Raw genomic sequence first — 136308 nt, forward strand, 5'->3', positions numbered from 1 at the left:
TGACGACAGACTTATCAAAATGGCAAAATGAGACTTCTATTGTCAAAAAGTTGATTTTTGCTTAAAGGGAAAGGACACAATTAGTCAGGAATGTCTCAAAAAGGAATACGCTTTAACTAAGGACAGAGGGAGTATCTATTACCGTGATCCTGGGAAATATATTGTACGCAGGCAGGCTAGAACATGGTCGGCTTGTTCCTTTTGTAACTCGAAGATTTTCCGACCTTCTTCGTAGCTGCTGCCGAATGCAGTTCTTGAAATGGCGTCGCTGGTTATATTTTCGAGGTATGGCCAGAAGTCGAGGTCGCACACTCCTTCCGGCGACATTTTGTTCTCGATTTCGGACAGAACGTCCTCGCAGCTCAGGTTGAAGGCAGGCACCATCAGCTGCTCAAGAAAAGGAAAGCCTTTCACACCACTAAATCATATACTCTCACTTTACATTTTTTATGGTTTAAAGCCATTATTATGGGATAATTTAAAATAAATTTTGTAGTACCATGTTAACTATATGCAGGGACATAGCAATTTTAAATTTTCATAAGATGTTATAGTAAGTTTAATAATATTTTTATTTTTATTTATTTAGCTAAATTTTGGAATTTGTAGCTTTAATTCTATAACCAATTCATATCTCTTTCTTTGCTAATTCTATTTGTTTTATAGTAAAGAAAGATAAAGATATATATTTTGGATATTGTTAAACTTCATTATAAGTTGAGTTTAATTATGTTTTGATATCAAAATAGTAAATATTATAGGCTAATTCTATAAACCTTTGCATATAGTTATGATCAAAGATTGAGACGGAGGGAGTATGTAACAAAAATAGTAATAATGTATGTGTAAAACACCTTTAATTTCTCAATGTGGAAAGCCGGATTGATGATTTTCCTATGCTTAGCCCATTTTTCCTTCTCCAGTGTCACCACCCCCGGCGCGAACAAGCTGGTGAGCGGATTTGGTGTCGTCGGCTTAGAGAACACATTGTGCTTCTGCGTCACCTCCTTTATTAGGGCGATGTCCGTGATGATCACCGAAGGCTTTGGCCCTTGCCAGAAGAATGACTCATTCCCTGCACTATTATTGTTATAAATAGCGCACATAAACGATCACAACGATAAATTAACTGAAACGACACCAAGAATTTAACATGGCCAAAAAAAACCACGGGCGCACAAAAACGACCAAAATATGCACTAGAGAATTATTCATAAAAAAATTACGGAACGAATCAGAATAACAACAATGACTTGACACTAATTCTGGCGACTCCAAGGCCCATAATAACAACACCAAACGGGCTCCAAGGCCCTTAACGAGGGGATAAGGATCACAAATGTACAAAGATTGTCACAAGACTCTTTCCATGCACTATAGTTTTTATGAAGAGTAAATGTCAATTTTGGTCCTAAACATATGACCAAAATATGAATTTGGTCCAAAACATTCACTTTTTGAAAAACAGGTCCATAACAAATGAAAATGTCGACACAGTAGTCATTTTTTTATGGTTACGTCAAAAAAACTAACGGTCAACACTAAATGCAAAGTGGCATGACCGTTAGTTTTGGACCACTCCGACAAGGATTTTATTTGTTATGGATCTATTTTTCAAAAAAAATGAATGTTTTGGACCAAATTCATATTTTGGTCATATGTTTGGGACCAAAATTGTCCTTTACTCTTTCTCTTTCATAAATAGCACACACAAACGACCACACAATAAATTAACCAAACGACACCAAGATTTTAACATGGCCAAAAAAACACAGGCGCACATAAACAACCAAAGTATGCACTAGAAAATTATTCATAAAAAAGTTACGGAACGAATCAGAATAACAACAATGACTTAACCCTAATTCTAGCGACTTCAAGGCCAAAGAACAGCACGAAACGTGCTCCAATTTCCTTAACGAGGGGGATAAGGATCACAAATTAACGAAGATCATCACAAGATTCATATACATTCAAGATTAATTTCTTCAACACATACCATGCTTTTTCATTGTGTTGAAGGCAAAAGTCATGGCTCTTGGCTTTATATCATCATCCAAACTGAGGGGTTTGGACATGAGTTGTTGAAGGGCTTGTCCATACTCTTTCAAGTCTCCATAGGGAAATCGGTAAGGGTTTCCTTTGAAACCTTGGCTTCTCAGGAGTTTTTCTAGACGTTTCGGCTTGAAATACATCGAGTTTAGTATCTTCCATGTGTGTGCTGAGACAATCAAGATGACACAAGCTATGAGTATTTGGAAATGGACTTCCATTTTTGCTTCTTTGGGTGGCATTTCATGGCTATATAGATAGAGAGAGGTAGTGTGTGTTGGGACTTGTTTTTCACCAATCACTATTGTTTAGGGACATGTTTTCTGATTAAGTGTCTAGTTTACCATGTGTTTAGGATAGTAGATGAGATTAAGTGGGCTGTTTATTCTCTAATTACAGTTACTTTTGTGTGGCTATTTACTTGCCACTTCAGTTTGAAGGGGGATTAGTTTATATGATTAAAAAAAATGTGAATTAATAAAAAATGTAATGTGATTGTTTACAATTTTTTCGATTATAGTTTGGTCAACTCAATCATAATTGATTTTTACCATGTTTTGTGAAAAATTAATGCTGGTTAGTCAATCTTAGCATATTCTCCTCCAATTCAATTTTAATTTGTTCTTACCCAAACAAAATTTTAGTAATTAGTTATAAGTCTCATAATCTAGAAAGATTCAATTATTGATAATGGTGGTGGTGGTGGGACTTTGATGATTCATATCTATACATAAACAAAATTTGTAATTATAGTTTACAAAATCTATGCATATCTAAACATAAACAAAATTGATAAAAAAAAAATTGTGAATTAATAAAAAATGGAATTTGATTGTTTACAATTTTTTCCATTATAGTTTGGTCAACTCAATCATAATTGAATATTACCATTTTTTGTGAAAATTAATGCTGGCTAATCAATCTTAGCATATTCTCCTCCAATTCAATTTTTGTTCTTACCCAAACAAAATTTTAGTAATTAGTTATAAGTCTCATAATCCAGAAAGATTCAGTGATTGATAATGGTGGTGGTGGTGGGAATTTTTTTTTTTTTTTTTAAACCAGGTGTATCTAACTCGCCTTTTGGCGGAATCCGACTAATCCTGCTCGATCGGATTTGTGAATTAAGGCCGAAAATATCCCAGCATATGGCGGGGTCTGAACCCGTGATGATTCTTATCTATACATAAACAAAATTTTGTAATTAACTCCAATATATGTTTCTCCAGACTTTGGGCCTTTAGTATTCTGATTTTACAGTTATGAAGTATTATTGTCTCGTGGACCAATAGATTTTTGGGCCTTTTAATTCAAATCCGTTTATTCTAAAAGGAGATTCAGTGTCCCATTATTGATTTTCTATTCATGACGTCTTATCATTTATTTAACTATTTTAATAATACTCCCTCCGTCCCAGTTTTGGAGTCATATTTTGCCACAAAAATTCGTCCCAATTTTAGAGTCATATTTAGAATTTTTCATATTTGGTCATACAATTTTACCTCATTGTTCATCAAAATTATATCAAAATGTCATTATCTATATTAAAATAAAACAAAACAAAAATAAAAAACCAAAAAGTAAAAAAGGGACCCACCTTCAACCAACTCACTTCATTTATTACACACTCCACCATTTCACTTCATTAATTACACACTCCACCAATTTCTTAAAACCCGTGCCATAACTAAATGTGACTCCAAATGTGAGACTGAGGGAGTATACTATAGTATAATAAATTGTAAATAGTTTTATTTTAAAAATAATTTTTTTAATAATTATATATCCCACTTTCGAATTTATCCATCCTAGTAATTCATTTTTATCTAATAAAAGTGACATTAAAATCCGAAAAACATTAATACATACTCTAGATACAAATAATTCGATCTAAGCATACATATAAAATTTAAATTAAACAAAACATTATATGTGAAATAATGAAAGACGCAAAATGTGGACATTGAATCTAAAGTTGTCAATGTGGACTATTGAATCTAAAGTCTTCAAGAAAGAAGAGATAATACTCTAGTCTAGAGTATCCAACTTAAGGTATGCACGATTTGGCTTAGAGAGAGAGAGATAAGGAGGAAAGAAAAAAAAAAAAAAAAAAAAAGAGAGAGAGAGAGAGAGAGAGAGAGATGTTTTTTAGGTTTATATCTACTTTCCCCACCAAACTTCACACACATATATAGCTTTAGGAAGGGTATGAATATTGATCAATTTTGATTTCTCTTCTACTAAGTAGTGATCAATTTTTATTTCTCTTCCAACAAATAATGATCTTGCATATCATCTTGAATTTCTCTTTGTATGAGATGATTCCAAAATGTGTAGTTTCTATGCATTTTTAATAAATTTGGTGAGCATAGTGTTTTCCATTATTCAAATTAAGGCATTGACGACTTTTCCTGGTCTTTAATTCAAAAGGAACCTTCCAAATTCGAATTAAGAGGATAAAATAACTACAAAAAGGCAGTTGCAATAACAGAATTAAGCAGATAATCTTCCTCCATAAGCAAAATCATTCAAATATGGAACTAGTATTATCCGTAATTGCTGCTATTTCTATTGCTATTGTGGTGAAATTACTAAACTGGGCTTACCTGCGGCCGAAGCGGCTGGAGAGAGCCCTGAGGAAGCAGGGGCTAAATGGTAATTCATACAGACCGGTGACCGGCGACTTGAGAGATATCATGAAGGCCACGGAAGAAGCAAAGTTGAAGCCTATCAATCTCGATGATGATATCAAGCCAAGAGTTGTCCCCTTTTTCGTCAGCACATTCTCCAAATTTGGTATGCTTTTTATGAATTGATTCGAGATTTTTGTTTTAGACTATATTCGATGTGATTATTGCTTCAAAATTGAAGTTATAGGTGATATTAAATCCAATTGGTGATAACCGGAGTAGTCGTGAGACTTATATTGTAGTTTCAGTTCTCTCGCGATAATTGCTTCATATATGAAGTTAGATGTGATACATAGAAATTTAATAGTTCACCTTAAAATCAACTGGTAATATGTCGAATGGTCAACTATATAGTTTTATTTTAGAGGGATAGGAATCAAATTGCACCAAATTTGAAATTCAAATATTTTGTTTGATCCGTTATTTTTCTTTGTTTTGATTTGGCATAAATTAGTCGGCTAGTTCGATACTTCCTTCGTCTCATAAAAATAGTGTTCTTTTTCTGTTTTGGTATGTCACATAAAATTAGGTCCCTTTTATTTTTTATATGATTTTCTCTCTTATGAGGTGACCCATTATGCACTAATAAAACTCCAAACACTTTTTTTTCTATATCTCTCTTATTTTATTAATTTTGCATTAAAACTCATTTTACCAATTTCACAATAAAATGTATCGTCCCTAGAGTCCCTATTTCTATGGGACGAATGGAGTACTATTTTGAATAGCCATGGGAAGAGAAGAATTTGAGAGAGGGATAGATTGTATTTTATGATGATTAAATTGGTCCTCTAATGTAGAACTTGAATGTACAATAACAAAATAACAATTTGCAGGAAATGATGCATTTTATTGGCTTGGCCCAAACCCTACACTCATGGTAACGAATCCGGAGCTAGCTAGGGAGGTTCTAACCAAAACCAAGTCATTCCCAAAGCCGCAGAGCGCGAATCCGCTGCCTAAGCAACTAGTGCAAGGAGTCGTCAGCTACGAGGGAGAGAAATGGGCCAAACACAGAAAGATCATCAACCCTGCTTTCCATCACAACAAACTCAAGGTTCTTTACCGTCTTCGAATTTATCCAAAGTTTACGTAAATTGTTATGCAAACCCGCCACCAATGATCTGGATCGCTTAAAAATATATTCTCGAATAAATTGTAGTAGGATACATAGCTCTTACAAAAAAAATTTCTGCGTTCGCCCTTGGATAAATGTCGGTACTAATTTATCGTTGTGTATATATTCTCGGGTGCAGCTAATGATACCTGCCTTCGTTTTGAGCTGCGAAGAAGTTTTGAGTGAATGGGAAAAGAGTGTTTCAACAGAGGTGGACATGTGGTCTTGTTTGCAGAACATAACAGCCGATGCAATATCAAGAACTGCTTTCGGCAGCAGTTACCGACAAGGCAGGAAAATCTTCGAGATGCAGAAGGAGCAGGCCGACTACGCCATGAAGGCCATGCGATCGCTATACATTCCGGGATGGAGGTAAATCCCATCTTACTAAATAGTCAAGAAAGGAAGTATAGTGTTCAAGTCTTTTTAACTTGCATGGCTTTGATTTGCAATGTTCGCGTCTGTTAGGAATTCTTGTCATCATCTGATGAAACGCTAAGAAAAATATGATTTAGATTTTTAACTTAAATTATGTGAACAATTTCCGTTCACCATAATTCAATCTGAGAAAGCTAGGAAATCTCTACCAAATTTTCGTATTTGATAAAAGAATGATAAATTTCATATTCCATTAACCACTTCATAAATCATAAGGCTTGAGACAATAATCTTTTGCATTAGTTATGATGTAATCAATATATAATAAGCTAGTCTACATATCTTTCGTAGACACGTGCCCACGAAAACGAACAAGAGAATGGCCGAAATAGCAAACGAGGTTCGCTCCATAATCGGGGATCTCATCGATACAAGGGTTGAAGCGATGAGAAAAGAGGAAGCCAGGCAAGAGGACTTGCTTAGCATATTGTTGGAGTCGAATTCGCAAGAAATCAAAGAGCGTGGCAGCAAGAGCTTCGGGATGAGCATGGACGATGTAGTCGAAGAGTGCAAGCTCTTCTACTTAGCAGGGCAGGAGACAACTGCCTCACTCCTCGTCTGGGCTATGGTTATGCTGAGCAAACATCCGGAATGGCAGACGAAGGCGAGGGACGAGGTCTTGCAAGTCTTCGGCCATCAAACGCCACATTCCGATGGTCTTAACCACCTCAAGATTGTGAGCAACTAAACATATTTTTTTTAAAATTTTGTCCAGCCTTTAAATTTATCTAAAGTTTATCCGAATTATAATTCAAAAGTCTCTATTGATGATTTAAATCACTTTAAAATATATTTTCAAATAAAATTTCGAAAACATAGCCCCTACCAATATTTTTTTCTGACGGCTAATTTCATCACAGGTTACCATGATTTTGTACGAGGTTTTAAGGCTTTACTCGCCGATACTTGCCCTAAGGCGGGAAGTAGGCAAGGAGACCAAGCTGGGAGAGAGGACGCTCCCAGCTGGGGTCCTTCTCACGGTGCCAGTGATCTTTCTGCATCACGACCGTGAGGTTTGGGGGGACGACGCGTTGGAGTTCAATCCTGAGAGGTTTAGCGAGGGAGTGGCGAAGGCGCAGAGGAAGAAGCATGGCGTGTTCTTGCCGTTCGGGTGGGGGCCTCGCATCTGCATCGGCCAGAGCTTCGCGATGATGGAGGCTAAAGTGGTGCTGGCTATGATCCTGCGACGCTTCCGCTTCGAGCTCTCGCCATCGTATACACACGCTCCCGTCACGGTTGTTACGGTCCAGCCGCAGCATGGTGCTCATCTGCTTCTGCACAAGCTCTAGAAGTTAGAACTATATGGTTGGGGTGTGGGGATGAGGAAATGTTTTAGTTAAGCATTTAATTTGTTTAAGTTTTATTTGATGTTGTGCTTGATTTTTGTGTACCATAGGTTTGTTAAGTTTTACTCCGTATTTCATGTTATTCTTGATTTTGTGGGCGGGGCAAGTGAAATGAGTAAGTAGAATGTGATCCAATTATTAAATACTCCTATATGAAATGGCTAGTTGACTATAAATTTATATACTACTACTATCTCGAAGTGTTAATAAATGTCTCATATTTTACTAGTTTGGATTTTAAGAAATTATTTAATCACATAAAAAATTTACAAAGTGAATAAAAAAAATTAAGTAAAATATTGATTTTATTATAATATAGTGATTTCAATAAAATATGAGTTAGTGAAATAGAAAGGATCCAATTATTAAAAATAGTAAAAAGTAAATAGAACATTTATTGTTGCAAACAAGGGAAAGAACATTTAATGGAGGGTTGCAAAACAGAAAGGCAAAAGTAAACACAGACATAAAACACTTGTAGTCAAATTTGATTGTAAGAAACCAAAATACTCCCTCCTCTACATGATTACTTGTGTGAGTGTGTCACTTTGACTCAGTCCTGTTCAAGAAATTTAAATGGAAGTTGTTGGAAAAAATTAAAGCAATATGAATCATATTTTTATATGCTTCTATTAGTTTTATAAAAAAATATAAATTATAAATTTATGGAATATGAAACTCATTTATTAAATTTTGTAAAATGTAAATGAGACATGTATTCACATACATATTGGAAAATAAATACTTCCTTCATTCTTGCAAAGTGGAGAATCTATTTTCGGTAATAAATATTCACTTTTTCTTCCCTCTCTCGTACTTTACTCACTTTTTCTCCCTATCTCTTTTATTTTATCTACTCTTTCTCCTCATCTCTCTTACTTTACCAATTCTACATTAAAACCTATGTCGAACAACAATAGATCTATTGTTTGTGGACGAAGGGAGCATTAAATTAGGTGAGCATAACTTGTTATATACTCCCAATTGATGAGTTGACTGACTGACTATTGATGAGTTGACTGACTGACTTTTCCTAGTCTTCCACTTCTAACCCGTTAGGAAACTTCCAAAATCAAAGAGAATAAAAATTACTAAAACAAAGCAGTTGCAAACTTGCAATATTAGAAACAGAGCATCTCTCTCAAATTGATCAAATATGGAACTCGTATTATCATTCATTGCTGTTATTTCCGTTGCTGTCGTGGCGAAATTACTAAACTGGGCTTACCTGCGGCCGAAGCGGCTGGAGAAAGCCCTGAGGAAGCAGGGACTGAATGGTAATTCCTACAGACCGGTGATCGGCGACTTGAGAGATTACATGAAGGCCATGGAAGAAGCCAAGTTGAAGCCCATCAATCTTGATGATGATATCAAGCCAAGAGCTGTTCCCTTTTTCGTCAACACAATCTCCAAATTTGGTATGTTTTTTTTTTTTTCTTTTTAATTGTTCCAATTTTTGTTTAGACTAAATTTGATGTGATGATTGCTTCAATTTGAAGTTAGAGTTGGTAGGAATGTGAGTTTCATCTTAAAATCGATTAGTAATGTTATAGTTTAGTACTTTTATAGTGATTACTTCAAAATTGAAGTTAGAGGTGATATAAATCTATCTTAAAATCAATTGGTTAAAGTTGAGTTTGTCAATGATAATTAAGTTGTAGTTTTTACTCCCTCCATCCCTCATAATATGTCACAATTTGATCCGGCACGGGTTTTAAGAAAGAGTTAGTAGCATGTGGGTCCAAATTTTATATATTAGTTTTATAATAAAATATGAGTGGCAATGAGTTAGCGGAACATGAGGTCCATTACCATTTTTGTAAAAGTGGAAGGTGACAAATTTTTAGGGACGGACAGACATGGAAATAAGTGACAAATTTTCGGGGACGGGGGGAGTAATTCAGATTGTATTTGTTTGTTTCATTTGCTAACATCCTCGATAAGAATCCTTCATGATGAATCTCGGAGGGATTGGATCAGTCCTCTATCTAATTGCAACAAATTTGAATTTCAAATAGTGTTTTGTTTTAGCTCAGATAAGTGGTCTACATGTTCTATTGCTCTTATACTATTTTGAATGGTACAGAATGGTAGATATTTTTATAGTATTGTATGTAGATTAATAAAACCACAACTTGTAGGAAATGATGTATTCTACTGGTTCGGCCCAAACCCTGCACTCATCGTAACGAATCCAGAGCAAGCTAGGGAGGTTCTAACCAAATCCGATTCATTCCCAAAGCCGCAGAGCTCGAATCCGCTGCCTAAGCTGCTTGTGCAAGGCATAGTCAGTTACGAGGGAGAGAAATGGGCCAAGCACAGGAAGATCATCAACCCTGCTTTCCATTTAGACAAACTCAAGGTTTTTTTTACTGTCTTCAAATTTTATATAAATCGTTTTTTCTGCGTTCGCCCCTGCATTAATGTTGTACTAATCACCATGTATATATTTTTTCGGGTGCAGCTGATGATACCTGCCTTTGTTTTGAGCTGCGAAGAAGTTGTGAGTGAATGGGAAAAGAGCGTTTCGCTAGAGGTGGACATGTGGCCTTGTTTGCAGAACATAACTGCCGATGCAATATCAAGAACTGCATTCGGCAGCAGTTACCGGCAAGGTAGGAGAATCTTCGAGCTGCAGAGGGAGCAGGCCGACTATGCGATGAAGGCCATGCAATCTATATACATTCCGGGATGGAGGTAAATCCCACCTCACTAAATAGTGGAGTTCAAGTCCTTTTAGTTTACATGGTTTATCGTCATAGCGAAAATAAAAATAAAAATATGATCGAGAATCTTTGGTGAAATTATGTTTTGAGTAATAGATTACACAACAGATTACAATACTTATTGCATAATATAGTTCCGATGCAGAAACAATTCTCGGTATAACAGTCAATGGTTAATTGAATCATGCATGCTATTGGTATCGTTGTGTATGCAAATCCGATACAAGAACAATGTTCGGTATAATAGCCTAATCTAGTCCACATATCATTCACAGACACGTGCCCACGAAAACGAACAAGAGAATGGTGGAAATAGCCAAGGAGGTTCGCTCCATAATCTGTGATCTCATCGACACAAGGGTTGAAGCGATGGCAAGTGAGGAAGCCAAGCATGAAGACTTGCTTGGCATATTGCTGGAGTCGAATGCGCAAGAGATCAAAGAGCATGGCAGCAAGAGCTTCGGGATAAGCATGGACGATGTAGTCGAAGAGTGCAAGCTCTTCTACTTCGCAGGGCAGGAGACAACTGCCTCGCTCCTTGTCTGGACCATGGTTATGCTGAGCAAACATCCGGAATGGCAGACGAAGGCGAGGGACGAGGTCTTGCAAGTCTTCGGCCATCAAACACCCCATTTTGATGGTCTCAACCACCTCAAGATCGTGAGTTGGAGCTTTTCAGGGGCTTAAGCCCCTGAAAAGTTTGTTTTTTTAAATAAAATTTAGAAAATATAGCCCCTACCAATATTTTTCTCTGACAGCGCTAATCTCACCGCAGGTTACCATGATTCTATACGAGGTTTTGAGGCTTTACTCTCCGATAGTTGGTCTAAGGCGGCAAGTGGGCAAGGAGACCAAGCTGGGGGAGGCGACGCTCCCGGCCGGGCTCCATCTCACGTTGCCAGTGATCTTTCTGCATCACGACCGTGAGGTTTGGGGGGACGACGCGTTGGAATTCAATCCGCAGAGGTTTAGCGAGGGAGTGGCGAAGGCGCAGAGGAAGAAGCAAGGTGTGTTCATGCCGTTCGGGTGGGGGCCTCGCGTCTGCGTTGGCCAGAGCTTCGCGATGATGGAGGCCAAAGTGGTGCTGGCTATGATCCTGCGAGGCTTCCGCTTCGAGCTCTCGCCATCGTATACACACGCTCCCGTCACGGTTGTTACGGTCCAACCGCAGCATGGTGCTCATCTGCTTCTGCACAAGCTCTAGAAATTGAGAACTATGGTTGGGGTGTAGGGATGAGGAAATGTTTTACTTAAGGATTTGTTTAAGTTTTATTTGATGTTATGCTTGATTTTGTGGGACAGACAAATGAAATGAATGAATGGAATGTGATTTCACTTTCTAAATGTAAAATGGCTAGTTGACTATAAATTTATATATAGTACTACTGAAGGGAACTGGCAGCGGAAGCGTACGTCAGAATATCATAATTTAATAATTATTAATCGAAAAAATAAATTACATAATAATCAGATCTATTTAACAGATTATTTAGACAAAAGCTATTCGCGCAATTCTCACATGTATCATGCTCATAACTTGAATTAATCATGCTTTAAGAATATTGAAACCTAAAACATGCTTTTCTACGAAGCAGAAATAATACCTAATTAATTTTCCAAAGAATTGATGATGGCTAGCGACTTCTCCACGTGACGCTTTGAATACTAGACTACGGATCTTCTCTCAGGTTCCCGAACTATATGTGGGCTGATCTCACCGTAATACTAGGACTTAAATAAAGAAGACAAAAGAAATTCTTTTCCAATTTGGAGAGTATTTCGAACTCCTCTTAGTAGAGGGGGACGAAAATTTAGCAGTTAAAATTATTATTTCTGTCTCATTTATTCTCCTATTTAGATTAAGTTCTTTTTGGGCCCAGACAGGGATCTATGGAAGGTTTTGGATATGGGCTCATCCAATTTACTTTTTACTAATTAAATTGAACCCACAATTTAATATAAGCTTTAATTGGAATATTACGAGCAGCCACTACAGAAGTAATATTGAACTCTCCCCATCCAAATCCAAAATTATAAGTAATTGAGTTTCCGTTTTAACTTTCATTTCTCGCGCTTAAGATAAAAATGTCCATTAATTAGTTAATTTCTGCTATTGACTTAATTAATTAATTTCTTATTAATTCCAAGAGTGGACTTAGCATGAAACGCTTATTTATTATTCATATAGTGATCAAACTCCAACTAGCTAGGTTGCGAATAATAAAATCTTGTTCCGCACTCCCCTTGAGGACATTATCAAACGAGACTCACCTCGCGCACAATTCAATATAATAACAATCCTAGCACCGCTAGATATTAATCACCATTACCCAATATATCAGGATTATTGGGTTACGAAAAACCCGCAACATTTGATAAGTCAAAGTAATGCATAATCAATATCATATGCTCAATGCTAACCTACATTGATTAAGAAACAAATATTTATCAAGACCTCGTTTTTCAGTAGATAGCCCAAGGATAAGTCTTGTTGTTAGATCCGTTCAGTGCTTTACCACACCAATGTCATCTTATTTCAGTAAGGCTTAGAAATATGCGGACTGACATTGCAACCTTTCACGATGGATAGTCTAATTCCATCTAGGTTGTGAAATTCTTCTTTTTCTTTGTTTAGGACTGACCGTGTTACCTTAAAGTGGACGCCGCCCACAACCGGTCTACTAAAACAAAGACTTAAACTTTGTTAAGTTAACTTATACATTTAAACATGCATTAACATCCATTAAATGTAAAACATAACAACATTATGACAAAAATAATCTGTTTTATTCCTTGGAAAATGAAATAAGAGTTTTACAGTATTCAATCACTCGAAACGTGATTTCTAGTATATAAACTCTAACAACTACTCCTCCACTGCTAATATATATCTCATATTTTACTAGCTTGTATTTTAATAAATTATTTAATTATGTAAAAAAATTATAAAGTAAATAAAAAAAAAGTTAGCAGAATATATTTTTTATTATTATATATTGATTTTAATAAAATATGAGTTAGCAAAATAGGGATAGTCGACTTGCTAAAAATAATGAAAAATAAATAGAATATCTGTTACAATTTGCTTATAACTAAAATGCAATTTGCAGAAATTCATCTACAACCTCACAAATGTATATTATATTTTTGTGTTTACAATATTGCATGTTTTGTGTCACGTGGCAGCACGAGAATGAATGTACATTGTGACTCTAATTAATGATGCGCCCTAATGTTCCCCTATTGGAAAATAAATGGGTTTGGATCCCCTGCTGTGTTGCCCACCACAGCAGGGGCTGCTGTTTCACACAGCAAATATTTAATTCATACATTATAAAATTAAAATATTATATTTATTTATTTATTATAAAATATTCTTCTGTGTGGAACAGCAGCCCCTGCCGTGGTGGGCAGCACACCAGAGGATCCAAACCCAAAATAAATACTCCCTTCCTTCTTTCAATGTGGAGAATTTATTTTTGGTAATTTTATTAGTGTTATTTGTATATCAAATGACAAAAAGATACTTCATTTTTATTTGTAGAATTAATTCATTTTAAATGTGACATTCCAAAAATCCATAACTTTGAAGGTCCAGAAAGAGTATAAAAGACATGTAATCGCACAAGTACATTCTAATTTTTTACTCTAATTTATTAAATTAGGTGATGACTGACCGATTTTTCCTAGTCTTCCACGTTAGGAAACTTCCAAAATCAAAGAGGATAGATAAAAATTTACAAAAAAAAAGGCGGTCGCAACCTTGCAATAATAGAAACAGAGCATCTTTCTCAAATTGATCAAATATGGAAGTCGTATCATCCTTAATTGCTGCTATTTCTGTTGCTATTGTGGTGAAATTACTAAACTGGGCTTACCTGCGGCCGAAGCGGCTGGAGAAAGCCCTGAGGAAGCAGGGACTGAATGGTCATTTTTACAGGCCGGTGATCGGGGACTTGAGAGATTTCATGAAGGCCATGGAAGAAGCCAAGTTGAAGCCCATCAATCTTGATGATGATATCAAGCCAAGAGTTGTTCCCTTTTTCGTCAACACAATCTCCAAATTTGGTATGTTTTTTTTTTTTTTCTTTTAATTGGTCAAATTTTTGTTTAGACTATAAGCGATGTGATTATTTCTTCAAATTGAAGTTAGAGGTGATAGAAATCGATCGGTTTCGTCTTAAAACTAATTGGTGATAAGATAACCAAGCAGGGACAGACCTACCGTAGGCCAAATCCAATTACAAGAAATGGGCGAAGGGGAGAGAGGGGGGCATAAGAGTGAGAAAGTGGCAAGGAAAGAGAAATAATTTATTGTTTAGATGTCAATTTTAAATTGTTTAGTCTGTATATATTAAGTAGAGATTAGTAGTACTACTTGTTTAAATTTTATTCTTTCACAACAAGTTTTTAATATTAGTAACACTTAAGTAAGGATATTTTTATTTTTAAAATTTTATTCTTTACTAGTTTAAGATTTTTCTAATTACTCTTTCAAAATTCGCTATTTTATGTGATACTACCTCTGTCCCTGAAAATTTGATACACTTCACTTTTACCATTTTTGGTAGTGGACCTCATATTCCACTAACTCATTCCTACTCACATTTTATTATAAAACTAATACTTTAAAAGTAGGACCCACATCCCACCAACGTTTTCACTTCTTTCGGACACAGAGATTAAGAAAATGTGTGGAATGAGTTAAATGATATTCCTTTGTCCCGCTTTAACAGTCTCGGTTACTTTTCTGCACTCGTTTTATATAAATGATACTCCCCCCTTCGGATTAGGAGTCCCGGTTGAGTTGGGTGCGAGTTTAAGAAATGTTTGAGTGTGTAATAATTGGAGGGTGTGATAATGGAATGTGGGACCCATTTGCATTATTATTTGCTTTATTCTTTGGATGTGTTTTTACTTGTGCTTTTTAGTGTTTTATTTTATAATATTTTATTTCACCTTCTTATGGAAATGGCCAACCGGGACTCCAAATGCCGGACGGAGAGAGTAATAAATAGTTAAAGTAGAGAAATGATAAAGTAAGAGAGAGAATAATGTAGAGAATATACTACGACTAAAAGAGACTATTAAGATAATAGGGGCTTGACCTCACGTTATCTCATTGATAAATTTCAGCACCGGCTACTTTAAGTTCCTGGTTCTGTCCTTGTAACCAAGAGTAGTCATGAGATTGGTAGTTTCAGTTCTCTGGTGAAAGATTTTGCTCAAAATTGAAGATTTGAAGTTGAGGTGGTAGAAATATGAGTTTCATCTTAAAATCAATTAGTAACGTTACTATTGTTTTAGTACATCTTATAAAGATTAGGTGAGAGAAATCTACGAGTTTTCATCTTAAAATCAACTGGTAATGAGTGTAGTAGTCAATAATGATTAAGTTGTAGTTTTAGTTTTCTTTTAATTCCGATAGTATTTGTTTGTTTCATTTGCTAACATCCTCGATAAGTTCATGATGAATCTCGGAGGGATTGGACCAGTCCTCTATCAAATTGCAACAAAATTTGAAATTCAAATAGTATTTTGTCTTAGATCAGATAAGTGGGCTACTTGTTCTATTAGTCTGATACTATTTTGAATGGTATAGAATGATAGATATTTTGTTGTATTGTAGGAAAAGATGTGTTCTATTGGTTCGGCCCAAACCCTTCACTCATTGTAACGAATCCGGAGCAAGCTAGGGAGGTTCTAACCAAATCCGATTCATTCCCAAAGCCGCAGAGCTCGAATCCGCTTCCTAGGCTTCTTGTGAAAGGAGTTGTCAGCTACGAGGGAGAGAAATGGGCCAAGCACAGGAAGATCATCAACCCTGCTTTCCATTTAGACAAACTCAAGGTTTTATACGTCTTATAATTAATCCAAATTTTACCAAATTGTTATACACAAGCCATTGTCAATGATCTGAATCACTTAAAAATATTTTCTCGAATAAACTTTAGAAGACATAGCTCATATAATCTTTTTTTCTGCGTTCACCTCTGCATTAATGTTTGTACTAATCACCGTGTATATATTTTTTCGGGTGCAGCTGATGATACCTGCCTTTGTTTTGAGCTGCGAAGAAGTTGTGAGTGAATGGGAGAGGAGTGTTTCAACGGAGGTGGACATGTGGCCTTGTTTGCAGAACATAACTGCCGATGCAATATCAAGAACTGCATTCGGCAGTAGTTACCGACAAGGTAGGAGAATCTTCGAGCTGCAGAGGGAGCAGGCTGACTACGCCATGAAGGCAATGCGATCTGTATACATTCCGGGATGGAGGTAAATCCCATCTCACTAAATAGTCAAGAAAGGAAATTATAGAGTTCAAGTCCTTTCAACTTACATGGTTCATCGTCATAGCAAAAATACAAATAAAAATATGATCGAGAATCTTTGGTGAAATTATGTTTCGAGTGATAGATTACACAACAGATAACACACTTGTTGCATAATATAGTTCCGATGCAGAAACAATTCCCGGTATAACAGTCAATGGTTCAATGAATCATGCATGCTATTGGTATCGTTGTGTATGCAAATCCGATACAGGAACAACGCTCGTTATAATAGCCTAATAAGAGACACTATTGAACTTTTCGTACTTCTATATGATAACTTTCGCGTTGTATTTCTTTTTGTTCGTCAAATTATCATTAATTCGTATGTAGTCATTACATCCTAATCTAGTCCACATATCTTTCACAGATACGTGCCCACGAAAACGAACAAGAGAATGGTGGAAATAGCGAAGGAGGTTCGCTCCATAATCTGTGATCTCATCGACACAAGGGTTGAAGCGATGGCAAGTGAGGAAGCCAAGCATGAAGACTTGCTTGGTATATTGCTGGAGTCGAATTCGCAAGAAATCAGAGAGCATGGCAGCAAGAGCTTCGGGATAAGCATGGATGATGTAGTCGAAGAGTGCAAGCTCTTCTACTTCGCAGGGCAGGAGACGACAGCCTCGCTCCTTGTCTGGACCATGATTATGCTAAGCAAACATCCGGAATGGCAGACTAAGGCGAGGGACGAGGTCTTGCAAGTCTTCGGCCATCAAACGCCCCATTTTGATGGTCTCAACCACCTCAAGATCGTGAGTTGTCGTCGTTATAGGCGAACCTAAATGAGGAGCTTTTCAGGGGCTTACCCTTAAGCCCCTGAAAAGTTTATTTTTTAAAATAAAATTTAGAAAATATAGCCCCTACCAATATTTTTCTCAAACAACGCTAATCTCATCGCAGGTTACCATGATTCTATACGAGGTTTTGAGGCTTTACTCTCCGATAGTTGCTCTGAGGCGGCAAGTGGGCAAGGAGACCAAGCTGGGCGAGGCAACGCTCCCGGCCGGGGTCCATCTCACGGTGCCGGTGATCTTGTTGCATCACGACCGCGAGGTTTGGGGGGACGATGTGACAGAGTTCAATCCGCAGAGGTTTAGCGAGGGAGTGGCGAAGGCGCAGAGGAAGAAGCAAGGCGTGTTCTTGCCGTTCGGGTTGGGGCCTCGCATCTGTATCGGCCAGAGCTTCGCGATGGTGGAGGCCAAAGTGGTGCTGGCTATGATCCTGCGAGGCTTCCGCTTTGAGCTCTCGCCTTCGTATACACACGCTCCCATCACGGTCGTTACGGTCCAGCCGCAGCATGGTGCTCATCTGCTTCTGCACAAGCTCTAGAACTTATGGTTAGGGGTGTAGGGATGAGGAGATGTTTTAACTCAAAGTTTGTTTAAACTTTGTTTGATGTTATGCTTGAACCTTAGTTCTAGAGCTCGTGGAGTAAAATGTGAATTAAATAAGTTAAGTACTTCCTCCGTCCCAGATAATTCGGGTCACTTTGACCGAGCACGAGTTTTAGAATTGTAATGAAAAGTGGGTTGAAAAAGTTAGTGGAATGTGGGTCCTCCTTTTATATATTTGTTTTATAATAAAATGTGAGTAGGAATGAGTTAGTGGAATATGGGGTCCACTACTAAAAATGATAAAAGTGAAATGAGATAAATTATATGAGACGGACCGAATTGAAAACTAAGACGAATTATCTGGGACGGATGGAGTAAAATATAGAGTTTATTTATCAAAATTAGTAAAATATACGGGGATAATTGTTAAAAAAATTATAAAATTTTGTAAATTCTAATCTATCATGCAAACTTTCAAAAACAATTAGCAGCTTTGACATTTTCTCAATTGTCCCAGGAGCAAAAAGCACACCATGCTATATTTGTGAATTTATCAATGTCATACGTATTTATGTAGAAATTAAAGATATAACTGATAAAAAAGATGGGATATGAGAAGATATGTAAAACAAGATAAGAAATACGGGCTTCATATTAAGATATGCAAAGATATGATTTTTTTCCGTTGTTGTTTGATAGAAAAGAAATTATCTAAATTTGTATTGTATATTAAATAACATGGCTTAACTTGACAAATTGGTGGGATACATAAACAAGGTTAATGTTATAATTTTGGTATGATTAGATAGGGCCCTGGTCTTATATTGGGCTTTGAGTTAAGCTTAAGTATGATATCAAACAATTAAAAATGTCCATATATAATTCTCTATATCTTGGTATTACTAACTTATCAAACATGTCCTAAGTGTATTAAATGATGTCGTTTAAATAGCTTAACATTTTGTTTGTATAGTATTTATCATTTGCCAACATCAAACATAATTTCTCCCAAATCATAGACTATGTGAAATTGAGAAAAATGTCAAAGTTATGATATAATTGGTCATTTTCAAAAGTTGCGGGATATATCAGAATTTGATCAAACTTCATGTGTTTTACCCAAATATAAATGAGACAAGATACTCTATAAAATATACCGTCCTATCTACCCTACCAAACATGAGTTAATACAATTATTAAGAATAAATTTGTTGCTTTCCTTTTTAAACCAAACATTTTTCACCATAAATTAGTGACAATACATTTAAACTCCATGACTTTTTTAACCGATTTTAAAAGTTAATCAACTATTTAAATTTTAAATCTCATTATTTTCTTTTTCCTTTTCTTTTATGTGGTTTTAATTTGCCGTCGCGTCTCTTCTCGAACCTCGAAACTGATAACGTCGAATGTTCTTCTCCGCCACCAAAATTCAAAATTCCCCAAAAATATCAAGAAAGCCAGAAGCCCACGACACTGACTAACACTACTTCATATAATTGCAGTGAGAGATGCACACAATCAATCAATCAATCAAACAGATTCAACCCCAAAAATGGAAGCAGCGTTTCAAATACTCCTCGCGTCTGCTTTGGCGCTCACAGCGCTCATTTACACATGGAAATTACTCAATTGGGCATACCTCACCCCCAAGCGCCTCGGCGAAGCCCTCACGAGGCAGGGCTTCAAGGGTAATTCCTACAAATTGGTGTACGGCGACTTGAAGGAGATAATGCAGTCGGTGATGGAAGCCAGGAACAATCCAATCAACATCGATGATGATATCAAAAAGAGAGTTTCCCCCTTCCTCCTCAACACAATTCACAAATACGGTATGTCAATTTTCTATTATGACATTAGGGTTTGATTAATGATTAATGATTAATTGGAAAATTGAAGTGTTTAGGTTGATTTAGGCATCAATTCGTGAAATTTGATTGAGGTAATTCAGTGATTTCACTTGATTTGAGTGAGGTTTCTGCATAATTTGATTAATGAAGAATGATTAATGTCTCCATATATTGGGAAATTGAAGTGTTGTAGCTTGATTTAGGCATCAATTTGTCAAATTTGCTTGAGGTAATTCAGTGATTTCACTTGATTTGAGTGAGGTTTCTGCATAATTTGATTAATGATTAATGATTAATGTCTCCATATGTTGGAAAATTGAAGTGTTGTAGGTGATTTAGGCATCAATTTGTCAAATTTGATTGAGATAATTCAGTTATTTCGCATAATTTGAGGCATAATTTGGTTGGGAGGGGTCAATTTTGGGGGTTTTTTGTTTGTGATGAATGCTGATGCAATGCTGATGTTTGAAGTTGTTTTGTTTTGAATTGAATTGATTTTTGTAGGGAATGAGTCGTTGATTTGGTTCGGGCCGAGGCCTTCGATCGTGTTGACTGATCCGGACCTGGTGAAGGAGGTGCTGACCAAGAACTATCTGTACCTGAAGCCGGTGCAGCGGAATCCGCTGGCGAAGCTGCTTGCGCAAGGACTTGCCAGCGTTGAGAAAGATAAATGGGCTAAGCACCGGAAAATCATCAACCCTGCTTTCCATCTTGAGAAATTGAAGGTTTTCTATTGCAAATTCTTGTTTGTAGTTGAGAAATTGATGTGATTTAGGCCAAAATGATATCCTGGTTGGTGAAACGGCTTATTCGTGTGTCTGTGGTTGGGGAGCATCTTAAAGATTCTGTTATAGGATAATGTATTGAGATAAGTTAGCTTTTGTCTTACTATTTTGCTTGGGGGAGCTCATGATTTCGGCCTTCTTCTTGAATCACGAAGAAGTTCTTTGTATGCTCTTATAGTTGAGAAATTGAAGTGTTTTAGGCCAAGTGGTTGGGTAGAATCTTGATGATATTGTTATAGGATAATGTACTGAGATAAGTTTGCTTTTTTCTTACTATTTTGCTTGTTCGCAGCTCATGATTCCAGCCTTGTATTTAAGTTGTGACGAAGTTCTGAAAACGTGGGAGAAGAATGTCTCACCGGAAGGATCTTATGAGGTGGATGTATGGCCTTATTTACAAAACCTAACGGCCGATGCAATATCAAGAACTGCATTCGGCAGCAGCTACCAAGAAGGGAGACGAATATTCGAGCTTCAGAGAGAACTAGCCGAGCACATCATTCAAGCTTTGCGCTCTATATATATTCCAGGGTGGAGGTAATATCATAGTATATGAATCCCTTTTGAATGTGCATTCCGTTGTATTTCATGTATGATCTGTTTTCTTGATACTGTAGATTCGTTCCCACCAAAAGGCATCAGAGAATGAAACAAATCGAGAAAGAAATCCAGTCAAGGATTCGAGGTCTCATCAGCAAAAGGGTCGAGGCTATGAAGACAGGGGAAGGTGGTAGCCATCAGGACTTGCTAAGCATATTGTTGGCCTCCAACTTCCAAGAAATCGAGGAAAGGGGTAACAAGAGCTTCGGGATAACCATAGATGAAGTAGTCGAGGAATGCAAGCTGTTCTACTTCGCTGGGCAGGAGACTACTTCCGTGTTGCTCGTTTGGACATTGGTTTTGTTGAGCAGATACCCCGACTGGCAGACCCGAGCCCGGGAGGAGATTATGCAAGTCTTTGGCAATCGAACGCCAGATTTTGACGGCCTGAATCAGCTCAAGATTGTAAGTGGATTCGAATCAAACACGTTGATCTTATCAAGTATTTGAGTGAACTAACTCTGATGATCTTGATCGCAGGTTACGATGATTTTCTACGAGGTGTTGAGGCTTTATCCACCGGTCGTAGTTCTTGGCCGGAGAACGAGCGAGGAGACCAAGCTGGGGAAGTTCACCTTACCAGCCGGGATTCAGATCTCATTGCCAACTATCATATTACATCACGACCCGAAAATTTGGGGAGACGATGCCATGGAGTTCAATCCGCAGAGATTCAGTGAAGGAGTGGCGAAGGCGCAAAAGGGTCCGGGCGTATTCTTCCCTTTCGGCTGGGGACCTCGGATATGCATTGGGCAAGCGTTTGCGATGCTGGAGGCGAAAATGGCATTGGTAATGCTTCTGAGAGGCTTCTCGTTCGAGCTTTCTCCGTCGTATACGCATGCCCCTGTTAGTTTGATCACTACTCAACCTCAGCATGGAGCTCACCTTCTCCTACACAAGATCTAGATTTTTAGAGTTGGGAGTCTCTGAACATCTATGGTTTTTTGAACTATAGCAGTTTTTTGAAATGGATAAATAAGCATAAATTTTGGCTTTCGGCATTAACTACTCTACCACTAGATCAATATGCGCACAAGTCATATGTATAGTAGTTTTTCATGGAAAGTATGTGTAATAGTAGTTTTTCATGGAAAGTATGTGTAAGTACTGATATGTATTGTTGTTATTTCAATTTTGCATTCAAAATTTTGAGTTTTGGGCCTAGAGCTGGCTTAGTGGAATTTCGGTTTGGTTGGATTCAGCAAAAATTGGGCCGGTTAAGCCCGTTCGTAAGGTCTAGGTCCGAGGGCGAGCTTCGGGCAAAAAGTGTGGTTTTTCTATCAAATGAGCCCAATAGGTTTATAATATATTGCAAATGCATTTTATTTTATTCTATTTCTTGCTTTATTTTTTTAAATTTTATTATTTTAGGGCTAAATAAACATTTTTTTCTTAATATCTGTGAAAAAAAAAAAGCTTTGTGAAGTAAAGTGAGTATCGTTCTCTAAGTATTAGGATGATAAAAAAAACATAGCTAAAAATATTGCCCCGTTTTCAATCTTTGATTGATTGGAAATTGAAAAAAAAATCTTTTCTGCAATTTCTAAGTATTTTGAAGGAATGATTTTATTCTGAATATCTAAAGAGTTTTGTTTAATATTATATCAATAGCATTCATACAAATCACAATAGTTGGAATCAATTTCATGATATATACTTTCTTACCTGCCCTGTCTCATATGCGCATACTTTTAAATTTTAATCAAAACTTACTTTAACCTATGAAATAAAAATTAATTTTAACAAGACATAATGAAAGACAAATTAACAAACATTACGTCAACTATAAATATTAGAAGTGGTTCAAAAATGTTAGACAGAATAAAACAATATACTTTATTTGTATATATGGCAATTTGACACATTTTTTAAACAAAATAATATTTTTAGTTAAATACAAACCAGGGTAAGTAAAGGGCAGCCCATGTCCAAAACAATAGTCCAATTTAATTTATTAGTGTGACGAGGAAACCTAACAAAATTGTCCTTTGTATTTGGTTTTATACGTGTCTATTGTAGCATAAATTGAACCTTGATGATGTGTCCTGCCTATTTGATAAATTTTCATAATAATTATACTTTTATTTGTTTTTTAATTTATGTCACTAGCATATCTATAATACTATGATAATATCTAGAGAATAATGGTGCCTAATTCAGGCAATATATTTAAATAGTGACATAACAAGACAAATAATTATTGTTCGGGTACAATGCACGATGGCAAGAATTTTTGTGGAGGATCCCACGACTATGTCTAATTTATTTTAGTGTGTTATTGTATTTAATAGTATGGTTGTTAATTAATAACAATTGCATAAATCTACGTCAGGTCTTGAGAATATTTAATTGAAGTTATCAAATATTTAAAGCAATGTCTTATCTACAACGATGGAGTGCATGTGACAATTGCATCCACTAAGAATTTAGTATATTTAATATCTTTTCTCCAAGTGAACAATTTTAATACCCGAGTTAGAGGTGTCCACGGTTTAATAACCGGCGGTTACGATTCGGTTCCAAAATCGCCGATTTCGGTTTCGGTTCCGAACCGACGATTTTTCAGCGGTTTTTCACGGTTTCAAACCGTCGGTTTTTTGCGGTTCCGGCTTGATTTCAGGGTTTTCCGGCAGTTTTTTGCGGTTCCGGTACCGCTCGGAACCGGCGATTCCGGCACGGTTTCGGTTCAAAAATTTTTGAATCTGAACCGAACCACCGTTCAAAAATCAACGGTTTCAGTTCGAGTAAATTCTCACGATTTCGATTCGGTATAAAACCAAAATATGAGTATAAAAAAATTATACTAATGGCAAGGGTAAAATCACACTGTTAAGGTAATTTTACTGTTAAGATAATTTTACTATGAAATTCTGAAATATGGACACTAGTTTGTAAGAAAATTAAATCCAAATACTCAGTTATTTGGAAATAATGAATTATAGTTTTAGTTAAATTACAAAACTCCTTCACATATTACTAGATGACCACGGTTCCGGAACCGGTGGTTACGATTTGGAACCACCGGTTCCGGTTTTGGAAATTAGTGAATCGGAACCGAACTGCGAGGGTGTTTCGAGGTTACGGTTCTGGTTCCAAAATCGGCGGTTACGGTTACGGTTCGGAACCGCGGTTTTTCGGCAATTTTTTGCGGTTTATCACGGTTCCGAACCGTCGGTTTCCGGTGATTTTTGGCAGTTTCAACTCGATTTCACGGTTTTCCGGTGATTTTTCGCGATTCCGACATGGTTTTGGTTCCAGAATTTTGGAACCTGAACCGAACCACGGTTCCAAAAGTGACGGCTTCAGTTCGATTTAAATCTCACGATTTCGGTTCGAAATCGGAACTGCCGATTACGATTCTGTGATTAACCGTCCAAACCGAAAACCTTTTGCTTCTCTACATATTACTTTGATGATTGATATTTGGATCCAAAAACTGGTTGCCCCGACCCACTTGACACTGTAGCCTTAGATGACGTGGCATCTCTCTCCAGAATTAGTAAACACTAATCACTCTCAAAACTCGTCACCATCTTCAGATTCACACCATTCCCTCATTTTTCACATTTTTCCACAGCAGAAACGACTTTTTCTTCAACAATTTCGGTTTTCTCACGAAATCTCGGAACGGATAACATATATAATTCACGCATGTGACCGAATCAGCACCAAAAAAATGGCGGATTACTTCCTCGAGGACATCGTAATCAACATTCTCCACCGATTGCCGGTGAAATCCCTCCTCCGCTGCACCGCCGTCTCCAAATCATGGCGCTCTCTCATCACCAGCCCCGAATTCACCGCATCGCACCTCCGATTCGCGCAGCAGGTAGCTCCCTCACTCCTCCTCCGCCGCTGCATCAAAAGCTCCGAGCGCTATGAATTGTATTCCGACGATGATTCATCGTCGTCGCTCAATCGTGTCGCTGCATTTCAATTTCCGTTTAAGAGCATGAATTCGTTTTTCACGATCGTCGGTAGCTGCAACGGATTGCTCTGCCTCTCCGACGATCGGGTTTATTTGATGAACACGGTTGTTCTGTGGAATCCGAGTGTGAGGAGATCGGTTTTGCTTCCGAAGCCTAATTTGATTTACAATTCGTACGGTTCGTTCAATCAGTACCTAGGGTTTGGATTTGATTCTGTTTCTAGTGATTATAAGGTTGTGAGAATTACGTATGTTGATGTTGGTGTGAATCCCCAAATTGAGGTTTACAAGCTGAGCAGTGGTGTGTGGAAGGATCTGAGCTGCTGTGTCGAGCTTGTTCCGGTTATATGTAGCCGTGCTCGCCAAGTGTTTGTTAACGGGGCTTCGCACTGGATTGCTCGGTACATGGATTCGTACGATGTGGTTGTGGCGTTTGATATGTGTCTAGAGGCTTTCAGGACGATGAAGCTGCCGGTTCTTCAAGGGAGCGATGGTCAGTTCAGGGGTCGGGATCTGGCCGTCTATATGGATTGCCTTGCTCTCAATCTATGGCATGTGCCTGGTGCAGCGCTGTGTTATAGTGTTTGGGTGATGCAGGAGTACGGTGTTGAGAAATCTTGGACGAAGAAATTCTGCTTCGACTTTACTAGTGTTGGCAGTGAGCTTCTGAGGCCGTTGTGGATCAGGAAACAAGGTGAAGCGGTGGTTGTTTGTCAGGATGGTCGTTTGGTTTGTGTAGATCAGGAAGGGGGCCGGGTTAAGGATTTTGGACTTCGCGGGCATAGATCAGATACGTATCAGCGCTCTCTAGCTGTGGATAGCTTCGTCTGCAGTTTGGTTCTCTTGGAGAGGGATGCTTCGAGTTTGAGCTCGTTGCCGAGTGATGATGGGGATAGTGCCGGAAGCTCTGGAAGCGAGTACGAGAAAAGGTCCGAAAGTGTTAGCAAGCATAGATTGTTATGAACTGGAGCTGTGAAGCAAGCATATCAGTCTACTGGTAAGCATTTTAATTAGTAATGTTAGAATGGCATGAAAATCTGAAGACATAAAATAAACCATTTGATGTAGTTATGTAAATCTGTTATTCTGTGCTTGTAATGTAATGTAATGTAATGATGCATCTTAAATGATTAGAAAGGCTTGATTATTATGTATGTAAACTGGGATTTTTGGTGAAGAAAAACTGGAATTGATTTGGAATAGATTAATATTTGATTCTATAATACAAGGCTCTGTTACACAGCAGAGACAGCACACCTTTCTATTCTAGTTTTGCAATTCACTTCAAATATAGTATTACAACAAATTTCATTCATCTTCCTCAAGAGACCTCTGCTCCTCTTCATCATACAAATTCAAGCCCTTCATCACCTGCACTTCCTCCTCACCCACATTCAAGGCCTCCCTCAGCCTCCCGAGGCGCGGGACGTGAGACACGACCTGCAGATCATCAACCCCGTCGTTCCTCAGATCCTCCTCAAGCCGCGAATCCTCCAGCACGCACACGTGCCTCTCCTCCTTCGTGACCGGGTTGTAGATCACAAACTTCCCCCTCCAGTCGTGCATCAAGATCTCGCCCCGGCTCAGGTACTTGATCGCCTTGTACTGCCCCCTCGGCCACAGAACGCCCGCGTGCTCCAAAAACGTCGTCCTCGTCTCCACATCGTAGAGCTTCCTCCACTGCAGCCCGGTGTTGGCACCCTCCAGCACGAAGAGCTCGACATGGCCATCCCCCGGGCAGACAAGGGACGCGCAGAGGGCGCCATCCAACACACCTAAACTCATGCTCTTCGAGGCAATGCTGTTGGTTTCGAGCATCGAGAGGCTCATTTTAGGCAACGCGACGATCTGAAACAGAGCGTTGTCGAAATCGTAGCAGCAAACGACCGAGTAGCCATCGTAGCTCCAGTAAACCCCACCGGAGACGTAAACCACCTGCGAAATCGTTCGGCATAAAACATACTGAGAGGTTCCTCCGCCAACGCGCCTCCAGCTCCCGTCGCCGTTTCCTCCAACGGATTGAATCTCCGGCCAGAAAAACATATCCTCCTCCTCATCGTCCGCCCTCGCCGCCATCCTCAGAAGCTCGAATCGCTTCTTCGCAGCGCTATACCCCATCCCGACGAAGGCGTAGATGTCGTCCTCATCCATCGGCGATGACGAGAGCGAGACGTATTCCGCCGTGATCGGATTGCATACAACAATGCAATCGCCGCGATTCTGATCGTAGGCGGTCCAGCAGAGCAATCCCTCGCAGGAGGTCGCGTTGGTGTTGGGGCGGAGGAAAACATCCTGCACCTTCGGCGGCTCCGCCGCCGCGGCGGCGCGCGTGCGGATGTCGAATCGAGAGATCAGCCTTGAGCTCCAGGCGCCGGAATCGAGATCGGAGACGCTCCGCCCCTCCACCAGATGGAGAATCCGGCAGGATCTGCAGACCGATCGCCCGCCGGAGACGAGGAGAGGGCAGGCCGGAGCTCTGGAGAAGTGGATTCGCGAGAAAACAGGCTTGTCGAGCATCCGCTGCCATGGCTTGCTCACGCTCTTCCACCGGAGAACAGACTTCGCCGGCAGCCACGACAGGATTTCTTCGAGAATGTCGTCTTTGAGCTCCGCGGCAGTTTCCGGCAGCTCATCGGCGGCGATATCGGCGGCGGCGGTTAATATTATCGGGAATTGGAGAGTTACCGGATCCATGGAGGCTTTGATTTCTCCGATTAAGAGGTGATAATTGGGGATTTTTGCAGAAAGGGGGAGTGATGGTAAACCCTAATTTTTGTTTTTCTAATTTGGGCTTTTTATTTTGCTTTATTAGCTCATTCTGTCAAACAGTGCTTCCACTTTACCTTTTCACATGTGCATTTTTTCGATTTGACTTTTTACCATTATGTTCACTTTTCAGCGTAATTCACTCCTCTCATTTAATTTCTTTGATAGTAATTAAATAATTCAATAAATTTCTCATTTATTTTGTTATTCAATGATTCCGAATTTATTATACTGAGTTTTAGATGTAAATAATTGTATTGATTATCCCTTTGTCCATGAAATATTGTCCAAGTTTGACTCGGCACGAGTTTTCAGAAATATGAAAAAAAATGAGTTGAAAAAGTTAGAGAAATGGAGTTCTCACATTTATATATTAGTTTTGTAGTAATAAAATGTGAGTGTAAAGAGTTGGAAAAAAAAAAGCAAAGTGGACAACTTTTCATGAATTGTAAAAATGGTAAAACTGGACAACATTTCACGGACGGAGGGAGTAGTTAATAGTAGTCATATAAATCAAATTCGGTTAGATTTCGACATGATTGAAAATGGAATGCTACATCATGAAATTTCAATTTTTCGCAATCGTCTCCTCCATGAAAAAAGGACGTCGTTGCATGAAATAATCATTTTTTTTCTTATTTTCTTTTTTCTTGTGTTATTTTCATTAAATTGTGTTTTTTTGTTTTACTAAAAGACATTATATTGTACACAAATGAAATATTTGAAAAAATTATGGTTTAATATTTTATTCAACATTATAGTAGTGTAAGATTTACTAGAAATTTGACTAAGCTTTTGATTGAAATTACTTTTATTATAATTTATACTACTAGTATTAATTGAATAAATGCTAATACTAGCATAGTGTACTAGCTAAGCATTTCTCTTGAACCATATAGTACTACTTATGGGTCAATGATTATTCGTAGGAGGTGTTTAATATGAGTGATAAAGCATGATCTACTAAAAGTGGTCATTGAATGATAAAACATGATTAATAAAATAATTTAATATAAACAATTGTATAAATGGGATACATGTACATGAAATGTACACGTGTATCACAACTAATTGCAGTGCCAATTACCACTAAAATATTTTATGACCACAAAAGAAAATGGAGTGGGAAATGATAGTGTGAATCATTTTTCATATTTTTCCCTAAGACTTTGTCCTCTTCTTAATTTTCTCCACTCCCAATTTTTTTTCTTCATACAATTGTTTTAAGGAGTTTGGAGTATAAGAATATTAATTACCATGTCCTTTTATTTAAAAATACTACCATTAATAAGATCATTTAAACCAAGATATATTGTATACAAAAATATTGGTAGTGCATCTTTTGTATTCCATAGATAAGATATAAAATGTAGATATCATATATAAATTGTTTGGTGTCCTAATCTAAACATTTATTAAAAAAAAAATTTGATTTTTGGGTAGAAAGTAAGAGATGTCTAAGAAGATGGTGGTTTTTAGTATGGATTCAACATCACGAAGAATAATTTGGCATCCGAAGATTATGTTGGACACAAATGAATATAAAAATCCATGGTTAAATCAGAACCGATGATAATTTTACCGGAAACTGCATTATTGACCTTCAGTTCAGAACCATTGACAACAATCATGGGTCGAAACACAAATGGAATTGTGAATTCAGATAGTCCGATCTGGTTTCAAAATTTTGAACTATAACTAGAAGTTCGGATCATTTCTCGATTGTGCTTGTCATACTTGCACATGAGTCACGACCTATGCTAGTCCTATCTGTATAATTCCAAATTTAATAAATATCTTCAACGAGACTATAACTGACAGTTTGAAATCGTTCATTTTGAATCGAAATCAAGACCATGGGCTGCTATTCCACATTCTGCCGAATCAGAACTAACAATTCAAAACCAATACTTACCAGTCATCCGGCATCACTAAAAAATTTCAATGAATATAATAAAGGCACAAAATTAAAGTGAAAATTAAACCAAATAATTACACTCCCAATTCCAAATCCTGCAGACCCTAGATCCCCAAATTCAATCAAATATCTAACACAAAAATGCCAAAAACGAAGAGAGGAAACTCCTATAAAGACCAAAACTTTGGAGTGCAACACTTCAATTATCCACAACAACCCACGTAGACCAAATACACACCACAACAATTCTCTATATTCTCTAACTGCCTCCATTTTCCTTCTCCAATCTCAGCTCCTTCAATCATAGGTATCGCCTTCCGTTAGTCTATTTCACATAGCTTCATTGATTTGTGCTTTTAATTGAGCTGTCTTGCTTGATTATTCTGTGTAGCTGTAGAACTGTGCTGCGATAAATTATAAACCCGGCATTTTCGTGGTGTGTTTTGAGCAATTTTGTCGAAATATATTGATTTGATTGAAGTAGCTTTTCATTTAATTCCTCTAGTTATGGCTAATTTTTTAGATTTAATGTGATTGTTAGTAGATTTGAAGTAATATTGATGCTTAAAAAAGTGATCTTTTTTAATTTGTTTGCTTATGTATTTGTGTTTCTCCTCCTATTTATCGTCATACATGAATTCCTTTTTTTCTTATGTTTTTCTAGCTTCATTGATTATGTAATTACTGGAATTATGCATTTAAACCAAGATTTTGAAATTTCGAATTAAAGTACTTCCTCTGTCTCAACGAAGATGACACCTTTCTTGATGGCGCGAGATTTAATGGAGTATTATTTCGTGTATTGAGTGGAGAGAATAAAGTATGAGAAAGCATTGTTTGCACTTTTTGAAATGAGTCATCTTCGTTGGGACAGATGGAGTAGTACTTAGTTTGTTTCGTACTTTCTATTTGAAGGGAAGACTATCTTTTGACACCTTTCTTGATGGCGCGAGATTTAATGGGGTATTATTTCGTGTGTTAAGTGGAGAGAATAAAGTATGAGAAAGCATTGTTTTCATTTTGTGAAATGAGTCATCTTCGTTGGGACAGAGGGAGTACTACTTAGTTTGTTTCGTACTACTCTCTATTTGAAGGGAAGACGATCTTTTGATAAGTTGAACTATAGTTTCCCTTTGTATATGTGACTATCTTTTGAATAAATTTTGAAGCTTGCTGAATTGCAGAAGAAGGCTGATTGATGGCTGCTTCATCAGCATGTGTAGTGGGAAACGGTTTAGGTGCAGGTAGTACTACTAGAAAAACTGGTCTGAGCAAGGAAATATTCGGCCGGCAGTTTATCCAGTCCACCAGCCTTCCAGCGTTGAGTAAATCGTCCAAATTCGTCACTATAAAAGCATCCCAGGATCGAACGATAAATGAAGGAAGGCGAGGCTTTCTTAAGCTGTTGCTCGGAAATGCTGCAGTTGCAGTGCCTGCATTGCTAGGCAGTGGCAATGCAATTGCAGATGATGAAAGCGTTTCGAATTCGAGGATGTCTTATTCGAGGTTTTTGGAGTATTTAGATCAGGATAGGGTGCAGAAGGTCGATTTATTTGAAAATGGAACCATTGCTATCGTCGAGGCTATTTCTCCTGAGTTGGGAAACCGAGTGCAGAGAGTGCGTGTGCAGCTCCCGGGCCTCAGTCAGGAGCTTCTGCAGAAGTTCAGGGAGAAGAATATCGACTTTGCTGCACACAATGCTCAAGAAGATTCTGGCTCCTTTTTGTTTAACTTGATCGGGAATCTGGCGTTCCCTTTGATTTTAGTAGGTGGTCTTTTCCTTTTATCGAGACGAAACTCGGGTGGAACGGGTGGACCTGGTGGCCCCGGTTTCCCTTTAGGCATTGGCCAATCGAAGGCTAAATTCCAAATGGAACCAAACACGGGGGTGACTTTTGATGACGTTGCTGGGGTGGATGAGGCAAAGCAAGATTTCGTGGAGGTGGTGGAGTTCTTGAAGAGGCCTGAGAGGTTCACTGCTGTGGGTGCTCGTATTCCTAAGGGAGTTCTTCTTGTTGGGCCTCCGGGCACAGGGAAGACCTTGCTGGCCAAGGCTATTGCCGGTGAAGCAGGCGTTCCTTTTTTCTCCATTTCGGGTTCTGAGTTTGTTGAGATGTTTGTTGGCGTTGGCGCTTCACGGGTCCGTGATCTTTTCAAGAAGGCCAAGGAGAACGCACCGTGTATCGTGTTTGTTGATGAGATTGATGCTGTTGGGCGTCAAAGAGGAGCGGGTATTGGTGGAGGGAACGATGAAAGGGAGCAGACGCTAAATCAGCTCTTGACAGAAATGGATGGTTTTGAAGGGAACACTGGCGTGATTGTCATTGCAGCAACTAACCGTGCAGATATTCTCGACTCTGCCTTGCTACGGCCAGGAAGGTTCGACAGACAGGTAATTCGCACCTACTGTTTACTCTCCCGGAGATAAATGACACTCCGAGAAGGATTATTAACGTTGTGACTTTTTTGCAGGTCTCTGTTGATGTCCCGGATGTTCGTGGAAGAACCGACATTCTGAAGGTTCACGCAAGCAACAAAAAGTTTAGCACAGACGTATCACTCGAGATAATAGCCATGAGGACGCCTGGATTTAGTGGGGCCGATCTTGCTAATCTCTTGAACGAGGCTGCTATTCTGGCTGGTCGCCGTGGCAAGACAGCAATCTCGTCCAAAGAAATCGATGATTCAATCGATCGGATAGTTGCTGGAATGGAAGGAACCGTGATGACTGATGGCAAGAGCAAAAGTCTTGTGGCTTACCATGAAGTAGGCCATGCCATTTGTGGGTAAGTGACAAATTGCAGAGGGTTCGTTTCTATGCATATTTTCGACCTTTTGTTGGTAGCATTATATGTTCTCCATTAACGTTGTTCGTTTCTATGTATATTTTCAACTTTTGCTGGTAGCGTATATGTTGTCCATTAACGTCGAGGCTTGCTTTCTTGATGCAGAACTCTAACACCGGGGCATGATGCTGTTCAGAAAGTCACGTTAGTCCCTCGCGGCCAAGCACGTGGCCTGACCTGGTTCATCCCCGCAGATGATCCGACCCTGATTTCCAAGCAGCAGCTCTTCGCCAGAATCGTTGGTGGGCTCGGTGGCAGAGCTGCCGAGGAGGTCATATTCGGTGAGCCCGAGGTGACGACTGGCGCAGCCGGTGATCTACAGCAGATCACTGGTTTGGCTAAGCAGGTAAACCTTCTTATGCTATACTCCCTCCTTCTGGGAATAAATGTCACAATTTGATTCGGCACAGGTTTTAAGAAATGTCAAGGAACGTAAGTGAAAAAAAAAAGTTAGTAGAATGTAGGTCCTATTGTTATATACTCCATCCGTCTATCTGCCTCACTTTGACTTGGCTCGGGTTTGAGAAATGTATAAGAAAGAAAGTGGGTGGAAAAAGTTAGTGGTCAGAAGGATATTCTAATCAAGCTTTTTATTTGATGTTTTTCATATATGGTCTAAACTAGTCAGTAATATTTGCCCCGTAGATGGTGGTTACGTTTGGCATGTCCGATATCGGGCCGTGGTCGCTGATGGACTCGTCCGCTCAGAGTGGGGACGTGTTCATGAGGATGATGGCGAGGAACTCCATGTCCGAGAAGCTCGCGGAGGACATTGACGTTGCGATCAAGACGCTCTCAGATTCCGCATACGAGATCGCGTTGGGCCACATCCGGAACAACCGGGAAGCCATAGATAAGATCGTCGAGGTCCTGATCGAGAAGGAGACGATCACGGGTGACGAATTCAGAGCGATTCTTTCGGAATTTGTGGAAATCCCAGCTGAGAACAGAGTGACTCCTGCACCTGCTGCAATAGCAGCATGATTTCATGTTAGGCTAAACTTGACCATATAGTTTTAATGTTGTTTTCACTTTGTATAATTTCTTGTTTTCATTATAGTAGAATACAAGTAAATATTACACCTACAAGTTCCACTTAGCTATGTTGATACAAATTAATGGTATATAATGAAGAGTAAAGGTCAATTTTAGTCCTAATCATATGGTCGAAATACGAATTTAGTCCAAAACATTTACTTTTATTGGTCAATAACAAATGAAGTCGACGAACTAATCCTTTTTTTCGATAGTTCCGTCAAAAACTAAAGGTCAACGTTAATTGCATAGTGGCATGATTGTTAGTTTTTTGACGGAACCGTAAAAAAAAGGACCGCTTCGATTTAGAATTTTGTTTGTTATGAACCTGTTTTTCAAAAAGTGAATGTTTTGGACTAAATTCATATTTTGAATATGTTTAGAACAAAAATTAACATTTTCTCTATAATGAATGCAGAAGTAAGCTTAGTACTATACATTTTGAATAAAGTATAAGAAAACGCAACGCATACCAATAATTTTTCCGTGCCCGACCCCAACAGGCACACCAGATGATATTAGATGTCAAGTTCGAAGTTCGTGAAAATAAAATAAAATATTCGAAAGTTTGGTAGTTAGGCGCCAATAACCCCTTTTGCAATTGAGGCTTTCCTTTTTTTTTAAAATGACTTTAAATTTAAAGACCGTGCCACGGAGAACTCGAACCAGATGACGTCGCTCGTTGCCTTGTGCGGCCGAGGCCATCTCAAGGAAGCCTTCACCACCCACTTCAACCTCATCTCCTCAAACCCCCTTTTAATCTCCCACCTCCTCAAAGCATGCGTCGCCGTCCCCTCTCTCCCGGCCGCCCACCAGCTCCACTCCATCCTCACCACCACCGGCTGGCTCACCTTCAAGTTCCTCTCCAACCACCTCATCAACGCCTACGCCAAACTCCACCGCCTCGACTCCGCCCTCCAGGTGTTCGACGCAATGCCCCACCGAAACGTCATGTCCTACAACATCGTGATCGGGGCCCACATTCAGAACGGGGAGCTGGCTCCCGCAATCGAGCTGTTTGAGGAGATGGGAGAGAGGAATCCCGCGACGTGGAACGCGGTCATCACCGGGATGATCGGGAGCGAGCTCAACGAGGAGGGGCTGCGATTGTTTGCTCGAATGCACAGCGAAGGGGTTTCTTCGGACGCGTTTACGCTGGCTAGCGTGTCGAGAGGGTGTGCCGGGCTGAGGGATTCGATGAGAGGAGAACAGGTGCATTGCTACGCGATTCGATTAGGCCTTGATCAAGATTTGGTGGTGGGGAACTCGGTTGCTCATATGTATATGAGGTGTGGATGCCTGATCTTGGCTGAGAGAGTGATTCAGCACGCGCCGTTGCGTAACGTTGTCGTTTGTAACACGCTCATCGCCGGCCTTGTCCAGAACGGCCGCCCCTCGTCCGCGCTGGAAACGTACTACCTGATGAGGAGGGCCGGGTTTTATCCGGACACCATCACGTTCGTGAGCGTGGTCACCTCGTGCTCCGAGCTCTCGACGCTCGGGCAGGGGCAGCAGCTTCACGCTGAGGCGGTGAAGGCAGGGGCGATGTCGGATGCTGCTGTCGTCACCTCGTTGCTCACCATGTACTCGCGGTGTGGCTGCTTGGACGACGCGGTGAGGGCTTTTCAAGAGAGGGGAGTAGCCTCTTCAAGTGACCGCGTGCTTATCTCTTCGATGATCGCTGCTTATGGCTTCCACGGGAGGGGAGACAAGGCGATCGAGCTGTTTAACCGGATGGAGCTCGAAGGGATGGAGGCGAACGAAATCACATTCTTGAGCCTGTTGTATTCATGTAGTCACAGTGGATTGAAAGAAAAGGGGATTCAGCTTTTCAACCAAATGATCAAGAGATACAGAGTAGAACTCGGAGTGAAGCACTACACCTGCGTGGTCGATCTCCTCAGCCGCGCAGGCTGTTTAGAGGAAGCCGAGCGCTTCATCAGATCAATGCCCGTGCCCCCGGATGCAGTCACGTGGAAAACTCTCCTCTCGGGCTGCAAAACGCACAAAAACGCGGATATGGCAAAGAGAATAGCAGAGGAAGTTGTCAAAATCGACCCTCGCGACTCTGCCTCGTACGTGCTCCTCTCCAACGCTCAATCCACCGCGGAGAGATGGCAAGACGCGTCTAGAGTGAGGAATCGGATGAAGGCGCTGACGGTCAAGAAAGAGCCGGGGATGAGCTGGTATGAACTCAAGAACAAGGTTCACCATTTCAGAATTGGTGAAAGGTCTCATCCACAATTGGAAGAGATTGAGTCATACTTGAGAGAGCTGATGGATGAGCTGAGATCGCACGGGTACGTGCCCGAGACAGGGGCTTCATTGCACGATACGGAGGTGGAGGAGAAGGAGCATAGCTTGGCGCACCACAGCGAGAAGCTAGCGGTCGCGTTCGCGCTGATGAACGGGCCCGAGGGCCTCCCGATTAGGGTGATGAAGAACCTGCGTGTGTGTGAGGACTGTCATGAGGCTATGAAGTATGTATCGATGGTGAAAGGGAGAGAGATTGTTTTGAGGGATTCAAGTAGATTTCATCATTTTAGAGATGGGCATTGCTCTTGTGGTGACTACTGGTGAGCTAACTGATTTCTTGGATACATAGGTTTGAACTAATTGACTGTATTGTATCATCATGTGATTGATTATTTATCTGGAATAATGATAGTACATAGGTGGGACTGTTGATAGTCATGTAAAGGATCTCAATCGAACCAATCTGCCTTCAGATTATTTGTTAGATTCGGTTATGTCATTCTAAATACTAGTATAATATTTTCGAGTTATAAATTGTTAATCCTGACAGTGGCGGAGCCAGAAATTTTACTGTGGGGGGCCCATACGAGCATTAAAATTTGTTGATTGTTTTCAGTGCTAATGACACGAAAACAACTCGGACATAAGCAATATAAAAAGCCAAGCGTGAAAAATGGATGATAAATTTTTTTAGAGTATAATACCAATTTTACTAATTAAATATGATTTTATATATTTATTAGATCAAAGAGTTATTATTCCAAATTTTTTATAATAAAGGAAATAATATTAAAATTGATTTTATTAATAGTAAAAATATTTATAGTCAAAAGAATTATTTTCTACTCTTAAATTTTGAAAACCATCTCTTACTATTACAATTTAAAATGATTTATACAAAATTACAGATGAAAAAAAATTAACAAAAGTTTTTAATGTAAGAAAATGAGTATAAATGAATATGAGAAAGTAAACAAAAATACTAATTTGAGAAGAAAGAAAAGCAAATGAACTGCAAGCATAAATCTTACTAAATGATGATTCAAAGTTGGAAGGAGCATATATTAATTAAATATGAAAAGTGGTGCTGGAGAGGGTCGAATGCAAGCATAAATCTTACTAAATGATGATTCAAAGTTGGAAGGAGCATATATTAATTAAATATGAAAACTGGTGCTGGAGAGGGTCGAACCCAGCACCGCAGAAGCAAGTGACCGAAAGTTAGACCAACTGCACTAGAATGTTTATATGTTATAACCAGCATACAAATATATATATATTGTAATTCTAAAAATGGGTGAGGGGCCCAAGGGCCCCCCTGGCCCCACCGTGGCTCCGCCCCTGAATCCTGACCATGAACTTTCGGGTTTTGGTCCAACCCATCTACTAATTCGGCTTGAAAAAAATTATAAATTCTTTAACTAATATATTTATTTTGTTACTTGTATATATAGGTGTCGTTCGTTTGACACGACCTATTATCACACGGAGAATTCAAACTTGAGATCTTTGGACAGACATTAATATCTCTACCGGTTGGCCGATTCATAGACACATGAAGTTACATTATTAGTAGTGTAATAATGTATGGTTAAGAATTTCAGAAAATAATAACTTGACTAATTTTGTGGAACAAAACGGATAAAGTACTTGTTTTAAGTCAATCCTATAGGGCTTGGTTTAATTTCTTATTTAAGTCAATTCTATTGGGCTTGGTTTAATTTCAAATGAGGTAAATAGTAGGAGTACGAATCTATTCGAATTATTAGATGATTCAAGTTGCGAATATTTTTGGTTACAAAGTTTCATTTATAACCCTATCAAATTATAGAGCTATTCGGACCAAAGCCCAAAGATTATGGATAACAAAATACACCATTTGTTTCTTATGAATTGAAGCATTTCTTTTAAGCACGGAGATTAAAAATAGTACTCCATTTTATAATAAACAAAGTAAAAGAGAACAAAGCAAGAGGATGAAGAGAGAACACCGTTACTTTTTGTCAAAAATAGAAATACCCCAATTATCTTAAATCTTTCCAAAATGGAAAAACAACTCAATTAATAAGGAACGAAAGGAATATATTACTACCCGACCCCGACCCATACTGAAAAAACCCTAAACCCATGTACCCTACGGCCTACTATAGCCGGTCCGGGTACCCAAAAAACTCGGGGCACAGTTTATAGGACTGAAACTATGTAAGTTATGTAACAATGAGAAAATCTGTAAAGAATAGACCAGAATCAAAGTGTCAAAAAGAATTTATAACAAGTCGCATTCCATCAGTCAAAAGAATTATTCACATAATTTTGATTGGGTCTTGCCCCTAAACCAACCATTGCACAAATCAAAACAGCAGCCAAACACCAATCAACCTGTACAGGGGATCTCACCAAAAAGTTCGAGGTCGCAGGCTCCTACTCGCGCAATCAGTACCCTCGTTCGAGCATCAACAACTACCAACAGAGCTTCAAGAACCCGATAGCTCAGACTACGAGTCACTAACCTGTACCAGACTTCCATTTTTTCTACGTCCCCCCCACCCACCAAAGAATTGCAGCTAACGAGCTCAATAAACTTCGCCCAACAGAAGGCCTAACGAGACAAGAATGAGACTTAAACGAGAGAAAGTAAAGTAAAAGAAAATTACGTCATTTCCATATACTATCGGCTAAAACCTAAACATCCAGAAGCAGTGATACCATTAGACGAACTCAGGTTGCTCTCTCTTTAGAGAACTAATCATCGAAAGAAGCAAGGCGATTAAATCTTCTTGTGGATATATGATCTTCATCATCTGATGAGACTGCTGGAGAAGTTTCTTCAGCGAGAGACTCGAGCATTGAGACCACTTCAGACGAGTCATCCAGATAATACTTGGCTTTGCTTGGTTTTTGACCGACAGTGCAGGCAAATACTTCGGTATTGTATGAAAGTATATTTTTGGACACAGCATTACCAATTAGTTCAAACATATCCTCGTCGGATCTGTCATCGCCAATGCATAGTACGAAATCAGCCTGCTCCCCTTTCTCTGTCATCGATGTGAAGATCTTTTCAGCAACTACACCTTTGCTAACACCCTGCATTACGAAAAAAAAAAGCAATCTTAATTCAATGTTCATGTTGTTTTGAAAGGAAATTCGTCGTGTGCGATAAGGATAAGAGGGAGTGCTCGAGATGGAGAGATTTGACACTGATTATAAGAGGGAGAAAATAGTATGAAAACTGAAAACTCCTTAAGCAATCGAAGAGCAAAACCATAAGGAGACATGCCTGAGGTTTAATTTCTACTATCAACTGTCCACTCTTGACAGCGACAGGTTCATTTGCCAAGACACTCTCCAAATGATCCAACATTTCCTTTGCCTGAGAATAACCGAAAACAGGGTCTGCATCCTGATAATGCCAAACTAAGGAACTTTCTTTCCTCTCAATCCCAGAACCATCTGTAGCCTCTGTATATGATTTCATAACAGGCTCAGCCATCTGCATCCAGCCAAAATCGGAACCCTGACCATAAGTTTCCCATTCTTCACTTTGCGGCCACCTGCAAATCAGTCATTCAAAAAGCAAACAGATCATCAATCTGGGTCTAGAAATGGCAGTGCTAAAGGATTTGGACACTTGGGTAGCATCATAATGTGCAACTCAGCTCATTTAACCCGACCAAGAATGAAAACCAAACAAAAGCAACCTCCACCCCAACCAAAAAATAAAACATTTTTAGAAGAGGTGCATACTCAAACAAGAAAATGGATACAGTCCACAATCAGAAGATTGAATGAACTACTACTAATAAGGATAACTAAATCAGTCAACCAAATACTAAAATAGTATACCAATACAATCCAAGAAGTTTCACCCAAATAAAGACACATCAAAATCAGTCACCAGAATACCAAATTACCAATCCAGTCCAAGAAGTTTCACCAGAATAAAGACACATCAAATCAGATCCAAATACCGAATTACTAATACAGTCCAGAAGTTTCACTTCTTGGGAAAGATGGGTATTTAAAAACAACATCAAGAATCAGAAAAAGCAATAAAACAAGATTGCCAAATGCTAACTTATTATGACTTTAAATACTGCAATGCAAGATCTTAGGGTCCACTAGTGACTGTTTGGAAAGTCAGTAAGATATCACTATCAATTGGGAATTTGGAATAGAAAAAGGCATATAGTAACAGAAGAGCATATTATATCCAGACTATAGTCTCTGACTGAAACTAAAATAGCTAAAATTAATGAGAGAAGACAAATTAGGTGTATACCTTAAAAAGTAGCCATGTTCTGCAGCAAGTCCAAGCTTCTTGCAAGGATTAAACCACTGGCTTAAGCTCTCTCTACCTCTTCCGCTCACCATAAAAACTATATTCTTGGGATCAGAACACAGACTGTTCAAAAGAGATAGTATCTCAGCACTTGGAGTCTTCACGATCAAATTTTGAGGCATCAACGTGCCATCATAATCCAACAGTATAGCCCTGTTTTTGGCCTTACAGTAAGCAGCCACAATATCATCAATAGAAAGTTTTCTAAAATTAGGATCCAATGCCACTACTCGGAACCCAAATCCAAGACCAATACCCCAGCATCTTTTCCGGAAGTGTTCAGCGCAAGTTCTTTCCATATCTTGTAAGAAGCTTCTAGACCAGAAAGCTACATCATGAGTGCTAACATATCTGTAGTGCTTCTCGTGTCGCAACTCCTTCTCCGTTTCCGACATTGATATAGACTCATTCATTGCCTCTGCCGTTGCTTCAACATTCCATGGATTGACACGAATGGCACCACTTAGGGAAGGAGAGCACCCAATGAACTCAGATACCACTAGCATGCTCTTCTTAGGTCCACTCGAGTTTGAACCTGTTTCTGCACCGGTGATGCCCTGTCTAGAAATAATATATTCGTACGGCGTCAGGTTCATCCCATCCCTCACTGCTGTAACCACAACACACTCAGCAATGCTGTAATAAGCCATTCTTTCACTGATTGATAAAGAACGGTGAACAAAAATGACAGGTTCATATCCAGGTCTTCCAAACTCCTTAGAAATTCTATTACAGCTCTCCTCTATCTCGGCCTGTAGTTCATCCAAATGTATCCCTTTCGCCCTAGCAGGATTTGCGATCTGCACGAGCACAGCCTCTCCTTGCCAGTTTGGATGCTCCTTGAGCATTTGCTCAAAAGCCAAAAGTTTCAAGTTGATACCTTTGAATATGTCCATATCATCAACTCCAAGCAACACGGTCTTCCCTTCAAACTGCCGCTTTAGCTCCTCAACCTTCAGTTCTTTATCTGCTTGTCTAAGTACAGTCTCAAGATGGCCCATATGTATTCCAACCGTCATAATCTTTATTCCAATCGTCCTTCCATAGTAATCCAACCCAATGTATCCTCTCTTTGACTGATACTCTATGCCCAACATCCGACTGCAACAAGAGAGAAAATGACGAGCATAATCGAAGGTATGAAAACCAATAAGGTCGGAGTTGAGTAGGGCCTTGAGGATTTCTTCTCTAACAGGAAGTGATCTGTATATCTCGGAAGAGGGGAATGGGCTGTGAAGGAAAAAACCCATCCTCAAGCGGACAAAACGCCTCCTCAAAAACGTTGGCAGAACCATCAAGTGATAATCATGTATCCAAACGAAATCATCTTCAGGATTAAGCACCTCAATCACTTTCTGCGAGAACAATTTATTGACAGAGACATACGCTTCCCACTGGGACCGATCAAATCTACCCCCATGATCAGCTGAAAACGGCAGCATGTAATGGAAAAGTGGCCACAGCTGCTTCTTACAAAAACCATGATAGTAGTTAGCCAAAAGACTGGGCGGAATAAAGGCGGGAACACATTTAAACTTCTCCAGGATATGATTGGCCACATCATCCTGCTCAATTGGATCAACATCAACAGGCAATGAGCCAACATACAGCACTTCCATATCCTCCGGCAACCCATCCTTAACCCGCAAAAGCAACGAATCCTCATTCCAGCTAAAACTCCAACCCTTGTTGTCCGGCCTCCGCTTTGCTCTCAAAGGCAGAATGTTCGCCACTATGATCATCCGATCCCCAGCCACCGAAGACGGATTCTCCGATGTCACACTATTCGCTTGCTCATCGTCCAGCTCAGCGATATTCCCCGGAACCGTCATCACCCTCGGGAAACGCCTCCGCTCCTTCTCCCGACCCATCACCGGGAAATTCCCAGATGCTAAATCCAATAGATTCGTATAAGATCTTGACATCATCTTGCCAAATTCTTTCTTATTCCACTCAACCAAAAACCTTTCCCCTCAAATCTCACGACTCTCAACTCTGTTTCCAGCTACCTAAAATCAATAAGAAAAACCATCATTTTACAACCACAACATCACTCAAATCACAAATCCCTCTTTCCAATCAACAAAAAACACAAAATGTCTTCAAAAAATCAAACAGAAATGACACATAATCAAACAAAAAAGCAATGCACGGAAACAAAAAACAGTTACTCATCCAAACAAAACACAAAAAAGGATAAATTCCCGAAAGAAATCAAAACATACCAATCAATGGAAACCCTAGCCTCCAGAGAAATTTCAATCCGGCTCAATGAGCAAGCGGGAACCAGAAATTGGGGATTGCAGCTGACCTCTGCAATTGAAATTGAGCAAGGATTAAATTTCCTGAGAGAAGAAGAGTCAAAGTTGAGCCAAGAATTTTGAGAATGGGATTCTAGGGTTTGACGCAAACAAAACCCAACCCAAAAAAATCAAATATATAAATACTTAATCTTGAATTCGATACACGTAATTTTTGGTTTGGGTATAAAAAATTGAAGCGACGATCGCCTATGGAAAGTCATGGATATGAATATTCAGACAATTAATAATTAATAATTTTCTAAATTAGCCGAAATGGATAGAATAATACTGACTCGGAAACAAAACGTGCCAACAAATAAAAGAATCACTAAACTCACCCATTCACACATCACAGCCCAATCATATTCATCGCAATATTTAAAAATAAATCAACATATAAAATTACTACCACCACCCCTTAAAATAACATCATACCACCATTCCTAGCCAATCATTTATACACGTGCACGAATCATAAGCTGCCACGTGGCAAAAAAAAAAGACCCCCGAAAAAAGACGGCCAGCAATTTGCTGGTCTTTATACAACAATTTTTCTTGTCCAGCAATATCCGACACACTATACAGCAATCTATAGATGGTTGTGTAGTGTTTGTAATATTGTTGTGTAGCGTTTATAATATTGTTGTATAAGTGGTGTCACGGTGTCACTTTAAAAGGGGTTTTCATTTTAACACAAACCAACTATCTCATGTATTTAGAAAATTTGGATAAATTGGAAAAGATAAAAATATGCATTATTGAAACTATTAGTGAGTTTTTTAGGATCAATTGTGAAATTAATGTATTATGATTGGAGATGTGTATTCTTGATGGTAGTTTTTTATTTTAATTTAGTAAAAAATAATGAGAATCTAAGTTAGTTGTAAAAGTAATAACGGAAAAATAAATGTTTAAATGCGCTAGATATTGATGATGATTTTATTCTCAGTTACGCACGAAATTGCACATGGTATGAAGCGTTGAATATATAGATAATGTTTTTGGGATGTCGATGCAATAATGGTAAACCGAATTACTATGTCAACTAACCAATCAACATATATATGCGGGAGTGCGGGACCTAATATGTTATAACAAATTCGAACAAGAGACAAAACACTTCAACAGTATGATTATAAACCGACAATAATATTGGTGTAATATACAAAATTCAATTTCACATTGCATTATAATCTTAAAATTTTTATAAATCTAGAGGTCAAACTTTCGTAAAATATAAAATGAGAATCTAAGATGGTTGTAAAAGTAATAACGGAAAAATAAGTGTTAAATGAGTCAGATATTGATGATGATTTTATTCTGAGTTTCGCACGAGAACGCACGTGGTATGAAACGTTGAATATACATACAATGTCATTTGGAATGTCGATGCAATAATTGTAAATCGAATCACTATGTCAACTAACTAATTAAAATATATATATGTGGGACCTAATCCGTTATAAAAAATCCAAACAAGACACAAACACTTTAACAATATGATTACAAGCCGACAATAATATTGGTGTGCTATAACAAAATTCAATTTCACATTGCATAATAATCTTAAAAATTTTATAAATTTAAAGGTCAAACTCAGGTAAAAAAAATAATGAGAATCTAAGTTGGTTGTAAAAGTAATAACAGTAAAATAAGTGTTAAATGCGTCAGATATTGATGATGATTATATTTTGAGTTACGCACAAGAATGCACGTGGTATGAAACGTTGAATATACATATAATGTCATATGGGGGTGTCGATGCAATAATTGTAAATTGAATCACTATGTCAACTAGCCAATCAATATATATATGTGGGACCTAATCCGCTATAACAAATCTGAACAAGACACAAAACACTTCAACAATATGATCACAAGACAACAATAATATTGGTGTACTATACAAAATTCAATTTCACATTGCATAATAATCTTAAAATTTTTATAAATTTAAAGGTCAAACTTTGGTAAAAAAAGTACTCCCTCCGTCCACGAATAAGAGTCCCGTTTTTCCATTTTGGTCCGTCCACGAATAAGAGTCCCGGTTCATAATTACCATAAATGGTAAAGAGACCTCACATTCCACTAACTCATACCACTCACATATCATTTAAAACTAATATATATAAGTGGGACCCCTATTCCACTAACTTTCTTCCACCCACTTTTCTTAACCTTTCTTAAATCCCGCGCCATTTAGAAATGAGACTCTTAATCGTGGACGGAGGGAGTAATGAGAATATAAGTTTGTTGTAAAAGTAATAACGGTAAAATAAGTGTTAAATGCGTCAGATATTGATGATGATTTTATTTTGAGTTACGCACGAGAACGCACATGGAATGAAACGATGAATATACAGATAATGTTATTTCGGAATGTCGATGCAATAATTGTAAACCGAATCACTATGTTAACTAACCAATCAACATATATATGTGGGACCTAATCCGCTATAATAAATCCGAACAAAACACAAAACACTTCTACAATATAATTACAAGCCGACATTAATATTGGTGTACTATATAAAACTCAATTTCACATTGCGTAATAATCTTAATTATTTTATAAATTTATAGGTCTGATCAATCTAAATTAATAAATAAAATATTGATGATAACAAGTCATACAAATCGACTTCAGTGTCTACTTAATAATAATATGAACAAAGATAAAACTCAAACAATGATTCATCAATTTAATTTGTGTGTGCAGTCTCGTGCGTTCATGGTGTATCTAAAATTATTTGTACTAAATATATAAATTTTTCATTTTATTATCAAAGATAAATACATTAATGTCGTTTCTTCTTAATATCCCACTGATTTTATAAGTTAAATATAAAGATATGTCATTAGGAATGTCGATGCAATAATTATAAACCAAAAATCATAAGTTGAATATAAAGAGAATGTCATTTAGGGATGTTAATGCAATAATTGTAAACCGAACCAATATGTCAACAAGCCAAACGTGATGTGGGACCTAATCCGCCGTAACAAACCCGAATACGACACAAAACACTTAAAACAACATGATTACAAGCCGACAACAATATAATACTGTACTATATAAATCTCAAATTTAAATTGCATAATAATCTTAATTTTTGTGTTATATCCATAATTATCCTATCCTAATTCTATACTCCACCCATCTCATGTTATCCGCACTTTTCATTTTAGACCGTAAATTTGGGATTGATTTTTTAGTGTAATTATATTAGAATTTTAAGTGTAATAAAACATCAGTTAATAAATGAGCTCTTAACTTAATCTAACATATTAATTAAATATATTAATCTAACTTAAACTATAAATAGTAGGGGTGTAAATTCGGGTACCCGTAGGTACCCAAACCCAAAAATTCGGGTACCCGAACCCGAAATCTCAAAAATATCATACCCAATACCCGACCCGTATGTGATTCGAGTACCCTAATACCCGATGCGGGTACCCGAACCCAACTAATCGGGTACCCATAAACCCGAAATTATTATATTTGAAATTTATTCTTTTATATAAATTAATTTGTGACGAGAATAGAAATTATTAAAATAACACAATACTTATACTATTTATTGACTATAATTCTACTCCTATATTATATAAAATAGACATTAGACAAATAGACACTACTTAATTTTAAAATAAATTTTTTTTGGTATAAATTGAAACATAAAGGAGATTAATTTTTTAAGACATTAACTAAACATGTAAATAAAATGGAGAAAGCATAACTAATTAACTATATATTTTCAAAAGATAACAAGTAAGAACATAAATAATGCAACTGAACACGAATGTAAAAAAGTATTAAAGTCGAGATAATAGAATAATGAAATGTCAAAGCAACCAAGCATATAATCTAAAAAATGTCAAAGCAGTAAAACATAATCCAAATAGTAAACTAAGAACTTTATAAACCAAAATATTTATCACAAATACATAATTAATCGGGTTTAATCGGGTATTAGGTCGGTATCCTAATACGGGTTTCGGGTACCCTAAACCCGAAGAATCCTAACATTAATTACCCAAACTCGTACCCGGACCCATAAATTCGGGTTTCGGGTACCCAAAACCCGTCGGGTATTGGGAATGGGTCGGGAATACCCGAAACCCGCGGATTAAATTTTCAGGCCTAATAAATAGTGTAAGTAGTTTGTGACGAGCCGAAATGGAAGAGTCCACGTAACATGGGATGGAGGGAGTATATAAATTTGAAACATTATTTATATTATTGCTAAGAAAAATTATCCTATATTTTCCATTTTTTTATCAAGAGAAATTACATTTATGTGGCTTTTTCCTTTCCCATCGAGTTTATAATAAGTAGGTGAATAACCATTTATGTAGTGAGGGTGAGATTATCACTTCTCATAAAGAAAGAGGATAAGGTTTGCCAGCCGACTTCATATTACATTCCAGCTGGCAGCATCCCACGCGCTCTTCGCGTGGCATCTGGGGATGTGACACGTGTCCTCTCATTTGGCTGACGAAAGCGCGTCAACTTCGGGCCCACCTTGTACGGTCATGGGCTTGTTGCGTAAGTGCTGACGAGGATTCAGCTCGGGCCTTCTCCCGGCCCGATTTTTTATGCGGGCTGCTGGTTCAAATAGTAAAGCCCATATATAATTACAATATGATTATTTGAAATTTTGAACGTTATATTAGTGTATGGTGGGAGCTAGAGGTACCCACGGTTTTATAGGGGTGCGATTACGAATCGATTTTTTGCCAATACGATCCAATAAAAAAATCTAAAACTTTATGAGAAATGAATCTGATCCAATCCGATTCGCCCAAAAATCCAAAATTTGAACTAAAAAATATTATTTGATTTGAAAAAAATTGAAATTGCATAAAACTATAAAAAATCGAAATCTCAGTACCAAAAATCTGAAATTTTTGAAAATTCAATACAAATATCAGAAATCTAATATCAAATGTCCAAATCCCATTAAAAATTGTTCAACAAAATCTGTTTACTTTATATTATTAAATATTTTTAATATACCATATAAATGTATTTCGAAATCCGGATTACTCTTATATTAACATCATATCCGATTTGATCTGAAATAAACATCTAAAATTTTCGAAAAAATTCAATCCACACTGAAAATTCAAAAAAACTCAAACTAAATTTTAAAGTTAAATTTAAATTTAAATTTCATTTTCAATTTTTAAGTTTCTGATATTTTTGCCCATGCCTAACACTTTGGTCATCTTTATATTAGGATTCCACCTCACTTTAGATTATCCTAAACACACTTCATTCTTTTTAAAGTATGAGTATATTACTTTTGACCAAACATTTCTTTTGACTATAGCAAGAAAAAATTGCAAATCACATTATTATTTTGTGAATTTTGATGTGTAAGCATGCGAAAGAAATGCCATGGAATGAAAATCATTAGGATATGCATAACTTTAGTAAAAAATAATATCTTTCTCTTATGAGTATCATATTTCCATAAATCAATAAAAAACATACCTCACAAGATACATATAATGGGGCAAATTGTCAACAAATATAAAATTTAGTGAGTTTTTAGTTTGATCCCACAAATTACAAAATAAGTTGGAAAATCATGAAATTCTGGACATAAATCAATAAAAAAACATACCTCACAAGATACATATTATGGGGCAAATTGTCAACAAATATAAAATTGAGTGAGTTTTTAGTTTGATCCCACAAATTACAAAATAAGTTGGAAAATCATGAAATTCTGGAGGTATACGCAATAATCTCACATTCAAAAGCACTGCGTGCCTAAGTGCTGCATTTGTTCATATATTTCAATTACAAGACAATATTTTATGTATAATTAGACATATCATATAACTCATCGATGATGTCCACATATGATTTATCAGACATAGTTGCGCAAGAAAAAAAATTGCACTAAATTGCACTAGATGACTACGAACAATCCAAAATCTCAGGATTTCCGATTGATGTTTAAAATTGTGGGACATAATAATTTTTGAACAAATTTTATGTATTTTTTCAACCGTGTGCAGTATATTATATTATAAATTGAATATAATTTGTATATATCAAAATAGTACCCTGAATATCTTATTGGAGCAATCAATATCTTAAAAGTGCATTGATAAAACTCACGAAAATATAATTAATGCAATTTGCAAAGAAAAAATTAGGAGTATTTCATTGTCTTGAAATGCAATAGGTAATTATGGGATAATTAGAACGTACATACAAATTGTTTCACCAATGTTTCAATTGAGTACAAAATGTTTTAAGTTAACAAATATTATACAAAAAGTTTGATTTGTGTTACGAATTGGTACATTCCATCTAAAATCACTAACACTATCACATTTTCTTGTTTTTCTCCAAAATTATGCCCTAAAAACATGATACTCCGTATTATTTTTCTAAATAATACTCCCTCCGTCCCAAGATAAGTGGCCTACTTCTTTTGGGCACGAGATTTAAGGAATGATATTTAAATAAGTTAAAGTGGAGAGAGTAAAGTATGAGAGAGGGAAAAGTAGAGGAGAGAAGAGAGAATAAAGAATGTGAAGAATAAAGTAAAAGAGATGACTTTTTGCTAAAAATGGAAATATAGGTCACTTATAGTGGGACACTCCAAAAAGGAATACAGATCACTTATCTTGGGACGGAGGGAGTATCTTATTGCCATATGGGCATTTTATCAAGCAATGAATTCACATTTAACTTTCAGCTAATATTTGTAGCTAATTTAAGAGTCGAAAGGATGAAACATAAGAAAAAGTAACGATGTTAGTGATTTTTAGACGGAATGTACTAATTTGAAACACTAATCAAATTTTTTGTATGATACTACTATTTATTAACTTAAAATATTTTGTACTCAATTAAAATATTAGTGAAATATTTTGCACGTAAATTGTAATTATCCCTAATTATGATGAAAATTTATCTAGTTTACATATGTAAAGACTAAAGATTGAATTTTTAACAATTTTTTGTCAAGGGGGTGTTGTGAAAATTAATCCAAGAATCTAGCAAAATAAACCCGACATCAGTCTCCAAGTATAATCTCCACTCCCATCATTCCTTCCTTCAACAACTCCATCATTTCGCCCAATTCTCTGAAATTGAATCATCATCAAGCAATCAAACAGGGATGGCTGGCTACAAGGGCGAAGATGAGTACGATTATCTCTTCAAGCTAGTGCTAATCGGCGATTCGGGCGTTGGGAAATCCAATCTCCTCTCGAGATTCACCAAGAACGAGTTCAATCTCGAGTCCAAGTCCACTATCGGGGTTGAATTCGCAACCAAGAGCCTTAACATCGATGGTAAAGTTATCAAGGCTCAGATTTGGGACACTGCTGGTCAAGAGAGGTCTTCCCTTTTTCTTGTTTTCCTTTTTTGTGTTTTCTGTTTTACTGATTTTACTCGCAAGATTCGATTTTTATTTTGTTTTGTTTTTGAAATTGTTTGATTTGAGCAAGATGTAGGCTTGGTTTTATGTGTAATTGATTATGAAGAAGTGCAATTCGTGAGTTTGTGTGTGGAGTTTGCTGCTACTGAGGTGTTTCATGTATTGGGAAATTGTGAGAATTTGAGAGGGGGCGTTTAGTGTATAGATCGAAACAAATTGGAGAATCGGAGAACAAGGTGGCATACATGGGGAGATTTGTGGTGGTGGGGGTTCCGCTAGGGTACAATCGAGTCGTGTGTGTGAGTATTAGGCGCGGAGGTGGGAGTTGGATATGCATAATTGAGGATGGTACCCATTAGGGTGGAGCTTAGATGGCTCTCCTTTAGGGTATAAATGAATCGTGTGGGAGTATTAGGCGTGGAGGGGAGTAGGATATGCATAGTTGAGGATGGTATTCATTTTGGTGGAGCTTCAATTGCTCTCCTGCAAGGTACTACCGCATCGTGTGTGGGAGTAGTAGGCATGGAGGTGGAAGTTGGATATGCATAATTGAGGATGGTATCCATTTTGGTGGGGCTTAGGGGGCTCCGGTGTAGGGTACAATCGAGTTGTGTGTGTAAGCAGTAGGCACGGAGGTGGGAGTTGGATATGCATAATTGAGGATAATATCCATTTTTGGTGTGTGTGAGTATTAGGCGTGGAGGAGGGAGTTGGATATGCATAACTGGGGATGGTATCCATTTTGGTGGGGCTTAGGTGGCTCAATATAGGTACAACGGGTCGTGTGTGTGTGTGTGTGAGTATTAGGCATGGAGGAGGGAGTTGGATGTGCATAATTGGGGATGGTATCCATTTTGGCGGGGCTTAGGTGGCTCCACTGTAGGGTACAATCGAGTCGTGTGTGTGAGTATTAGTTTGGTGTGGCTACTTCCAATTGATTTTTTTAAGGGGTTACATGTGTGGATTAATGGGTTGCATTTTTGGATTCATTTCACGCGCGATGTTTTTTGTTGCACTTGATGCACCGTGTCAGATTAAAACCTGCCCAGCCAAGCCGTCACTTAGCGTATATATACCAGTAACATTCATCCTTGATCCTTTATGAGAGGGCAGGGTCAACAAGCATCTGCTATTACGAGATCACTTGTAGGAAGTCGTTTAGGTTTTACACCACTCGATGGGGAAATACTGGAAACCCATACATTACGATTGGTGATCAGTCTTCGAGTGTCTAGCATCGTTGTAATTTTCAGGCAGTGGCACTTCTCATATTTGTCTATCCCCTGTTAATTTGAATTTCGTGCACGTTGCACCTTAATCTAACTTTCATGCGGTCAAAATATTAGCATCTCCTTTTACAAGGACAGATTCGTGCTCCATTGCTTGCATTTATGTGTTAAGTTGGAGCAAAACTATGGTTAAATGTCATTTTAGATTTGATAACTACCTTGTTTTCTTTTGATGCCTGTGATATACTTTCTCGTGTACAACTAGAGTAGATTTCTTTTGCAAAACTTTTTTTTCTGTGATTTGGCTAAGATCGAACTTTTCATACTGCCCACAAATTTCTGGACTTTTAATTAGCTCTGATTGAAAATGAGGATATTTGTTCCACCTTGTATAGTCGTATTGCACGTATCTAAATAGACCATTCTTTGTCGATATTCTGTTCTCTATACGTTGAAGCTAATCGTATTGTCATGTTTGATTCGATGTAATTTATATGGCAATTTAGAGAAGAAACACTCACTGGATGTTAAATAGATCTTCTGCTTTATATGCTGCTATTGGCGATTTTATAATGTTTGTTTATTGTTCCACAGATATCGTGCCATCACTAGTGCTTACTATCGAGGAGCTGTTGGTGCACTGCTGGTATATGATGTTACCCGGCGTTCTACTTACGAGAACGTCTTAAGATGGCTCAACGAACTGAGAGGTCACACCGATCCAAACATTGTGGTCATGCTCATCGCCAACAAATCGGATCTTCGCCATCTGAGAGCAGTTTCAACCGAGGAGGGTCAAGAATTAGCTGAGAGGGAGTCTCTCTACTTCATGGAGACTTCTGCTTTGGAAGCAATCAACGTCGATAACGCCTTCACTGAAGTCCTCGCTGAGATTCACCGGGTCGTGAGCAGGAAGGCAGTTGAGGGTGGCGATGAAGCTGCTTCTTCGTTTCCATCTAAAGGGCAAACCATTAATGTCAAGGACGACTCATCTGCTTGGAAGAAACTCGGGTGCTGCTCAAGCTAGGAGCTCGGTAACTATCATCGTGGATACCTTTTGTTTCAGAATCACTTGCTACTGACATCCCTTTCTATCTCTTTACTCTATACCTTATCGTCCCTTTTTACTTTCTGTTCTACACTAGTCCCGAGTATACAAGGAGTATATTCGTCAACACTAAAATTTAATCGAAGCACGACGAGATGATAGTTTATTTGGATAGTTTTACAATGCATTTTTATGACAATGGTGTTGTGTTGGGGATATTTTTCATGGAAAACCATTGCATATATAATCGTTATAACATCTCATTGCTTCTGTGTGTTTCTTCGACTTCGAGTTTTGTTAGAACTTGAATCGAACCTGAACCGGACCGACAGTTCTGGTTTTGGAATCGTAACTGTTTCTCACTGGTTAAATATTGGAATTGGCATTTCGATTCTATTTTGTTTCTGATCGCCGATAACCACCAGTACCGTGAATTTATATGTCGGCCCGGTTATGGTTGCACTTCCCTTGGAACCGTAACCGCTAGTTCCGAACCCTAACCAGAAGCATCTCTATTTGTACATATTATATGTAGAAAAGAGGAGGAAAAAAGAAAAAAAGGTCAAATGAAATAATTTTTCTCCATATCTTTACAGTGAGGGAAGGGGAAAAAAAGAAGAAGACATGATGCCAAGATTTGTGCGAATTTTTATTATTGTTATTCACGTTTTGAGTTCTATGCTCTCATCCGGTGCCGCCGGCACAGCACGGCGCTTCCACCCTATGTCGTCGGAACACCATGGAGGACTCGGGCAAGTCCCCGAGGTCTCCGAATAGGAGCTTGTCCTCCTCCCCGATGGGCACGGAGAACTCCATGTCGGCCTGGGCGCCGCCCCACGTGGGGACCACCACGAGGGTCGTCGCGGGCACCACGTCGCACAGCCAGCCGAGCTCTCCGGCCAGCTCGACGAATCCGTCGTCCGCCGGACACGGCTCGACGTCAGGCTGGCTGGAGGTGGGCTCGGGAGGGAAGCTGGTTACCGGTGGTGGACTGACGGTGTCGGATGACGAGGATGAGATTGTCGTCTTCGCGGCCGAGGAAGCCGCCGTCGTGGGCAAAGGAGGTTTGTGGTGTTGGTGGTGGTGGTGATTCTTGGTGGTGGTGGGGAGAGGGTGGTTGTGATTGCAAGAGTAGGTGATAAGGAGGGTTGTGGGGTCAAGCCGGCTTCTCTCAACTTGTTTTCTGGCCGGGCAACCTTTCGAGCTGCTGCACTTGTAATATCCCCTGTCATGCAAATGGAGTCAAATGAGTCAGTTGAATGTGAGATTCATTACTAAACATGATAAAAATGAAAAGTGTCAAATTTTTAGAGGCGGACGGAAATAAAAATAAGTGACAAATTTTTAGATAATAACTAGACAATTCATAACATTGATGCAAATCAAGAATATGAAGATAAAATCGATAAATTGAAAAAATTGAATTGTTAAAGAGAAAATAGAAATGATAAAATTCAAAAGTGGAACGATTTTAATGAGATGAAATAAAAAAAATAATATAAAACAAAAAGAGACCCCATTATTAAAGCATAGAATTATTGTCTTATCGTACTCGATATAAGATAAAGTTGCATGAAAAAGATGGCATTACTATTATGGTGTATAGTATAGTACTACCATTCTTTATGGCACACCAAATTTCACCAGACTAATTAATAAATTTGGATAAGGTGATATACATATTTGTTGCTGTTGTCGGCAGCAATATTGGGTAAATTAAGGAAAAATAAAAATTTAACACAAAGTCCTAAAAGGCAAGTATTTCTTTATCTTTGTAAGCTCGAGAGATATACACCAGCTAGACATTTCACGTTGAGATTCAAGAAGATATTTTCATAGACTTTTAGTACTTCTTCTTTTGAAATCAAAACAAAAATCAAATTTAACTTGCATATGGTGTATTTGACAAATCTTCAAAATTATACTGCATCTGTCCATAACCAATACTGTTGTTGATCTATTTTGGATTGTCCCAAAAATTAGTCACCTTCTATTTTGATAACTATATTAGTAGTATTATTATTTACTATTACCATTATATTTTCTTGATATTAATCTTAAAATAAAGAGAAATATAATAAAATAGATGAATAAATTAGGCATAACATTAAAAATAAAAAAAATGGAACAAATTTTATCCTCAAAATTTAAAAAAAAATAGAAGTTTGAATGTTTCAAAAAATTGGAGGCATGCCATCCCCCAATTTGACTAGCCCATGAAATCAAAATGTGTGTGCTAAGTATCTTTCAACACATGAATTGCAAGTGGCTTTTTTATATTTTAATTTTTCAATCTTTTCTATGCTCAAGAGCGTGGGAAATGGTCCAAAATGGAGCAAAGATGAAAGCGAGTGGGATTCAAAAATTAATTAGACAAATTCCAACTACTAACCATTATTCAATAATTCAATTATTAATTATTCCATAGCCGCCTCTAATAATCTATTTCTTTAATAGTAGTTTATCTCTTTTCACTTTACAATAATTTAAAACCACCACCACCTACCCCCTCCTCCCTCCGCCGGCAGCTACACCATTTTCATTTAATTTCAATCCACCATTTTTATCCATTTTTTTGGTTTATGATAGTAAAAAAGAACACATAATAGTATAAGAATACATTAATTAAATTAAATAAATAATTAATTACCTTGGATAAGGCGATCCCTTTATAGGCTTTTGGCCGTATTTCCGCCACGACCAAGAATCCGGCGGCGGATACACCTCCGTTTTGCTCCGGGAGCCGTCTCCGCCGCCGATGGGCACCGTCACTACTCTTTTATTAGCACCCCTCCTACTACAAAAACTCAAAAAAATTAAAAACATAATATCAATTGATACTATTTTCAAAAAAAAAAAAAAGTTACAAAATCACACCTTTTTTTTGGAGAAGGAGCATACGCTTCTTCGTCACCGGAAACCGGAGATTCGGCCGTATTATCCCGCGGAGGAGTGGCGGCGGAAGCCTCATCGTGTTCATCATCAAATCCACCCTCCATTTTAAATCACAATTACTATAGAAAATATGTTTATATACACAAAAAAAAACACTACTATGTGTGTGTAGCTTTTGTATGCATGTGTGTGTAATTTGGCCGGAGGCGGTGGCGGTGGCGGAGGAGGTGGCCGGAGGGAGTTGGTGTAGGGTGGTGGAATTTGTGAGCTTAGGGATTTTAATATGGGAGTAGTCACGTTGACAGATTGGCATAGGGGAGTAATTTATTAAGGACGTGCAAACCAATTCACTAATTAAATAATAATTTCTTGACACATTCTTGTGGGATTTAATTAGTTTTATAATATATGTGATGCAGTGATGAGGGTTTATTGCTCACTTGTAATAATTTAGGTTTAAAGTTAGCTGTCACATGATATCATATTAATGGGTCAGTTTGTATATGCGGGAAGAGTGGACGATTTGTAAAATAGATTGGATTTGAATTAGTATTTATTTGGGGAGAATAATTGGAGTTATAAGATATGATTTTTTTGAGAGTGGTTGCTTAAATTGAGGACATGTTCAATTCTTGAATAGCAATTAGGTCCTTGAGCTAATAGTTTTGCATTGAGTTCTCAATTGATTTTGTCTAAACGCAGTAATAATTTATGTATATGTACTTCTCTCTCTTGTTTAAATCCTAACATTTTTCTTTCAGCACGAGATATTATGCAGTATTGTATAAAGTGAAAACAATAGAGTAAAGAGTGTTGTTTTCATATTTAGAAAAGTATAAAGTCAAGTAAATTGTCGCAAAAGGAAATATGCACCACTGAGTGGTAGGGGAACATTAAATAAGGTTCTTTTAGCATAATAGATTTCAACATTTTTTTCCACCCTCGTCGTCTATATAGGTGTATAAATAAAAGTTAAATGTTTTAAGAAGAAAAAACCGGTAGAGGTTAGGTCTCACCTACATTCGACAAGGTCTAACTCACACATATAACTAGTCAGAGCACACACGAGTGTGGCTCGTCGTATAATAAATAGGAGAACCTATATTTCATATCGAAAATAAATTATTTTGTACTCCATTCGTTTTCTTCAAAGTGAAACATTTTTTTCCGTATAAATTTTGATGCAGGATTGTTTTGTTTATTCTGAACAAAGAATAAAGTGGATAGAGTGTTATTTTTATTTCTTAGAGGTGTACTACAAAAATGAGATATTTTAAATGGGACGGATGGGTATTGTATAACCTATTATCATTTATCAATCTCTATGTAACAACTATAGGAATGACTTTATATATCTATTTCACTATCAATATATGTGACAAAATTGTACTATAGTATTTATTGATGACATAGAATATGATCAACATTATAAAATGTTATAGGGAAACCAAACCTAATCAAAATCAAGTTGCATAACAAGAAGGATGATAAAAAATCCAACAAAGAAAGATTCGTTGATAGGCTAATTTTGTTACACCATTATTTTCTCTAATTAAAATATACCATATGACGTTGGGCTTTTGGTCCTTTTATATTACACAATAGTTGTCTTTGGACCCACAAATGTGTGTACTACCCCAATTTGTTTGCTTCACCAAGGACGGCAAACGGATTATGTTGTTTATTTTATTAGTGAAATGAACTTATTCCCAATAATCAGATGGATAATCTTGAGCAAAAAAGTTTTAGTCCCCTACTATAAAATGACAAATTTCCAAGAATATCTAATTATGATCAGACAACAAGGGATCTCAATTCAGCTCAAACCCAATGGGCCGGCCCAAATAAGGAATCGGGCTACCCATTTGGGCCGGCTATTATTAGTCTATGGTGGCATTCGGTACGATAGACAAGATAATACTGATATACAAACAAAACAAAACAAAACAAAACAAAACAAGAAAACAGACGCGAATCTCTCCTTTACGCTGCATATGGCGAATCTTCGTATTTTCCTTGCCACCTGAAAATCGAGTTATAGACGCGATGAGTTGAAGTTGAAGCCGCGACTCAAGCCATAAGGTTTTCGTTACCTGAACTCATCTCCTGTTGGAATATTGAGCTCCAAATCCTCTTCGAACGGCTGGAACACCTGCTCGATCTTCTCTGCCTCAACGGCATCAAGGGTCGGTGGGTCCCACTGCAGGCACATTTTCATAAGAAAAAAGAGGAAGGACTGAGTTTGGTGTGGAATGGACACGAGAGAGAGAGAGACTTGCCTTGGGTGCATTGTCCTTGTCAATGGTAACAGCTCTAATACCCTTTACAAGAAATGGTGCAAAATGCCATTTAGCAATGAGTAGACGACCGAGAAATCATCGAGAAATCGAAAGAATCTCACAAGTACCTCGTAAACATCACCGGATATCACAGTTCGAAGAATGTTCATCGTGACCCTGAACTCTTTCTTCATGCTCTCGGCCAGTGTTTGCTTCCTCCCTTCGCGAATCTGAGCACAATCAAAACCACTGTCACGAATACGAGCAGAAGACAACATAGCAACATTTCCGACTCTAGTGTTTGGAGAAACATTACCGACTGTAGTGTTATCTTTAATGCGGTTGGTGATGATCTCTTGAGGCCTTTAAGGAACGGCGCAATCCAGCCATTCCCTTCTTTGCTCGCCTCAGCTTCCTGGGAAACGGGGAGTATCGTTAAGTAATCTACACGATACAAATACAACATTCTTGAAATCACTCACAAATGATATTAAGATCTCCTCCACAGAATCCTTGGCAAAGCACTCGTCGATGATTGCTTTCCTGCGATAAATCCACAAGTATAAAGCCTCGGATATTTCAACATGACCAGTTCACTTTCGATACGAAGGCGAAGAGTGTAAGACATTACTTGTTCAGGATACTTTGTTCGTCAATCTCAACACTCGTGGAGAACTCCTCGATTGCAGATTTGACAGCATGCTCGTCACCACTGTTTAGACTCATCAAACGACTCTGTAGCTCCGGGAGTTTCTAAGAACAGAAAGTTTCTTAACAGAGTCAGCCAGTTGATGCTGTGAAAATCAGAAAAGATCTAAATTCTAAAGAGTTGAGATCGTCTTTCAAGTTTCAAATTCAACGTGAGAATCAAGAGATTCCCCGAGCTTACATTCACATCATGCAAATAAAAAATAAACGTGCAAAGATCGATTTTCAGCACGGGAGATGAGGAGATGATTGGTGCAAAAATAGTCCTATTTAACTTATCTAACCTCGGAGGGGACTAAATGAGTAGCAAGCCCTGCTGAAACCAATTCTGCGCCGTTCAGCCGAGCCCCGGTCAAGCCCAAAAACTCCCCTAAGCAATTCCAAATTAGTCACACTTTGAAAAAAGTGATCTTTATTTAATTAATTTATCGATCATACATGATCATTCGACTCACCTAGATGCCCGGGGAGGTGTGAGAGGATGTACGAAAAACCACAATCAGTATGAAAGCCAATGCTAGCCTCCGGAGTTGCAAAAACCTAGCTCAATGTGTCGTAAACGAAATCATCAATATCCAAATGCGAGTATAGAGTAAATGGAAGAGAAGGATTGATTATACACGGTTTTTTCTGTGACGACGGAGAACTTCATTGGGACCATCAAGGATGCACCTCCACCCATGGAAATCCCATGAACTAGAGCAACCTTACACAGTCAATAATAAATTAGTGAGTGTTACCATTAATTCTAAATTTTTGACTAATATGTAGGGAGTTTCGACCGAAACCTGTGTTTTCTTATATGTATGGATGTGGTAACATAGCCAATACATTCGGTACACCACTTCAAGGCTCGGATCCTCTGGAAAACGAACAAAGGTAAACTTCTATCAGTTTTGTAGATATATAAAAAGCTAGAATAAGAATGTTTTTCCACTTACTCGACATTCTTCCATCATAAAACATTTTAAGATCCCCGCCAGCTGAGAAAGCCCGGCCAGATCCCTACAGACATACGAGAAGCTTTGAGCTTAAAAATCTTGGCTTTTTAGGTAAATTATTTCAGTTAGTTACACTGTTTTGGTTATGAACTGACCTTGATTAGTATCAGTTCTGCGTCGTCGTCTTTCTCCCACTTTTCCAATAGCCTCGCCAGCAACTCAACCTAGTCCAATTTATCCGACTTTTTTTAGGAAAGCATTCAAATGAAAAAAAAGGAATTTAAGGTTTAATTTCCTTAAGTTACCACTTCAAATGAAATAACATTCAATCGTCGAGGCTGGTTCAAGGTGATCACTCTTACATGGCCGACTTCCTCACCTAGAACGACCTAAGCAAGACATTCAGATATCAACAGTTAACGAATCTCGGTAATTACTGAAAGAAGAGACTAATGTGCAATATAAGAGACTAGTGTACCTCTTCATCTGGATTTACAGCCACTTGTGCCATTGAAATTACACCGGCTTTACTCAACAAGATAAGAGAGGAAACACCTACAGTTTTCAGAAGGTTTAAGCCCAAGCAGAATTCACAAATCGAGGGAATATGTAAGTATATATGTGTATACATAAGTATAAGTCTATAACAAAGACACTAAACTACAATATACATATAGCACAGAGTGAATTAGACCACGTTTGCCGGCTGTACAATGCAGTATAAATCCAAGAAAGACTGAGGAACAATCATGTGGCATAGCTTCAATATGTTCAAAGGATCGGTTGGGAAATTAGTACCCATAACACAAGAAAAAGCAAATTACGAGTCTTGATACGCCATTCTAATATTCTTCACTTACATCTACGCGCAAGGAACACATGTATCATAGAGAGTTATTTAATTCCTCTCAATAAACAGGACTATCAACAAGCAAAGCAGAAACCAAACGTTTCCTCGTTAAAAGAGTTATTATTCACTAAACAATGCCATGGAAACAAAAACAACCATCAATAGATGGACAATCTAACACAAATCAGGAACATGTTCATACCAAACAATCACAAGACTGGTAATTTATTGTACATTTTATCCTTACATACTTCAAGCACAATAAAAAAGAGACAGCATTCTTCCTAATTTCAGTCAATTTAATCAATCAGAAATCTAACTATAACTGTGAAAAAACCCCTGCCATCTCCATCCTTCACAATCACAGTCCAACCAATAAACATGATACAAACATAAAACATCATGAATTCATGATCCCTTTTGTCTAATATCTTCCCAACAAAGAACTGCTCAAGCAATGACATCAATTAAGAAAATAATTCATCAGTCTTAGCTCAAAGAAGAAAGAAAAAAGTTCAATCAGTAGAATGTGCAAAATCAGTGTATCAAGATTGAGTCTTTGACAGCTAAAATGTGTCAAAATTCAAGAAATCTAACTATAACTGTGAAAAAACTCCAGCTATCTCATCCTTCACAATCACAGTCCAACCAATAAACATGATACAAACATAAAACATCGTGAAAATAATTCAATTTAGAAAATAATTCATCAGTCAAAGAAAAAAGAAAAAAGTTCAAGCAGTCGAATGTGCAAAATCAGTGTACCAAGATTGAATCTTTGTCAGCTAAAATGTGTCAAAAATCAAGAAACTAGTAGAAAATCAAGAAAAAAAATGACCCACTTCACCAAAATGAAGTGCAATTTAACTCGTGATTATTTCAGCGAAAAATTACTCACAGAATTATAAAAGGCAAATTCTGACACGGCTCTCTTTGACTGAACACTTGTTTAGACGAATTGAGGAGAAACTGCTGTGATCATAAAAGCTGATGATATGAGAATAGGAGTGTGGTAGTTGGGATTTTAGTGGTCTCAGCATCCAAGTTTGGTGAGTGAATGTTTTCTTCCTATTTTCCTTGTCCTACCTACTACCGCTTTTATATATATACTCTTGACATATGTTTCGACTTTCGACTAGTGACATTGCTAACTTTCTTCAATTAATAATAAAATATTAAAATATTAATATAAACATAGTTAATATTTTAATACACTGGGTATTTAAAATGTCAGCATAATATTTTAATATGATCGTATTGATATTTTTAATACTCTGCGTTTATGAGTTAGCAAGTTACCAATTTAAGAAAAGTTAGCATTGTAACGGACCCCTTCGACTATATTGCTACTTATTTATTTTTTAATATTTAAATATTATCATTGATATAAAAATTTTCAAATTACATGAAAATTAAAGTTTAATACATTCTTTTAATGATTTTTTAAATTTATAATAATTAATATTATTAATAATAAATTTTCATATGTACTCCCTCCGTCCCCAAAGAACATGCATTTTGTGTTCGACACGAATTTTAATATAAAATTTGTAAAGTAAGAGAGAGGTAGAGATAAAAAGCAACTAAAGTACTGTGTGAAAAATGAGTCCCACCTCATTAAAGAGAAAAGACTTTCCAAAATTAAAAAAATGTATATTCTTGTGAGACAACTGAAAAGGAATGGGTGCATATTTTTTTGGGACGAAGGGAGGTACACAAAACTAAATGCATAAAATAAATAATGATACAGTAACGTGAACATCATTCTCTTACTCTCTTATTGTCAATATCGGTAATTTCGTAAAGATGTTGGACTCTTAGAAAAGGCCCAATATCAAATAAATCATAAAACCAGCCCGGGATCTTCTCTGGCCCATTTAGATACTAAATATACATTGGAATTAATTCAATGACTATTGTTCATAATTTAAACCGCCCCTTCAAATAAAATACTAATAAAACAAAATTCATCCACGTCAAATTGAGATACTATATTTCAGTTACAACTCCATATAACACGTTCACACCCACTTTTTCTTCTCGTGAATTCGAATGAAAAGAAATAAAAAGTAGAGAACCTTTTCTTAATTTGTACCAAAAGAAAGAACCACCTCAATTAAAGCCGGAACTGAAGAAGTACTCCTTATGTTTCATTCCCCGTTTTATTAGAAATGAAACATTTTCCTTTTTGGTCTGTCTCATTAAAAATGAAACATTTCTAAAAATGAAAATAATACTCTCTATACTTTTTCTTTCCTATTACTTTACTCTCTCTTCATTAACTCACAAAACAACACCACACAAAATGCCGTGCCGAAAAGCAAGTGTTGCATATTTAATGGGACGGAGAGAGTATATTTTTTATGTCCATAAAAATTAGTACTCCTATCACTTTTTCATCTCAATTTAGTTGGAGAATTTCTTTTTGACATACAAATTTGAAGATAAAATAAGAATAAATGAAGATAAAATAAGAAGAGACAATAATATTAGAGATTTAAAGAAAATAAAATAGAAAAGTAAACAAAGTAAAATTGATTTAATGTTCATTTTTCGTCATAAAGAGAAATGACCCAACTAAATTAAGACATCTCGAACAAAATTACAATTCAACATGAAGAAGCATTATATTATTAGTACTACAATTATAAATACAACCTCACAACATATTATCCTCGATATAAAATAAAATAAATCCATTCGTGTCCACCATTATACCCAACTTAAAATGTTTTCTAAACTAATAATATATCAATTATTTTTATTAAAACTCGTGTTACGCCCAATCAGCCATGACTATCCTAGATGACAGGTGGAACATATGAATCTTTCTCTAGCTTGTACAAGTGTAATCACTAATGCAACACATATAACTTCAGTTACAACTCCACCATCTATAATTACCTCAACCTCTTCTTCTCTCACTTCAAATTCAAACCCCAAAGATGGAGCTTTTCACATGCTCTATCTTGATTTCTTGTGCTCTAGTCTCAATCTTGTACATATGGAGGATCTTGAATTGGGTATGGTTCACCCCCAAAAGCATCGAAAGGCGCCTCCGCAGCCAAGGCTTCACCGGAAATCCTTACCGGATGATGACCGGAGATCTCAAAGAAATAGCCGTCCTCGCCAAAAACGCCCAGTCCCGATCTATGGAATTCACCAACGATATCATGCCTAGGGTTTATTTTGTCTTCCACAGAGCTTTCCAAAAGTTTGGTACTTACTCTCCTACTCATTATTCTATTTAAAAATAGAATATTAAATAAATAAGTTTCAATTTTTCTTAATTGTACGATTCTATGTACAAACAATGGTTTTGGTGATGTTTAAAATAATGTTTAGTTAGAATAGGAAACTAATCATTGACATCCTAAGTTAAAAGAGTCTTTTTGGCAAAAATTAATTATTTTAATTTCTCTTACACCATTTATCTACTTTATTTTATTTCCTATTTTATTCTCTTACAATTATTTCATTAGGCAGTGCCAAACAAACATCTTCTTGGGACGAAATGGAATAATAAGAAAGAAAATATTTATTTTAATGAAACACATCGTTTTGATCATCAAAAGATATCATTTTATACACGGACGACATAGTGTAAAAAAATTTAAAATTGTTATTTTATTAGAGTTAATAGCCTATAAAATCACAAAGTTTGACCAAAGTTTTCTGATTTCATAGTCAATTAACCCATTGTAATATTCCATCTCTAGAACCTTTCTTATCAATCGGAATTCGACTAAATTTGATAATTTAAATGACAATTATCTCTTCTATATCAATTGAGATTTTATGAAAATGGTGGGAATTGATTGGCAGGTAAGAAAAGCTTTGTGTGGTTCGGACCAAGGCCGGCACTGGTAATAACTGAGCCTGAAGTTGTAAGAGAGATTTTGTTGAAGAATTATATCTTCCAGAAGATTCCAGGAAGCCCATTGACTTCATTTCTAGGGAAGGGACTAGTGATGCTTGAGACTGAATTATGGGCCAAGCATAGGAAATTGATCAATCCAGCCTTCCAAGTTCAGAAACTAAAGGTGTGTCCTACCTACGGCGGTTCTGGTTTCGGTTCTGAGGATAATGGAACCGTAACCGGACCGACGTCCTTTTCGCGATGAATTGTTTTTATAGTACCGTTAAATATGGATCAAACATATTATTTTGGACAAAAAAATATCACACAAGGTTTTCTCTGCAGATGATCAATTTTGAACTTTAGTCTTTTTATTATTTTAGGTGCATTCTTTACGTGTCGGTCATATCCAACCCGAATCCAGATTCAACCCGGTTTAACTTATTCAATTTTTAATTTTTTTTCCAAATTTTTTTAAAACCACATATTCTCTTAAGAATAACCAAAACTACTTTTAATCAAAGTGATTTTTTCACAAGAATATAATTATTTGTAGTACTTTCGTTTTCATTTATAACAATAATTGGTTTTGAGCAAGCAACTTTTATTCAAAAATTAATATATTAGCATGTTGTTTTATTTTCTTGCTCTGCTCAGCTTATGGTGGGATCATTTCACTTGAGCTGCACCAATATGCTGAAAAAATGGGACGAACTCGCAACGACCGGTGGCTCGATAGAGTTGGACGTATGGCCTTATCTGTCAGAGATGACGAGCGACGTGATTGCACGCGCTGCTTTCGGAAGTAGCTACAATCAGGGAGGGAGGATCTTCCACCTTCAAAAACAACAAGCCGAGAGCATCATTCAAGCCAATCGCTCTCTCCACTTTCCTGGATGGAGGTCCTCTCTTCGTCCACAAAAAATAGTTTTTAATATTTTATTTTTATTTTGTCCTTTCACTAGAAGTAATCTCATTTCTATTTATAAAAATTTACTCATAACCTTCTATCTTTCTTACTTACTGTATCAATTGTACATTAAAATTCGTGATGCTCCTCATTAATTAGACCTATTTTTGTGGACGGAGGTGCAGGTACTTCCCGACGAAAGAAAATAAGAGGTTGAAGAATATCACTGAAGAAATCGAATCGATATTTAGGAGCATTATCACTGCAAGAATGGAAGAAGAAGCCGGTGTCCGGGAAACGAACGACTTGTTGGGAGTACTATTGGAATCGAATGCCCGAGAAATGAAAGAAAACGGTGCCAAGTTTGGGATGAGCATGAAGGATGTGATAGAGGAGTGCAAGATCTTCTTCTTCGCCGGCCAGGACACCTCGGCCACTCTCCTCGTCTGGACAATGCTTCTACTTAGCAAGCACCAGGACTGGCAAGCCCGTGCCAGGGACGAGGTGTTGGAAGCTTTCGGGAAGAGGAAACCCGACTATGAAGAGCTAAGCCACCTCAAAATTGTGAGTATTTTATGTTATGCTGCATATTTTATATAAGCACCACTCTCGTTTTAATCCACGTTAACCGCTGTTTGTTTTTTTATGTAATACATTTAGTTTAATTCTAATACTTTAAAAATTATTATTAACATTGTTAATTTTATAAGTTAAAATAAAATTGGTAAAGTTGAAGACTGAAAATATGATTAACGTATTGTTAGTGGAAACTGAATAGTGAGTAGGATATAGAAAGTGGGATGGATAAAAAAAGTAGTTTATCATATTAATAAAAATAGAAAAAGGCTTATTTTTGAAAACTGACTAAAATAGAAAAATAAGACTACTGATTGTGAGACACGTGCAGGTGACCATGATCGTGCACGAGGTTCTGAGGCTGTACCCGCCGATAGTGATGCTGGCGCGCCTGACTGAAAAGGATGGCGCGTCAGGGAAGGTGAGGATACCGGCCGGGGTGCAGCTGATGCTGCCGGTGCTGCTGCTGCACCACGACCCGGAGATATGGGGGGAAGACGCGAAAGAGTTCAATCCGGAGAGGTTTGCACAGGGCGTGTCGGAGGCGACTAAAGGCCGGCTCACCTACTTGCCCTTCGGGTGGGGGCCGAGGGTTTGCATTGCGCAGAACTTTGCGCTGCTGCAGGCGAAGATGGCTCTGGCTACCATACTGCAGAACTACTCGTTCCGGCTGTCGCCTTCGTATTTGCACGCTCCTCATACAGTGGTGAGCCTCCAGCCTCAGTATGGGGCGCCCTTGTTTCTTACGAAGATTTGAGGTTGAGTTTGTGATCGTAACATTTGTTGGGTTCTTCGGTTGTGTTTGTTTGTTTGTTTGTTTGTTTATGTCATTATTTATGGTTGTGACGATTCAGTAATTCAAAATTGCGTTGACATACTCATATTATTGTATTGATATTTTTAATATCCTAAAGTTAATTACTCCCTCCGTCCCCGATTAATTGTCACTCTTTGACTGTGCACGGGTTTTAAGAAATGTTAAAAAAAGTTGGCTGAAAAAGTTAGTGTAATGTGAGATCCACTTTTTTATATTAGTTTTATAATAAATGTGAGTGAAATGAGTTAGTAGAATGTAGGACATACTTATCATTTATGGTAAAAATGAAGTGTGACAAATATTGAGGGAATGACCGAAATGGAAAAGATTGACAATTGATCAGGGACGGAGGTAGTAGTTACTTAAAGTTATCAAAATTAAGTTACTCATAGCTACTCTTCCAAATAAAATAATCTTACAATTTAATAGATGATATCATATGATAATTTCTTATAACAACCAAACTGCACCTTAGTTGTTATATATGCTCTAACTTGTTTTTACATTTAATTTGCAAATTCAACACCCCCATTGTTAAAAGTGGAAGGTGAGTATATGTGCATAAAATTGTCTCATCTATTGATTAGAGGAAAAGTGACATGACTCCTAATTAATTAGTTGTACCCTTTTCAGTTTGCATTTAGAGTGTATAGCAGCTACCTTAATTGCCTCATTTCGATTTAGCAGTCATATTTTTGGAGGTTCAATAATGGAGAATTGTTTTTAACTTGACACATTGACATAGTAGCTAGATAACATTTTCCCAATGAACCTTTATAAGGAGTATTTATCAAGTCAAATTTTAGTTTCCTTTATTTTTGAAATTTATTAGTACTTGTTCCATGTTCATATTTTTTGCAACTAATTTTTGTTCCTAGTATTAGAGTGTAGCGGCGTCGCCAAATCGTACAACAATAAGCTAAGTCTCCTGTAGGATCAACATCAGCACTTATGATAATATGCTAATTCATCTAGTATTTCGAAAGTGAGAATATATAAATAACTTGATAAAAAGGACACGTGCATACGACACAAATTTCAATCTTTCATTTTTCTCTCTTTTGTACAATTATTGAAAACCTTTAAAATGCAATATGTACTCACCACATACATATATAGATGACTCAAGAAACAAACAATTTACAAAGACAAACTAAGCCTCAAATCTTGGTAAGAATCAAGCGCGCTCCATGCTGAGGCTGAAGGCTCACGACCGTAAGAGGAGCGTGCAAATACGAAGGCGACAACCGGAACGAATAGTTCTGCAGTATGGTAGCCATTGTCATCTTCGTCTGCAGTATCGCGAAATTCTGCGCAATGCAACCCCTCGGCCCCCACCCGAACGGCAAGTAGGTGAGCTGGCCCTTTGTGGCCCCCGACACGCCCTGCGCAAACCTCTCCGGATTGAACTCTTTCGCGTCAGGTCCCCACGTCTAAACATCGTGATGCAGTAGTAGCACTGGCAGCATCAGCTGCACCCCGGCCGGTATGGTCACCTTCCCTGACGCGTCAGCCTTATCAGTGTGACGCGCAGCATCACTATCGGCGGGTACAGCCTCAGAACCTCGTGCAAGATCATGCCCACCTGCACACCTCTCGATATTAGAGACTATTCAACATATATTTATATATATACGTCTGTTCATAAAAAATAATCTTATTTTTTTAATTTTTGTTCGCCAACAAAAATTAATTTTTTTCTATTTTTAGTAATATGACCAACCACATTTTTTATAACCTACTTTACCAGTTTTAATTAATAACCACCTTTTTCTGTTTCCTACTTTACCAATATTTATTTAATGATGTGTTTTGAAAACATGAACAAAACGAGGATGGTGTTCACGAATGCAGAGCATATAAGGCATGCGATATAACATTTTTCGACAAGTACTCACAATTTTGAGGTGGTTAAGCTCTTGATAGTCGGGTTTTCTCGTCCCGAAAGCTTGCAGGACCTCGTCCCTGGCGCGGGTTTGCCAGTCCTGGTTCTTGCTAAGTAGAATCATTGTCCAGGAGAGGAGAGCGGCCGAGGTGTCTTGGCCGGCGAAGAAGAAGTTCTTGCACTCTTCCATCACATCCTTCATATTCAACCCGGACTTGGCTCCGTGTTCTTTCATTTCTTTCGCATTCGATTCCAATAGTATTCCCAACAAGTCGCCGTCTTGCTTGTTGCCATCTTCTTCAGTTTTGTTTGCTTCTTCTTCCATTCTTTTGCTGATAATGCTGCGAAATATCGATTCGATTTCTTCAGTGAGTTGGTTCAGCCTCCTGTTTGCTTTCGTCGGCATGTACCTGCACCGGTTCGTTATTATTAAAAAATAGTCTCATTTGTGAACAGTATGAGTTTTGATGAACAGTTGTTAAAATATGACTGAGAAAGGGAAAATGTGGTGAGAAAATTCCTGTAAATAGAAATGAGACTAATTTTTATAGACAGATCATGATGGAAAAATGACACTATTTTTTGTGGACGGCATACCTCCATCCAGGAAGGTAGAGAGAGCGATTAGCCTGCAAGATGCATGCGGCTTGCTGTTTTTGGAGGCGGGCGATCTTCTCTCCATTGTCATTGCTAATTCCAAATGCTGCGCGTGAAACCACATCGGCCGTCATAGCCTGAAGATAAGGCCATACGTCCAACTCTATCGAGCCATCGATCCTTGGGATTTCGTCCCATTTTCTCAGCATAATACTGCAGCTCATGTGAAATGATCCCACCATATTCTGTTCATGTACATAATATTAATTGTTGTTATGAATAAAATTAACGTTTACAAATAAAAACACTTCAATTTCCTATGACTTACCTTGAGTTTTTGGACATGGAAGGCCGGACTGATCAATTTCCTATGCTTGGTCCATTCATCTTGCTCAAGCATCACCAGTCCCTTCCCAAGCATCTTATTCAATGGGCTAGTTGGCATCTTCACAAACATATAATTCTTCATCAAAATGTCTCTTAAGCTTCAGGGTCCGAGAGTATCAGAGCCGGCCTTGGTCCGAACCACACAAAGCTTTTCTTACCTGCCAAGATTTTATATAGTGTTATTTTATAAGTTAAAATACAGTAACAAAAAATATTTAATATTTAATTACTGAAAATGTGTCAGTCTGAGTGAGACGTATGTTACCATGATTCTTGAAAGCCGCGTAGAAGATAGGGTAAACCCTAGACACAATATCGTTCGTGAACTCCATGGATTGGTTTTTGGCATTTTTTAAGATGGCGGTCGACTCTTTGAGATCTCCGGTCATCAGCCGGTATGGGTTTCCGGCAAAGCCTTGGCGGCGGAGGTGGTTTTCGAGGCTTTTAGGGGTGAACCATACCCAGTTCAAGAATTTCCAAACATACAAGAGTGAGATAAGAGCACAAGAAATTAAGAGAAAGCATGTGAAAAGCCCCATATTTTGAGTTTTGGATATGGATTGATGAGAAAGGTAGAAGTTTGATTAGTTATTTATAGATGATGGAGTTGTAACTGAAGCTACAAATGGACACACACGGGATAAGATTGGATATCCATAGTAAATCATGTTCTAGAAAAGTGGATGCGACACGAAATTTGACATAAGTTATTGGTTAAGATTCTTTTATCCAAAGTAGATAATGTGATCATTAATTACACCTGTTAACAAGAAAATTGACTGTGACATGAATTTTGATAAAAGTGAATTGTCAATGCATATAATACAAGGGTACTAGTGATAAATATACATAAAAAGTTGTATATATATATAATTGAATATTATACTACCTCCATCCCCCATTAGGAGTCACACTTCCGTTTCTGCACTCGTTTTAAAAAAATGATAATAAATAGTTAAAGTGGAGAAATGGTAAAGTGGAGAAGTGGATAATAAAAGTCTACATTATTCTCTCTCTTACTTTACCATTTCTCCACTTTAACTATTTATTATCATTTTTATAAAACGAGTGCAGAAACGGAAGTGTGACTCCTAATGGGGGACGGAGGAAGTAAATATTTTAGATTAAAAATTAATTTCTAAATATGAATCAGCTTAAAATAAATTACACGCTAATCATTTTGTAAAAATTAGAAAAAATGTTGAAAAAAATTAAATTTTTATTAGTATATTTTTGTTAATTTTTCCATATCTATTATTTTGGGTAAGATGTGATGAGGTTAATGAAAGGTGATGATAATTTGGAAAATATAGAAGAGAAATTTACTAATAAAACCAAATTAGCTTCGATTTTGTATGGAAAATATAGAAGAGAAACACGATGATGTTTGTTTAAAGGTGGATTCTTGAATGGATATAAAGTAGGCAAATAGTTGTAAAGTTTAAATTCATTTATTTTTCATGTGTCATGAAGAAGGGAGTACTATTTCATTTAGTCAGTTACATTTCCTTTAATGTGCAACAATAAAATGATGCTCTCTTATCCATCTCTCGAGATACCGTTCATCCATTCTCTTATATTTGTATATTTATGTATACTTTATTTCAACTTTTGATAGTTATATTATTTTTAAATTATCTTTTGGCTTATTTAAGAAAAGTTTTCCATTGATTTACAAAAAATTACATTTGTTTTATTAAAAACATCATTGTACTTTAAAAAATGGTACTAATTGAACAAAATTTCATTATTTAAAATGCGACTTAAATTCATATATTATAATTTGTAGATAATTTATTTCAGCTTTAATGGGTGCATTATTTTTACTTAGAAATCATCTTTTGCTTATTCAATCAGATATTCATTGCATAAAAATAGGAAATAAAAAGTAGAAATCATCTTATTTTGTGGCTATAGTTGTATTCCTTTGTAGAAATTTGTGTTATGTGTTCAACTATCGTGACAACAAACCAAACAAGCCCTTAGTATTTTTAGACCGAAAATTTCAACGTAAACATGATTTTGTATGATTCCGATAAAATTAACTATAAAACTAAAATTAAAAAAAACCATTACTTGTGTCCGCCGTTACCTACTACTTCAAATTAACTATAAAAGTAAAATTAACACGAATTGTTTTATCCATTTGTAGTAATACCTACTAGTTCAAATTAAATCCGCATCGCAACCAGCATATTCCTTTTTTATCATAGGTGTAACTAATTAACATGTGATCCACTATTGGATAAATAGTCCTATCTCGTGTATGCCCAATTGTCTATTTAATTGAAGGATAAAAGCTTCAGTTACAACTCTAACATCTATAAATGTAGCAAATGAACCTCTCTTTTCCTCACTTCAAAACCAATCCACACAAAATATGGAGCTTTTCTCATGCTCTCTCTTGATATCTTGTGCTCTTGTCTCCCTCTTTTATGTTTGGAAATTCTTGAACTGGGTTTGGTTCACTCCCAAAAGCCTCGAAAACCACCTCCGCAGCCAGGGCTTTGCCGGGAACCCTTACCGGCTGATGACTGGTGACCTCAAAGATTCGGCCGCCATCATTAAAAATGCCGAGAACCAATCCATGGAGTTCACGAACGATATCGTGTCTAGGGTTTACCCTATTTTCTACGCGGCTTTCAAGAATCATGGTAACACATGTCTCACTCAGACTGACACATTTTCTAAAATAAAATATTAATTAATTTTTGTTATTGTATTTTAACTTATAAAATAACACTGTATAAAATCTTGGCAGGTAAGAAAAGCTTTGTATGGTTCGGGCCAAGGCCGGCACTGATACTTTCGGAGCCTGAATCCGTAAGAGATGTTTTGATGAAGAATTATGCCTTCGTGAAGATGCCGACTAGCCCACTGAATAAGATGCTTGGGAGGGGACTGGTGATGCTTGAGCATGATGAATGGACCAAGCATAGAAAATTGATCAATCCAGCCTTCCATGTCCAGAAACTCAAGGTAGGGTTTCATTCATCTATATGGTTTTTGGCTAAGGAAATAGAAGTATTTTATTTTTGAATATTTACTTTTATTGATGACAACAATTAATTGTTATGTGCATGAGCAGAATATGGTGGGATCATTTCACATGAGCTGCAGTATTATGCTGAGAAAATGGGACGAAATCCCAAGGATCGATGGATCGATAGAGTTGGACGTATGGCCTTATCTTCAGGCTATGACGGCTGATGTGGTTTCGCGGGCTGCTTTTGGAATTAGCAATGACAACGGAGAGAAGATCGCCCGCCTCCAAAAACAGCAAGCCGCATGCATCTTGCAGGCTAATCGCTCTCTCTACCTTCCTGGATGGAGGTATGCCGTCCACAAAAAATAGTGTCATTTTTCCATTATGATATGTCTGCAAAAACTAGTCTCATTTCTATTTATGAGAATTTTCTCACCACATTTTCCCTTTCTCTCTCACAATTTAACAAATGTTCATTAAAAGTCGTACTGTTCACAAATGAGACTATTTTTTAATAATAATGAACTGGTACAGGTACATGCCGACGAAAGCAAACAGGAGACTGAAGCAACTCACTGAAGAAATTGAATCGATATTTTGCAGCATTATCAGCAAAAGAATGGAAGAAGAAGCAAACAAAAGTGAAGAAGATGGCAACAAGGAAGACGCAGACTTGTTGGGAATACTATTGGAATCGAATGCAAAAGAAATGAAAGAACACGGAGCCAAGTCCGGGTTGAACATGAAGGATGTGATGGAAGAGTGCAAGAACTTCTTCTTTGCCGGCCAAGACACCTCGGCCGCTCTCCTCTCCTGGACAATGATTCTACTTAGCAAGAACCAGGACTGGCAAACCCGTGCCAGGGACGAGGTTCTGCAAGCTTTCGGGACGAGGAAACCCGACTACCAAGAGCTTAACCACCTTAAAATTGTGAGTACTTATCGAAAAATGTTATATCGCATACCTTATATGCTTTGCATCCGTGAACACCATCCTCGTTTTGTTCATAATTCCAAAACACATAATTAAATGAAAATTAAGTGAATATTCCCTCCGTCCATAACTACTAAAGTTCTCTTAGTAGTGGATGACACATAATTAAATGAAAATTGGTAAAGTAGGAAACAGACAAAAGAGACTTTTAATTAAAATTGGTAAAGTAGGATAAAAAAAGGGCCGTTGGTTATATTACTGAAAATAGAAAAAGATTAATTTTTGTGGACGAACAAAAATAAAAAATTAAATTATTTTTTGTGAACAGACGTACTATATATATGTATAATGTTAAATAGTCTCTAATATTAAAGAGGTGTGCAGTTGGGCATGATCTTGCACGAGGTTCTGAGGCTGTACCCGCCGATAGTGATGCTGGCGCGTCACACTGATAAGGCTGACGCGTCAGGGAAGGTGACCATACCGGCCGGGGTGCAGCTGATGCTGCCAGTGCTACTACTTCATCACGATGTTGAGACGTGGGGACCTGACGCGAAAGAGTTCAATCCGGAGAGGTTTGCGCAGGGCGTGTCGGGGGCCACAAAGGGCCAGCTCACCTACCTGCCATTCGGGTGGGGGCCGAGGGGCTGCATTGCGCAGAATTTCGCGATGCTGCAGACGAAGATGACTATGGCTACCATTCTGCAGAACTATTCGTTCCGGTTGTCGCCTTCGTATTTGCACGCTCCTCTTACGGTCGTGAGCCTCCAGCCTCAGCATGGAGCGCACTTGATTCTTACCAAGATTTGAGGTTGTGTTTGTCATTGTGTATTTGTTTATTTGTGTCTTTGGTCATCTATGTCTGTAATGAGTAATTACTACTTTTGAATAATGATTTTATCAATGAAGAAAACTATTGAGTATTGATGAATGAAATCTTAATTATCTCTAGTGTTTAGATCAATCACTATTGGGGGTGTGGAAAAATAATGAATATCTGTATGCCAAACATATCGGACCCAATATTTAAAGTACTGAATGTTCCATATACCGTGATTTTTAGTATGATACAATACCTCATTGTAAGAGTTCATAACTATAACAATATAAATTTTCATATGATTGTGGCATACTGTGATTTACGTTACATACAAGCATCATTATGTTACAATGAATACCAAATATATTTATATGTATAGTAAATATATATATTGGGGAGCATTAGGGTGCCACCATAGTTAGAGTGACAACATACCACCAACCTCGTGCTGCCACGTGGCACGCTATCCAGCAATATTAGGGGTGTATCCAACAATATCATAGTAAGCGTTTTAGATGGTTTTCTACAGATTGCATGATAGTACTACGTGGATTGCTGTGTGGAGTGCTGAGTATTGCTGTATTAGCTATAAAACAAAATAATGGTGTAAAAAAGCAATCTGTCTATATATATACTGGCACTGAAACAGAAACATTCTATGCCTATACAACTATACTCAACAATCTACACAGCAATCCACTATTACTATCATGCAATCTGTGAACGCATACTAATGAATATTGCTGGATATGTCTCTAATGTTGTACGTTGTCACTTTGAAAAGGATTGTCATCTTAACGTAATCCTATATTTATAATATAATTAATTATATTATATTTTATTGTAACTTTGTAAGTCGTTTTCTCCTCAACCAATATATTATTGATTTTATTGATTTTCTTATACACGAGCCCACCGGCCATATTGAGACTTCGAGCCCAGCTAATCTGAAATCAACTTAGGCCCAAAGTATTCGATTAAATCCGGTAACACACATATTTAATAAGAATCGTAAGTAAAATATGACCCTATAATTCAATGTCAAGATTTGTTTCAACTAAATTAAGGAAAATCTTGCATGTCACAATCACAAATCTTATGAACAAAAGAAAACATAACTCATGAAAAAGACCACTAAACTAGACAACAAAGTAAAAGCTTTCTTTCTTAGTACTCCACTTTTTAGTGTGGGAGAATGTGATTGGCCTGCTTGGATCCAACACGAGTATCACCTTTTTTTTGTTTTAACTTCACGTTCAACGTGAGACAACTCACAAATGAATATCTCAACATCCTCGCACTAATCTTTCCCTTATAAATATTGCCATATCTATGGAATAATGTCACTACTCTTTCATTGACAAAACTAGCAATGGGTGATTTCACATGTTCATTGGCAATCTCTTGTGCAATTCTTGCTCTAGTATATGTCACCTCCAAATTCTTGAATTGGATATGGATTAGGCCAAAGAAGCTGGAGAAATTCCTGAGACAGCAAGGTTTCCATGGAAATTCTTACAATCTTTTCCATGGAGACTTAGCAGAAATGAAGGCGGCTACGAGAGAAGCCCTGTCCATACCCATCAACTTCTCCAATGATATTTTTCCTAGAGTCAGTCCCTTCTACCACAAAGCTTTACAAAAATACGGTATGCACTTCACTTTCTTCTCGTCTAAGAGCATTAGCAACGCATGCAAAGAGGTTGTGAGTTGCGGTCTGGCCCCAGCCCCGCTAGTGGTTGTGTTAACCTTTTTTTTCAAATTGATAAATTACTATACTTTTATAATTAATTTAGTTTTTTTTCTATAAATACAACACCAAACGAAATCAAACATTTACAGTTCATCTTCATTTTTGACAACTCTCTAAAATCTAATTTCATGAATTTAAAGTAAGTAGAAGTTATAGTTATGTAGGAACTTTTAGTTGTTCTTAATTTAAAATAACGAAAATAAAAATATTATAGAATTAGAGAATAATTAAAAAATGAGGTGTGGTTTAATTTGAGGTACAAAATGAAGTCTAAGTTTGAGGTATTGTTGTATGATGTGAGGTTTGAGTGAAAATGCAAATGGCTTAGCTTTATAGTCTCATATCTTTGAATAGTTTTAAGATTGTTTTGGTGTGTAGGTGAGAATTGCTTTGTCTGGATTGGGCCAAGACCCGTAGTCTTAATATCCGATCCTGAGATATTTCGAGAGATCATGTCGAAGAATTATGTTTTTCCGAAGCCTCATGGCAGACCGGTTAAACGACTGATTGCAAGAGGGTTGGCCTCGCTTGAGGCCGACAAATGGAGCAAGCACCGAAAGCTCATTAATCCGGCGTTCCATGTCGACAAATTGAAGGTAGTGTGCATGAATTAATTTTGTTTGAAATTGTTTGTGTTTTTGATTTTGTTTGATGCAATTAAGCAGCATATGGTTCCATCTTTCTACTTGAGCTGTGGTGAAATGTTGAGCAAATGGGATGAGATTGTGGGAAATGAAGGAGGTCGTGAAGTGGATGTGTGGCCTCATCTTCAGACAATGACGAGTGATGTGATTTCAAGAACTGCGTTCGGGAGTAGCTACGAGGAAGGGAGGAAGATATCGCGTCTGCAAAGCGAGCAAACGAAGCGTACCGTGGGAGAGGATCGATCTATCCACATCCCGGGATACAGGTGATGCATGCATGTGTGTATATAAGGGCATCTTTAACGGGGTGCGTCTCATTTTACACGGGGTGCACATGCGTCTCATTTTACTATAAATCAAATTTTAATAAATAATACTCCCTCTGACACACTTCATTTTCACTGTCATTTTGGAACAATGATACTCCCTCTGTCCATCAATAAGTGTCTCATTTTGCCATTTTCGTCCGTCCACCGATAAATGTCATATTTGTTTCTTTCACTACTTTTGTAATTGACCCCACATTCCATTAACTTCACTTCACTCACATTTCAATATAAAACTACTACTCCATATAAAAGTACGACCCACCTTTCACTAATATTTTCTACTCACTTTCTACTATATTTCTTAAAATTCATGTCCGGTAAAAATTGGCCTTGCATTGTGCAGGGAGTAATAAATAGTTAAAGTGGAGAAAAAGTAAAGTAAGAGAGAATAATGTATCGAAGACTATTTTCTATTTTTCAAGGACGAAGGTAGTATTTTTAGGGGGTGGTCGGTTTGCAAGATTGTATATTGGGATTAAATATGTAATGTGTTCGGTTCAATCCTAGATAGATAATCATGTGATAATTAGTTATATATAGCCAACACCCTCTAACTAAAATAATCTCACAACTTCATCCTAGATTGTATCTTAGTACTATTTTATCTAGGAAACCGAACACCACATTAAAGATCAGAAGAAGTAGGAAAGAAAATTTCAATTGATTATCACAATTGAGAATTAACTATGTTATTGTTTTTTCATTTTAATTAACTTACCCAAACTCTCTTCTACTTGCATATAAATTTCTGCAGGTTTTTACCCACTAAAGGAAATAGGAAGATGAAACAAAATATGAAGGAAATCGAATCATTAGTGCTAGCAATCATCAACAAAAGAAAATCCGGAGAAGAGGATCACCATGACTTATTGGGATTACTATTGCAATCCAATTCAAACGAAATAAAACAACAAGGAAAAGAGTTCGGAATGAGCATCGACGAAGTCATAGAAGAGTGCAAACTCTTCTACTTTGCCGGCCAGGATACCACTGCGATCCTGCTGGCATGGACAATGATCCTTTTAAGCAACCACGACGATTGGCAAGCCCGTGCAAGAGACGAGGTTCTTCAAGCCTTCGGGAGAGGCAAACCAGACTATAAACAACTAAACAACCTCAAAATTGTAAGTTGTTTGAAAAAAAAAAATATTCAAATTAGGGTTTATTGGATCTAAATTAGGGTTTGTAATTTGTTAATCATTTGTAGGTGAGCATGATCTTGCACGAGGTGCTAAGGCTGTATCCACCGGCAGCGATGATAACTCGTTGCGTTCAAGAGGAGATCACGGTGGGGAGGAAGGTGAGGCTTCCGGCCGGAGTGGAGTTTATGTTTCCGTTGATTATATTGCATCAGGACCGCAGAATATGGGGCGATGATGCGAAGGAGTTCAAGCCGGAGAGGTTTGGGGATGGCGTGCCAAATGGGGCGTATTTTCCCTTCGGGTGGGGCCCGAGGATATGCATTGGAAAGAACTTCGCTATGTTGGAAGCTAAGATGGCGATCGCGATGATTCTGCAGCGTTATTCGTTCCAGTTGTCGCCTTCTTACTCGCATGCGCCTCGTATGCTCATCACCCTGCAACCTCAACATGGCGCGCACTTGATTCTTACGAAATTAGAACGTTAGACAAAAACTTGTGTCATGAGCTCTTTCTCCGAAGATCATTCTTCGCGAAAAAGTTATTATTGTTGTGTGATACCTTATGGTCTGAAACAATATATTTTGGTCAATATTTAACGATTCCATAAAAAAATTAACAGCCAACAACATTTTAACTATATCTTACTTATTATCTCACTGCCACCTCTTTACTTAATTTAAATATAGAAAAATCACAATTTAATTTATTTTATATTGTTCAGTATGTTGTATTCTCTTGAGTATATAACCTAGGTCATGAGCTTATTTTCGCTTGTAGATTTAAGTAATTAAAGTCTAATCATAATTAATTAATTAATTTCATTAGTCTAATTAATAGTTTTATATGGCAGCCCAATGGCCCATTAATTAAAAGTAATTTCACACGGCTTTTTTATAATTATACAGCCCATTGGGCTGCTATGATTATTGGGCCAAAAGAAGAAGTTTCAAAAGGGACAGCCCAGCTGCTATAATTTATGACCCATTCGTGATGTCCCTTTTTGAATGGAAGACTCTTTTGACTATTAACTTTTCAATATAACTTTATTTATTATATTCCTAATTAAGCATGCATCGATCTATGTTATTATATTCTTTTCAAAGAAAGGCACCAATATGAACCTATAAACTAATGAAACCTCGACCAATCCAAAAACCAATCTTTTTCGAAAAGGATGAAATTTTTTAAAGAAAATGTAAGGCAGGCATTTATAAAAAAAATGCTTCAAATTGGGAATATATAACCGGATTATTATTCTGCAATTAAAAAATTATTTTTATGAAAACAATATTTCTAGCTTTCTACACAAGTATTAACACAAAATCTTGACAAAACTTGTGTTTAATATCATGGACGTATAAATTTGTTACAGTAAGCTGATCTATATATGTATTTCAAATTTTGAGCTTAAAATTCTAAACAGTGATTTTCGTATTTTTATTTATAGTATGAAATATTTTCACAATGATTTATTATATGAATGAAAAAGAAATTTCATCACACTTAAACATCTTATTGGGGTCATGTGTGGCAGCCCATGTTCAAAAATAAGGGCTCGTATGAATTTTTATTTTTGGCCAAAAAATACCATATTTATTTTGATATTATCCTATGATCTATGGGAGACAGCAGCCAGCTACAAGTTGTAAATACTATAAGTTAAACATTAATCCATGTGCTAGAATTATTTTTCCAAGAAACCCATCTAAATATTTTATCAGTAAGCATCACCGATCCCGAGATCATAAGAGAGATTTTTTCGAAAAACAATGTTTACTTGAAGCCTTCCGGTAATCCAGTTGCAAAAATGTTCAAAGGACTCGCAACGTACGAGAAAGAAAAATGGGCCAAACATAGAAAGTTGATCAATCCCGCCTTCCACGTTGAGAAATTAAAGGTATACATATACATGGAATTTTCAATGAAAATAACCAGCCGGTTCAACCAATTTAACCGCGAATCAGCGCATTGTCCGGTCCGGTTTAATTACAAAATCGTTTTTACTGTTATACTTAAAAACATAACTAGTTCAACCTTTGATGCAACAGCATATGGTTCCGGCTTTCCACGTCAGCACGGTTGACATGCTGAAGAAATGGGATGCGATTGTGCCAGATGGCGGATCGTGTGAAGTCGACGTGTGGCCTCATCTTCAGACCATGACGAGCGACGTGATTTCAAGAACTGCGTTCGGGAGTAGCTACGAGGAAGGGACGGAGATCTTTCAGCTCCAGAGGAAGCAAGTGGAGCTCATCATCGAAGCGGGCCGCCACATGCCCGTCCCGGGATGGTTGCCCACCAAGAACAACCGAAAGATGAAGGAGGTTGTGGCGGAGGTCGAGTCACGGGTGCTCAGGATCATCAACAAGAGGATGAAGGCGATGGAGGCCGGTGAACCGAGCTCGGGTGACTTGTTGGGTATATTATTGGAATCCAATGCAAAGGAGATAAGAGAACATGGAAATGCATCCGGAATGACGATGGAGGATGTGATGGAGGAATGCAAGGTTTTCTACTTTGCCGGTCAGGAGACTTCTGCGTCTATGCTGGTATGGACAATGATCCTTCTGAGCAAGCACGAGGATTGGCAAGCCCGCGCCAGGGATGAGGTTTTGCAAGTTTTCGGGAAACGGAAACCGGAATATCAAGAGCTAAACCACCTCAAAGTTGTAAGTACAACTTTTTATGTGCACAAATACTCATGTTTTGATATTTTAGGTCATCCATAAAAATTAATCACCTTTTATTTGTGATAAATTTCTCTTTTAAACGGGGATCTATTCACTACTAACAATATCACAGTCATATTTTCTCTTAATATCTTTTACTTAACTAAAATGGAAAGAGTCTACTCCCTTCGTTCCCCATTATGTATCTCAGTTTTGCATTTTAGTCTGTCCCTTATTAAATGTCCCACTTCATTTTTACTTAACAACACGTGTATGTTCCTGCAGATGAACATGATCCTGAACGAGTGTCTGAGGGTGTATTCACCGCCCACAACGCTCACTAGGTTTACGCACAACGAGGCTAACTTTGGAAAGTATCGTATACCAGCCGGAGTGCAGCTAGTGCTTCCCGTGCTAGCAGTGCACCATGACAAGAAGCTGTGGGGGGACGACGCCACCAGCTTCAAACCTGAGAGGTTCGCTGAAGGCGTGTCCAAGGCCACACAGGGTCAGCCTAAGTTCATACCCTTCGGGTCGGGGCCTAGGGTTTGTATCGGGCAGAACTTCGCGATGTTGGAAGTGAAGATGGCGATGGTGTTGATTCTGCAGAATTATTCGTTCAAGCTTTCGCCGTCGTATTCGCATGCTCCTCATGCGCTCATCACTCTCCAGCCTCAATTTGGAGCACATTTGATTCTTACCAAACTTTAATTGATTTTTTTATACTTTTTTTATTTTGTTTTGTGTGTTTTCTTATAGTACGGTGTGCTTGTGTGCATTATTTTATCAGAAAAAATGAAGTTGTAATAATCACAAGTTTTTGTGAAAACTTGTGTGAAGTTTGTGTTATCTTGAACTTGAAATAAAATTTATTTTGTTTGATACATGTATAGAGCTGTGGTCAATCGTTAATTTACCCTTTATACTCTCTCTGTACCTTAAATTTTGTCACAGTTTGATCACGTATTTTAAGAAATATAATGAAAAGTGAGTTGAAAAAATTGGTAGGATGTGGGTCCTACTTTGAAGTATTACTCCCTCCGTCCCAGATAGTTTGTCCATTTTTCCATTTTGGTCTGTCCTACATAGTTTGTCCCATTTCACTTTTTACCATTTTTAGTAGTAGACCTCATATTCCACTAACTCATATGTTATTATAAAACTAATAAACAAAAGTAGGACTCACATTTCACTCACTTTTCATTACATTTCTTAAAATTCGTGCCCAGTCAAAGTGCGGTGAGGATCACCTGCAACTTTTCTTACAACATCTCCTACCCCCCTCACAAACATAAAATATGATGGTGGGATTCACCACTTATGTTTGTGAGTGTGGAGTAGGAGATGTTGAAGGAAAAGTTGCAGGTGATCCTTACTGGTCAAAGTGAGACAAACTATCTGGGACAGGGGAGTAATTTTATAATAAAATGTGAGGGAGAATAAGTTAATGGAATATGGGATCCACTACCAAAACTGGTAAAAATTGAAATGTGACAAATTTTGTGGGACGAACGGAAATAGAACAATGTGACAAAATTTCAGGGACGATGAGAGTAATTGCTAACTATAGTTAATTTATGACCATAGGATTTTTAGAGATCTGAGGATATATAAATTGTTACGTGTAATTTTGTTTTTTATTTACTATACTTGCATTATATGTAAGTTATGTACTCCCTCCGTCCCACAAAATATGTCACATTTTCCTTTTTAGTTTGTCCCGTAAAAGATGTCACATTTCCTTTTCTGGAAAAAGTTCCTTCTCACATCAATTATAAAAGTATATTTTCTCTCACCACTTAACACACAAAATAACATCTCCTAAAATCCCGTGTTATTTTCCAAGTGTGACATCTTCTCTTGGACGACGGAGGGAGTAATTTTTTTTAAATGAGCTCTCATTTAAAACAAAACAGACTACAATGGGCTGCCATTTAAAACAATTTCATTAAAAGACGGCAGCCTAGCATTTGAGGAAGGAAATAAAAGTCCAGCTGCTATAATTTATGGCCAGTATTTGGGCTGCTATTCTTCATCGAGATTTTGCAACCGTCGGTCGACCGTTTATGGGTTTTTAATGAAATCTAATTTTAAAACTCAATTTGATTTTTTTTTAATTCTTAAAATTGATTCCACAATTATTTAGTACTATTCGATTATAAATCAGCATGGGCTTTATGATACACAACGGAAATTACGGATCAGAAACAGATCTGGAATTATAATCTATTGCATAGTTTTTTTTCACAATTAATCAAACCATGCACTTGAATTCACTACTTTTGTTATCTTGTAAATCCGACACATAAATAATTCCCAAATACAAAATCTTTGTAGTACTTTATGTACTTACTCCCTCAGTCTCGGTCCGGGAAATAATGTCCCATTTTATTTGTTTGATTCTCACAACTCTGTCAAGTTCGTCGTTGCCTACCATAAAATTTGTGGAGAACTGCATTATGATGTGTGGATGTTTTCCTCCTCTAAAGCTCATGTCCCTTTTTGAATAGAAGACTCTTTTGACTATTAACTTTTCAATATAACTTTATTTATTATATTCCTAATTAAGCATGCATCGATCTATGTTATTATATTATTTTCAAAGAAAGGCACCAATATGAACCTATAAACTAATGAAACCTCGACCAATCCACAAACCAATCTTATTCGAAAAGGTTGAAATTTTTGAAAGAAAATGTAAGTGGGAGGCATTTATAAAAAAAAATGCTTCAAATTGCGAAGGTATAACACTTATTATTGGGGTCATGTACGTGGCAGCCAATGTTCAATAATAAGGGCTCGTATGAATGTTTAGTTTTTGCCAAAAAAATACCATATTTATTTTGTTATTATCTTGAGAGACAGCAGCCAGTTTACAAGTTGTAAATACTATAAGTTAAACATTAATCCATGTGCTATAAATATTTTTCCAAGAAATCCATCTAAATATTTTATAAACTAATATACCACATGCACTATTTTATCCATATCATAGTGTATAAATAAGCCATCCCTCTCATATCTTCCACACCAAATCAAAAACTAAACTATCACAACAATGGATGCTTTCATCTTGTCAGCCACTATTTCTATTGCTGCTGTAGCTCTGATATATCTATGGAAATTTTTGGATTGGGTGTGGTTTACCCCCAAAAAACTCGAAAAAATCCTACGTCAGCAGGGCTTCAAGGGAAATTCTTACAAGCTTTATTATGGAGATTTCAAAGAGATAGGAAGGATCACTGGAGAAGCCTTGTCCAAACCCATGGAGTTCACCAATGATATTCAGCCTAGAGCTACTTCCATTTACCATCACGCTACCAAAAAATATGGTATATACACTAATTACTTCTCATTCAATGCAAAAAAAATAAAAAAAAATTGTGTGCTAGCTTGGGGCTATGTTTTCTACATTTATTCGAAAATATATTTTTTAGGTGATTCGGATTATTAACGCGCTTTGCTTAACATTTTGCATGAGATTTTGAGAACTCTATGGGACCCACCCTTGAACACTTCAAGTGTTTCCACCACTTAATGCATGCAATATGGATTATTAATCCTTTACTAAGTTAGAACACAAAACATTATCAGTTCATGAATATATTAAATTCAATTCACGTCATAAAACATATCAGTTTCTCACTCACTATATAAGTTTGATGAATCATGAATATCGATTTTTTACTCAATATTAGGAACTTATATGATTTGTGATAAATGCTTCATTCTGAAAAATACGCATGCCTCAATCTCATATTCTGCTAATTTAATCCCGAATTCTGAAAGGCTTGCAAATTCAATCCCTTTTTTCCGAAATCTCTCTCTAAAGGTATTGCTTCTATTGTATGCACTAAAGATTATTCAACAATTAGGTCGGGGATTCAAGTCATCTAGTGTGTGTGAGTTGTAACCCGGAAATATTTCTAAATGGTTACAATTTTCAGGTGAAAATAACTTCATTTGGTTCGGTCCGAGGCCTTCGATAAGCATCACGGATCCCGAGATCATAAGAGAGATTTTTTCGAAAAACAATGTTTACTTGAAGCCTTCCGGTAATCCAGTTGCGAAAATGTTCAAAGGACTCGCAACGTACGAGAAAGAAAAATGGGCCAAACATAGAAAGTTGATCAATCCCGCCTTCCACGTTGAGAAATTAAAGGTATACATATACATGAAACTTTGAATGAAAATAAAATTCAATCACCACCCGGTTCGACCATTTCAACCGCGAATCAGCGCATTGTCCGGTCCGGTTTAATTACAAAATCGTTTTTACTGTTATACTAAAAAACATAACTAGTTCAACCTTTGATGCAACAGCATATGGTTCCGGCTTTCCACGTCAGCACGGTTGACATGCTGAAGAAATGGGATGCGATCGTGCCAGATGGCGGATCATGTGAAGTCGACGTGTGGCCTCATCTTCAGACCATGACGAGCGACGTGATTTCAAGAACTGCGTTCGGGAGTAGCTACGAGGAAGGGACGGAGATCTTTCAGCTCCAGAGGAAGCAAGTGGAGCTCATCATCGAAGCGGGCCGCCACATGCCCGTCCCGGGATGGTTGCCCACCAAGAACAACCGAAAGATGAAGGAGGTTGTGGCGGAGGTCGAGTCACGGGTGCTCAGGATCATCAACAAGAGGATGAAGGCGATGGAGGCCGGTGAACCGAGCTCGGGTGACTTGTTGGGTATATTATTGGAATCCAATGCAAAGGAGATAAGAGAACATGGAAATGCATCCGGAATGACGATGGAGGATGTGATGGAGGAATGCAAGGTTTTCTACTTTGCCGGTCAGGAGACTTCTGCGTCTATGCTGGTATGGACAATGATCCTTCTGAGCAAGCACGAGGATTGGCAAGCCCGCGCCAGGGATGAGGTTTTGCAAGTTTTCGGGAAACGGAAACCGGAATATCAAGAGCTAAACCACCTCAAAGTTGTAAGTACAACTTTTTATGTGCACAAATACTCATGTTTTGATATTTTAGGTCATCCATAAAAATTAATCACCTTTTATTTGTGATAAATTTCTCTTTTAAACGGGGATCTATTCACTACTAACAATATCACAGTCATATTTTCTCTTAATATCTTTTACTTAACTAAAATGGAAAGAGTCTACTCCCTTCGTTCCCCATTATGTATCTCAGTTTTGCATTTTAGTCTGTCCCTTATTAAATGTCCCACTTCATTTTTACTTAACAACACGTGTATGTTCCTGCAGATGAACATGATCCTGAACGAGTGTCTGAGGGTGTATTCACCGCCCACAACGCTCACTAGGTTTACGCACAGCGAGGCTAACTTTGGAAAGTATCGTATACCAGCCGGAGTGCAGCTAGTGCTTCCCGTGCTAGCAGTGCACCATGACAAGAAGCTGTGGGGGGACGACGCCACCAGCTTCAAACCTGAGAGGTTCGCTGAAGGCGTGTCCAAGGCCACACAGGGTCAGCCTAAGTTCATACCCTTCGGGTCGGGGCCTAGGGTTTGTATCGGGCAGAACTTCGCGATGTTGGAAGTGAAGATGGCGATGGTGTTGATTCTGCAGAATTATTCGTTCAAGCTTTCGCCGTCGTATTCGCATGCTCCTCATGCGCTCATCACTCTCCAGCCTCAATTTGGAGCACATTTGATTCTTACCAAACTTTAATTGATTTTTTTATACTTTTTTTATTTTGTTTTGTGTGTTTTCTTATAGTACGGTGTGCTTGTGTGCTTGTATGCATTTATTTTATCAGAAAAAATGAAGTTGTAATAATCACAAGTTGCTGTAAAAACTTGTGAGAAGTTTGTGTGATCTTTGACCTTGAAATAAAATTTATTTTGTTTAATACATAGAAGTATAGTGGTGTGTTCAATGGCACTCACTCCTTAATTTCTAACTACAACTAATTTATAACTATATGAATTTTTAGAGATCTGATGGTCTATAAATTGCCCGCACGAAAAAGGAAAATTGAGTCATTTAATGGCGGACGGAGGGAGTATTTTTTTCGCATGAGTTAGAGCATTATAAATTAATTTTCAAAAGTTTAATTCTTAGTTGAAGTATAATTGTTTACTGAATTGATATCCAAAATTTTTAATAATATTTCAAATTTAGTATAGCATATTTACCAACCCTGTAATATTAATATATTCCTATGGTGCACAAAATGGCGCGTGGCATGGCTTATTATCAACTTAACAGAATTTTTTAAGCCTAAAACGACATTAATTGTTGTGCATACTTTGAATAAGATGCGAGGGTTATTTTCTAAATACTCTACCAAAATAGAGTTTGTATTATGAATATTCTTGGTTGATTGATGACTTATAGTCAACTTCATTTTTATTTGATTGAGGCACATGCTCCTCATACGTTCATTAGTCTTCAGCATCAACATGGAGAGCACTTGATTCTTAGTTTCTTACCAAACTATAACTACTTACTCTAATTTAGTATAATAATGGTGTTTTGCATCTGAAAATGAAGGCAAAACAAGATCTAGATTCGTAATCAATACTTGTTCTGTAGTTTTTTAATCAATGCTTATTACATAGGAAAACAAATAATACTAAAATATAAAATCACTAATCTGATGAAAAGTTTATTTTTTAATTAAATGCGAACTCAGAATTTTAAACTAATTCAAAATTAATGATGATTTATTTTTAATTAATAAATAAACTACCGTAAATTGTTTGAAATGGGCTGCCATTTAAAACAATTTCATTATTTGGGCTGCTATAATTTATGGCCCAAAAGAAGAAGTGTCAACTGTCGGTCAACCGTTTATTGTTTTGTAATGAAAATCTAATTTTAAACCCCAATTTGATATGTATATTTTTTTAAATTGATTCCACAATTATTTAGTACTATACAAATTCGATTATATATTAGCATGGGCCTTATGATACACAACGGAAATTACGGATCAGAAACAGATCTGGAATTATAATCAATATTGCTTAGTTTGTTTTTCACAATTAATTGAATCATGCACTTGAATTCACTACTTCCGTTATCTTGTAAATCCGATACATAAATAATTCTCACATACAAAATCTCTGTAGTACTTTATTTACACTTACTCCATAGTACTTTATTTACACTTACTCCCTTAGTCCGTGAAATAATGTCCCAATTTATTTGTTTGATTCTCACAACTCTGTCAAGTTCGTCATCGCCAACCATAAAATTTGTGGAGAACTCCATTATGATGTGTGGTTTTTTTCCTCTTCAAAGGCTCATGTCTTTGCATAGGATGTTTAATAGCCGAGATTTAATAGCCAAAATATTGAATGGTCATAATTTTATGGTATCTGAAAGTAGGTATGTGGCGTATCATATGACTACAACAACGTCTACGAAAGAGATGATGAAGACGTTGGATGAAATGCAAACAAGGTACGTACATATGATAAGACGATTGTTTAGTTTTAGAATTGTAGAAAAAAACCGTGCAGCAACATCTAAGCAAGTTCAATGTGACCACTGTGCAATTAAACTCGGTTGATATTAAATTCGTTGATGAAATTCGTCGTGTCTGATGACGATGACAAGGTGTTGGTCTTGAGCCGGGGTGTGACAAAATTGTCCTAAATCGATTTTAAACATTACTAAATTAACTTAGATGAAGAATAATGGCCAGATATTAAAGCATCAGTTGTACGGATTTTTGAAAATAGATGCTGCTGATTAAAAAACTCCCATTCAAATGCATATGATCTTTCATTCTCTCCTTTTTGAACATGAGCAAGAGTTTGACTATCAACTTTTTTAATAAGCATATTTTCATTAATTATCTCCATCTTGAGACTTGCTATAATGATAAATATATGCTCCTCTGTCCATGAAAAATAGGGCAAAATTGTCATTTTTGGTTGTTCACGAAAAATAGGGCACATTCAAAAAAGGAAAGTGTTCAACAACTTCTCACTTACTAATAATATTGACCCCGCATTCCACTAACACTACTTCTCTCTTACTTTACCAATTCTACATTAAAACCCATGTCATTTCACAAAGTGCCCAATTTTTCGTGGACGGAGGGAGTAACTTTTTAAAGCTTTATTTTTAGTTCTGAGATATTTATATTTTGATGAGTTGCATGTTCTTAATTCAAGTATATGAATTTTTATTGAATTGATATTTTCAAACATTTTAATAATATCATAAATTTTGAATTTTATAGGATATTTAACTACCCTGTAATGCCTTATTTTCAAGGTAACAAGATTTTCTACGCAAGCGACATTGTACGTTTACTTTGAATAAAGTGCTAGCAAAACGATAGGGTTATTTTCTAAATATCCATGAAAAATAGTCTCGTTTTGCTATTTTGGGCGCCCATAAAAATAGTCCTATTTCGAAAAATAAAAAGTTTATTTTTCATACTTCATACACTTTTTCTCCTCTCTCCCATATTTCAAGTATTTTTTCTCCGTGCCTCTCTTACTTTACTTATTTTTTCTCTCTCTCTTCTTACTTTTCCAATTTCTCATTCAAACTCATGTCGTCTATAAAAGAGACTATTTTTTTTGGACGAAAGGAATACTAAACTAGAGTTTGAACCATTGGGTAGTAAATTTAATTATGTACTATCAAAATGGATACTACTAAATTTTTATTTCTGTGCAACAAGATTCATATTTTCCCTAGCCGTAGTAATATCTCCAAAATGGATTAATTCCACAATTTTATTGTCTGATTGGTCTCAAATAAATAACAATGTTATTTTTATTCAAGTAACAAAATATGAATGTGCACATTATATATATCCAAGCTTTATACGTAGGCTAAAAATAACTATAGAATCGACCAGAATAATTAATCCAAATTTTGTTCAAAATTTTTTCTTCATAATTTATACTCCCTCCGTCCCACAAAAGATATCACACTCGTGGGACGGCACGGGATTTTAAGAGATTTTGTTTTGTGTGTTAAATGGAGAGAGAAAATATAATTTTTATATTCATGTGGGAGAGAACTTTTTCCAAAAATGGAAATGTGACATCTTTTGTAAGACAAACTAAAAAGGAAAGTGTGACATCTTTTGTCGGACGGAAGAGAGTACAAATTTATCTTATTTACTAGTACTCCCTCCGTCTCCAAAAAATTGATAATTGTAGATGACACGGATTTTAATGTGCAATTGTTAAAGTAAAAGATAGATGATAAAAAGTAAGAAAGAGAAGAAATAAATAGTGGAACAAATGTTAATGGATTTTGTTGAAAAACTTTCTAGATTTAAATTTTGTCTAATTTTAAGAACGGTTGAAAATAGTAAAACTAGTCTATTTATTTTTGGAGATGGAGATATTATTAAATAATTTCAAATATGGCGGCCACTAGAATTGAACGCCAAAAGTTGAAGCCGAAAAAACATAATAATATGGATAGCGTTTGACCTAAGAATACAACAGTGAATAGATATTACTTTGGGATTAATGGCCAATGGGGAATAGGACAATCACTAATCAATCATAATCTTGTTTAGTCAACTTTATCTATATATTCCTAAGCATCGTTGTTGTTGTATTATTTTCAAAGAAAGACATCAATATTAATTATTAACCCAATGAAATCTAGACAGAACCTACAAATCAATATTTCGCAAAGTTTGAAAATTTTAAAAGTAAATTTAAGTGGGGGGCATTTTTCAAAATAAATGCTGAAAAATTGGGAATGTACATATTGGAAATTATTTTATGAAACAATATTTCTAGCATTAGTAACACTAAAATCTTGAAAAGCATAAATTTGTTTTGGTAAAGGCTATGTATTTTAAATTTTGAGTTTGAAATTCTGAACAATATTTTTCATATCCTTTTATCTATAATTAGGGATGTCAATTCAACCCGAAATTTTTGGGTCGGACCAAATAGCCCGGTAAAATGAGCGGATTAGGGCTGTAATTTTATAACCCGAATATAAAATGGGCTAAACGGGTTGGTCCGAATGGGTTGGCGGGTTAAACGGGTTGGCCCGACGGGTTACAACTTTTAATTAAAAAATATTGAGTTTTAGGGATTTTCTGTATTTTTTAATTTTATATGACACAATCAGTCTTTTTAAATCTACATTCTACACGTTTCCACTCAATCCCACACTATCAACTTTCAAGTTCCACCTCAACTCATTCTATCGTCCCATTACCTGCCATTATTTTTTTACTACCACCAACGCCAAAATTAAGAATTAACCCATCAAAATCTCAATATATTTATCTTTTTAATAATTATTCATGTAAGATATGATTTTTAATTTTCAAATAATAAATTATGACCAATGCCAAAATAATGACGCGAACACAAGCTTTAATTGAAATCAATTGATTTAACATTAATTTATCTTTGTTTAGAATCTTTAGATTATAGTTGATTGAGATGAAAGACTTCTCTCCCAATGATTATGGAAAACTATGAAAAATTTGAAGATTTTATATGATTCTATCACTAAGAAGAAGAAAATAATAAAATATAAAATCATTTTATTAAGGAAAATTTGATTACAAGTGATTATTTTTGAAAGTTCTTAAGGCCGAATAGCCCGATGGGTTAGCCCGAAACCCGGCGGGTTAGGGTTAGGGTTGAAAATTTATAACCCGAAAATTTCATAGCCCGAGTAGCCCGGACCCAAATAGCCTGACAACCCGAATGGGTTGGCCCGAACCCGAACAGATTAGCCCGATTGACATCTCTATCTATAATAATGGTTTTTTTCACAATGATTCACATAAAATACAGAGAATTCAAGGAAATTATATGAATGAAATAAAAAGAAAATTTTCACTTGATAGAAGCTTAATCCCTTTATTGGGGTCATGTGTGGGGCCGCCCATTTTTAATAATAAGGGCTCGTTTGTTTTCCTCTAAAAATGAGATACAGCAGCCATAACGCAGCCATAACAAGTTGAACATAATTTAAACATTAAAACTAAAACAATATGCTATAAACACACTTCCTAGAAAGCCATCTAAATATTATACTAATGAACCACCACCAAACCATATTGATACATGCACTTTTTAATTTGTCCCTATGACTTTCAATTCAAACTTGAACAAACTAATGAATTTAATATTAATTAGTATCTAATTGAAGTCTAATTAACCTTAACCAAATGAAACAGCCCACATAATTGACTTCTCCCAATTCTAGATTGGAAACATAATAAACAACACTATCATAGTGTATAAATAAGCCCCATCCCTCTCATATCTTCCACTCCAACTCGAAAACTAAACTATCACAACAATGGATGTCTACATTTTGTCAGCCATTATTTCTATTGCTGTTGTAGCTCTGATATACCTATGGAATTTTTTGGATTGGGTGTGGTTTACCCCCAAAAAACTAGAAAAAATCCGTGCATCGCAGAAAAAAAGATAGGTAGGGGCTATGTTTTATAAATTTTGTCCGCAAATGTATTTTTAGGTGATTCGGATCATTGATAGTGCTTTTTTGCGTAACATTTTACCTAAAATTGTAATAAATTTGAAAACTATATAAAAAAAGGTGAATTGTATTATAGCCACTGAATGCATGCAATCTAGATTGGAATATAGAGATAACATTTTATGCTAGAATTACATATACTAGTTCTATCCTACATATTACTTATTTGGGTAAGTTGACTTCTCATCTTTTAGTACTTCTTTTGTATGCAATCAAGATTATTTAAGTCATCATATGACCCAAAAATATTTCTAAATGGTTACAATTTTCAGGTGAGAATAACTTCATTTGGTTCGGACCAAGGCCTGCAGTAAGCATCAACGATCCCGAGATTATAAGAGAGATTTTTTCGAAAAACAACGTTTACTTGAAGCCTACTGGTAATCCAATTGCGAAAATGTTCAAAGGACTAGCAACGTACGAGAAAGAGAAATGGGCCAAACATAGAAAGTTGATCAACCCGGCCTTCCATGTTGAGAAATTAAAGGTACATATCTTGAAATTACGCGCATTTTTAAAAACCGGACCAGACCGGACCGGCTGGTTTGACCGGTTCGGTTAATTACAAAACTGGCCAGTTCGACAGTGAACTAATGTCTACCTTTGATGCAAACAGCATATGGTTCCGGCTTTCCACTTGAGCACTGTGGACATGCTGAACAAATGGGATGCGATCGTGCCAGATGGCGGATCATGTGAAGTCGACGTGTGGCCTCATCTTCAGACCATGACGAGCGACGTGATCTCAAGAACTGCGTTCGGGAGCAGCTACGAGGAAGGGACGAAGATCTTCCAGCTCCAGAGGGAGCAGGTGGAGAGGATCATTGAGGCGGGCCGCCACATGCCTGTCCCGGGATGGCTGCCCACCAAGAACAACCGGAGGATGAAGGATATTGTGGCAGAGGTAGAGTCACGGGTGCTCGGGATCATCAACAAGAGGATGAGGGCGATGGAAGCCGGTGAGCCGAGCATGGATGACTTGTTGGGTATATTGTTGGAATCCAATGCAAAGGAGATAAGAGAACATGGAAATGCATCTGGGATGACTATTGAGGAAGTGATGGAGGAGTGCAAGGTTTTCTACTTTGCCGGTCAGGAGACTTCTGCGTCTATGCTGGTATGGACAATGATCCTTCTGAGTAAGCATCAGGACTGGCAAACCCGAGCCAGGGAGGAGGTTTTGCAAGTTTTTGGGAAACGGAAACCGGAATACCAAGAGCTAAACCACCTCAAAACTGTGAGTACATATTATTAATACTTCTGATCGTTTGATATATTCAAATGTGAGTTGTCATATACTGAAAATAAAAAGTAAAAAGTGATAAATATAAGTAACTAGTAGTAATTGAAAATTTGACTTTTATGATAAAACATCATTGGAGACTTGGACTTAGTTGGTCTCACCTTATAACATATCAGCTACGCTTTAATAAATGAGATCGTACCTAGTCTTCGTAAAATCTAACATTATTTCAAAGCATGGGTGATCCTGTATAAATATGAAGTAAAAAGAAATCAACTTAATACTTATTGAGTCACACATAAATAGTACAATACCTAGTCTCCGTAAAATCTAACAACACGTATACGCTCTCCCGCAGATGAACATGATCCTGAACGAGTCTCTAAGGGTGTACACACCGGGCGCGACACTCGGTAGGTTTACTCACAGTGAGGCTAACTTTGGAAAGTATCGTATACCAGCCGGAGTGCAGCTAGTGCTTCCCGTGCTAGCAGTGCACCACGACAAGCGGCTGTGGGGGGACGACGCCACCAGCTTCAAACCCGAGAGGTTCGCTGAAGGCGTGTCCAAGGCCACGCAGGGTCAGCCTAAGTTCATCCCCTTCGGGTCGGGGCCTAGGGTTTGTATCGGGCAGAACTTCGCGATGCTGGAAGTGAAGATGGCGATGGTGTTGATTCTGCAGAAATATTCGTTCAAGCTTTCGCCGTCGTATTCGCATGCTCCTCATGCGCTCATCACTCTCCAGCCTCAATTTGGAGCGCATTTGATTCTTACCAAACTATAATTGAAATTTTTTTTTTCAAACTTTTGTTACTATGTTTTGTGTGTTTTCTTATAGTAACGGTGTGCTTTGTATGCATGTTTTTTTCTAATCGAAAAAATAAGTTGTAATCACAAGTATTGTGAAAACTGTGGGAAGTTTCACTTATCATGAGCTTCAAATAAAATTTATTGGTCCGTTCGTAAAATGTTGTCCACTTTGTTTTTTTACATTTTTGGTAAATGGGCGCATTTTATTATAAAATTAATATATAAATGTAGGAACTACATTCCACTACCTTTTCTTCACATATCTTAAAACTTGTGCCGAGACAAACTTGGACAATATTTTGCGGACCGAGGGAGTAGTTGTTTTTATGAATAAAACTAAAAGTATGTCAAAGGGAGTAGTTGTTTTTATGAATCCACTAACTTTTATTCACATTTCTTAAAACTAGTCAAACTTGGACAGTATTTTGCGGACCGTGGGAGTAGTTGTTTTTATGAATAAAACTAAAAGTATGTCAAAGGGAACATAAATCAAACTTTTTGCATTATTAAGAATTTTTAAAAAGATAATATAAGTTTTCAATATTTTCCGAAAAATGGTCAAAGTTTGGGACATAAATGGGATTAACACTTTTTTTTTATTATTCTACATTTTAAAGATTATTTAATTATACGATAACAAGATTTTCTAGCGTTCAACTAAAGTCAAATTAAACCCCAAAAAATCTAGACAACATATTTTTTGATACTCCTACATTAAAAGTAATCTTTTGTTGTCTTATGATTATGAGAGGTTGAATTGAAAATTTTCCATTCAAATATTTGTGCTTGTTATGTTTACAAATTATCAGAGACCAATCTAAGCATTCAACCGTGAATTATAAGATGGCATTTCAAATGTTTTAATTTATAGCATATAAATATTCAACAACTCTATAATTTCCTCATCATGCTCAAATGATGTGACATGCATCGTTTTCACATGAACATGATTTTCAATGTTTTGAATCGACTTTGTTGAGTACTTCGAACGAAAATGCTGAACGAACATATTTTTTTTTGTTAAATAATAAAAAATGCTTTCCGTTTCATAATAAATGTCTCATATTTCATTATTTAGATGGATTATAATTAATGTGTTATTAACACTTTCTCCATCTTCTAGTTCAATATTTATGACATTGCTGATGAATCATGGGCGGATCTACTTGGAGGATTAGTAGGCATTTGCCCCTCGTCAAAAATCTATATTCATATTCCCTCCGTCTCTGATTAATTGTCACTATTTGACCGGGCACGAGTTTTAGAAAATGTAAAGAAAAGTTGGTTGAAAAAGTTAGTGGAATGTGAGACCTCTTTTTTATATTGGTTTTATAATTAAATTTGAGTGAAATGAGTTAGTGGAATGTGGGACCTACTTACCATTTATGGTAAAAATGAAGTGTGACAATTATTGAGGGACGGACCAAAATGGAAAATATTGACAATTAATCGGGGACGGAGGGAGTAGTATTTTATTCAAATTTAAAAATTTATTTTAAATTCTCTTTTAAATGTTCCTTTTCGTTACCACAAAATTTATTTATAAATATATTTTTGCCCCTCCTCTCGTCAAATCCTAGCTTCGCCCCTACCTGATGTGTGTTAGTATTAATTGTCGTATCTCAAATCAAAATTTCTGAATACGCTACTATAGCAATATATACACATAGACACTATGTGAATGAAAGCAATGCAAAGGGATGGGCCATTGAAAGTTCAGTTTATAATTTGCATGCATCTTCTTACATATTTCCACTCGCACCAACTTGCTTTTAGTGTCATACAAATCTAACGTTGACTTCTTGACCGATACATATAATGACAAGTGGCAATTACTTCCCCTAGGAAAAAACTCTTTTCATTTTAATCCATTTTTTAAAAATAAAAACTCTTCATTTTAGAAAATGGACCTCATATCAACTTACAGTCTAACACTAATTCCATTTTTTATTTTCTCTCTCTTATTTTATCCATTTTTTTCTTCTTTCCTATTTTAACAACTTTGCATTATAACTCGTGCCGTTTTTAAAGTTCCTGCTTTAAGAAACAAATGATAGTAGTATTTTTTATTGTTATTTTGTTAAAGGCGGATACTACTTAACACCAACTACAAAATAGATATGTATGGTATGGGACTTAAAATCATAAATGGCTAAAACAAAAATTCTTGAAATTGCATATCAATAATTTTCAAGCATGACGGCTGCATGTAATGAAGTGAAATAGTAATAGTGGAAAAGTACACCAGCTAGGCCAAGATTTTTACCACTAACTTTGAATATGGTGAAAAAAATAGATAAGCTTTTAGCGTGCAGCTAATTTCCCTCTAATATTGCTCGAAATCGAATCCAAACAAAATGTCTAAAATGGATGTATCTTGATTAAATGTGACTCATCGAAATGTCTAATTATTAGACCAAATCAACGTTGTTTCGTCACATAATTTATAAAAAGTTAAATTAAGTAAAAAAAAACTACCTAATTAATCATCAAAATGACATTGTTTCGATGTGCTGACTTGTCGTTTCAACACTAATTTTATCGTGTCATCTTCACGTCATTTAAAATTGCCACTAGACACATCACATAATTTAATTTTGTCGAAATACTTGGTCGGGGAAAGTGGCCACACATCAAAAGTTCATGTACTATATTTTTTTCGCATATCATTCGAAGTTTGGGATATGGATTTAATTTTGCTAACAAATTGGTCGAGAGAAATTGGCTAAAGTTCATTTATTATTTTGCCCCAATGAAATTTAGTATATTTATTATATATTCCTAAACGTCGTTGTTAATTATGATTTTTTTTTTCAAAGAAAGACATCGACCTTAGCTAATTAAGTCGACAAAACTGACTGTTCAAATTCCAAATAGGAAATAAACGTGATGAACAATACCATCTATCGTGTATAAATAAGCTCATACCTCTACTCTATCTTCCACTCCAAATCAAAAACCAATTCACTAAAGCAATGGATGTTTTCATCTTGTCAGCCAAAATTTCTTGTGCTGTTGTAGCTCTGATATATCTATGGAAAGTATTGGATTGGGTGTGGTTTACCCCCAAAAAACTCGAAAAAATCCTACGCCAACAAGGCTTCAAGGGAAATTCTTACAAGCTTTTCTATGGAGATTTCAAAGAGATAGGAAAGATCACCGGAGAAGCCTTGTCCAAACCCATGGAGTTCACGAATGATATTGCGCATAGAGCGACTCCCATCGTCCACCATGCTACAAAAACTTATGGTACGTACGACTGCATGCAGCTAAGTTGATAAGACGTTTTACCTCTAATTAAATGGTTATTGTTTAGGGTTAACTAAATGATTATGGAGTGCAAATTTTCAGGTGATGACAACTTTGTTTGGTTTGGACCAAGGCCCGCGGTATGCATAAGGGAGCCTGAGATTATACGAGAGATTTTGTCGAAAAACAATGTTTATCTGAAGCCGACTGCTAATTCACTTGGGAAAATGTTCAAAGGAGTTGGAACGTACGAGAAAGAGCAATGGGCCAAACATAGAAAGCTAATTAACCCTGCCTTCCATGTTGAGAAATTAAAGGTATATATATCATGAAATTGCATGCAATGATGCAAACAAATTATTCTGTCTGTTCTACTGTAGTTGAGACATTTTTTTATGGTCACGATGATGAAGGAATGAGTGTTTTAATTAATTATGTGAATAAAAAATAGTGGAACGACCAAAAAATGAATATGACTTAACTACGGTGGAACTGAGAAAATTCAATTTAGTATTAAAACTAATATCTACATTTAATGAAACAGCATATGGTTCCGGCGTTCCACGTCAGCACGGTTGACATGCTGAAGAAATGGGATGCGATCGTACCAGACTCAGGATCATGTGAGGCCGACGTGTGGCCTTATCTTCAGACCATGACGAGCGACGTGATTTCAAGAACCGTGTTCGGGAGCAGCTACGAGGAGGGAAACAAGATCTTCAAGCTACAACGAGAGCAGGTGGAGCGAATCAACGAGGCCGGTCGCCATATGCCCGTCCCGGGATGGCTTCCCACCAAAAACAACCGGAGGATGAAGGAAATCATGGATGAGATCGAGTCAAGGGTGCTCGGAGTCATCAGGAAGAGGGTGAAGGCGATGGAGGAGGGCGAGCCGAGCACGAATGACTTATTGGGCATGCTATTGGAATCCAATGCGAATGAGGTGAAGCAGAATGGGACAGCTTCTGCAATGTCAATGGAAGAAGTGATGGAAGAGTGCAAGGTGTTCTACTTCGTTGGCCAGGAAACGTCTGTCTGTTTGCTGGTATGGACAATGATCCTTCTGAGCAAGCACGAGGACTGGCAAACACGCGCCAGGGACGAGGCTTTGGAGCGTTTCGGGAAAGGGAAACCCGATTATCAAGAGCTGAACCACCTAAAAACTGTGAGTACTGTCTTTCTTCACCTCAATTTAAACTAGAAAAATCCGTAACGAGTTTATGAAACTTTGAGTACAATCTTTCTTGCATAATTTTTTTTTTGGTTGAAAAAAACACCAAACGACATCGTTTGTAGAATTTTATTTTCACTACAGATATCTAAGTAGCTTTTATGAAACGTTTGGGTCAAAGCTTATTTGGTTCGTGTTCTTATTGGGTCGACACGTTAAGGACACAAAAAAATTCGTGTCGTGTTCGGGGTTAAGTGTAGCAGGTCGTATTCATGTTCGGGTTTGGGATTTTCTTAACGTGCCATGTTTGTATTTGTCCTTATTGGGTCGTGTCGTTAACAGGTTGACCTGATAATGGCCCAACACACACGATTTGTCACCCTACTAATCAATAGACGTAGTCATCCTAGACTGTCAGGGGGACCTAATTTAAGATCTAAAACGTAAAATTACAAATTTACCCCTCGCTGAAGTAAATAAAAAATAAAAAATAAAAAATGAAAAATCATTCCTCCCTTGTTCGTTCACTTCTAACACATGTGTCCGCCTCTGCGTGCAGATGAACATGATCCTCCACGAGGCTCTGAGGCTATACACACCGGGAGCGACGCTCGCCAGGCTTACATACAAGGAGGCGAACTTCGGAAAGTACACTATCCCGGCCGGAGTGCAGATGCAGCTGCCCTTGCTAGCAATGCACCACGACACGCGCCTGTGGGGGGACGACGCGGCCATCTTCAATCCGGAGAGGTTCTCTCAGGGCGTGTCGAAGGCGACGCAGGGGAGGCCTATATACATCCCGTTCGGGTCGGGCCCGAGGGTGTGCATCGGGCAGAACTTCACCATGGTGGAAGTTAAGATGGCGATGGTTATGATTCTGCAGAATTATTCGTTCAAGCTTTCGCCTTCGTATACGCATGCTCCTCATCATCTCTTCACTCTGCAGCCTCAGCATGGAGCACATTTGATTCTCACCAAACTATAACTATTTCAATTATTTTAAACTATAGTAATTTTTATTTTTTTTGTATTATGTGTTTTCGTGTAATAATAAGGGTGATATGTATTACTGTATTAGATATATATACCAAGCGTGGTTAAATTGTATTTTTGAAATATTTGGGTTTCAATTTTAAGAATTTATATATATTTTAACTATAGTATATATTTAACTATAGAATAAAATACTTCTGAATGCACCATTTTATATGAAATCTATTGATTTATATATTTGAAATTTTTACACAGTATATAAATTTACTTGAAAAAGATAATGTTGCAATTATTTGATACAATTTGTAAAAATCTCTGATTTCATATACATTACAGTAATAATTTTTATGCATCACGTGAAAAGAAAATATAATCATAAATAACCATATATCTTTGATTTGACATAATAAAAAAATTGCACTATTTTATCCCTACGACCTTTGGTCAAAAACTCTCTTCTACCACGAAATTGTTGAGCTGCCAATTGGGAGACACAAGAAGTCAACGTATTCATGCAACGGTTATGAATTACTCTCTCCGTCCTGCTTTAGCAGTCCTATTAACTTTTCTGCCTTTTTTTTATAAAAATGATAAAATAAATAGTTAAAGAGGAGAAATGATAAATTAAGAGAGAGAATAATATAGAGAAGAGTCTTATCTACATTATTGTCTCTTTTACTTTACTATTTCTCCACTTTAACTATTTTTTATCATTTTTATAAAAAGAAGGCAGAAAAGTCAATGATACTACTAAAACGGGACAAGGGGAATATTAAATATAGGCGTTACAAGTATTTATAAAATATTCTACGACTCTTATTTTGTCCATCAAAATTATCTTTGTAAATTTGTATTAAATTTTGTTAGGTGGTTTTCAATATCAACTAACTAAACTTCAACATCTCTATCTCTCATTCAATTCATTTATCAATTATCAAAATCTGTGTCGTCCACTGACAAGATTATTTTTATGATTTAATATAAAATGGTCAAATGAAACTAAAGAGAAATAATTGAATAAACCCTGAGAGAAAAAAATTCACTAAAAAATATTACAAGTTGTTTCCAGAATATGTCAAATCGAACTAAACATTTTTTTTTAATTATTCTTACTCAAACAGTACCCTACTTGCCTCTTCGGCTTTTGCTCAAGGGTTTGAAAATTTCCATGATCAAATAATCCTCTAGTCCTACTATCCGACATAGCAACAAGTCGCACTTTGTAATACTACAATAAAACCATGTGCTATACATACTATTCAAAGAAAGCCATATAGTATAATTTATGAACCTACACCATTCCAAATTGATAAATACTCTATTTTATCCCTATGACCTTCAATTCAAAATTGAACAAAATAGTGAACTCAATACTTGTATACAAAATTGAATATTCAAAAGTCCAAATAGTGAACTCAATCCAGGGAGGTTCGCTCTGGGTGTGCGCGTGTCCAAGGCTACACAGTGGAAGCCTATGTTTTTTCTAGAGATGTCAATCGGGTCAGCCCAACGGGTTTCGGGCCAACCCTATCGGATTTTGGGTCAATCGGGTCTGGGTTGCAAAAGCTTAGCCCTAACCGTAAAAGCTCGGGTGTTGGGCTAGCCAACGGGTTAATCGGGTTGCTACCGATAAAATTAATATGCTATCAATCAAATAAATAATGATGAAAATTAGTTATATTTATATAATGTAAAACATTTAATTATGATAAATTTGATAATTTGAGACATGCTTAAACTCAAACATAAACATGAACAAATATTAATATTTGAGATTTGTGCAAAATGAAGTATAAACATATTTCTAGAAAATTTAAAGAATGTTTTAGAAATTTATATATTTTTCAGTGAATGATGTTTCTAATTTATTTATCTATTATTATATTACTTAATAAAAATTAATCTATAATTTGTATATCTAATACTCCCGCCGTCCGCCATTATGAGTCCCATTTATGGGCAGCACGGATTTTAAGAAATGTTAAGAAAAAGTGGATGGAAAAGAGTTAGTGAAATAAGGGTCCTACTTGTATATATTAGTTTTAAATAAAATATGAATGGAATGAGTTAGTGAAAGGTGGGACCTATTACCATTTATGGTAAAAGTGAACCGGGACTCCTATTCACATACAGACTAAAATAGAAAAACATGACTCTTATTCGCAGATAGAGGGAGTATAAAATTAAAAGTTATTTTTGTAGTTATCTATATCAAAAAAATAATCAATGAAGCGACAAATTATGAGTCAAATAAATAGAACAATAGAAATTTTATCGAATTTTCGGGTCTAGCCTTAACGTGTTGCAAGTTAATCGGGTATGGGCTAATCGGGTTGTGATTTTATTGGGCTATAGATTTTCAACCATAACCCTATAAATTGGGCGGGCTATTCAGGCTAGCTACACTGACATCCCTAGTTTTTTCCCTTCGGGCCGGGTCCGAGGGTCTGTCTTGGGCAAAACTTCACCATGGTGGAGGTTAAGAATTTAAGATGGCAATGGAATTGATTGTTGAAGCGCTTGTCTTCATACACACATACTACACATCCAACTTGATTCTGACCAAACTTTATTTTGGTTTTTCATGTCAAACTTGTAAAATTAAGTTTATTGATCAGCTTGTCTTAGACTTGTTGAGATAGTTTTAGGGATTAAAGACTAGAAAAATTAAAGATTCAAAAATTTTAATCAAAACAGTAGAAATCATAATGATAACCAAATAATGAGAAGATAAATTAGGGGTGAAATCCCAAGTACAAGCAATTTGATGTAGAATGAAATATGAAGATCATTCACAGAAAACAGCTGAAAATGTCTAGTATAACTGAGATCAGAATTAAGCACCAATATTGGAGGCCTTGTTGAGGATAACACCTTCGTATTTTACTTGGAACCACTTCATCGAATCCTCCTTCGTGACCCTGTGTTGGATACCAACGCGGGACTTGCACCTGCGGCGGCGCCCAACCCGGTAGCCAGGGCGCTCTAGGACAACGTAGAAGTCCATACCATAGATACCAGTTGAAGGATCATACCTATGGAGATGGAATAGTAAGAAAGATACAAACACAAGTAGTAATTTCATAATCAACGTAATCAAAAGTAACGAAGAAAAGTTAGCAAGATCTAGCTATGGTGGGTGGTGAACATTGATTAATCATTTGCAAACATTATGAAGATCAAGCTATGTATCAGCCATACAATTTAACTTGTATTTAAGCAACATCTGAGAAACCATTTTACAAGAGAGCAAGAGAAGTTTACTTACTTAATTCCAAGATCGATATGCTCCTGAATACCGAACCCAAAGCAACCAGTTTCGCTAAAGTTTCTTCTCAACAGCTCATACTCCTTGACCTTCAGTCCACTCTCGAGGAGCTGCATTGCCTTATCACCTCGTACTGTCACGTAGCATGCAATTTTTTCATTACGCCTGATCCCAAAAGAACGCACCGTGTACCTTGCTGTAAAACAAAATGCCAACACAAGAATGAGACATGTGCTTTCTGTCATACCATATCTTGTAAACGTCTAACTTGAAAGCAATAGATACGAGATGAACCCCGAAACTATATCATAAACAGAGAATTCAGGAACAAAATACCCAACTGCACACAGCATGTACTATCATTTCCAATGTAGTCAAAGAGGCAATCCACCAAACGAATTTTCGTGTCACACTTTTTGTGTATGTTACAGGACGTAAGAACGCAAAAACAAACAACTTCCATGAGCACACACTACTACAATAATTCCAAATCAATTGATTCAGCAACAATAACAAGACGAGTTCAGTTCAATTCCAGTAACTATTGGCCATAGTCCGCAAAACAAATCCACATTTATCGTACCGTTCCACACTGTCACGTAAAATTAAGCTCATTTTTCACCTTTCAACAAAAAGATTGAGATTTTTCAAACATCCAATTAAACAAAAATGAAGCCTTTACACTTCCAGTTAATCAATTAGAGCTTCATGATAAGCTGCATCACACACATACCAAAAAATCTTCTAACAAAGAAAATTAAAACTAGAATAAGCGTGAAAATATTACCCTTGGAGAAAACAGGGGTTTGGCCACTGAGCTGTTCCAAGACCTATAAAATATTCATCAAAACGGAAACGCCTAATTAGAGCGATAGAGGTAACCACAGCAAACATACGCACGCAATAATGCTGAGCTGTACCTTAGCGGCTCTGGTGAGACGATCGCCGCTCTCGCCGACGGAGATGTTGAGGACGAGTTTCTGAACTTTGATTTCCCTCATTGGATTCGACAGCTTCTTCTCCGATGCCTGTCATCGCGCAATTTTCCAATCAATTAGACTGTCATCGATGCGTAGATAAGCATACATATGTTATAGATACAGATATCAACGGCGATTGGCGGATTGCTTACCATGGCGGTGAGGTAGGGCGGCGCGGAAGCTGCAGTTGCTGAGAGGGATTTAGGGATTTTTTGAAAGGTGAAGAGAAAACCTAATTGATAGTGTAGTTAGTTGGGGGGTGATTCTTAATTATTCTTATTTACAGGGGTAACTTCACAATTTACACAAAAACGTTTATCATTTGTTTTTTTTTGGTAAAAAAAATTTGAAGATTATATAAATCATACGAAAAGTTTCAGTCATGTTTCATTTTAGTATATTCTGTTACTTTTATGTTTGGATGTCGTTAACTCTTTTATTATGTGGGGTACAAAATGTTTCATCGTTGATTCTTGTTGGTACAAAAAGTTTTATCATTATTTTATATTGGTATAAAAAAATTTCCTATTTTTTCATGTATTATACGCCATATAGGTAAAGAGTTAATGATGTTAAAACACGTATGACGGAATGTATTAAATTAAAATTTGGATGAAACGTTTTGTATGATTTACGCAAACATCAAATACCTATTAATATTAAACAAAGGTGAAACATTTGTATGAGTTGTGTTATCTTTGGTTTAGGTAAACTAGGTCATGATTTAACTTAGACTATTTCTTTACTTTACTGTTCATGGATGTGCCAAAATCTAATCCAAACTAATTGAGTTGTGAAACACAATTATTCAAATTGAAGACGAATTATTAATAAACACATTTGCAGAACTGCTCGCAAGCTTTTACTTGCAGGAGTGACACCCATCCTGTGAATCCTGTGTGCCTTGCCTTCGACCAACATGCTGTGGGGACATGATGAAAGACTCCTGTGTTTTGGATGCTCTTTGGTTCTCCCATTTTGTAACACTGAATTTCTAAAGCATCATTTACGATATCTTTATTCAGGATTGTAAACGTGCAAAAAATTTATATAGAACGCTTAATATATTACAAATAATGAAGCTTTCATTCTCTATTCATAAAATTGTCTTTTGTAGTATACTATATAAGGTGGTGTTCGGTTTGCAAAATAAAATAATATCAAGATACAGTTTAGGATTGATTTGTGAGATTATTTTAGTCATAGAGGGTTAGCTATGACTAATTATCCCATAATTATCCATCTAGGATTGAGTTGTGGGGTTGAATGAATCTCATGAACCAAACACACAATAAATTTAATCCTAGATACAATCTTGTAAACCGAAAAAAGAATTGTTTCAGGATTTAGGTTTTAAATCTTAGGGTTTATGGACAATTTGGAAGCTTTGCCTAACACCTTACTCTTGAGCATGATTAGGTTACTAGTCAATGAGACATTGAGGTTAAATGACAAGACTAAGACATCACAAGATTATTTAGTGCTCAATCTCGCACATGTGATGTTGATTCCTCACATTATGCTATTCTCCCTTTTATCCATGTTTTGATTCAAAACTTCCACTATATTAGATTAACAAGAAACGTCTTACCATCTGAATTGTATTTCAGTATTTTATAGTTTAATCCCGCCTACTTACCATGTAAAATACTCAACAGAATACGATAATTACATATGAGTCAATGAAACATAATTCAAGTGACAAAGTTGATTACGTTTGACCGTGGATTACGAGTTCAATCCCTACCAAAACGGCGTAGATATCGTCGTTATATGCGTGGTGTAGTTGTCCCGCCTAAGTAACTTCGTCATCAGGCAAAGGGCAAAGTCGTCAAATGCATAATAGCATCAACTTGTATTGAGGGCAAAGTCGTCAAATGCAGAATAGCATCAACTTGTAGTGAAGAGCTATGATCAGCTTTAGGAGGCAAAGGGCATAACCGTCAAATATAGAATAGCATCAACTTGCAGTGAGAGAGCTAAAATCAGCTTCCGACCTTCGCCGGATTCTCAAACTCTCTCGAATTCAATCCCTCGAAAAATTCACCGCCGTCCCCCACCGCCACCCCCCGCCGCCTGCCCCTTCAGAATTATACTTATCTCTCTTTCGCCGTAAAAAACCACCGATCTTCATTTCTGCGAGGGGAGCTGTGATTTCGTTTTCGCCGTGAGTCCTTCTAATTAAGCTTCTTTCGTTTCTCTGCGTTGCCTTAATCGTTGATTCCGTGGTTTGTCTTTCTGTAATTGAATTGTTTCCGTGCTTGCTGATCTGTTTCGCGTCTGAATTTTCCGTTTTCATCTGGTTTGGGGCTCAATTCGCCTCTTATTTCATTCTATTAGGTCGTAATTGGAGCTTAATTTGAGTAATTAGGTGCGCCCCTATGTTGTTTGCAGCTGCACATGACTGAGTGTCAGTCTATTTGTTTAGTTTCTTCTAATTGGACAGTTTCAGTGGTCCTGCAAGATTCTATTTTTAATTTGATTGTGGATTCTTTGAGTTTTTCTATGTACATTTTTATCAGTATTATCTGGAAAATTAAGTTAAACTGTTGCAATCTTAAACTGTTTAATAGGTATTGTCGGCGAAGATGAGTTATTAAGTAAGGTGCTTGTGTGGATACAAAGATTTGATGGTCAGCAGTTTTTGCATAAAATTGGGTGCAATTAAGTGAGGGGGTCTTCAGTAAAGAGAGGACCCTTGATTCAGTGGAACCGAAGCTGTTGTTTTTGACGTTTTCTTATAGTTTAGCTGGTTCGTTATCCAGACAATGCCAGCCGTACAGAAGCTTTATAATGCGTGTAAAGCATCACTTACGCCTAACGGACCCATTTCGGAAGAGGGTTTAGAAAAGGTTCGCAACCTATTAGGTAAGAAGAAGAAAAGTCATCATCCTTTTCCTTTACCAGCATTTGTTTCTTTATCATGGATCTCCATATGCATTTATTTTTGTGTATGGTGACACTTGGCATTTCTCCGTAATGTTTGATGAAGTTCTTCCTAGTTAATGAATATTGGAGAATTAGACTCTTTATAGAGGAAAAATCAACTGCGCTTCTTTCGTATTTTTACTTTCTATATCTATTTGGATTAACTTGGGGAGAAAAGGAATAAAAAGATATACGAGATCTGAAATTGACTTTGATTATCATTTTCTCATGTGTCTAAAAAATGGTATGTAGTCCGTGGAATTATCATAAACGAACAACATCTATTAGCTTAGGTATTGGAAAGGTAGTTACCTCAAGTAATCAGAGAGCTGTTTTATTCGATGACCATGTTACCACGCTTTATATTATCTTCCTCTATTCATGTGCATTTTTTGCCTCATAATCCTGACTTTCTAACTGAGAGTGGCCCTTTGTCCAACTGTATTTCCTATATTAACTGGCATTGCATGTTAATGAATGTTATAATGAATGTATTCTTGTGTAATCTTTGTTGGAGATAAATTTGCTGATGTTATGAAGCTAGAATCTATGAAATGATAACATATGTGAAATGATAGTTATCTTTAGCAGTGAAGATAGTAAATATGAAATGGTAATTGTCTCTAACATTGTAGGCTTAGATGAGGGGTTTATTGAGAACCACAAAAGATTAAGTAGTTTTTGACAAATCAGACCCATGTCTTATTTTGGGATATCTCGGTGAGGTAGTAAAAAGAGGTATATTTGGGATAGGCAAATAGAAAACATTCCATTCATGCTGGGAAAACTTCCCTTTTTGTTCTTTGAATTTTTGGCATGCTGTCCCACTATTTTAGATATAAATTTTTATATTGTGTGATGTTAGCAATTTAAAAATAAGTTGTGTATATGAATATATGGCTTAATACTTTACTTACTAAATCTGTGCCTAGCAGGAAAAATTCTCCAGAAATTAAATAGAAACAACGGTCATACTAATAGTCATAGCACTTTACATCATGCATGTAATAGATGCATCTGCTACGTATAAAAGCCCGATTCGGATGAGGAACTATATATTATTGTAATTCAAGATATTATACCTTAATGATTTGTTGGTTTAGGGATTGGATTCAACTTGCGAAAGGATATTTTAATTCTGAAATTGCTCTGCATGTCCTAAGCTGCTTGCTTTATCAGTTAGTAACACTTTACATCCTTTGTTGCAGAGAAAATCAAGCCTTCTGATGTAGGTCTCGAGCAAGAGGCCCAACTATTACGGAATTGGCCAGGTACCTTGACAGAGCGCAATGGAGGAAATCAGTCTCTCCCTCCAATTAAATACCTGCATGTGCACGAGTGTGATGGCTTCTCTGTAAGTGTTCTTATGATTATGATATATCAACTTTTTTGCTTTCCTTTCTCTTTCCTGTTCTGATTTTCTCAGTTCTTGATTCCTTTGACGGCTAGACACAATGCACAATTTGTATGATGAGACTGTATGCATCTTTATTATTTGGAACCTTAGATTACTGAATAAGTAACTTCTCCCTCGCAGATGGGAATATTCTGTATGCCACCTTCTTCAGTCATCCCTCTTCATAACCATCCTGGGATGACAGTGCTGAGTAAGCTTCTGTACGGTTCATTACATGTAAAATCCTATGATTGGATCAACATTCCTGGGCCTTCTGATCCATCTCAAGGTTAAGTAAATCTAAGCAACTGTATGCTTCAGTCTATCTTGATTCTTGTATATTGATTTTATAGCAAAGAGTGAAATTTTTGGTATAAACATGGAATAACCATCTTTAGAGGATGATAACCTACTTAGATATTGGGCATATGTTTTTATCTATTTGGATTCATGAACTTATCTGAATATGCAAAACGTGCCAAAAGAATTGTCATCGGTGTTTTTGCATCAAAATCTTCAAGATTAATAATGATCTTTAGATTATTTGATTACTTTCAGGAGCAAGGCCTGCGAGGGTTGTGAAAGATTGTGATATGATAGCTCCATGTGATACAACAGTGCTTTATCCAACTAGTGGTGGTAACATCCATTGTTTCAAGGCCATCACTCCATGCGCCATCTTTGACATCCTTTCTCCGCCCTACTCATCCGAAGATGGACGCCATTGCACTTATTTTAGAATGTCCCCCGCCGCAGATCTACCTGGTACTCATTGCAACTGAAAACATTCACATATATTCTTGCTAAACAAAGTCCTAATATTTCATCATTTATTTATTTTTATTTTCAATTTTGGTTTTTAATGAAGGTTCCATCGAGGTGGATGGAGAAACAATATCCGAAATCACTTGGTTAGAAGAGTCTCAGCCTCCGGATGACTTTGTCATAAGGAGAGGACAGTACAAAGGCCGCGTGCTCAAAACTTGAAGAAATTTTTTGTTGTCATATATTCAAATTCTATAAGCTCTCAAGAGCCAAGATTGTCTTAATTTGCCTCAATTTTAGTATTGCTTTAGCAGAAATTAGACTTTTGAGGTGTACATAGTTGAGGTATTATATATTATTATTTGATTGACCCTACATATCTCTCCTTCTCTCTCTCTGTGTTTGTGTGTGTATTCTCTTTCTTTGTCCTCATATCATTGCATCAAGTTATGAACTTCAAGATTAGTTAAGCTACATTCCTGATTAAAAGGAAAAAGAGCAAGTTTGGTGAGAGGAATTGCATAATGTTAGCCTTCCACACTATATATCAGCTGCTGAATTTAGTAGTACTTGTTGCTTAACCGCGACATGAAAACAGAGCTCTGTGCGTTCTTCACAGAGGTGGACGACAGAGTGCGAGAAAGCCAAGAATCTGATGGAGATTTCGGCAGAGGTGGTGGTGGTGGTGGTGGTGGAGGTGGAGGAGCATCTCCCTCTCTTGCTAGCCGCTTTCTTGCATTCTCAGCTGCTTCGTTCACAGCAGTCCGAATATCATCTTCACTGCTCGAATCATGGTCTGAATCCGAATCCGAGTCTGAATCTTCATTTATCTTCATCACACCACTTGTCTTCATATAACTCTCACTGTTCTCCAAAATTCTTGCAGCATCATCAGCATCCAGTAGTTCTCGCAAGGTTCTGAGGCTCTTCTTGCGCGGCACCTCTACAAGACACGGCATGTACTGTTTATGGTAACTCCTCGCCTTACGACTCATCGCCTCATTCTCACTGTCTGTTGAGGAGCCAGACACTGCAGATTCACACAGCATTCTGCTACCAGGAAATGTCATCGCGTGGGCGCGGCTCATTGCAGGAACGGGGCTCAGGCTGCAGACCGAACTTTTCAGGAAAGCTCGAGGCATCAAGCAAGACACTCTGATCACATTCTCATGCTGATCACTCCCTCCTCTCTTGAAACTAGGCCTGCAGTGGAGCACTATTGACTTTTCTTGATACACCACTTTCCTTCTCTCGTGTTCTCGTTGGCGGACTCCTAAATCGTCTACAATTGGTTCGCTACTTGCATCAGAATCCGAACTAGTTTCTCGCAGAGCTTCCACCCTGCGCGTAGGCTTTGGAGAAACGGAAGGCCTAGCACAGTTGTGATATTGTGCTAAGATCTCTTCCTTTGGCCGCCCCGGGATTTGTTCCCACACGAAAGGCCTAGCATAATCGTGAGATTGTGCTAGGATATCTTCCTTTGACCGCCCTGGGATTTGTTCCCACACGAAAGGCCTAGCATAGTCATGAGATTGTGCTAGGATCTCTTCCTTTGGCCGCCCCGGGATTTGTTCCCAATGGAAGGGAACAGAGACCGGGTTCCCCACATGATCAGAGTTCCGCTCTGGTCTGTGTGGAGGATCAACTATGTGTGAGGTCACCTTGTTGGAGTGTTTTCTTACAGATAATATTGGTTGATTGAAATTCAGCTTCTTCTCCACCATGTTTTTTCCAGCTCTATTGTAAAACACAAGAATGAACTTTTATAGGGTTTGGAAACACTAAATCTTCAAATATTCTCTCATTTATGACATATTTATCTCTACATGCCTATATATTTCCACATGCTTTGCATGCCTATATATTTCCACATCTCTTCAAGGCTCTAATTAAATCTTAAATTTGTTTGGCATTTTGTTCAAGTTAAAGAAGTAATATTTGCAGCTTAATTACACCATAAAACCAATTAGAAACATAAGCCAGACTTTGTTTTGATTTTTCATTTCAAGTTTTATATACATAAACATCTATATGCATGCTCGTTTGGTTTAACTAATAAGATATGTAACTCGTGATAGGAAATATGGGCCAAAATCAAGATAATATTTTTATAAGTGTTCTTTGGAACTCCATATTAGATGATCCTTGATTATGTGTGATTGATAGCACATGGAAAGACAAAATTACCCTTATGTTTTGGGGTTGGAAGATTTGGCAAGAAAAAATCTCTACCCCGGTTACATTTGTCAAATCAAACAGATCCTTAGATTTCAACAACACATTCAACGTTGAGATTTTAAAAAATGCCGATATTACATATTTTTTTTATGTATTCCAAAACGTTCAACTCAAAAAAATGGCAAGCAACAACAACAAATGGAAAAAATTAAAATAGACAAAAAAACAACAAAGAAATCAATATACATAGAAAACACACGTCCTAACATTATCTGCCAACATGGTCCAGAGTGGTCACACAGCTCAACATTTCAAACAACAATTACAAAATTCTATAACATGGCAGCAAGAATAGGGAGAAAGGATGAAAACAACAACCAAAAACCTTGACATAAACAAGGTTGTACCTTTCAACATCCAAGAAATGAGAGATAGTCAAATTCTTCTTTAACAAATATGTCACACTCACATTGTCATGACCCCAATATTTATATGAAAGGGAGTAAACGAGTTTGTAAGTTTCTACAATGATTTAAATTGGTTGAGTTCATTAAACTAAGAGAAGAAGCTTATACATTATGTAAAATGGAGGGAAAAAACACTAATTAATCATCATCTTATGTTTACCAAATTAAGTTGTCGTTATTAATCATGAGAATCAATACTTTCCTTTAGAAAATGGAAAAATTAATACTAGTATTTTTTTGGATTTTGCATATTCGTTACAATCCAAATTCGGTTCACGTGGCCTTATTTAAATATGGAATTGAAACAAATTTTTATGCGTCACTTGATTTTATTTAAATTTTTAGTGAATTATAGAATGACTTATAGCACGTATGTGTGTTATTTTAGGCCTCATATATATGAAGTATATAAATTATTGGAATTTGTAGTAACGATATGATGACTTTTATGCATCGAACTTTCATTGTTACCTTTTCTCGAGATAATGCGTAACTGAATAGATCAAAGGTTCGAATCATAACAAGGTGAACCACTGCTTCATCATAAAACTATACTTGTCAAGTGGAATGGGCCGGGCTGGCCAAGTCCAAGCCCCGACTGAATTGATGTCTGGCTCGACTTGGGCCGTGTCTAAAACTTGATAAAATTAATATTAAATATTAAAGTTACTTCTAGCACAAATGATAAGGGTTTAGAGTTTATGGATGCTTCAATTTTTCCATTTAAGTTAAGACTGATTGAATTTACATTGTATAATATATTAATTTATTTTTTATTTTTTATATGACTTTATGTACGTGAATACAGTTACATGATGTACAAAATCAATAAAAGTAATTAAAGTTCATGTGTAATTTTTCATAGTAATCACCAGTTCAAAATGTCACAAGTAGATTTTTTGACACTAATAAATGCTCCCAAGTCAATTTTATTTTATAATAAGAAAATTTGGGAGAATGATCATTCTATCCCATGATTTATAGTGATTTTATAAAAATCTTTCAAATTTATCAATTTCACCAACTTAAACAATTGTATCAGTTTCATGTAAACTTCTTTTACATATCAATTCTACACCAATCTTCTTAACTTATAGTATCTATTTTCATCACAAAAAATTACTTTAATAGTAATGTCGTGATGTGAAATTAAGTTAATTCAAGGCAATAGACTAAGCTAGATTAGGCCTTAATAAATTCTTTAGGGTCAAAGATATCGCTTCCACGGTAAGATAATTTTGTTGTGCCTAATTTGACTAACCTTGTTTTAGTCTTATAGTCACACCAATATTTATAAACTTACTTCGTCGTTTTTATATTTTATTTACCTCAAATAAAAATCGTATATACAAATTATATAACTACAATCTTTATAATGGGGTGTTCGGTTTTGCAAGATTCGATCCGAAATTAAATTTGTAGTATGTTTGGTTCATGAGATTCAACCCCACAACTCAATCCTATATAGATAATCATGGAATAATTAGTCATAGCTAATTCCCTACGACTAAAATAATCTCACAACTCAATTCTAAATTGTATCTTGGTATTATTTATTAAAAATCGAACACCATCGTTATATACATGCTATATTCTATGATGATATTCAATTTTAATGGGTTGAATAACATTAAGTTTTATAAATATTCTTTAATTAAGTGGACAAAGCTCATAACTTTATATTGGAATCATGTGACAATAATTAAGTTTGAAATTATTTCGGAAAAAGTTAATCTTGACGATTGAGAAATATATCAAGTAGAGTATACCACATGCAAGACATTTGTGTATTTTCTTTGTCATGAAGTAATATTTTCATATAATAATATAAAGCATTACTTTTATTGACAACAACTTTAATCAATTAGTGAAATATCAACACGTGGAATTGTTCCACAGTTGTAACTATCATTTTCAGCGACTTAGAAAACCATGCCGACTTACGTATATTTATTTAATTTTTTAAGTTTGAATTTGTGAGTATGAGGAAGCCGAATATTGATTATGTCACATGCTACTTTTATAAGTGGTGTGTGTTTTCTTAAAGAAATAAATACATAAAAGGAGTATATTTTTAAGATTTAATAGATCCAAGTTGAGTCGAGGCCTAGTCGATTCATAACGGCCGAAAAACCCTAAAGTCAAATTTTAATTTCCAATTAATTTGTTTTTCCATTCATTTTCTTGTTGGTAAGGTCAATCAAATAATACATCTAAAATTATTAATGCATATCATTATTTGAAAGCATTAGGGTTAAACACCCGAAATTTGGATAACCTTTATGTTCAATTTGAACCAATCTAAAATTCAAATATTGTAAAATATAAATCCAAACGAATCAAAAATATATGGAACATCAAATCTAGAAACCCAATTTTTTTTATAACAAAATTAAAAAATCCAATAGAATCCGAAAAAATTCAATTTCTTTAAAACTATTATATTCATTATATTAGGAATATTTTTAAAAAAAATATTATTTATATAAAATAAAATTTGAATTTTTCTCTTTCAAGCAAACCAATTTAAACTGAACCAAAAATTCAAATTTCCGAAGATAAATATTCAATCCAAAATCCAAATGTTTCAAACCAAAACTAATACTCACTATATCTATCTAAGTAGTATTAAATATGAAATATTTTTTTTTGGATTGTCCCATTAAAAATGAAATATTTCCTAAAATAAAAATATCATCTCTTTACTTTTCTCTCTATTCATTCACTCACAGAGCAACACTACATAAAATTCCATGGTGAAAAACAAACGTTTCAATATTTCATATTCAATGGGACAGAGAGAGTATTAAAATTCGACCCGATTCGATTATTTACGCGCAAAACGATAACTTGAATTACGGATATTTATTCTCGCCCGCCCCGCTTAGAGTAACTCAAATTTTCCTAATCTAGAAAAAAATCCGAAAGCAAACCCGGATCTGAACCCGCCCGGAAAAGTAATTAATTATCGTTAAATGGAATAAAACCCCCGCCCCCATCGGTATATAAATTTCTGCATTTCACTGTTACCTCGTTTCCATCTATGCTCTCTCGCAACTCAATTCTTCAACCAGATTGCATTGAAGAAGCCTCGTCGAATCCAGCTGATGTGTTAAGTTGTTGCGCCACTTGCTGGATTCAAATGCGGTTCAATTTCCGTGCGAAGATCTGCCGCCGGTTAGTTCTTCAATCGCGGCATTGATTTTTGTTTTCTAAGTTTTGATCGAATTTTAATTGCTCTGATTAGGATTGTTGATTGTAGTATTAGTGATGTTGTTAATTTTGTGTTGTTTGTTCGAGCTGTTTTTGTTGATTTTGAACTGAGCTGAAGTGATCGAAGTCGGAGGATGTGTGATTGGAGTGGTGATTGATGAGTTTGATGTCGGTTTAGATCTGGAAACTGGATTTTAGTAGCTGTTTCGTTGTTGTTTTGTGTGCGGTTGGAGGATTTGATGGTAATTAATGCTGAGGATGTTGATGTAACGGTAATCTATTAATGGCAGTGCTTGAATTGAAGTTGTTAGGAGGGATAGGGTGGTTTACAGTAATGTGTTTTTGCTTGTTTGGTAAGCACCTTTGATCCGGAATGTAGTAGATGATCCGAGACTTGTGTTCTTTGTGAGGATTGCACCGTGGAATTTTGCTAATTGTTTCAGTTGAGTTCGCAAGGATTGGATAGTAATTGAGATTTCTCACCTGGAATTTGAGTTTCATGGAGATCTGGTTCAGTTTTGATTGCGAGGGGGCTGCGGACAGTCGTTATTCGTATTCACACTGTTTCTGATGTCCGGATGCTGGAAAATTAGAAATGATAGGGTCAAGGAGTGAGATTTAAGATTCAGATTGTATCGAGATATGCCTAATGTAAATGCTGGACCATTTCTTTGTGGTGAAGATATTAGAAATTAAGATTTGAGAAGACACGTACTATTTCTGTGATGGAGTTCTTATGTTGGTTACATCCTTTCGGGATGCTATGGGTTGCTTTTAAGTAAGTCAACGATATCTACTAGTTGGGAATCAAAATTGTACAGATAGTCCTGTGGCTCCTATGTATAGCAATGTGAAGGTGCAAAATTTTGTTGGCATAAAGAGGTTCTAGGTGTTACTGTAATAGGATTCGTGTTTTGGATGTTGTTTTGTTCCTTTGTCTTTTCTTATATATTCATTTATTTAAGTTAGTTTTTTGGAAATAAAGATCTCCATAGTTTTTCACTTTCTTAAATGTATTGTTAAATTTTCACATCTTGTCTGTGGCTTCTGCATTAACTATTTGGTATTCTCTTTGCTTGTTGAGATTTGAATACTAAATATAGTCGGTGTTCTACTTCTTCAATAGTTAGTTACTTACTCCTCCATTTGTCAGAAATCACTTTATATTTACTCCGTTTTGGATTTTGATGTACTTTCGACCAAGTTCTGAGTGCTCGATTTTTCTCCAAATTTCAGGTCATATATGGCCCTCCACTGAGGAGCCAAAAGATAATTGATGCATCAATACATTTGTTTCTTTTTGGAACTGTGCAAGCGATAAGCACTTTAAAAGAGTAATAAGAGTACTGAGATGATATTACATTTCACGAGATTATGGACATGGAAAATACACGAGGTGATACCGAGTCTTCACATCATAGGTCACCTGGTGACCAACCATGTGGTTCTGTCTCCTTGGATTTTAAGGACAATAGTATGAGAAATAAAGAATTGAATGATGAGGAGAAGTATGATATATCCTCCTGCACTTCAGCAACACAGATTCTTTGGAGCACAGGGATGCTTTCTGAGCCAATTCCCAATGGTTTCTACTCTATTGTTGCTGTAAGCATATGACTAATCTCATGTTCCGGCTTTTTATTTCTATTCTAATTTACTGATTCCGTTCCTTTTGACTTGAAAAACAATGCATACCATTATTAACAGGACTAGTAGTTACTTACCTTGTGCATAGATAGTTTATTCTAGTAATCATGATGCTTTTGAGGGTAGCTTAAGATTCTGAAACTAAATTCTGCATGCACAAAAGTCAGCTGAAATTCTATATTCTGGCTGCAGAAATATAAGGGCACTAACTTTTGCAAGTTGTGGTGGATTAGGTCGATCTTTGGATAGACATCCAAATGTTTCTCCATTAGATTCAGAACTTCAAAATTCCGTCTGTTGGTGATAACTGCATGGAGTTTTTCAATTATTCTTTATTTATTCTAAAGAAGTTTATTTCAAAACTTTGAGTAGAAAATTAGGGTTAGTATGGTAATACATGCATCCTGTATGTATATCATGCTGTTCAAAAGCATTACGAGTCAAAGACTTGCAGTTACAAGGTATGGTTTCTAATTTGATAAGTTTTAAATGCTAAGATAAAAACTAATTTACACATAGATTATGTGTATTAAATGGTTTTAGTTGAATTAAATCTGACAGAAAACCTTCTAATTTGGGTCATATTATATAGTTCTCAGAAGAGGAAAAATAATATTTCAAATTTCATGCAGATCACTTTTGAACACTTGAAAGTCTGGTTCTCCTTTAGTGTCTAATGGTTACAGACTGATCAAGTTATCTCAAGATCTCATCTGTTGCATGAGAGGGGTTATGGGTACTAGCATCTTAGTTTTTAACAGCTCTCTTCATTATAGATTTCTGCATATAGAAAAATCTAGCACGTAAAATGGTCTGTTAACTCAGCTGTAGTAAGCAAAAAACCTTGTTTACTTGTGAAGCTGTATGAACAATATTTCCATATGAGTGCTGCCTTGGATTCTTCTCTTTCTTATTTATTTCCCTAAAGGAGCTAAAGGAGTAAAATATCTTTCTAGGTTTTCAATCATTTTTGTTCTTTTTCCCTTTTCAAAGTCCCCCCCCCCTCTCTATCTTTTTTTTGGCGGGGTGTCACTCTTGTTGAACGCAATGCAATTGTACCTTTTAGTAGTTTCTGCAATTTTTTGTGTTGATGTCCTAGCGAAGTTAATGTTTAACTTTCTTAAATCAAGTAACTATACTGTGCTCTGGCATTTGATATCTTATTTGTAATGGCTAATACTTAACGTGTCATTCCTTACAGGATAAAAAGCTCAAAGAGCTTTACAAAGCTATACCTACTATAGATGATCTTCATGCATTGGAGACTAATGGTTGTAAAGCTGACATCATCCTTGTTGATGCCGAGAAAGATAAGAAGCTTTCTAAGTTAAAACAGTATACTGTAGCTCTGGTTAACGGTTTACATGGAAATCCTCCAGCTATAATAAAAAAGATTGCTGGATTAGTAAGTGTCTCTTTGCCCCTCTTAGTTTTGAATATCAAACATAACTAATTTGTTATATGGAACATTATTTATTTTGCTACAATGGCTTGTATGATCATATTCACTTTGTAATATAAAAGGATTTCAATAGGTCACTTCGTTATCAAGTTTCATTGCTCTGCCCAATTAATAGTGTGCAACGCATGGTACATGTGGTTCTCTTGTTTTGTTGTTGTTTACTAGCTAACTAATTACTACTCTGCATATAGCCATGGTTTCTCTTGCTGCACCAGTGGTATATCCATTGAAGTTGTTTATGAACTTCATGGAAAGCAAACAGCATTTTCCATTTTATAACTGTTAAAGTAACATCAAGATTATACTTTTTGTCAGCGTTCAGAATGAATTTATCATGTTATGACATTTCATATCCTCGTGTGGTTTTTAAAATGGTTTATGAAGTTGCAATCAATCTTCTTATTCTACTTTCTTTATATTTCACGTATGAAAATTACAGTGGTTCATTTCTTATCATATCCCTATTCAGTTGATATTCCGTCCTCATCATATCAATGTCATTTGTCCTTCAGCATTGCCCACGGGCAGTTGTGATGAGAGACTCCTGACCAATGATCCAACACCCTTTTTTAGGTATCTGATGTCTACAAACGACCAAATCTGGATCTAAGTCCCAAGAAAGCTGTTCCGGAGGCGGCTGCATCTGAAAATGGAGGTGTTCAGTTGCTGGGGCAAATAAAGTATGGTTCTTGCAGACCCCGAGCAATATTGTTCAAAGTTCTTGCAGATTCTGTTGGACTTGAAAGTAGGCTGGTGGTGGTAAGATTTAATTGTATGTGGAACGTTTATATTCTAGTATTATTTAGCTCTGATAGGTGTGTTCTTATTGTTGTAGCTTTGACCAGGAATGATAGTTCATTCTCTAGAATCCTGAAAAGCTTTGTAAAATTTCCACTATTATCTTATGTCATCTTTCCTCATGGTTTTGTTTATCAGGGTTTACCTACAGAAGGTTATTCTGAGTGTGTAGACTCATACAAGCACTTGTCGGTCTTAGTAGTACTAAATTCTGTGGAGTTTCTAGTGGATCTAATGCGGTTTCCTGGCCAACTGATTCCTCGATCATCTAAGGCTATTTATATGACTCACATATCTGCTACTGGGGAGAGTGATTCTGCAGACTATGATTCTTGTGATTCACCAATGGAACCAAACAGCCCTCTTTATGGGGTTTCTGAGAGAGTTGAAGCTCAGAGGTTATCAGAATGATCTTTCATTATTGTTCCAGCACCATTGTAGTTTTAAACTCAGATGATATTAGTTTTTTGATATGGGGTGGACTTCTGGAAAAGAGAAACTTTTTTGATTGATGTCCGCATCATATATTGCCAAAGCTAATTTATTTACTCTCTTCAGTGCTGATAAAGAAGATGGTCTGATGCAATATAGACGAGAAGCATCTTCAAATGCAGCGGGCCCTTCATTAAGGAATATGATGCTGCTTCGAACACAATCTATTGATAGAAAATTTAGGTACTATGGTAGTTCAGTTTCAAAACTTTGCTTCATTAATTAGTTCTAGTTTTCTTTACTTGTTTTATTCTCTCGAGAATGAGAAGACTATTCCATAGGTTTGATATTGTTGTTCAGCCTGTCACAGAGTGAACCGAACGTTGCTGATTCATTTTGGAAGAGTCAGAGAAAGACCATTGCTTCTCATAGGACAGCAAATCCAAGGTTTTTTTTTCTTGATAACCATGACACTACTTCAGATAATATTATATCAAGAATTCAAGATTATTACAATTGGATCAATTTTATAATTCTGTGTTTTAAGTGTCAATTCGTATGACTCAAAAGTGCTGCATGTTTGCTCCATTTTCTTGGCTTTCTGAATGCTAAATTTGAGAACCCTTTACATCTCTTAATGGTTAACAAGTTGGTAACACTACCAGAGAAAGTCATTTCATTGTATTTATGGAAACAAAGTGAAGATAATGTGATGCTTGTCTCAACAGACTATGAACCTCATCTGAAGTTTATATATTGTTCAAGCAAACTGAAGGGAATTTCTAGTCACATTTATGTCATTATTCTTGGTTTCATACCATAGTCGTCGTGATTGTCGTCATCGTCATCATCATGATCATCATCTATAGTGATTTAATAGTCAAATCATCATTCAGTTGCTTTTGGTCCTTTGTTGCATTTTCTGTTTGCAATCAATTTTCTTGGATTATAATGAAACAGAGCAATTGCATTTCTTTTCTTGGTACATCTGGACATGGACTCAAATTCACTCATGTAGTTAGAGTGGTTTAGATTATTGCTTTATGTTGTGTCTGAGCTTCTTAACCAATCTGCAGGTCAGAAGGTACATCATCACATATGCATAGACTAAGAAGAAGAAGCATGAGTATGACTCCAGAGATTAGTGACGAGATTGTAAGGTTAGTAGTGAATCTTGTATCACATTATATTTCAATATTTTCACTCGTATAATGCCCCCAGTTGAGGTTCTTGCTCGGTAAAAAAATAGCACTTTTTACCTCCTTTTACATCTCTGGACTATACTAGGGCCGTGCGAGCAATGAATGAATCTATGAAGCAGAATCGCCCTCTACCAAACCTTGAAGACAGTGGCTCTGAGTCCTTGGGCTCAAATACCAAGCACAGCACAGATCAAACAAAATATGTATGTAATATGTTTGCTTTAAGCTGTCCTTTTGTCCCTTTACTCTGTTGATCAGAATTGTTTCTTAATGATATAGTATGTTGTTGTCCCATACTGCTGTACCACTATTAGATTCCACGTATTTCTCATCTTCCCTGAAAAATTATATCCTCTTCAATTTCTCTTTTATGGATGACTGGCTTCTGAAAATCGTAAGTCTATTGTGAGCTTCATTAATCATTCAATCAGGATATATTGAACTTATCAGCTGCTCTTGTTTCAAACTGAACCTTTTAAGCAATTTTTACCCATTTTGAGCCACCTTCTAACTTGTACTTAATGAGGTAACTGGCATTCAACTTGACGACCATGGCAAAGCTTCTGATGAAATGTCTTACCTATATGCTCTGCAGAGGCACCACAGCTCTCAGAAAGCAATGTCCTCATCTTCTCATGAGTATGCGAGTAAGAGTGCTCAAGGAAGTGGGAATTATGGGGTGACTGAAGAAATGCTTTCAACATGGAACAAAGTCCTAGGGTTACCAATCTTCCATAATAAACCTTTGCTACCATTTGAAGAGTGGAATATTGATTTCTCAGAATTGACTGTTGGCACTCGTGTTGGGATCGGTAAGAACCATAATACTATCATTCACAAGAAAAAAGTTGGGAGGCCAAAAGCTTTGCATATGCACTGAACTGTTATTTCCAGTCGTAAAAGGTAGACATGGAAAGATGGAAATAGGAGATGAGAAGGGCATTTAACTTGACTACAGTTGTACCTAGCGCTTGATGTTCCCTGTTCAGTTCATTTATTTCTTTGACAAATGAAGCCCCCTTTTCCAGGATTCTTTGGGGAAGTTTTTCGTGGCGTTTGGAACGGAACGGAGGTTGCTATCAAAGTGTTTCTGGAGCAGGATCTCACTGCTGAAAACATGGAGGATTTCTGTAATGAAATATCCATCCTCAGGTGTGATATATGGTTTTGGCTCTTTGCTGGCTTCCAGTTTTACTGACATAGTATCATTCTAACTCGGAAATTTTCATCTGGTTTTTCTTGTTCCAGTCGCCTTCGCCACCCAAATGGTACCTCTCTTCAAGCAATCCCTCACACTTGTTCTACTTTGATGTTTGGGGAAAAGTCATTTTGACTTTGGGCGATAGCTAATTACAATAAAATGAATTTTGAGAGTAACCTTAACTTCACATATCTAAAGCAATATGGAAAAATTAATAACATTAACATTGTTTATTACCGGGCGGTTCACCAGATTCACAGAACAGCCAGGTGCACTTTGATATGCTTGACAGGACGATGTTCTTATCTACATACGCAAATATTTCTTGAAAGTTTAACTGTGGAATATAACATCTTATGTAGAAGTACCTTACTGCTAGGCATTTAGATTTTCTTTACAGTTGAAAAAAGTAAGATGAGTCATCCTATCTATGCATTCACTGTGAATCTTGACCTCAAACTCATGCAGTTTCAACTAATAATGTTCCTGCAGTTATCTTGTTTCTCGGTGCTTGCATGAAGCCTCCACGACTGTCACTGGTCACCGAGTACATGGAAATGGGGTCTCTTTATTATTTGATTCACTTAAGTGGCCAGAAGAATAAACTCAGCTGGCGGAGGCGAATCAAGATGCTACGCGACATATGCAGGTCTCCCGTCTGCAATCATCTCTCTAAAATACTGTGTTTTTGCTACTTTGTTACGCCTGGATATTCTCTGAAATAGGCACATTTAGCATTTAGAACTGATTAAATTTTCTCCTGCTTTGGCAAACAGAGGGCTGATGTGCATACATCGAATGAAGATAATCCACCACGATCTTAAAAGTGCTAATTGCCTCGTGAGCAAGCACTGGACGGTTAAGATCTGCGACTTTGGTCTCTCCAGAATCACGACGGACGATCCCATCAAGTCATCATCAGGTGGGACGCCAGAATGGATGGCTCCTGAAGTCATCCGCAACGAGCCATTCACAGAGAAATGCGACATTTTCAGCCTCGGCGTCATCATATGGGAACTCTACACTCTGAATCGGCCGTGGGATGGTATGCCACCTGACCGGGTATGCCACCACGCCACAACTCCTTTTCAGTTTCTTTCGTTTTTCACCAGTTCACTTTAAATATTAATCAACGCTCCACCTGTGTTTAGGTTATCCACGCCGTTGCAAAGGAGGGTTTGCGTTTGGAGATGCCTCAAGGTCCCGTGGGCAGGTTAATCGCAGGTATGGGTTGTGCCAGAGATCTCCAACTCTATCGTGTTTTTCGTCGCTTGTGACCACTTTGATTTCTTGGGTTGCAGACTGCTGGGCAGAACCCCATGCGCGACCGAGTTGCGAGGAAATACTTGCTCGGCTGCTAGACTGCGAGTTGCAACCTTGATAACTCCTTTCCTTGTACAGTAAAAATAGCTCTCTAGAATTTTCACCATCTTTTCCGGCACATTGTAAAATCTGTTTTGAGTATTCCACCCAAAGAGCCACTTTCCGTTATGCCACTTCTGTACCAAGAGTGAATAAAGGGACCCAACAACGGGTCTCGCCGCGGTCCCGATCTGCAGAGACGAGCCGGCGAGACCGCGTTGCTGGGAGTGGGGCGGGACAAGCGTCACGTGGCAGAGCGGAAGTTGGCGAACCAGCTCGCCACACGCTTGCACAGTCGCGCCTCCGTAGCCAATGAGAAGCGTGTGTTAGCCCATTCGCCGGCGTGCGAGTGAGCTTTAGTTTAGTCTACGGTGTTTTCGACCGTTACATACTTTTTTAGTTACCAATCTCTTCCTATAAATATTTCTTTCATCATTTCCGTCTATTTTCCTCAATTCATTTTTATTTCAACTTGTTTTTAACTAATCGTGTGATATTTTTAACTTATTTTTCTAAAATGAACATTTAAAAATAACAATTTACTACTCCCTCCCTCCCACACAAAAGATGTCACATTTCTCTTTATAGAAAAAGTTCTCTCTCACGTGAATATAAAAATTATATTTTTTCTCTCCATTTAACACACAAAACAAAATCTTCTAAAATCCTGTGCCATTCTACAAGTGTGACATCTTTTGTGGGATGGAGGGAGTATTTCCTGAGGACTTTCTTAAAAATAATTTTGTACCTAATTTTGGTTTTGCATCAAGAGAATGCATCTATTGTAGTAATTTCTTTACGATTTGATGACTGAAATTGATTCTTACTTAGCACGATAAGAATTCAAAATATAGTGATCAGTCCACTTCAGATTATTTTTGATTTAATGTCTTGAAGTTATTTTATAACGCATATCCTAAGAGCTATATATAAAAACATTATATTAGTCCCATTGGCAGGCACTGCGCTCGAAGATAATGGAGATAACAAAATGTCAACAAGTGGGAAATTATGAGACAAGCCAGTGGGGGTCATATATTGACATTTCCACATGCACCACTTCAAAACTACTCGAGAATGTGAGCTTCTTGTTTGTGTCTCCTATCTTACATTAATTGTATCTTAGGACTTATGATCCATTTCTTTAATAATTATTTCCAATATTCCACATCATCTCGCGCTCCTAGTTGTTGACAATTCCTATAGTCACCTAATAGTACCAACACAGAACGGAAATTAAGCACACAAAAATAGATCTAGATTAATAATCATTATTACGCGTTGAGCAAATAACACGATACTGTTACGATTGATCGAATCCTGCAAGTGAATCAACTACCTTCCATGTGCAGTGCCATTCCGATGCAGGAAAAAATTCATGGTACAATCTAGGAAATCTCTGTAGAACGTATGTATTATCTTTTTATATAATTCTCTCCAATAGAATTTAGAATTTTTTTATATCTATTTTCTCTATATAGAGTAGCTACCACGTGGGCCCTGAGCCAAAGGGCTTAGTTTATACTCCCTCCGTTCCATAATAATGGAGACGTTTCTTTTCAACATGGAGATTAAGAAAAAATGTGTTTGGTGAGTTAAGTAAATGGAGAATAAAGTGAAAAATAAAAAAGGTAGAGAGATGAAGTTGACTTTTGCTAAAATAGGAAATGACTCTATTACTATACTATAGAACGTACCAAAATGTCAAAGTGACTCTATTACTATAGAACGGAGGGAGTATTACATGAATTAGTTAATTCATTATTTTAATCTATCCAATTATCTTTCACTAACCAGCTTTCTAGCACCAATAAAAACATACCATGATAAAGTTGTATCAATTACGCGCTAAGACACCAATTCAAAATATATACAGAAAATAACAATAATTCAGATTTATTTAAAAATAATAAAATTATGTACGAAAAGATACAAATTGACAAAATTTTCCATTTGAAGAAAGCAACACTTTGGTGGCCCATTGCATGTCAACTCAATAGTCATATCTTCCTTCATTCCTTCACTCCATCTTTCTTCATTCTTCATTCTCTTGCCCTATTTCGCATCTCTCAACAAACTAAACAAAACAAAACCAAATCAAATCAATGGACACCACCACCACCACCACCGATCCATCCGCCGCGGCCGCCCCGAGCCGCTACGAGTCCCAAAAGCGGCGCGACTGGAACACCTTCGGCCAGTTCCTGAGGAACCAGCGGCCGCCGGTGGAGCTCCACCGCTGCACCGGCGGCCACGTGCTGGACTTCCTCCGGTACTTGGACCAGTTCGGGAAGACCAAGGTCCACCTCCAGGGCTGCCCCTTCTACGGGCAGCCCGACCCCCCTGCCCCCTGCGCCTGTCCCCTCAGGCAGGCGTGGGGCAGCCTGGACGCCCTGATCGGGCGGCTGCGCGCCGCCTACGAGGAGCACGGCGGGCCGCCCGAGGTGAACCCCTTCGCCGGCGGCGAGATTAGGGTTTACCTCAGGGAGGTAAAGGAGTTCCAGGCAAAGGCGAGGGGGGTTTCTTTTAAGAAGAAGAAGAAGACGAGGAAAATGGATGATCAGTCGACTTCCTCTACGACGCCGTTTTCGTGAGATTTTCGATCTATTTTTGGTAACTTTTTTCTCTTTCTTTCTGATTATATATATACTACATACATATATGTGTTTCATTATGTTAATTCATTTTTGTGAGGGCGCGGTTGTATACTGATGATGTCATTTTATTCGGTTTCCGATCTTTGTGATGAATCTTTTGAAAACCCTAAAATATGAGCAATTCACCCACTACTATTCATGTGCAAGAAAAGTTGGTTGTTTATGAATTCTTGTCTTAGTATAATAGCCCATCTTTGTTCAAATTTATTTAGACATAATTTTCCTCTAATCATCTAAAAGAGGGGAAGAAAAGCACTCACACACATAATTGGGATCCAGTGGATCGGCTGGAAAACTCCATTAAATTCGGTCTTTGAAGCTATGACCGATACCAAGGTTGGGGTTCACTTTATTCGTTCATATGTTACTTTACTGTTTCTGATCTTACTAGTCCTGTTTTCTGGATTCGTCACTTTAGACACAATAATACTATGTGGCAAGATCCCCCACCAAATTGAGTAGCTCTAGAATTTGCATGTCAGATTTCCATTTTATGAGCATCTTTTGAGATTCTGGAAGATCTTTTGCCCCCACAAATAGTCAATTGTGATAGAGGGTATATGTTAATTAAATCAAGAATGTGACACAAATTATTACTATATCTTCTTAAACTTTGTTTGATTAATTACACCTTAATTAAGCTGTTGTCAAAACTCAAAGGTACCAATAATATTATCGACTGATCCCACTAATTTACACTTCTTAATTTACTTAATGGAGTACTATACAATTCAAACAGTGAGAGTAATTTCAAAAATTGGAATTTAAGTGCTTAATTATCTTTACCAGATTGCCTTCTGTCAGTTGAGATTTTGTGGGACATCACAATTATTAAATTTTGTCCTAATGCTACATTTTTCGTTTAATACAAAAGGAAAACAACCTAATTTCACAAGGTTGATTATTCCAAGTTTGAAAATTTATTTCAATGAGTGCATGGTTTGTGTACTATTTCTCAAATATAGTGTGACATTTACTCTAAATGAACTCGATACTAAATATGCTCTGCCTGCTAAAAAAAAGAAGATACAAACTGTTTTTTTTTTGTTTAAATTTATATCCACAATTCTGAAAAAAATAGAGAGATTCATACATAGAGTAAGATATGAAATGAATTTCACGGTGTTGAACTTGAACACAATGCAATTCAATATCTAAAACTTCGTAGCTGGAAATTCTTACATCATGTAACACCATAAAATAAAAATTGAGAAATGCGAGAGATTGTAAAAATCAATGTTGCAAGAAAGGTGTACCATATTTAGGATCAACAATGATTTATTTATTACATGTACGATAAAATAAATAGTGCAAAAATCTACGACAATTAGGCGACTTCTAATAACTCAACATTGTGAATTCCCATGGTTGTGAGTGAATGAAAGTTTGGGGTGAAAGAAGATAAGTTGTTAGTACATAAGGTGTATCCTAGATCACTTCTACATCTCACAACATCTTTAGTGTATTCGGAGTAGATAAATAGTTCATTGGTAGATTTAGTAGTATATTGTCCCACAAACAACAAGTCACCATTTGCGAGAACTTTGAGTGGGTAAATAGCTCCATAGATTTTTGGTTGGTTGTCGAAGGTATATTCTTTAATCCAAGAAATCGTTTCTCCATAGTTATTCATCCTCCAAACATCAACATGCAAATTATCATATGAAGTATCGCATAAACATAGTTGATCCTTTGAAATACTTAGCTGAGATGCACTTAATCTTCCGGGAATAGAAAGAGGAAAACCGCCAAATAGCTCAGAGTGAATATCAAAGACACACATCAAGAGATTGCCCTTTAAATCAGATGCCAACTAATGAAGATATCCATTAAAAAATGCAGCAACCAGTAGTCGGGGCACAGGATCGACTGGCGTTGGTACTGCTATGCTTTTCCACAACCCTCGTCCTCCTAGAGTGTATACATAAAAATACCAAGACCCACTACTAGGTTCATGAATACCACATAAAATCTTATACTGCCCACTTATTCTACTCACTCCAAATCCCAAAAGTGTACCACATATACTCATAGGTCGAGGTGGAGGAGGAAGTGCGACATATTCACTAGTTATTGGATTGCATATGCGCATGCATGCCACACTAAAAATAAACCATTAATTGAATCAATTACAGCACGACTGTCACAAAGAGCATATAGACATGGAACGTGACGACTAGGCAACACGAATTCAAAAAGTGGCCTGAAGCTCTCATCGTAGATTGTGTACACATCGCGCCGAAGAGCGAGAGCCAGGCATGGTATTGGACTATTCCATATAGCAAAGTGATCCCATTCTATCAAAAGGCGCCATGCTTTACAAACAGACTTGCACCTTATACTGCTTCTAATCGGGAGCCTTCTCAGGATCTCTCTCGTTATCTCTTCCGGTAGGATTAGGAAGAAATCTTCCTTCATTATTATCGAAATAAATTAGATTGGGGAAGACATGAGGATGAAGCAAAATATATTCTTCAATCTTTTTATATGATGGATTAATCATACTTGGATTTAATTAGTATCAAAAGGTTAAAGATGGATAAGGTAATCAAAACCGAAAATGAACAAAAATAACAAGTAAATGAAGAAAACCTCATGCTCTGGTAAAGCCTTGAAGGATTGATTTGCTTCTTCCAGTTTCCCCATGTGCGGTTGATTTGCTTAGATTTGCTTCTTCCAGTTTCAGACACACACATATAAATATATTGTATTTTGTCAAAAATTAACTAGATTTTATTGCATAAATATCAAATATCATTCTTAGGATTGCAATATATAACATATGGTTACCAAATTAATTAATAATTATGATCAAGGATAATTTTGTTAATTAATACTCTCTCGGTCCCAAGATAAGGGAGTCGTATTCCTTTTTGGGATGTCCACTATAAGTGAGTCATTTCCCTTTTTAGAAAAAAATATTTTCCATCTATTTTATTCTCTCTTTTCTCATCTACTTTTCTCTCTCTCAACTTTACTCTCTCCATTTTAATTATTTAAATATCAATTCCTTAAATCTCGCGCCCAAAAGAAACGCTTTGTTTATCTTGGGACGGAGGGAGTACAACGATAATGCTTCGATTCCAAAAATTTTGACCTAATTTACACTATATGTGTATAACGATTACATTCATTGACATAATGCTATTAATTCAATGTATGACAACTGCAAATACTAAAGTATTTTAAAATCTTAATTTTTAATGACAATTGACACCCTAATCAATGTAGCATATATATTGTAGGCACACACATCGCCTTCGTGTACCTACCACAATTAGGATCAATTAAAGGTTATCTGTTTTAAGGTAGTAATATATATGGGCCTATAGAGAAAAGGATGTCAACAGGCTAATGGGCCAAAATGGCCCGGCCCATGAGGACTTTTTTTTCTTTTCTTTTTATGCCAGGAAAATGTTGCATTTACTTTATGTGCCTTTAAACTATAGAACTTTTCACTTTTTGGATTTGAATTTTAAAATTGGTCTCTAAATTTTTTGAGTATTGATTTTATCTGTTCAATGTTAGGCCATAGAAAACATTGATAGAACGCCGTTTTCATCGCCGGTGTTTTGTAAACTATCCATATCGCAAGTCAAAGCATATTCTGAAAATGTTCACAACTTTTATTTATACAAAAAGCTGATTATTTTGATAATATTTCACGTGGAGATAATGATAACTAATTGTTTACATTAAGTTTAAAAATCAGGTTTTAATCTTATCATATTTTTGATAGTGTAAATTATGTTTGCGTTATTCTCATGTCATGTTAACTAAAATTATATCATGTCGTGTTATGTTCGGTTGAGAGTTTTCATAATAGGCCGAGTTCAGATTATGCCTTATTGAGTCATTATCAAGTTGACCTGATAAATATTCAACCTACACAGTTTGTCAATCCTACACTTTTGTATCTTTCGATGAATGTTTTGCTATACAAATTTTGATGGTGGATTCGTGTTGTTTTCGTAGAATGTTTGGCATCAATTGAAGTGAATTTTTTTACTTCAAATGTAATATGAAATCAAGAGTAAATAGGAGTGTTATGATATCCTTTGTTTTTTCTATCTTTTACTAAAAAACTTGAGAAGCGGCAAATGCCTAGCTAGGGTTAGGTTTATCGAAAAACTTGAGAAAAAAGGTGAGAAGAAAGAGAAAAAGGGATAAGATATTTAGATAATATATATAATAAGATAACTCAAATAAGGAAGTACATATATGTAAAGCTACGTTGGACTCTATACGGTTCGACTCTGTAGCAATCCGGGAAAGAACCGACAAAGAAAACCCGGAAAGGAGCTTATAATTACGCTCAACTTAACACACCAATCATTATTATTCAAAATGATAGTGAAGTATATCTAGATAAATCAAACACGAACTTAAAACTTTGAGCTAGCCCGGCCCTACTCCTCATTTGGGAAATATTAATGTCAATTTCTTTTCATCATCCAAGAATGTATATGACATCCCTTCACAACATACATTTCTCAAAGGGATCCTGTAGTGAATCTCACGATTCTCAACTTTTGTAGTAACTTTAATAACATCTTCGTCCTCGTCAACTTTGATGTGCCATTCGCGCGTCGTAGTTGGAAATTTGAATCCGCTTCCAAGTGATGTCCCTTATCTTGCATTTTGTCAAACGAATTGAAAAGAATATTAGAGAAATATAATTAATTATGAACGTTGTATTACGTACTTGGTGAGCTTATTAAACTAAGTAGAGTTTGGTGGGTTTATATAAGAGTGGTTATATTATAAAAAGATAGAGAATGCTTATAATCTATGGAGCATTAACTATTATTATGAGAATTTAGAAATCTATCTTTATATTGTGAATAATTAGTTTATAAAAAGATAGAGAATGCCTATGATCTTATGAAATATGAAAATTAGATCGTAAATGCTTATAATCTTATGCAATATGAACTGTTAAAAGCTATATTAAATTAGTCATTTGATCTCATATTATTATGATTTGAAACATGTTTTTACATGTTTGTAATCTTATATATGAGATATTAATTGTTGAAAGCTATCAAAATTAGGTTAATAAATTTAGTCAATCTTATCTCATATTATTATTATTAGAAACAAGTCTTTATTATTGTTAGAATGCTTATAAGAATCCTAGCAATCTTTGGGAATATTAACTGTTGAAAGCTATTAAATTGAGTTTAATATATGAAATTAGTGAAAGTAATTGACTACTGATATGAAAATCTCACGTACTATTCTTGTTACAACACACTAAGATATAAACTAAACAATGTAATCGGGTTGTTATTATTTTTATTATTCCATTTTTTTTTCTATTTTCATGTAATGCGGACTCTTAAGCTTTGTGACAATAAAGATAAGTAGATTATTTACTTTGTCAATGTAAATAGTAGCTAAAAATGTTAAAATTATAGTAACCTATATCTTTTTTTATGTGTAAATTGACCATTTTATCCTTAACAAAATTGGAAAAATAAATCATATTTTATACAAAAATCGAAGGTTTATACCATCACACCAATTTGAATAATTTTGTGTAAATAGAAATTCGATGACTGTATTGCGACGGGGTCAGCATTGCGACAGTCGGTGGAGCTTTTCAAAATTATTTTTTCAATTTTAATTTAATAAAAAGTTAAATAAAAGGTAGACTGTCTATAATATTCGAACATATAAAGAAAACATTCATATTTTTTTTATTCATAAAGTTGAGAATTTTGATACGAACACTCATATTTTAATTGTGTAAAGCTAAGTATGATTGTGTTATTCTCAGGTCATTGTCAACCATAATTATATCATACCATAATTATATCATGCCGTTAATGGATTTGTGTTGTGCTTGGTTAGTGTTTTCTTAATATAACGCATTTAGAGTACGCCTTACATTTCAACTTGCACAATTTATCAGCCCTACATTTTAGTATCTATTGTTGAATGTTTTGCTATACAAATGTTGATGGTGGATACATGTTGTTTTCGTAGAATGTAAGCAATCAAATTTAGTTTTATATGAAATTTGACATCTGATCTCATATATATTAAGAATTTAGAAATTTATCTTTATATCGTGAATAATATAGTTTATAAAAAGATAGAGAATGCTTATGATCTTTTGACATAATTATGAAAATTATATCATAAATGGTTATAATCTTATGCAAAATGAACTGTTGAAAGCTATACAAATTAGTCATTTGATCTAATAATAATAATAATAATAATAATAATAATAATAATAATAATAATAATAATAATAATAATAATAATAATTATTATTATTATTATTAAATATGTATTTCATATTAAATATTAACGGTTGCAAACTATCAAATTTAGCTCAATAAATTTACTCAATCTGATTTCATATTATTAATATTATTATTATGGAATGTAATCAATTGCTAACTAATTACCAATCCCAAATTGAGACCAATTTTCAACCATTAGATTAGAAGATCTTGTGGTTAATATGATGCCAAGTGTAATATATTTTAAATTTAAATAATTATTAATTAAATTAAAAGGGTATTAATGTCAATTATATGTAGTAATTATAACTAACTACTTTCTCTCTCCTCAAAATCATCTCAAATCTTTAAATTTACGTAACTCTCTCAATTTAAATTATTTTTTCGCAAAAAATATATCAAATTAAAGATAATTTAATAAGAATTCCAACGAGATCTCAATTGCATATGTTCCGACGATGTTCGGGTGATGAAATTTGATAAATTATATTTCAATTTCGTATTACATGTTGATAAAGCTTGCTTTATTTTCAACAAATGCAATAAAAATCTCAATATATTGTAGGCAAGATCTCAATATATTTCAATTTTCGTACATGTTAAAGCATTTATTTTCATGCGATAATATTGAGATTCTGCCTACAATATATTGAGATTTTTTATTGCATTTGTTGAAAATAAGCTGCTTATCAACATGTACGAAAATTGAAATATAATTTATCAAATTTCATCACCCGAACATCGTCGGAACATATGCAATTGAGATCTCGTTGGAATTCTTATTAAATTATCTTTAATTTGATATATTTTTTTGCGAAAAATAATTTAAATTGAGAGAGTTACGTAAATTTAAAGATTTGAGATGATTTTGAGGAGAGAAAAGTAGTTAGTTATAATTACTACATATAGAATTGACATTAATACCCTTTTAATTTAATTAATAATTATTTAAATTTAAAATATATTACACTTGGCATCATATTAACCACAAGATCTTCTAATCTAATGGTTGAAAATTAGTCTCAATTTAGGATTGGTAATTAGTTAGCAATTGATTACACTTATTATTATTATTATTATTATTATTATTATAAACGTGTCTTTATTAATTATTGTTAGAATGCTTACAATCTTATGAAATTAAGTGGACAGCTGGCAAATTTAGTTTAATACTACTATATGAAATTACTCATCTGATCACATATTTTATATTATTAGAAACTTGTCCTTGTATAGTGAAAGTTCTATTTTTGTTACAACTTATAACACACTAAGAAATAAACTAAACAATGTTAGAATCGGGTTTCTATTTTTTTTTCTTATTATTCCATCATTCAAATTGTTTTTATTTTCATGTAAATAAACTATTGACGTCGAACAAATTTCGATGAACAATTATAGTTACTTTTTTTTTATAATGCGGACTCTTAAGTTTTGTAACAATAATGAAAAGTAGATAATTTACTTTGTCAATATAAATAGTAGCCAAAAATGTTTAAATTATAGTAATCTATATCTTTTTTTGTGTGTAAATAAACAATTTTTTCCTTAACAAAATTGAAAAAATAAATCATATTTTATACAAAAATCGAAGGTTTGTACAATTGTACCATCGCACGAATTGAATAATTTTGTGATTGTCCACATTTATATTGTTGTAGAATTCTTTTTCATGATAGGTACGTTGACTAAGCCGGTGGGTTGAGGTACGGTGATCACATCATCGGGCTCAGGTGAGCCCAAATCAGCGTACCACGTTCAGGATCAATTATGATTTAATTGATACAAGAACCTGGTAAAAAAAAAAATAGTGCAAAAATCTATGAATGTGAAGAATTATTTGAGTTTCAATGACTCAACATCGTGAATCCCCATGGTTGTGAGCGAAAGAAAGGTTGGGGTGTAGGAAGAGATGTTGTTAGAACTAATGGTGATTCCATGACGATGACCATTTGTGTTTATGGAGTAGATAAATAGATTTTTACTACAATGTCCCATGAGCAACAAGTCACCATTTCCCAATATTTTGAGTGGGTAGTCATATTCATGGATATATGGTCGGTTGTCGAAGGTATATTCCTTAATCCAAGAATTCGCATCTCCATAATTATTCATCTTCCAAATAACAACATGCAAATCATTTGAAGTATCGCATAAATATAGATGATCCTCCCAAATACGTAGTTGAGATGCATATACTTTGCCGGGAATAGAGAGAGAAAGACTAGTAAAGAGCTCAGTTTCAATATCAAAGCAACAAATCGAGAGACTACCCTCTACATCAGATGCCAACCAGTGAAGAGTTCCATTTGAATATTGAGCAACAAGTAATCGTCTTATAGGATGGGCCGGTGATGGTACTATTGTGCTTCTCCACAACCCTCCTCCTCCTCGTAGAGTGTATACATAGCAAGACCAAGACCTACTACATTCATGAATGCCATATAATATTTTATACTGCCCATTTATTTTACTCACCCCAAATCCAAATAATATACCACATGTACTGATAGGCAGAGGCGGTGAAGGAGGAGGAGGAAGTATGACATATTCACGAGTCATTGGATTGCATACAAGAAGATCATTATTGCATGTATACCACACCAGAATCAAACCATCAGTTGAATCAATTACAATATGACTGTCACAAGGAGTGTCTAGAACCGAAATGTGAGGACTAGGCAACACGAATTGAAAAAGTGGCTTGAAAGCCTCATCGCAAACTGTGTACACATCATGTTGATGCGCAAAAGCCATGATTTGCACACACACTTGCACCTCATAATGCTTCTTATCGGAAGTCTTCTTAGAATCTCACAAGTGATCTCTTCGGGTAGGAAGTCATCTTTCTTCATTTATTACCAAAATATATCAGATTGGAGAATAGAAGAAAAAACTATTCATCTAATTTTATTTATAATAAAAAAAACAAGTAAATGAAGAAAACCTTTGATAAAGCCTTGAAGCACTGATTTCCCATGTGTGGGTGTCTTGCTTCTTTCTCTCCGTTTAAGATATACACACAAAGACACACACACACACATTTATTTATAAATAGATTTATGATTCTATATGAACATATGTAATTATAATCTACTCCATATTATGCCATCGATATTTACCACATTGCCTTCTGTCAGTTGAGATTTTGTGGGACATCACAATTAATTTAAATTGTGCATTACTACAAAAAGAAAACATTCTGAATATATATAGGTTGGTTTAAAATATTTGCATGTGTCAATAAGTGTGCATGACATTTTTCTCAAATATTTTTTCAATATTTTTCAAAAATTTATAATATCGTTATTTTCTATGGTAATCACATTTAAAGTTCTTGTGCACTTTATTTTTGGATATTTTCGTTCATTTTTCATTTTTTTGATCTAGAGGACGAAATTGTTCATTGAATATATTCAATAATATAAACTAGCTCCATTTATCTCATAAAAATAGATTGTTTTTGCCATTTTAGTTCGTACCTTAAAATTATACTAGTTCTAATAATAAAACTTTTGAACAACTAAAGCAGACCCACAATTCACTTGTTAGTTCTACACTTATTTTTATCAACTGTTCAATTTAACCAGTGTCATTTCAAGTTGTACTGTTTTTGTAGGACTGAGGGAATATCATTTAGATATACTAAAACAATGTTAAATAATCCCAATGTATGCCGTTATATGTCTCGATGTCCACAATTAAATTTCTTACTCCATTTCACTTTTACTCTTTTTCTTAAATGGACCCTCAATCTAAATTTCTCAAGGTTGGTTTTTCCAAGTTTGAAAATTTCTTTTAATGAGTGCATAGCCTGTGAACAATTTTTTTTTTCTTTTTGTTATATTTGTATGCACAATTTTGAGAAAGAGATATCAAACATAGTTTATGATAACCTTGTCGTTTTCAGTAGTCCTTGATTGCTTATACTACTGTATGAAAATTTCCACATGGCTAAGCTGCAATAATAAAAACACTTCACAATATACTAAATTACTAATGTCACATACAAATTGGGATGTTACATATAAATTGAAAATAATGCAAGAATCCGAAGAAATATAATCGGCCATCAAGACTTCGAATCTCACTATGTGTACGCAGGATATATTTTTCCTCTTAATGACTCAACATTGTCAATCCCTAAGCTTGTTAGCGAAAGAAAGCTTGGGGTGTAAACGGAGATGTTGAAAGAATACGTTCGACTTCCTTGAAGAAGACCATATACATAAATAGTTTTAGTGTTTTTAGAGCAGATAAATAGTTTCCTATCATACTGCACTGCGTACAACAAGTCACCATTTGCCAATATTTTGAGTGGATAAACAAGTCCATTCTTATGTGGTAGATCGTCGAACGTATATTGTTCAATCCAAGAATTCGTATCTCCACACAAACCGTTAGCTGAATCAATTACATCACACTTGTTACAAGCAGGATTAGTTAAACATCGACTATTAGGACTCGGCAACAAGACTCGGAGAAGTGGCCTAATGGCCTCATCACAAACTTTGAACTCATGGCCCGGAAGAGCGAAAGCCAGGCCTTGTTCTGGAGTATGCAATGTCGCAAAGTCAACCTCCTCTATAAGATGGCGCCATGATTTACAAACACACTTGCACCTCGTAATGCTTTTAATCGTGAGTATGCGCAGGATCTCTCTCATAATATCTTGTGATACAGTTGTAAACAGATCATCCTTCATTATTACCAAAATATATCAAAAAGAGTAAAGACGCTTATGACAATCTAAACAGAAATAGAACATGAATCTTGAAAAAGAACAAGTAAATGAAGAAAACCTTGGGTTCTGATAAAGCCTTGAAGCACCTATTTCCCATTTG

The 136308-nt window shown here is 36.5% G+C and overlaps 25 protein-coding genes and 2 pseudogenes across 32 annotated transcripts in view; 19 read left to right on the plus strand and 8 right to left on the minus strand.

Annotated features, from left to right (window-relative positions):
* LOC125191758 (cytochrome P450 CYP72A219-like) overlaps positions 1–2273 on the minus strand; it is a 3419-nt gene extending 1146 nt beyond the window's left edge. The window contains exons 1-3 of the mRNA XM_048089169.1: positions 2000–2273; positions 855–1075; positions 143–387 (exon numbers count right to left, since the gene is read on the minus strand). Of these exons, the coding sequence (XP_047945126.1) occupies positions 143–387; positions 855–1075; positions 2000–2273 (740 nt within the window). The remainder of the gene's footprint in view (positions 1–142; positions 388–854; positions 1076–1999) is intronic.
* Positions 2274–4289: 2016 nt separating this feature from the next.
* Positions 4290–7830, plus strand: LOC125196589 (cytochrome P450 72A397-like). The gene is made up of 5 exons (XM_048095172.1): positions 4290–4848; positions 5579–5799; positions 5999–6231; positions 6589–6973; positions 7158–7830. Exons 1-5 carry the CDS (start codon positions 4587–4589, stop codon positions 7584–7586), a joined length of 1530 nt encoding a protein of 509 aa, XP_047951129.1. The 5' UTR covers positions 4290–4586; the 3' UTR covers positions 7587–7830.
* A 903-nt stretch (positions 7831–8733) lies between these two features.
* LOC125192919 (cytochrome P450 CYP72A219-like) lies at positions 8734–11720 on the plus strand. The gene is made up of 5 exons (XM_048090596.1): positions 8734–9061; positions 9785–10005; positions 10108–10340; positions 10645–11029; positions 11145–11720. The coding sequence occupies exons 1-5, from the start codon at positions 8800–8802 to the stop codon at positions 11571–11573; spliced, it is 1530 nt and encodes a 509-aa protein (XP_047946553.1). The 5' UTR covers positions 8734–8799; the 3' UTR covers positions 11574–11720.
* A 2406-nt stretch (positions 11721–14126) lies between these two features.
* Positions 14127–18155, plus strand: LOC125191702 (cytochrome P450 CYP72A219-like). Its single transcript, XM_048089108.1, has 5 exons — positions 14127–14437; positions 15999–16219; positions 16413–16645; positions 17072–17456; positions 17605–18155. Exons 1-5 carry the CDS (start codon positions 14176–14178, stop codon positions 18031–18033), a joined length of 1530 nt encoding a protein of 509 aa, XP_047945065.1. The 5' UTR covers positions 14127–14175; the 3' UTR covers positions 18034–18155.
* A 1290-nt stretch (positions 18156–19445) lies between these two features.
* LOC125196158 (cytochrome P450 72A397-like) lies at positions 19446–22437 on the plus strand. The gene is made up of 5 exons (XM_048094554.1): positions 19446–19870; positions 20393–20613; positions 20966–21210; positions 21291–21678; positions 21754–22437. The coding sequence occupies exons 1-5, from the start codon at positions 19594–19596 to the stop codon at positions 22177–22179; spliced, it is 1557 nt and encodes a 518-aa protein (XP_047950511.1). The 5' UTR covers positions 19446–19593; the 3' UTR covers positions 22180–22437.
* A 2332-nt stretch (positions 22438–24769) lies between these two features.
* On the plus strand, positions 24770–26348 carry LOC125194303 (F-box protein CPR1-like). Its single transcript, XM_048092447.1, has one exon. The coding sequence runs from the start codon at positions 24950–24952 to the stop codon at positions 26162–26164; it is 1215 nt and encodes a 404-aa protein (XP_047948404.1). The 5' UTR covers positions 24770–24949; the 3' UTR covers positions 26165–26348.
* Positions 26349–26385: 37 nt separating this feature from the next.
* Positions 26386–27895, minus strand: LOC125194302 (putative F-box/kelch-repeat protein At3g22730). The gene has a single exon (XM_048092446.1). The coding sequence runs from the start codon at positions 27893–27895 to the stop codon at positions 26510–26512; it is 1386 nt and encodes a 461-aa protein (XP_047948403.1). The 3' UTR covers positions 26386–26509.
* A 1772-nt stretch (positions 27896–29667) lies between these two features.
* LOC125197572 lies at positions 29668–29776 on the minus strand (annotated as a pseudogene).
* A 268-nt stretch (positions 29777–30044) lies between these two features.
* Positions 30045–33830, plus strand: LOC125194165 (ATP-dependent zinc metalloprotease FTSH 2, chloroplastic-like). 3 transcript variants are annotated; one of them, XM_048092233.1, is made up of 5 exons: positions 30045–30192; positions 31070–32277; positions 32358–32671; positions 32837–33077; positions 33377–33830. In XM_048092233.1, exons 2-5 carry the CDS (start codon positions 31084–31086, stop codon positions 33713–33715), a joined length of 2088 nt encoding a protein of 695 aa, XP_047948190.1. In that variant the 5' UTR covers positions 30045–30192; positions 31070–31083; the 3' UTR covers positions 33716–33830. The 3 variants fall into 3 exon arrangements, with proteins under 3 accessions (XP_047948190.1, XP_047948191.1, XP_047948192.1); XM_048092234.1 differs by having other exon boundaries at positions 30086–30192; positions 31055–32277; XM_048092235.1 differs by lacking the exon at positions 30045–30192 and adding an exon at positions 30298–30321.
* A 597-nt stretch (positions 33831–34427) lies between these two features.
* On the plus strand, positions 34428–36506 carry LOC125194167 (pentatricopeptide repeat-containing protein At2g41080). The gene has a single exon (XM_048092236.1). The coding sequence runs from the start codon at positions 34436–34438 to the stop codon at positions 36344–36346; it is 1911 nt and encodes a 636-aa protein (XP_047948193.1). The 5' UTR covers positions 34428–34435; the 3' UTR covers positions 36347–36506.
* A 1766-nt stretch (positions 36507–38272) lies between these two features.
* LOC125194164 (probable alpha,alpha-trehalose-phosphate synthase [UDP-forming] 7) lies at positions 38273–42845 on the minus strand. 2 transcript variants are annotated; one of them, XM_048092232.1, is made up of 5 exons: positions 42590–42845; positions 40305–42373; positions 39303–39576; positions 38729–39109; positions 38273–38621 (listed from the first exon to the last, which is right to left on the minus strand). In XM_048092232.1, the coding sequence occupies exons 2-4, from the start codon at positions 42290–42292 to the stop codon at positions 38765–38767; spliced, it is 2607 nt and encodes an 868-aa protein (XP_047948189.1). In that variant the 5' UTR covers positions 42293–42373; positions 42590–42845; the 3' UTR covers positions 38273–38621; positions 38729–38764. The 2 variants fall into 2 exon arrangements, with proteins under 2 accessions (XP_047948189.1, XP_047948188.1); XM_048092231.1 differs by having other exon boundaries at positions 38273–39109.
* Positions 42846–49695: 6850 nt separating this feature from the next.
* On the plus strand, positions 49696–52632 carry LOC125191605 (ras-related protein YPT3-like). Its single transcript, XM_048088998.1, has 2 exons — positions 49696–50039; positions 51903–52632. Exons 1-2 carry the CDS (start codon positions 49819–49821, stop codon positions 52333–52335), a joined length of 654 nt encoding a protein of 217 aa, XP_047944955.1. The 5' UTR covers positions 49696–49818; the 3' UTR covers positions 52336–52632.
* A 273-nt stretch (positions 52633–52905) lies between these two features.
* LOC125191604 (probable WRKY transcription factor 69) lies at positions 52906–55545 on the minus strand. Of its 2 annotated transcripts, none has more exons than XM_048088997.1 (3): positions 55234–55545; positions 55007–55150; positions 52906–53581 (listed from the first exon to the last, which is right to left on the minus strand). In XM_048088997.1, exons 1-3 carry the CDS (start codon positions 55353–55355, stop codon positions 53041–53043), a joined length of 807 nt encoding a protein of 268 aa, XP_047944954.1. In that variant the 5' UTR covers positions 55356–55545; the 3' UTR covers positions 52906–53040. The 2 variants fall into 2 exon arrangements, with proteins under 2 accessions (XP_047944954.1, XP_047944953.1); XM_048088996.1 differs by having other exon boundaries at positions 55007–55153; positions 55234–55544.
* A 1465-nt stretch (positions 55546–57010) lies between these two features.
* Positions 57011–61089, minus strand: LOC125191603 (3-hydroxyisobutyryl-CoA hydrolase-like protein 5). 2 transcript variants are annotated; one of them, XM_048088994.1, is made up of 16 exons: positions 60928–61089; positions 59658–59734; positions 59485–59568; positions 59335–59403; positions 59180–59243; positions 59027–59100; positions 58861–58944; positions 58694–58778; positions 58523–58608; positions 58162–58283; positions 58013–58073; positions 57847–57945; positions 57659–57760; positions 57531–57572; positions 57345–57451; positions 57011–57274 (listed from the first exon to the last, which is right to left on the minus strand). In XM_048088994.1, exons 2-16 carry the CDS (start codon positions 59688–59690, stop codon positions 57235–57237), a joined length of 1152 nt encoding a protein of 383 aa, XP_047944951.1. In that variant the 5' UTR covers positions 59691–59734; positions 60928–61089; the 3' UTR covers positions 57011–57234. The 2 variants fall into 2 exon arrangements, with proteins under 2 accessions (XP_047944951.1, XP_047944952.1); XM_048088995.1 differs by lacking the exon at positions 60928–61089 and adding an exon at positions 60795–60850.
* Positions 61090–62974: 1885 nt separating this feature from the next.
* On the plus strand, positions 62975–66255 carry LOC125196866 (cytochrome P450 CYP72A219-like). The gene is made up of 5 exons (XM_048095526.1): positions 62975–63248; positions 63855–64072; positions 64546–64790; positions 64984–65362; positions 65706–66255. Exons 1-5 carry the CDS (start codon positions 62975–62977, stop codon positions 66129–66131), a joined length of 1542 nt encoding a protein of 513 aa, XP_047951483.1. The 3' UTR covers positions 66132–66255.
* A 1008-nt stretch (positions 66256–67263) lies between these two features.
* LOC125195513 lies at positions 67264–69599 on the minus strand (annotated as a pseudogene).
* Positions 69600–71440: 1841 nt separating this feature from the next.
* Positions 71441–73868, plus strand: LOC125197482 (cytochrome P450 CYP72A219-like). Its single transcript, XM_048096233.1, has 5 exons — positions 71441–71714; positions 71822–72039; positions 72149–72393; positions 72581–72977; positions 73365–73868. The coding sequence occupies exons 1-5, from the start codon at positions 71441–71443 to the stop codon at positions 73788–73790; spliced, it is 1560 nt and encodes a 519-aa protein (XP_047952190.1). The 3' UTR covers positions 73791–73868.
* Positions 73869–75172: 1304 nt separating this feature from the next.
* Positions 75173–78266, plus strand: LOC125196731 (cytochrome P450 CYP72A219-like). Its single transcript, XM_048095344.1, has 5 exons — positions 75173–75449; positions 75932–76149; positions 76219–76463; positions 77281–77650; positions 77734–78266. The coding sequence occupies exons 1-5, from the start codon at positions 75173–75175 to the stop codon at positions 78151–78153; spliced, it is 1530 nt and encodes a 509-aa protein (XP_047951301.1). The 3' UTR covers positions 78154–78266.
* A 1013-nt stretch (positions 78267–79279) lies between these two features.
* On the plus strand, positions 79280–81086 carry LOC125195514 (cytochrome P450 72A225-like). The gene is made up of 4 exons (XM_048093653.1): positions 79280–79313; positions 79390–79565; positions 79717–80337; positions 80623–81086. The coding sequence occupies exons 1-4, from the start codon at positions 79280–79282 to the stop codon at positions 81046–81048; spliced, it is 1257 nt and encodes a 418-aa protein (XP_047949610.1). The 3' UTR covers positions 81049–81086.
* Positions 81087–83395: 2309 nt separating this feature from the next.
* On the plus strand, positions 83396–86036 carry LOC125191818 (cytochrome P450 72A225-like). Its single transcript, XM_048089237.1, has 4 exons — positions 83396–83669; positions 84285–84499; positions 84661–85281; positions 85567–86036. Exons 1-4 carry the CDS (start codon positions 83396–83398, stop codon positions 85990–85992), a joined length of 1536 nt encoding a protein of 511 aa, XP_047945194.1. The 3' UTR covers positions 85993–86036.
* Positions 86037–90879: 4843 nt separating this feature from the next.
* LOC125195515 (cytochrome P450 CYP72A219-like) lies at positions 90880–93994 on the plus strand. The gene is made up of 4 exons (XM_048093654.1): positions 90880–90883; positions 92058–92272; positions 92402–93022; positions 93387–93994. The coding sequence occupies exons 1-4, from the start codon at positions 90880–90882 to the stop codon at positions 93810–93812; spliced, it is 1266 nt and encodes a 421-aa protein (XP_047949611.1). The 3' UTR covers positions 93813–93994.
* A 2807-nt stretch (positions 93995–96801) lies between these two features.
* LOC125197455 (cytochrome P450 72A225-like) lies at positions 96802–99365 on the plus strand. Its single transcript, XM_048096192.1, has 4 exons — positions 96802–97087; positions 97190–97404; positions 97632–98252; positions 98818–99365. The coding sequence occupies exons 1-4, from the start codon at positions 96814–96816 to the stop codon at positions 99241–99243; spliced, it is 1536 nt and encodes a 511-aa protein (XP_047952149.1). The 5' UTR covers positions 96802–96813; the 3' UTR covers positions 99244–99365.
* Positions 99366–101960: 2595 nt separating this feature from the next.
* LOC125192712 (60S ribosomal protein L11) lies at positions 101961–103782 on the minus strand. The gene is made up of 5 exons (XM_048090339.1): positions 103652–103782; positions 103440–103547; positions 103307–103349; positions 102520–102715; positions 101961–102286 (listed from the first exon to the last, which is right to left on the minus strand). Exons 1-5 carry the CDS (start codon positions 103652–103654, stop codon positions 102088–102090), a joined length of 549 nt encoding a protein of 182 aa, XP_047946296.1. The 5' UTR covers positions 103655–103782; the 3' UTR covers positions 101961–102087.
* A 1702-nt stretch (positions 103783–105484) lies between these two features.
* Positions 105485–108965, plus strand: LOC125192380 (plant cysteine oxidase 5-like). The gene is made up of 6 exons (XM_048089916.1): positions 105485–105666; positions 106073–106367; positions 107636–107781; positions 107965–108112; positions 108382–108588; positions 108692–108965. Exons 2-6 carry the CDS (start codon positions 106268–106270, stop codon positions 108808–108810), a joined length of 720 nt encoding a protein of 239 aa, XP_047945873.1. The 5' UTR covers positions 105485–105666; positions 106073–106267; the 3' UTR covers positions 108811–108965.
* A 122-nt stretch (positions 108966–109087) lies between these two features.
* LOC125192381 lies at positions 109088–110413 on the plus strand. 2 transcript variants are annotated; one of them, XM_048089918.1, is made up of 3 exons: positions 109088–109382; positions 109475–109559; positions 109682–110413. In XM_048089918.1, the coding sequence occupies exons 1-3, from the start codon at positions 109244–109246 to the stop codon at positions 109809–109811; spliced, it is 354 nt and encodes a 117-aa protein (XP_047945875.1). In that variant the 5' UTR covers positions 109088–109243; the 3' UTR covers positions 109812–110413. The 2 variants fall into 2 exon arrangements, with proteins under 2 accessions (XP_047945875.1, XP_047945874.1); XM_048089917.1 differs by having other exon boundaries at positions 109649–110311.
* Positions 110414–114255: 3842 nt separating this feature from the next.
* Positions 114256–122985, plus strand: LOC125195641 (probable serine/threonine-protein kinase SIS8). 2 transcript variants are annotated; one of them, XM_048093772.1, is made up of 16 exons: positions 114256–114410; positions 115683–116051; positions 117295–117498; positions 118129–118314; positions 118492–118751; positions 118912–119028; positions 119146–119232; positions 119862–119945; positions 120073–120190; positions 120583–120799; positions 121016–121139; positions 121236–121255; positions 121681–121837; positions 121965–122250; positions 122340–122412; positions 122490–122985. In XM_048093772.1, exons 2-16 carry the CDS (start codon positions 115821–115823, stop codon positions 122567–122569), a joined length of 2244 nt encoding a protein of 747 aa, XP_047949729.1. In that variant the 5' UTR covers positions 114256–114410; positions 115683–115820; the 3' UTR covers positions 122570–122985. The 2 variants fall into 2 exon arrangements, with proteins under 2 accessions (XP_047949729.1, XP_047949730.1); XM_048093773.1 differs by lacking the exon at positions 114256–114410 and adding an exon at positions 114925–115224.
* Positions 122986–124545: 1560 nt separating this feature from the next.
* LOC125195642 (protein LIGHT-DEPENDENT SHORT HYPOCOTYLS 10-like) lies at positions 124546–125390 on the plus strand. The gene has a single exon (XM_048093774.1). The coding sequence runs from the start codon at positions 124656–124658 to the stop codon at positions 125142–125144; it is 489 nt and encodes a 162-aa protein (XP_047949731.1). The 5' UTR covers positions 124546–124655; the 3' UTR covers positions 125145–125390.
* Positions 125391–136308: the final 10918 nt, after the last annotated feature.

Source organism: Salvia hispanica, chromosome 6 (genome assembly GCF_023119035.1).
Source record: "Salvia hispanica cultivar TCC Black 2014 chromosome 6, UniMelb_Shisp_WGS_1.0, whole genome shotgun sequence".
Classification (NCBI taxonomy): Eukaryota; Viridiplantae; Streptophyta; class Magnoliopsida; order Lamiales; family Lamiaceae; genus Salvia; species Salvia hispanica.

Bases quoted from the DNA above. Each gene is read 5' to 3' on its own strand.
- LOC125196589 (XM_048095172.1), top strand. From the start codon at position 4,587: ATGGAACTAGTATTATCCGTAATTGCTGCTATTTCTATTGCTATTGTG. The intron at 5,800-5,998 runs GTTCTTTACCGT...TCTCGGGTGCAG, and splicing joins TCCATCACAACAAACTCAAG to CTAATGATACCTGCCTTCGT. The intron at 6,974-7,157 runs GTGAGCAACTAA...ATTTCATCACAG, and splicing joins GTCTTAACCACCTCAAGATT to GTTACCATGATTTTGTACGA.
- LOC125192919 (XM_048090596.1), top strand. From the start codon at position 8,800: ATGGAACTCGTATTATCATTCATTGCTGTTATTTCCGTTGCTGTCGTG. The intron at 9,062-9,784 runs GTATGTTTTTTT...CACAACTTGTAG, and splicing joins CAACACAATCTCCAAATTTG to GAAATGATGTATTCTACTGG. The intron at 10,341-10,644 runs GTAAATCCCACC...TATCATTCACAG, and splicing joins ATATACATTCCGGGATGGAG to ACACGTGCCCACGAAAACGA.
- LOC125191702 (XM_048089108.1), top strand. From the start codon at position 14,176: ATGGAAGTCGTATCATCCTTAATTGCTGCTATTTCTGTTGCTATTGTG. The intron at 16,220-16,412 runs GTTTTATACGTC...TTTCGGGTGCAG, and splicing joins TCCATTTAGACAAACTCAAG to CTGATGATACCTGCCTTTGT. The intron at 17,457-17,604 runs GTGAGTTGTCGT...ATCTCATCGCAG, and splicing joins GTCTCAACCACCTCAAGATC to GTTACCATGATTCTATACGA.
- LOC125196158 (XM_048094554.1), top strand. From the start codon at position 19,594: ATGGAAGCAGCGTTTCAAATACTCCTCGCGTCTGCTTTGGCGCTCACA. The intron at 20,614-20,965 runs GTTTTCTATTGC...GCTTGTTCGCAG, and splicing joins TCCATCTTGAGAAATTGAAG to CTCATGATTCCAGCCTTGTA. The intron at 21,211-21,290 runs GTAATATCATAG...TTGATACTGTAG, and splicing joins ATATATATTCCAGGGTGGAG to ATTCGTTCCCACCAAAAGGC.
- LOC125194303 (XM_048092447.1), top strand. From the start codon at position 24,950: ATGGCGGATTACTTCCTCGAGGACATCGTAATCAACATTCTCCACCGA.
- LOC125194302 (XM_048092446.1), bottom strand. From the start codon at position 27,895: ATGGATCCGGTAACTCTCCAATTCCCGATAATATTAACCGCCGCCGCC.
- LOC125194165 (XM_048092233.1), top strand. From the start codon at position 31,084: ATGGCTGCTTCATCAGCATGTGTAGTGGGAAACGGTTTAGGTGCAGGT. The intron at 32,672-32,836 runs GTAAGTGACAAA...TTCTTGATGCAG, and splicing joins GTAGGCCATGCCATTTGTGG to AACTCTAACACCGGGGCATG. The intron at 33,078-33,376 runs GTAAACCTTCTT...TTTGCCCCGTAG, and splicing joins TCACTGGTTTGGCTAAGCAG to ATGGTGGTTACGTTTGGCAT.
- LOC125194167 (XM_048092236.1), top strand. From the start codon at position 34,436: ATGACGTCGCTCGTTGCCTTGTGCGGCCGAGGCCATCTCAAGGAAGCC.
- LOC125194164 (XM_048092232.1), bottom strand. From the start codon at position 42,292: ATGATGTCAAGATCTTATACGAATCTATTGGATTTAGCATCTGGGAAT. The intron at 39,577-40,304 runs GTATACACCTAA...ACTGATTTGCAG, and splicing joins GAACATGGCTACTTTTTAAG to GTGGCCGCAAAGTGAAGAAT. The intron at 39,110-39,302 runs GCATGTCTCCTT...TTCGTAATGCAG, and splicing joins TAGTAGAAATTAAACCTCAG to GGTGTTAGCAAAGGTGTAGT.
- LOC125191605 (XM_048088998.1), top strand. From the start codon at position 49,819: ATGGCTGGCTACAAGGGCGAAGATGAGTACGATTATCTCTTCAAGCTA. The intron at 50,040-51,902 runs GTCTTCCCTTTT...ATTGTTCCACAG, and splicing joins GACACTGCTGGTCAAGAGAG to ATATCGTGCCATCACTAGTG.
- LOC125191604 (XM_048088996.1), bottom strand. From the start codon at position 55,355: ATGGAGGGTGGATTTGATGATGAACACGATGAGGCTTCCGCCGCCACT. The intron at 55,154-55,233 runs GTGTGATTTTGT...GAGTTTTTGTAG, and splicing joins GCTCCTTCTCCAAAAAAAAG to TAGGAGGGGTGCTAATAAAA. The intron at 53,582-55,006 runs GTAATTAATTAT...TTTGCATGACAG, and splicing joins AAGGGATCGCCTTATCCAAG to GGGATATTACAAGTGCAGCA.
- LOC125191603 (XM_048088994.1), bottom strand. From the start codon at position 59,690: ATGGCACAAGTGGCTGTAAATCCAGATGAAGAG. The intron at 57,946-58,012 runs GTGAGTGATTTC...CCCGTTTCCCAG, and splicing joins AGGAGATCTTAATATCATTT to GAAGCTGAGGCGAGCAAAGA. The intron at 57,573-57,658 runs GTACTTGTGAGA...TTTCTTGTAAAG, and splicing joins TATCCGGTGATGTTTACGAG to GGTATTAGAGCTGTTACCAT.
- LOC125196866 (XM_048095526.1), top strand. From the start codon at position 62,975: ATGGAGCTTTTCACATGCTCTATCTTGATTTCTTGTGCTCTAGTCTCA. The intron at 63,249-63,854 runs GTACTTACTCTC...ATTGATTGGCAG, and splicing joins CAGAGCTTTCCAAAAGTTTG to GTAAGAAAAGCTTTGTGTGG. The intron at 64,791-64,983 runs GTCCTCTCTTCG...ACGGAGGTGCAG, and splicing joins CTCCACTTTCCTGGATGGAG to GTACTTCCCGACGAAAGAAA.
- LOC125197482 (XM_048096233.1), top strand. From the start codon at position 71,441: ATGGAGCTTTTCTCATGCTCTCTCTTGATATCTTGTGCTCTTGTCTCC. The intron at 72,040-72,148 runs GTAGGGTTTCAT...GTGCATGAGCAG, and splicing joins TCCATGTCCAGAAACTCAAG to AATATGGTGGGATCATTTCA. The intron at 72,394-72,580 runs GTATGCCGTCCA...GAACTGGTACAG, and splicing joins CTCTACCTTCCTGGATGGAG to GTACATGCCGACGAAAGCAA.
- LOC125196731 (XM_048095344.1), top strand. From the start codon at position 75,173: ATGGGTGATTTCACATGTTCATTGGCAATCTCTTGTGCAATTCTTGCT. The intron at 76,150-76,218 runs GTAGTGTGCATG...GCAATTAAGCAG, and splicing joins TCCATGTCGACAAATTGAAG to CATATGGTTCCATCTTTCTA. The intron at 77,651-77,733 runs GTAAGTTGTTTG...AATCATTTGTAG, and splicing joins AACTAAACAACCTCAAAATT to GTGAGCATGATCTTGCACGA.
- LOC125195514 (XM_048093653.1), top strand. From the start codon at position 79,280: ATGATCTATGGGAGACAGCAGCCAGCTACAAGTT. The intron at 79,314-79,389 runs GTAAATACTATA...ATATTTTATCAG, and splicing joins ACAGCAGCCAGCTACAAGTT to TAAGCATCACCGATCCCGAG. The intron at 79,566-79,716 runs GTATACATATAC...TTGATGCAACAG, and splicing joins TCCACGTTGAGAAATTAAAG to CATATGGTTCCGGCTTTCCA.
- LOC125191818 (XM_048089237.1), top strand. From the start codon at position 83,396: ATGGATGCTTTCATCTTGTCAGCCACTATTTCTATTGCTGCTGTAGCT. The intron at 84,500-84,660 runs GTATACATATAC...TTGATGCAACAG, and splicing joins TCCACGTTGAGAAATTAAAG to CATATGGTTCCGGCTTTCCA. The intron at 85,282-85,566 runs GTAAGTACAACT...ATGTTCCTGCAG, and splicing joins AGCTAAACCACCTCAAAGTT to ATGAACATGATCCTGAACGA.
- LOC125195515 (XM_048093654.1), top strand. The intron at 92,273-92,401 runs GTACATATCTTG...TGATGCAAACAG, and splicing joins TCCATGTTGAGAAATTAAAG to CATATGGTTCCGGCTTTCCA. The intron at 93,023-93,386 runs GTGAGTACATAT...GCTCTCCCGCAG, and splicing joins AGCTAAACCACCTCAAAACT to ATGAACATGATCCTGAACGA.
- LOC125197455 (XM_048096192.1), top strand. From the start codon at position 96,814: ATGGATGTTTTCATCTTGTCAGCCAAAATTTCTTGTGCTGTTGTAGCT. The intron at 97,088-97,189 runs GTACGTACGACT...GCAAATTTTCAG, and splicing joins CCATGCTACAAAAACTTATG to GTGATGACAACTTTGTTTGG. The intron at 97,405-97,631 runs GTATATATATCA...TTAATGAAACAG, and splicing joins TCCATGTTGAGAAATTAAAG to CATATGGTTCCGGCGTTCCA.
- LOC125192712 (XM_048090339.1), bottom strand. The intron at 102,716-103,306 runs GTAATATTTTCA...TTTGTTTTACAG, and splicing joins AACCCCTGTTTTCTCCAAGG to CAAGGTACACGGTGCGTTCT. The intron at 102,287-102,519 runs GTAAGTAAACTT...CCATCTCCATAG, and splicing joins CATATCGATCTTGGAATTAA to GTATGATCCTTCAACTGGTA.
- LOC125192380 (XM_048089916.1), top strand. From the start codon at position 106,268: ATGCCAGCCGTACAGAAGCTTTATAATGCGTGTAAAGCATCACTTACG. The intron at 106,368-107,635 runs GTAAGAAGAAGA...CCTTTGTTGCAG, and splicing joins AAAGGTTCGCAACCTATTAG to AGAAAATCAAGCCTTCTGAT. The intron at 108,113-108,381 runs GTTAAGTAAATC...GATTACTTTCAG, and splicing joins GCCTTCTGATCCATCTCAAG to GAGCAAGGCCTGCGAGGGTT.
- LOC125192381 (XM_048089917.1), top strand. From the start codon at position 109,244: ATGGAGATTTCGGCAGAGGTGGTGGTGGTGGTGGTGGTGGAGGTGGAG. The intron at 109,383-109,474 runs GTCTGAATCCGA...AAATTCTTGCAG, and splicing joins TCTTCACTGCTCGAATCATG to CATCATCAGCATCCAGTAGT. The intron at 109,560-109,648 runs GTAACTCCTCGC...TTCTGCTACCAG, and splicing joins CACGGCATGTACTGTTTATG to GAAATGTCATCGCGTGGGCG.
- LOC125195641 (XM_048093772.1), top strand. From the start codon at position 115,821: ATGGACATGGAAAATACACGAGGTGATACCGAGTCTTCACATCATAGG. The intron at 119,029-119,145 runs GTACTATGGTAG...ATTGTTGTTCAG, and splicing joins TCTATTGATAGAAAATTTAG to CCTGTCACAGAGTGAACCGA. The intron at 120,800-121,015 runs GTAAGAACCATA...CCCCTTTTCCAG, and splicing joins TGGCACTCGTGTTGGGATCG to GATTCTTTGGGGAAGTTTTT.
- LOC125195642 (XM_048093774.1), top strand. From the start codon at position 124,656: ATGGACACCACCACCACCACCACCGATCCATCCGCCGCGGCCGCCCCG.